Source organism: Lagenorhynchus albirostris, chromosome 8, assembly GCF_949774975.1.
Source record: "Lagenorhynchus albirostris chromosome 8, mLagAlb1.1, whole genome shotgun sequence".
Lineage (NCBI taxonomy): Eukaryota > Metazoa > Chordata > Mammalia > Artiodactyla > Delphinidae > Lagenorhynchus > Lagenorhynchus albirostris.
This window is the reverse complement of record NC_083102.1, coordinates 101,422,782-101,566,960: the sequence shown is the minus strand read 5'-3', so window position 1 is coordinate 101,566,960 and position 144,179 is coordinate 101,422,782. Positions and strand designations below refer to the sequence as shown.

At 37.4% G+C, this 144,179-nt stretch overlaps 1 protein-coding gene and 2 pseudogenes across 1 annotated transcript; all 3 read right to left on the bottom strand.

The window, feature by feature from the left end:
* Nucleotides 1–27,725: 27,725 nt before the first annotated feature.
* On the bottom strand, nt 27,726–34,993 carry ABHD12B (abhydrolase domain containing 12B). Its single transcript, XM_060156196.1, has 2 exons — nt 34,902–34,993; nt 27,726–28,869 (listed from the first exon to the last, which is right to left on the bottom strand). Exons 1-2 carry the CDS (start codon nt 34,991–34,993, stop codon nt 27,726–27,728), a joined length of 1,236 nt encoding a protein of 411 aa, XP_060012179.1.
* Nucleotides 34,994–36,871: 1,878 nt separating this feature from the next.
* On the bottom strand, nt 36,872–95,001 carry LOC132524368 (uncharacterized; annotated as a pseudogene).
* A 1,847-nt stretch (nt 95,002–96,848) lies between these two features.
* Nucleotides 96,849–97,509, bottom strand: LOC132524367 (shugoshin 1-like; annotated as a pseudogene).
* Nucleotides 97,510–144,179: the final 46,670 nt, after the last annotated feature.

The window sequence follows — 144,179 nt, the reverse complement described above, 5'->3', positions numbered from 1 at the left end:
ACTAAAAAAAGGACAAACTAAGCTAATACTTAGCAGAAGGAAGGATATAAAAAAATTGTAGCAGAAGTAAGATAGAGTACAAAGAAAACACATTTTTAAAAAAAATCTGAGGGTTTTTTTTAAGATAAAGAAAATGGACAAATCTGTTGCTAGACTGAGAAAAAAGAAAGATAACTCTAATTAAAAAAATATAAATGAAAGTGGAGACATCATAGTTTATACCACAGAAATACAAAGGATAATAAGAGATTATAACGAAAAATTATAAATCAATAAATTGGATAACTTAGAAGAAAAAACAGATACATTCTTAAAAACATACACTCTACAAAGTCTGTATCATGAAGAAATTTAAAATCTGAACAGAACAGTAATGAATAAGGAGACTGAAGAAGTAAACAAAAAAGGAAAGCCCAGAATCAGATGGCTTAAAGGGTGAATTCTACCATACATATTAAGAATTAATGTCAGTCCTTTTCAAACTAAAAAAAATTGAAGACAATGCCCAAACTCATTTTATTACCACTGTTATACTCATACCAAAGCTATATAAAGAGAAATGGAAATAAAAGCAAAAATAAACAAATGGGACCTAATGAAACTCAAAAGCTTTTGCACAGCAAAGGAAACCATAAACAAGACCAAAAGACAACCCTCAGATGGGAGAAAATATTTGCAAATGAAGCAACTGACAAAGGATTAATCTCCAAAATTTACAAGCAGCTCATGTAGCTCAATAACAAAAAAACAAACAACCCAATCCAAAAATTGGCAGAGGACCTAAATAGACATTTCTCCAAAGAAGATATACAGATTGCCCACAAACACATGAAAGAATGCTCAACATCATTAATCATTAGAGAAATGCAAATCAAAACTACAATGAGATGGGGCTTCCCTGGTGGTGCAGTGGTTGAGAGTCTGCCTGCTCATGCAGGGGACATGGGTTCGTAACCCGGTCCGGGAAGATTCCACATGCTGCGGAGTGGCTGGGTCCGTGAGCCATGGACGCTGAGACTGTGAGTCCGGAGACTGTGCTCCACAACCGTGAGCCATGGTCGCTGAGCCTGCATGTCCAGAGCCTGTGCTCCGCAACAGGACAGGCCACAACAGTGAGAGGCCCACGTACCGCAAAAATATAAATAAATAAATAAATAATAATAATAAAATAAAAAAATAAAATAAAGCTACAATGAGATATCATCTCACACCAGTCAGAATGGCCATCATCAAAAAATCTACAAACAATAAATGCTGGAGAGGGTGTGGAGAAAAGGGAACACTCTTGTACTGCTGGTGGGAATGTGAATTGGTACAGCCACTATGGAGAACAGTATGGAGGTTCCTTAAAAAACACTACAAATAGAAATAGCATATGACCCAGCAATCCCACTACTGGGCATATACCCTGAGAAAACCATAATTCAAAAAGAGTCATGCACCAAAATGTTCATTGCAGCTCTATTTACAATAGCCAGGAGATGGAAGCAACCTAAGTGTCCATCATCAGATAAACGGATAAAGAAGATGTGGCACATATATACAATGGAATATCACTCAGCCATAAAAAGAAACAAAATTGAGTTATTTGTAGTGAGGTGGATGGACCTAGAGTCTGTAATACAGAGTGAAGTAAGTCAGAAAGAGAAAGACAAATACCGTATGCTAACACATATATATGGAATCTAAGAAAAAAAAAAGTCATGAAGAACCTAGGGGTAAGACAGGAATAAAGACACAGACCTACTAGAGAATGGACTTGAGGATATGGGGAGGGGGAAGGGTAAGCTGTGACAAAGTGAGAGAGTGGCATGGACATATATACACTGCCAAATGTAAAATAGATAGCTAGTTGGAAGCAGAGTCATAGCACAGCGAGATCCGCTAGGTGGTTTGTGACCACCTAGAGGGGTGGGATAGGGAGGGTGGGAGGGAGGGAGACGCAAGTGGGAAGAGATATGGGAACATATGTATATGTATAACTGATTCACTTTGTTATAAAGCAGAAACTAACACATCATTGTAATGCAATTATACTCCAATAAAGATGTTAAAAAAAAAAGACACTACAGGAAAAGAAAACTACAGTCCAGTATCTCTGATGAACATAGATGCAAGAATTCTCAACAAAGTAATAATAAATCAAATTTAACAGCACATTAAAAGAACCACACAACAAGATCAAGTGGGATTTATTCCTGGGATGCAAGGGATTGTTCAAAATATCATATCAATAAAAGTGATACACGACATTAATCAAATAAGGAATAAAATCATATGATTATCTCAATAGCTTAAGAAAAAAAGTGACAAAATTTAATATCCTTTCATTAGAGAAACTCTCAAGACATTAATTATGAAAGGAATGTACCTCAACATAATAAGGCCATATATGAAATCTTGAGAAAGAAGAACAAAGTTGGAGGCATCACACTTTCTAATTACCAATTTCGTACTAAATTTTAAAACTATGGTAATCAAAACAGTATGATATTGGCACTAAAAAAAAAACATTGGCCAATGGAATAGAATAGAGAAACTAGAAATAAACTGTCATGCATCTAGTTAACTAATCTATGACAGGGATGCCAAGAATATGCAATAGTGAAAGGATAGTCTCTTCAATAAATGGTGATGGAAAAACTGGGTAGCCCCATGCAAAAGAATGAAATTGGACTCATCTTACACCATATACAAAAATCAACTTAAAATGGATTAAAAACTTAAAAATAAGACCTGAAACTGTTAAGCTTTTAGAAGAAGATAAAGGGGAAAGAGCTGCTGACATTGGTCTTAGCAATGATTTTTTCGATGACACCAAAATACAAAAGCAAAAATCAATAAGTAGAAATATATTCAACTAAAAAAAACTTCTGTTCAACAAAGGACAGCATCACCATCAAAAAACTGCAAAGGCAACCTATAGAATGGGAGAAAATATTTGCAAACCACCTATCTAATATGGGATTAATATCCCAAATATACAATGAAACCATATAACTCAGTAGTAAAAGCCCCAAATAATCTAACTTAAAAATGGACAAAAAACCCTGGATAGATGTTTTTCCAAAGAAGACATACAAATGGCTAGAGGGTGCAGGAAAAGGTGCTCAATATCATGAATTAACAAGGAAATGCAAATCAAAACCATAATGATATATCACTTTATACCTGTTAGAATGGTTATTATCAAAAAGACAAGAGATAAGAAGTGTTGGTGAGGATGTGGAGAAAAGCGAATCTTTGTGCACTGTTGGTGAGAATGTAAATTGGTGCAGTCATTATGGAAAAAAGTATGCAGGTTCCACAGAAATTAAACATGGAACTACCACACTATCTAGCAATCCCACTACTGGAGTTGTGTATATATATATATATATATATATATATATATATATATATATATACACACACACACACACATACATATATACACACATACATACACACATATACATGTATATAAACATATACATATATATTTTACTTTTTAAAAATGTTGTTATTTATTAAATACCTCAAACACCATATATATGTGTGTATGTGTGTATATATATATGTGTGTGTGTACATATATATATATATATATCTCCAAAGGAAATGAAGTCAGTATCTCAAGCAAATGTCTACACTCATGTTCATTGTACCATTGTTCACAATAGCCAAGTGATGGAAATGACCTAAGTGTCTGTTGAGAGATGAATGGATAAAGAAAATGTGGACTATATATATACTTAAATATAGTATATAATCTATATAGTATATAATATAGTGCATATGTTAATATATATTATATGTATAATATAATATTATTCAGCCATAAAAAAGAAGGAAATCCTGACATTTGTGACAGTATGGATGAAATTGGGGGACATTAAGTGAAATAAGCCAGGCAAAGAAAGATAAATACTGTATGATCTCACCTGTATGTAGAATCTAAAAGAAGTTGGAATTATAGAACAAAAGAGTAGAATAATAGTTACCAGCAGCTGGGAGATATGGAAAATGAGGACTGCTGGTCAAAGATCACAAGCTTTCAGTCTGAAGATGAATAAGTCCTGGTTATGTAATGGTCTAATGTACCGCATGATGACAATAGCTAATACTACTATATTATATACTGGAAATTTTCAGAGAGTATATCTGTTCCTACCACAGGAGCTGTGCAAGGTGATGGATGTAGCCATTACCTTGACTTTGGTCATTAGTTCACAATGTTTGCACATATCAAGTCAGCATATTGTACACCTGAAATACATACAATCCTTATTTGGCAGTTACACCTCAGAAGCTTTAGGGAAAGAAAGAAAAACTAAAGAAGGTTTCTATACTGTTAAATCTTACTTTTGAGAATGTCCTAAAAGAAAGTTTTAAAATCCTCACAAATTGATATGTGTCCTTCAGTGTGGATGTGGCCGATATAACATGAAAGAAAATAAACCTGAATACATCGTGAAGACAGAGAGGAGGTAATACATTTCTGGGATGATAAAACAATAAGGGCATCTGAAAGTGTCATCCATATTCCAGTAAAAGGAGATTTGATAGTTAACACTACTGTTAATAACATTTTTATTTCTTAAGTTTTTGGTCAACATGCTTATACTGAAAGTTTGAGTTCTATTAAAAGCACTTGTGCATATTACTCTTGTCAATTAATCCTCTTTTTCTTTAAAATGGAAGGTGGGATTAACATATACACATTACTATGTATAAAATGGATAAGAACAGAAATATAATGTATAGCACAGGGAACTCTATTCAATATTTTGTAATAACCTATAAGGGGAAATAATCTAAAAAGAAAGATAACTAAAGAGAAAGACACTCAATTGATACTTGCACTTGCTGACCAGGTGTTCAGGTGGGATGGATGAACAAGGACTCTGGTTTGCAAACTGGAGCCCAAGTGCAGACACTGTATGGGAGGGTCAGGCATTTTTTGGTCTCTTGTTTTATACAGGTATCTTTTTCAGCCATATTCAGCCCCAGTGGTAATCATTTCCTCTAACCCATCTATGTCTACTTTTGTTTTCAACAAAGCTCATGTTTTCCTGATCTAAACATGAATTTCTTGATTCACATTTCTTTATAAAATAACCTCCCACTTCTCACCTGTGAAATTCTACACACTCCCCAGGTTGCTATTAAAATCACACTTGTTCATTATGCTCTCCTAACTGCTTCCACTTCTCACTTTAATGAGGACTTTTCTTTCATTTCAGTTTTATTTTTTGTTACCTTACCTTACTTTGTGGGTTAGACCCAGAAAATCCAGGTTAGAATTATACACACAGTAGATTATTTTTTTAAAAAAACAAAACAGCTTGATTTGTGTCTTTAAAAATGCATTTGATCGGGCTTCCCTGGTGGCGCAGTTGTTGAGAGTCTGCCTGCCGATGCAGGGGACACGGGTTCGTGCCCCGGTCCGGGAAGATCCCACATGCCGCAGAGCGACTGGGCCCGGGAGCCATAGCCGCTGAGCCTGCGCATCCGGAGCCTGTGCTCCGCAACGGGAGAAGCCACAACAGTGGGAAGCCCGCATACTGCAAAAAAAAAAAAAAAAAAAAAAAAATGCATTTGATCAAGCTAAACCTGATGGTGGAGAAACAAATTTAGTAACATTCTCCATAATTTTGTAAGGGAAATTTCATGGTATAGAGACCCCTGGCATACTCTGCTTAGATATGGATAATTATAATTAATTGGCATTGAGAAGGCAACATTAAAATATGAAAGTTTTAATTTACAAATTTAAAATATTAAAAATAATTCATCAAATTAACCTATTGAACATTCTAACATTTCATGACTGTATAATGTAATTACTGATGTTCATATATAACAGAAGTTAGAAAATTGTCTAAATGAATTTTCAGAATATTTAAGAAACAAAGATAATTCACTCCATGCATAAAATTATCTCTATTTTTATTGAACAACAATTTCTGGTCTGCACCCTTTTTCCCTTCCTCTTATATTAAACCTTTGTAAGAGGGATAAGAGAATATGGAGAAAAGTAGGGTGTGAGAGCTTAGGAATATTGCTATTGATATTTATTCATTTGACTTTAGATCATTTGGTTTGCCCATCTTTTCTCTTTTTTTTTTTCTTTTATTCATGACTTTTCTCTCAACACTAATGAATTCTCTGCTTCACTATTGGATTATCTGTGATGAAAGCCATCTGGTAAGATGCCATTTATTTAAAATGAAATCCTGGGCGTCATCTTTTCCATAGGCAGTTGATCACATGAGATAAGCTGTTCATAGGTTAAATGAAAAAATCATAGAATTGTTCTATTTACAGCACCCACATTTTCTCTTCCTTGCAGCTGCCATCTAGGCTTTAACACTTAATAATTCCTCATGGAGAACAAGTTCATTTCTCAAAACTGCAGAAGCCCAGTCTTATGATTAATAACAAGCTTCCATGTTATAATGACATGGCCATTTAACATGCTTAGGTACTAGATGGATTTACATCTCTAGAAAGTTAAAGAAATTATATCTTACTCTCTTTTGCTCTTGGAAATGACATGAATGGGTGGGGAAGGGCTACTGAAGCCAGGTTAACTCATTTTAATTTCAAATAATATCTTTATAAAGGATTATATAGTTTTAATTATAAGTTAAATATTTTAAATTTTGTTCTTAATTATTTTAAAGTAAAAATGTTAATCACATATTAAATTTCATATAATAAATATACACCTCTAAAAAGTAAAATTACACTACTGTCTTCTAACCAAAAACATTCTTGTGCTGTCCCCTTCCTATCCAGCTCTAATTCCTGCTTCCCAGAGTCAATCTTTTTCAGATATTTTAACTATATTTTTGCTATGTATGCATGCCCAATGTTTCCATATAACTCCTGTAGAGGTACTATTTTCTTTTTTAGTTTTATGTAGGTCCTGCAGTCTTCCTAATTTGAAAGCTAAAGTTCTAGTTCTTTTATACACATACCCCCTCCAAGATAAACACACACACACTTTTTTCTTCTATTCCCATAGAATTATATGATACTTCTGTTGTTAAGTCAGTGGTTATATGATGACCATCTTAATTTTTTTTTCTAGCTATGCCAAATAATATAACATAATTACAGTTCCTTTTGCCTATTTTTAACTCTTCCTCTCCGGAAGATATTAGGATTCAAAAAAAATCTGGTGTTCTAGAATTTCATAATATTATTCCATAATATGAGAGATGTTTGTTTGTTTTGTTTTTCATTAAAATTGTTAAAAGTTATGTTAATCATAGCAACCATTCTCAGGCTGTCCTGTCAGGCACATTTATTTGAGAAATCCTCACCACTTACTCCTTCAACCTCATGGGGTTTCAGCACCTCCCAGTGTGTGGACAGCTCCCTGAAATCAAGTTCTCCAGTGTGCAGCTTGAATTACAAGATGAATTTTGTCATCTTCCTTGCTTCTCTTTACATCTCATGCCCTTACCTGATGAAATCTCATCCCTTTGTGTTGTATCTGTTTGTGAGCAGCTGAATTTTGCAAGATTCACAAATATCTAATGGCTACTCCACACAGCCCAGCAATCCTGTTTTGTTTTTTGAAAATGGTTTCTTGTCTCCTCTCCTGAAATCTCTTGATAATGTCCTTTTCTTATTATTTGCACTGAACTTAGTGCATCCTGTCAATCTTTACACTTTCATCTTTCAGTTCTGATCAATTTTTCTCTATTATTTGACAACTTCCCTCATGCTCTTTTCTTTTTTCTCTTCTTCCAGCATTCCTGATATTTAGATATTTAATCTCCTAAATCGAGTTCATACCTTTCTTCTTCAATTTGCTCTCTTTTATTTTTTAATCCCAGGCAATTTCCTTAACTTTAATTTTTTTTCTACTGAATTTTGAATTCCTGCCATCATACTTTTAATCCCAAAACTCTGTTTTTATGTTTTATAGGTTTTACTTTATATTTTATTTTAATAACGTCTTGTTTCATGGATGAAATATATTATCTCGATGGTTTGAGCACCGTATTTTTCTTTTAACTTTTGTAAGCTTCTTTTCCTTTTGTGTTTCCTCTGGGAGCTTTTTGTTTTCATTATTTGATTTGGTCCCTGTCTTTATAGTAGAAGTGCTTTCCTACTGTCTGGTGATCACAGCCTGCTCTCTGACATTGTGGGAAAAAATTGCTAAGACACACACTGGCTGTGTGTATGTGTGTGATTGGCTTGGTCAAACATTGGTCCTCATATTAGAGAATTGGCAAAGCCAAAGTTGTTTTTTGGAGAAGACTCAAAATTATATGTAATTTTAAGTATTTTCTTTTGTAACAAGTTATTAACACAGAATGGAATCTTACATGATATATCTTAAGACTGTAGTTCTTACTTCTATCATACCAGAAGACAAATGGGAAGAGGGCTGGAGCCATCACCATTTAATACTCAGAACTTCACCTTTGTTAACTATCTTATTTGTGCTTGGTGTGCCCAAGCCCAGACCTCTCTATTTCACATTCTCAAGAAAGCCATGTACCCTTTTCTCATCAGTGTGGAGGAATGAACAATATCTGGCTGCTTATGACTTGGGAATTAACCTAATATACTCTCCTACAGATAGTCTTCCTTTTTCAAGGGAGAGTCAGCAAACCTCACCTTCTCAGGTGTCTGGTGTCTCCAGTTCTGAAGTTTTGCTGATGTTCTGCAAAAATGCTTTCCACAACCTTTGCCCACCACAGGCAATTAGGGTTCTCTTTCTTCTAGTTTCCTGAGACAATCACTATTATCCATCTACTTCCCAATGCCCACACTGTGTTGATATCTTGGGGGCTGTAATCTTCTTCACAAGAATGTACTTTCCTTGAGGACTAAACACTTATTTCTTTCTGTGAAGTTCTGAGAGAAAGCAGATACAAACATATGAGTTCAAGCTACTGTTCAATCACAGGCATAAATATCCACATACCTCATCATTTTATTTATAAAGTAAAAATGGCCCTGGGCCCGCAACCAGCATCAGATTAGCCCAGGAATTTTCAGTGGCCCCAATTGTGAAAATTAGAACAAGAAACTCTAATACAGAGAACGAAATAGGCTTTCATAATATAACAAGGAAGAACAAATCTGACTCCCTACTGCATCTGTTCCTTTTCCTGTGCTTAGTCATGCTGACTCTGCACCTTTCATAAAAGAATGTTGCCTATAGCCTGAAATATGCAGGGTAGCCTATTCTCAAGGCTCTGTCCTTTAAGAGTGTAGCACTTTTCCATTCATATAGAAATAAAAACTTGCAGAACAGAAAATAACATTTGTCTTGTCTTGTTGGAGAATAAAGTGAAAAACTAGAATTAAGGATTGCAACAAGTGCTAAAGACATTGTAACATAGCTTTCTGTCTATATTCAGTGCAAGGCACAGGGATGAATGAAGACAGAGTGCAAACACAGTAAGCAGGAGCATAAATCTGTCCCTTAACCTGCCTGTAAATCTGAGGGGTGTGAGGTCTTCCAAAAGGAAGCCCAACCTTTGAGTCACATAAACTACATTCAAAGAGAGACAAATGCAATTTCTATCGGTAATAACAGAATTATCAAAGAGCTATAGAAAATCTGCAAAGGAAAAAAAAATATTGATTTTTAAAATTTGAAATAAAAGATAGTATTCAATGGTGTGTCATTGCAAACATTTGCTTATAGAAGCTACTATGAAGGAATTGGTTTGATTTCCATTTTTGACTTGGTGAGTAATGTTGCTATGAACTTCATTAATATGCCTCTTGCTATGCAAGCATTTCTGTTGGATATATAACTAAGATATAAGATATATAACTAACAAATTTCTGACACTTCAGGTAAATTTATGTTTAACTTTAGAATATAAACTAGTTTTCCAGTTAATGCTTCCACCAACAGTGCATGAAGTTGCTCTGTATTATCACCAGCATTCAGTATTGTCACGCTTTAATTTCGGATATTCTGAAGGGTTAGTAGTGGCATTTCAATGTAATTTTTTATTTTAGTTTGCATTCCCTGTTTATTAATGAGATTGAGTGCCTTTTTGTACATTAATCAGCCTTTTGAATACTTTCTCTCGTGAATCATCTGTTCAAGTCTCTTGCCATTTTTTTTTCTCTTGGACCTCCTGACATTTTCTTCTAGAATATTAGGAGCTAATTTTACATTCTGGTTATGAAGCTTCCGTTGGTTATATATGATGCAAACACTTTTACCACTTTGAGTTTTAATTTTTAACTCTTTCACTTTTTTAGTAAATTTTTAAATGGATAATTAATTTTAATAGACAAATTTATCCATCTTTTATTTTTCATGGTTAGTACTTTTGGGGACTCAAGAAAACTTTCCCTACTCCAAGGTTATAAACAATGCTGCATTTGCCAAAAACTTTATTATTTTGCTTTTTATTTTAAAATCTTGAATGCACCTACAATTTAATTTTTAAATATGAAATGAAGGAAGGGTTAAAATTAATTTTATTCCTGTGGCTATCCAATTGATCCCAAATCATTTATTGAGAAGACTGTCTATTTCTCTCTGCTCTGCAGTGCTATATTTTCACTTATCAGGTATCTACATAGGTGTGAATCTATTTCTGGGTTCTGTATCTCTTAAATTTTTCAGTTTATCCACATTTAGTCAATAGTAAATACTGAGCTTTCTAAGTCTTGATACTCAATATGAAGAAGCCAATCATTGAGTATGTGTACATAAAATATAGGAAAAATATTACATAACTGTGTTAGTTAATTCAAAATGTTATTATTTTTCTGTATTTTGTGATATTTGTATTGTCAACTTTGAAAAGGATATTGAGCTATTATTCAAAATATACATTTATTTTTCTACATAATAATTTTTTTTCTATCTTGCATGTGTATTTTGTCCTCAAAATGTATTAGGTTGATTATTGAAGTATAGTTGTGATTTTCTCTCAGAATTTTAAAACTGTTGGCTTTGTCTGACACCTCTTTTATCTGAATTTCTGAGAAAGTAAACTATGTAACCATGTTCTATCCCCTCCACATCCAGCTTCTTTTAGGATTTTATCTTTTACATCACCATAATAGATTTTTAATTTCAGAAATATTTTTCTGAATGTGGGCCAGTTTTATTAATCAAGCTAGACAAACCATAGGCTTTTTCAAACTTAAACTCAGGAAAACATTATTCTGTCATTTACTTGGTTATCTCTCACTTTCTCCTCTCTTTTCTGCTTGTACAATCATCAATGGCCCTGAGATACCACTGATTTTGTCTCCATGGATTTAAACTTTCTTCTTTTATTTTTGATAAACCTATTTTTCAAATCTCAGTTATTGGAGATTTCCTTGACTTTTATTGTTACTGAACCAAACTTGGGTCGGTTCGCCTGTACACAGAAAAGCCAATCTACTAAAACTGGGTTGTGGTGAAGGGAAGCACAGTGTTTACTGCAGGTACCAAGCAGAACAGGCAGCTCAGGCTCAAAAGACCCAAACTCCCTGACAGCTTTCAGGGGAGGGCTTTTAAAGGCAGTGTGAGCCAGGGAGCTGCAGGATGTGGGATTGACTTGTGCAGAATTCTTGGATTGGTTGGCATCAAGGTGTAGTTTCAAGCATCATCAACCTTCTGGTTTCAACCAGCCTAGAGTCTATGTTCTTGCAGTCAGTAGTTTTCATCTGCTGAGGGTGTGCTTCCTGTAAAAACAACTTAGGACTCTGTGTCAGACCTTTATATCTTTCAGAGAACTGGAAGTTCAGTGATTCTGCTATGTGGCAGATTTATAGTCTAAATTATTACCCGTTTCCTGGCCCAACAGCTATTTTTCATTTCTACGTCTTCACATTATCTAATCGTTAACTCTTGAGCCAGCCTGTAGAGACTCAGGCGAGGCCTGGGAGACTAAAGCAAAAGCCCTTTACTTCAAAGGAAAGGGGCACAGGGGCTTGTATACAGTTTCATTATTATCAAAATACTTATCACTGGCTTGGCTTTCAGTCTCATGTAATCAGTAAGTTTAACCTTTGCTTCTTCCTTTATTTTATATATGTACTCAACCATCATGAACACTGTAGGGAAGCAGAATCCCTGGCTTCTACCCACTGGAGACCAATAGGAAAAATGTACCTTGATGTTGCCAAATGTTTCCTGGGGGATTGGTGAGGGGAAGCAAAACCACATGGTTGGGAGCCACGTTCATAGATAGCTTAGAAACTGAGGATTTTTTGGATACTAATCAAAATAAGTTTAAACTCCCTTAGAAACTTTAATTATCTTTGCTTCCTCTAGAGTCTATTGGCCCATTTCTTGAGGGTCTTGCCTTCTTCATACACTTCATGCTGCTTGACTGTTGATTCATATTTATCAATGAAGTACCGAGTGGATTCCTTGAGGGAGCCTTGCAGGTCACTTTCACAATGGGATGCCTTGTTTCCCAACAACACTGCTTCCCTTAGAGCAAAGGGGGACAACTCTTGATTCATCCCTCTTGAGTAGGGTGGGCCTTCTTTGATGGCTTTTACCCTTTTGTTTCTGATGGAAGGACAGAACCACCTGGAGTTGGGTCTGGTTCTTATTGCTCGCCTGGTTCTCAGCTACATCACTCTTCTCTCCCCTGGACTGGCCACTCCCCTTCGATGTGCACAGATTCAGCTGGAGGGAATCCAGACACTGGGAAGAGCCAGTGGAGGAGGAGGAGGAGACAGTGTGATTGGCTCAGCCACTTGATGGGTGAAGAGACTGGCCTTCTCCTGTCTGTGCATCTGTTCTTGTGAGCTTTGAGCTCTCACTTTGGGATTTAGGTCTCTGTTTTTTTTTCTGCCTCTTTTTCTTCTTCAGTCCAATTCTTTGTCTTATATTTGTGAAGATTTCCTCAAAGGTTCTGATGGTCTGCAAGCACCTTTGCTCATATGCTATTCTATTCACAGTTCTTATGCTTGTGTATGCGTTTATAACCAAGAGGTAAGGTCAATAGATTGTTTACAGTATGTTTATTTAAAAAAAGAGATAAACACAACTAAAAGCTGTGACCAAACACGAAGAGCTCAGTGTGGTATGGGGCTCAGCATTGCTGCTCCGTACACATACCATTTCCCCTTCCATGTGATGACACAGAAGAGAAAGCTGAGACCCCAGAAAGGTCAAGGAAGTTTGCAGGGCTAACATGACCAATAACTGGCAGAAGGGGCTTTGAAGGCTTATGAATACCATTCCAAAGCTATGCCCAATGGCACAGTGCCATGTAGAGTTGGCTACTGCTGTACTAGAAAAATCTGTATTACTTAGTATTCAAGATAACCAGGGAGCCACTGCAATCTTGTTAGCCAGAATGACTACTTATCTCACCCAGATCCAATTATTTCCAAAAGAAATGCAAGAAGTAAGATATATCTCTCATCACTCAGCTTTTGTTTGCATCCTTTCCCACTAAACAGCTTTAGACTGACAAGTCACAGCTCGGGAGCTCTATCCCATCCCTTGCACACTTTATTTAGAAGGTGATTTGCATACATGATTTACATAAATCTGCATAATTGCATTCCTTTGAGGGTCCAGAAATGGATTTCTTTAATCAGGAAGCAGCTCTCAGGATCTCTTTGTTCATGGTACCATGTATAATTTTACCCTCTGTGAAATCAATTTTTAAAAGAAAAACACAAAATTATTTTGGTAATTTTAAGTAATGAACTGAAACATAACCTTCTTCATGCTGGGACCAAGGTTGTTCTAGGGAGACCAGGATCATGTAGTACTTAGAAAAATCTGCCTGTCTGCCTTCCCTCTTTCTCTTTCCATTGTAAATATCCATTATCCACAAGTGGATTTAGGTCTACTTGGCCCAGACTACAGAGTTCCATTTTAACTCTGGGGAAATTATGTCTTCTATGTGAAATAACTTGAGTGACTCAGCATTGAGTCAATCCAGCCATTCTGACTCAGCAAGAGGGGCCCTGCCCTGAGCTCTGTGCCTTAAATGTTCCTGCTTATCATAAACATTCCCAAAATAAGTTCACTAAAGCTCACGTGTGTGTCCTTCACTGAGCCCAGCCCCAGACGCTGGCTCAGAACTATCCATCTGGGTGCTCTGTCTTCCAACAGTGTCACAGCTGCAGGGAAAGGCTACTCCAAGGCTCCAGCCATGCTTCTTTGAAATACAAGGTGACATTGTTTGTGTGTGTATATAGATATATATACCACATCTTCTTTATTCATCTGTTGATGGGCATTTAAGTTGCTTCCATGTCTTGGCTATTGTGAATAGTGCTTCAATGAATATTGGGGTGTATGTATCTTTTCCAGTTATAGTTTTTCTCTAGATATACTCAGCCATAGAAAAGAATGAAATAATGCCATTTGCAGCAACATGGATGAACCTAGAGATTATCATACTAAGTGAAGTAAGCCAGACAGCATAAGACACATATCATATGATATAATTTCTATGTGGAATCTTAAAAATGATACACATGAACTTATATACAAAACACAAATAAACCCACAGACATAGAAAACAAGCTTATGGTTACCAAAGGGAGAAGGTGTACATATACATACTACTATATATAAAATAATCAACAAGGACCTACTGTGTAGCACAAAGAACTATACTCAATATTCTGTAATACCTTAAAAGAATCTGAAAGACTATATATATATATATATATATATATATATATAAAAATCCCTGTGCTATACACCTGAAACTAACAAGACATTGTAAATCAACTATACTTCAATTAAAAAAAATAAATAAATACAAGGTGATACATCCAAAGGCCCTGAGGCTGCTGATGTGGAAGGAGGACACCCACTCCAAAGGAGGAGAGCTTATGAGCCAGGGAAGAACCCAGAGAAAAGGCTGGTTAGTGACCTTGCCCAGGTTCTGCCCACAAAGACGCTGACCACTGATCACAGATCCCTGCAAAACTCAGCTTCCTTTCCCAGATCATGTAGGGTCTGTTTTCTGCTGCTTCTCCTGTTCCAATTTGGAGTTCTGAAGGTGGGTGGCAACACAGTGTGGAGCCACACTATTGCTCAGGGCTGCAGAGGGACGTCTCTGAGGTGAAATCATTACATCATCACATTTTCTCCCATCTCCCGTTTATGTGTGAGGTTAGAGGTCACGTGCATGAACTGCGAAACTGATTCTCCTCATTGACACCTAGACGGATGCAAAAGTTTTATTCTTACAAAAACATTTCTGATATTCAATTTTTTTAAATAGCCATTTCTTTTTGTTTTGTTTTGTTCATTTGTTTGTTTTGGTTGTTCTGTGCAGCGTGTGGGGAGCTTAGTTCACCAACCAGGTATAGAGCCCAGGCCCTCAGCAGTGAAAGCACAGAGTCTTAACCACTGGACCACCAGGGAGTTCCCTAATGTTTGATTGTTTTTAAAACCTAAATAAATAGCAGCTTTATTTAAATATTTTGAATTACAATTCATACATTGATCATTTGTATTTGCCTTTTAATTTTTAAGGTAAAATGTGAGGTATAATTGACAGACAGTAACTGCACATATTCAAGGTGTACAATTTGAAAGGTTTTCATATATATATATGTTTATGAACCCATCACCATCATCAAGAACATCATATTGATCCCCTTGAAAAAGTTTCCTTGTGTAAAATATATTCCCCTTGCCCAGTGCCTTAGGAACCATGAAGTTTTTCCAATCTTGTTGCTGGAAAATCGTACCCTTCTTGGATTTTTTGTGAGCACCTTTCATCCTCTTGGATGAGTCTTGCCTGGGCCTCAGGTAGTTTTCTCACATTGCAGCTGAATAGGAGAGAGCAATCCTCTGTGAATTGTTGGCTCTCTCTCTGTGAAACTCCCCTCTCCCCATCAGGGTAGCATGAGAATTTGGCCTGGTTCTCAGGTCCTTTTTTATCCACCCAGACCCACACCCTCTCACTGTGCAACCCAGTTTCTCCTGGGGGTGAGTTGGGTGGTGCCAGGCTGCTGAGGTCAGTGTTCCTCTCCCAGAAATCACAGTCTGGTCCTGTCTGATGTCCAATGTCTTTAAAACCTGTTTTAAATGTATTTTGTCTTTTTGCTTCAGGTACTCCGTCTTAGCCAGAAACAATCCACATTTTAATTTTAGTAGATAATTTTGAATATTTTAGAAGATCTATAACATGGGAAATGTGAAAAGATTTTTAAACGGTTTATTTTTTCCATTTGATTTTACTCTTATGGAGTTATATTCTGTCTTTTCACTTTAAATACAATTACACTTAGATTTTAAATTATTTAAATCATTACAGACAGTATCACAGAAATTATATGAACATTTTGATTCTAATTACAACAGTGGTGAATTTGTTGATATGAAGACAAGAAAATAAATCTTGTGGAAGAAAGATAAAATAATATGATTTATGAATGTTTTTAATTTAATTATCACTCATTCAATCATTGTCAGTTCAAGATCCAGGACTTGGCTACAATCCAGTCATCCTTTTATATTTTACCCATTTTCAATCATAAAGAACTGTAGAGTTAATAGACACTATTTTGTTTTGTCACTAAGAACCTATTTCCGATGAGCAGAATGATAGAGCAAATTTTGTTTATCAGTGTGCTAGCATGATTTATATTGACGTGAACTAGTTAGACATACATGATATAGACTTCCATCTGTGTCCCACTGTACCCAGGCACAAAAGTGAGAGGCAGGATTGCCCCTGACCTTGTTCACCTGCTCCCCAGCTCAGCTCACTTTATTGCTTCTGGCATGGATCCTGAACCATGGATGGCTCTCCCTCTGAATATGGGGTTACCTTGTTTATACAGTTCTCAAAGGACTTCATTCTTACCTGAGGCCAAGTCTCATGGTTTCTGTTCTTACTGAAGGTGATAAAAAGGAATGTTCACATGTTGAGGTATGGGGAAGCCATTCTGGCTTATCCATGAACTCATGGATAAGCATGAATTTTATGCTAACTAGAACAGCCTGTTGGTGGCCTAGCAAACACACATTGTACATCTGCTTTAATTATTAAAGAAAAGGGCACATAGATCAGAAGTAAAGCATGTCCATGTTAAAAATTAAATGCCTCCTTTCCTGGGACACCAGTTCTTGTCCTCCTGTGATGATAAGACTCCCTTTCCAGGTGCCAAGACCATGCTGACACTCTGTGCATGTGCTGGTCTGGTGTTTGTTTGTTTTAAACCTTGAAGAAATGTATCCCTGACTTGATTAATGTTCTTTGTTCTGACAAGATATAAAATTGTGCTGAAAACCATGCTTCTCCTAAGCATTTTCTCAGAGTAACCTGGGAAGCTGTTTTCAAGGATATAGTCCTCAGTTTGGCTCAAAAAAAAAAAACGATTTTCTATTCCTATTATAGGTTGTATATTATTTTTGTTGACAAGGGATAGGAAGACTCCCTGATTCTGGTTTCCAGCTCCTTGGATCTCTGCATACCACTGAAGTTGTTGCTTGTCTCTGGTCCCCTTTATTCCGCAGCCTGGGACCCCTGAGACCAGCAGCTTGAAAGAGCTACTGTGTAACAACCATTAACCATCCTCTCTGTGTGCAGCCCTCAATTTCCCTTTCTCTCTGCAATAGGGGCCACCCTCCAGCGTTCTGTTGTCTTGGATATAAATCCCACTGTGGACTAAGCATTATTATTTTATTGAAAACCCCATTAATATAAAGCCAGTATCTAAATACAATAGATTAAAACATCAATGTTCAATTGTGCATTCTGTAAATAAATAGGCACTGAGAAAGTTAAAAATATCAAAATTATGTAGAACATTTACATAGCACAGTGCATTTCCTATTTATCAAGACTAAAACTTGGAATTCTCTTTATTTCCATTTTTTTTTGTCTCAGTTGAGTAACCTCTGCATAGATTATCAATAGGTCCTTTCAGCTCTGCTTATAAAGTATTTCTAGACTCTCTCCTCTTCTCTCCCTATCCACCGCTGTTACTAAGCCAAAATCACTTTCACTTCCCTTTCTCATGTGGGATTATCACTCTGGTCTTGGAACAGTTCTTGATTTTACTCTTGTTCCCCTGTGTGTATTTCACACAGCATCAGCATATAGTTACCAGGTAAAATTGAAGAAAACCAGTTAAATTGGAAACAGATGAACAAAGAATGTATTTTAAGTATAAATATGTCCGAAATATTGCATGAGATATATTGTGTTCTGTATTTTTATTTGCTAAATCTGGCAACACTAAACCAGAGTGATATATCATAGGGCTGCTTTCTTCTCATAATGCAAGCCTCAGTTCAAAGATCTCTTCACAGGAAGAGATGCTCCATGTCTCGTGCATGAGCTTTTTCTTATGACTCTACACTGTTTCTTTGTAGCATCTGTCATAATCCAAATTTACAATATTATTTTTGTGGCATAATTTACTCCTTTATTTATTTACTTTTATTACCCAACTCCACTGCCATCTTGAGCATCCCTCTTATAGAAATATGGAGTGAGTATGGTATTTGAGGAACTGGGTTTAGTTTAAAGAAAGAGTGAGATTACTGCATTAGACAAATACAAAACTGGTAAATGTCTTACAAAGCAAGACACTCATAACATTTGTTTGGTGTTACCATTTCTACAAAACAAAAAATAAACAAGCTAATAGTCACTTCACAGTGTCTGGAATGTATCCAAACAGAAAATAACAAAGTCAAACACCGAAATAAAATAATGCTTGGTTGGCCTTATTAAACACTGCACCAGTCTGTCAGTGAAAGACCACATTGTACTGTCTTTTCCCTTATCTCCAAATTTTGGATACTTCTCTTCATCTCAATGACCTTTTTACTTGGATGGCAAGTCATTTTCTGTCATTATCATCTTGTAAGAAAATGGAAGGGTGGGAAAAGACAGAGAGTGGTCTTCTATCTGATTCGGAGAGATTATTATTAGACAAAATGATCAGTACCCCCTAGGATTTGGTGGGAAATTACAATTATGTAGTAATTAATGCAAAGGTCTTTGCCAGAGTGGAAGGAGGAATGTTTGTTAGAATTGATTTATATCAACATTTTATATATATATATATATATATATATATACACTTATATATCTCAATTATTAAACACTTGCTAAACAAGTAGAAAGTGTAGAAGTTTGAACTGAAAAATAATAACCAGTTCTAAGCCAATTTGTTAGAAAACACTAAGCATTTCAAGTTTTTTTTCAAGGCAGGTAAAATGATGAGGACAACCTTTGAGCCAACAACAAATTTTCCTTCAAAGCCAAATTTCTAAAAACTTGGTAAAGGCAATTTTAAGGTATAAAATGTGGTTACAGTCTGTTTACTTTAGTAATTAATTTTGTTTTTATTGAAGTATGCTTGATTTACAAAGTTGTATTAGTTTCAGGTGTACAGCAAAGTGATTCTGTTTTTATATATATATATATATATATATATATATATATATATATATATATATATTCTTTTTCAGATTGTTTTCCATTATAGGTTTTTTTTTTTTTTTTTTTTTTTCTGGTATGCAGGCCTCTCACTGTTGTGGCCTCTCCCATTGCAGAGCACAGGCTCCGGACACGCAGGCTCAGCGGCCATGGCTCACGGGCCTAGTCGCTCCGTGGCATGTGGGATCTTCCCGGACCGGGGCACGAACCCGTGTCCCCTGCAGTGGCAGGCAGACTGTCAACCACTGCACCACCAGGGAAGCCCTATATACCTTTTTTATACGATTATTTCCATCAAAGAAATATAAATTTAAGCAGCTCAGACTGAAATACATTTTCCTCTTACAGTTTATTTCCAGTCCCAGGTGGCTTCAGTGATGATTGGGTTTTTTGGCTTCAGTGATGATTGGGTTTTTTTTTTTTAATGGCGATCAGAAGGCAGAAAGATGAAGAACGCACAGCAGTGAAAATGGATTAAAAGGATGAGGAATATCCAGCCTGGAAAAGTGCAGGTTAGAGGAACCACAAAAGCACCCATAGTGCCTGGAGTTCAGTCAGCAGGGAGAGGAGAAAACTCCAACCTTCTAACTGCCCAGGGTTCAGAAACTAGACCCCCACCACAGGAATGGAAATAGTTAGAAACTAGAAGTTTCTTCATGCGATACCTAAGTGTGGACAGTGTGCTTCCAGGTCTACCAATGGACATACACTTTGATTGCTGGAGGATGCCACTGGCAGAGGAAAATAGTAGACTTACCACGCGAGTGAGAGAGGCTGAGCGAGATCACCAAGGTCGGCGTCCTCAGGTCCCGGGAGTTTTCTAGTTTGTACCTCTCTTCCTTGGTTCTATGAGCTCTTCCAAGATTTTTACCAACTCCAAACATTTTAAAGATAATTATAGGATAAGGGTTATTCTTGTTTAATCATTTTTTAAAAGCTATCCGTATGAAGTATGTTAGAGCAAAACATATGCACCAAGGTCTGCAGTTAATCTAAATTTAAGTAGCACGTATTGGGAAGACTGCAGGTTCCAAAGGCTGACAAAAATGAGTATGAACGGCAGCTTATTGAGTTACCTGATTCTCAAGTTTGCATTTATAATGTGAGGTTAATGATGACAATTTGAATATGAGACTGTGGAATTTTAGTATATGTAAAGCAAACAGAGTGACTTTTAATCAATAGACTCAATAAATGGAATCTATTATTATGAAACATTATGTTATTTGATATTTTACCATAATAATGGTCATTTGTATGAGACCCTTTGTGTACTGAGCTCCAGAATGCCACCCATGAAACGCCAACTACCTGTCGAGTGGATGTTACCTTAATTTTAGACTATATAACTCAGAAAGAAATCAAATAACCTGGTTGGATAATAAAAACAAAATTAAGTAAAATCTCCAGAATGCACCTCTATTAAAAATGAGCAAATTGTCCTCGCTAGCTCAGTTTCTTTGTCTCAAACGTCATTATTTTTCCTTCTAACTTCAGAAAATAACAAATACATTACAATGTGACTGCTCTTCTAGTGGTCTGCACAAATTGCTACACAAATTCAGATAAGGAAGCCTCTGAATCTTCCTGGTTAGAAATGTTTATTGATGAAGTGGCATTCTAATTGCACCTTGCAGGATGGGGAATGGCTTCCCCAGAAAAACAAAAGAAAGAAAATACAAGAGGAAGAGGGAGTATCTCATGGGAAGCACAATGGTATGAAAGCACATGGAATGCTGTGCACTTAGTAATGGAAACTCAGGGCACATGATTTGGGATGCCTAGAAGTGACTCTAGGAAAAGTGGGGGGAAAAGCTCTTAAACACTGGTAAGAGTTTGAAACTGAAGCTCTAGTCAGTGGATGGCATTAGAGGTTGATAAAGCAGGGGAAAGAGACAACAGATTTTTTTTTTAGAAAATCACGCTGGTGGCAGCAGTCACAGTAAAATGGGATCCATGAGAATTGAAAAAGAGAAACAAATCTAAGTCATAGTTTTGGAAATTTTAAAAGTTTAGAAGTAAAATTATCTCTCTTCACAGATGATATAATCTTATATGTAGAGAGACCCCTCCCTAAAGATTCCACAAAAAATTGATGTTTAAACAAATACAGCAAAGTAGCAGGACACAAAGGCAACACAAAAATCAGTTGCATTTCTGTATACTAACAATGAACAATCCAAAAGGGAAATTAAGAAAACAATTTTATTACAAAAGCATCAAAAGAATAAAATACTTAAGAATTATCTTAACCAAGGAGGTGAAAGACTTATACAATGAAAACTACAATACATTGATAAAAAATTAAAGACAATATCATGAAGATGTTTATAGATTAGAAGCATTAATATGGTTAAGATGTCAATTCCTCAGATTAAAAAAAAATCTCAATGATGTTTTTCGCAGCAGTGGAAAAAGCCACCCTAAAATTCATGTGGAATCTCAAGGGACCCCAGATAGCCAAAACAATCTTGAAAAGCCAAAACAAACCTGGAGGATTCACACTTCCTGATTTTATAACTTGCTGCAAAATTACAGTAATCAAAACTCTGTGGGACTGGTATAAAGACAGACATATATATCAGCTGAATAGAATACAGAGCCCAGAATTAAAGCCTCACACATATGGGCCAATGATTTTCAATAGTGTTGAAAAGTAGAATGAAACCCACAGAATGAGAGAAAATATTTGAAATTTACGTATCTGATACAGTAGTGATATACAGAGTATATAAAAAGAATCCTAAAACTCAGCAGGAAGACCCAAACAACTGGATTCAAAAAGGGGCAAAGGACTTGAAAAGACATTTTTCCAAAGAAGATACACAACTAACAATTACATCAAAATATGCTTGACATCATTAATCATTAGGGGAATAAAAATCAAAACTGCATTAAGATACCATCTCATACCTATTAGAATTACTACTATAAAAACAAAACAAGGGCTTCCCTGGTGGCACAGTGGTTGAGAGTCCGCCTGCCGATGCAGGGGACACGGGTTCGTGCCCTGGTCCGGGAAGATCCCACATGCTGCGGAGCGGCTGGGCCCATGAGCCATGGCTGCTGAGCCTGCGCGTCTGGAGTCTGTGCTCCGCAACGGGAGAGGCCACAACAGTGAGAGGCCCGCGTACCACACACACAAACAAAAAAAGCCAGAAATTAAGTGTTGGCACAAATGTGGAGAAACTTGTACCCTTGAATACTTCTGGTCAGAATCTAAAATGGTAAAACTGATGCAGAAAAGAGTATGGCAGTTCTTCAAAAAATTAAAAATAGACTCACCATATGAACCATCAGTTCCACTTCAGGGTATATACCCAATAGAACTGAAAACAAGGGCTCAAAGAGATATTTGTACCTCCATGTTTATAGCACATTTTCCACAGTAGCCAAAATATGGAAACAATCCAAGTGTCCATCCATAGATGAATGGATAAGCAAAATGTGGTGTATATATACAATGTAATAATATTGTGTAAAAAAGGAAGGAAATTCTGACATATTTTACAACATAGGGGGACCTTGAAGACATTATTCTAAATGAATTAGCCAATTACAAAAATACAAATACTGTTTGATTCCACGTAAAAAATGTCCCCAGAGTAGTCAAAAATCATAGAGATAGACAAAAGATTGGTGTTGCCAGGGACTGGGGGAGGGGGAAATAGGAAGTTTTGTTCAATGGGTACAGAGTTTCAGTTTTGCATGATGAAGAGTTCTGAAGATTAATTGGACTTTTTTATTGTACTTTTCAAATCCAGAATTTCAAGTTGATTTCATTTTTATAATTTCTATCTCTTTACTGACATTCTTTACTATGTGATACAACATTGTCTTCATACTTTCTCTAATTCTTTAGTCATGCTTGCTCTCCTTTAGTTCTGTGAACTTACTTATAATTGTTCTTTTGAGGTATTTTTTTCCTATTAAATCTGATATATGTTCTCATAGGCAGTTGTGTTTTGCTCTTTTTTTGCCAGTGTATGTGTCATACTTATACTTTCATATTTCTTTGCATGATGATAGATAGATAGATAGATAAAGATAGATATAGATAATATTTTTAAAAAAACTGGGCATTTTAGATAATATGTCAAATCTGGTTACTGGTTCCTTCCCCATCCCAGGATCTTGTTATTGTTTGTTTTTTATTGTTGTTGTTGTTTTTGTTTCTTTTGGGCTTTTTTGGCCATGCTGTGTGGCTTGTGGGGATGTTAGTTCTCCAACCAGGAATCAAACCCAGGCCCTGGTGGTGAAAGAACCAAGTTCTAACCATTGAACCACCAGAGAATTCCCAGGGTCTTGTTGTTGTTATTAGCTGGTTTACTTTTTACTAACTGGCTGGATTATTTTAGTGAAGTTTTCCTCCCCATCCCCCTCCATTCCCTACCCCCATCCTGTCCCAGCCCCAGTGTTAAACCTCTGCTGTTGCTTCTGCAGGAAGTGCAGTTTGGTTTATGCCTATCACTCCCCAGCAAGGCAGTGATACTGGTGGGTCTCTCTTTACTGTCTTCCCTGAACACACTCATTTGATGTATTTCTGGCTGATCCTGCTGTTGTTTTCACCAATGTCCTGGAACATTCATTGTTTACTACCTAATCTAATAAAACTATGGCATATGGGAAGGCATTGTTTCTGAAGTCCAATTCAGTACTTGTTCTGACATCAGGAGGGCTCTTTCCAGCTGTCTTATTCCTCAGTTCTCTTCCTCAGACTATGCAGTCTATATGGTCTAGGCTGTATCTTCATTTAAACAAGGAATCTCCCCTAATTGCCTTTCACCATGACCTCCCCCACTGTTCTTGAGGTTACTCTTAGGTTTGAACTTCTTCATTCTCTCTCATAAATGAAGTCTTTTCCTTTGGGAAGAGAAACAGAGCTGTTTTACACCCTGCTTCTCCACCCCCCCAAGGAAAATCTTTGAGCTAGCGTTTTGGAACTAGCGATGCCATCACGTCAAGCTTCTGCCTGAGTGACACACTCATAAAGAAGATGACACCAGTGGAAGGTCTGCAAGCATGAAAGCAGACGGATGCCCTCTCAGGTTCCCTTTCCCGGGGGGTGGGGGGCACCACCACTGTGCGACATGGGCAAAGGCAATGAGTGCCCCAGTATTCTCAGCTGCTGTGCCCAAGGCAAAGCCTCTCTTGCATGAGTGGAGGGTGGGTGGAGGAAGAAGGCCCCACCTCTTGACCACACTCACCCAGGACTTGACCTTAGGAACAGGTTGCAGGGGGAGGGATAAGAAACACTGAAGTCCAGCTTCCTCCATGTAGAAAGGAGCTGAGGGGCGCAGGTGCTCTGTGCTCTTGCTGCTGCACTCTGGAGCAGAGTCTGCCTTGTAGAGATGAGATGGGGAAAGAGAGAGTACGCTTGAGTCAAACGCCATACTCTCACTTCTTTTGCTGGAATTTCATAGATTTTCTTGAATTGATGTTTCTTCATCAGCTGTTTGCCCTTAGGATCATTTCAAGAGGATTTAGATGGTTGATTTTCATCCTTTCCACAGTTAAACTGGGGGCAGGTCAGCAGACATCCACAAGCTGCCTCCACAGATGTTGCTCTTTTTTTGCTATGGTTCTGACTTTTGCAGAATGCCATGGAAATGTAATCATACAGTATGTAGTTTTTTCAGAAATGCTCCTTTCACTCAGAAATATGTACTTAAGATTTACTCAAGTCTTGATAGCTCATTTCTTTATATCAGTGGACAATATTCCATTACATGGATAAACTAAAATCTTTTTATCTATTTGTCTATTAAAGATGAATTCTGGTAATTATGAATGAAGCTATAATACACAGTTAGCTACAAGTTTCTATGTGGACATAAGTTTTTAAATCAGTTTGGTAAATACCTAGGAGTATAATTTCTGGATCATATCGTAAGATTAGTTTTGGCTATTTAAAAAACTACCAAACTGTCTTCCAAAATTGTTGAACCATTTTGCATTTCCACCAAAAATAAATGAGAGTTCCTGTTACTCCATAATCTTGCCATCAATTGGACTGGCATGGAAAAAGAGAACAAGTAAGATGTATATGTATGTATGTATGTATGTATATTAATAATATATATGTATTTATATATATAATATCTTATATATAAAAGTAAGTTATATATCTTTTATATATATCTTATGTTGATATATATCATATAGATAAAATAAGATATGCCTTATTTTTATATATGTTACCATTTATCAATTACACAATAACAACTGTAATCTTATTACAATAAGGTATATATCTTACATATGTGATATATATATACATATACATATGTGTGTGTGTATATATATATATATATATAGAGAGAGAGAGAGAGAGAGAGAAAGGTTATTTTAAGGAATTAGCTCATAGGTTTGTGAGGGCTCTAAGTCTGAACTCCATAGGGCAAGCAGACAGGTTGGGAATTCAGGTAAGAGTTGATGTTGTGGTCTCATTTCTGAAATGTGCAGGGTTGGCTAGAAACGTAGGCAGGGTTTCTATGTAGCTCTCTTGAGGCCAAATTTCTTCTTCTTTAGAAAACTGCAGGCTTTGTTTCTAAGGCCTCAAACTGATTGGATGAGTGGAATCCAGTTCCTGGAGGGTAACTTGCCCTATTCAATGTCTACTGATTTAAATGTTCCTCATATGTGAAAACTATCCTCACAGCATCCTTTAGCCTAGGGTTTGACCCAACAACTAGGCAAGTAGCCTAGCCAAGTTGACACGAAGTTAACCATTACATTGGGATTTGATTTTAGCTATTCTAACAAGTGTATAGTGGCACCTCCTTGTTATTTTAACTTGCATTTCTCTAATGACTTCTTTCAGATTCTCTCATAGGCAGTTGTGTGTTGCTCTTTTCTTTCCAGTATATGTGTCATAATTATACTTTCATGTTTCTATGCAGGTTACATATTTTTTTAAGAAACTGGGCACTTTAGATAATATATTGTATCAAATGTGGTTACTGGTTATCACCTTAAAGAGAATATTTTGTGCTGGCTTCGCTGTGTGCTTTCCATGCAATCACTGTTTTCATTCTCAGAACAATCCTTTGAAACAGGTACACTAATTAGGGTCATATTCCATTAGACAAAGTGAGGATGAACGTGAAGGAACTTGCTTTGGGCTTCATACATGATGATCACCCCATGCTCCACAAAGACTCCCACACAAGCCACGGCACCACACGGAAGTGGGAGGGTGGGGCAGGGAGAGAAGGCGAAGAACTTGGTTGTGAACACGCTAAATTTCAGAAAAAAATGTTCCCATAAATGGTTATTAAGAATCTCCCTAAACTAGTGTTTCACTGGACTGCTCAGGCGAAGCTAGGTTTTGCTGTAAGAACCACCCCTCAAATCTCCATGACTACTCCTGCTAGGGTGAATATTTGCTGCTCGTCTGAGCAGTAATCTAGGGCACTGCTGCTGGGGAAGGGGCTGAGCAATACAGCGTCTTTGATGCTGAGGCTCCAGAAGGTCGGTCCATGAACTTCCTTGACACTGTGGGAGGGAAGAGACGCCTGAGTGTCCTGTTCAGCTCTCTTGTTCTCCTGGACATGACACATCACCTTCATCCGTAGCCCACTGTCTAGAATTTGTCACTGGGTTCTGCCCAACCACAGTAGGACTGGGAGGTGCATGAGGACATGTAAAATGCTGGCTCAGCCACCATTCCTGCAACAATGGCAAGGAATACTACTTTTATCTATTTTTTTTAAAGAGTAACACATAAGAATTTATGCCCATTTTATACAACAGCTACTTTTTCATCCCTTACTAAGAGTGCTTTTCACTTCGTGTTTCATATTATATCTACACGTATGGCCTTTTATGACAAAAGGATCTATGGTGGAAAATTCTAGTGATATCACTCATTGAGACAGGTAAAAAAAAAATGTAATAAAATTACAATGCATACGAAGGCACTAAACTGACATCTTTCGTTTCAAATAATATAGAAAACAAGATACTAATGTATTCAGAAGGAACTTGATCCTGGAAAACAACTAAACACTGCATATAACACATTTTTAATTGTGCTTATGGGCTTGCACAAAGTAAGGGGAATCTCCAAGAGGCAAAAAATAATCTGAATGAAAACAAGAGCTGAAAAAAGCAAATGCCAACATGAATCCTATAAACAAGAGTCTAAACATTGGGCCAACAACAAACTGACAGAGGAGAACTTGAAATATTTTTATTTATTTCCAGCATCCATGCTTTCTTTTATTAAAAGGCAAGTGTCTTGTAGAAATGTCAGTAACTTCAGCTCATCCAAGCAGCACAGTACAGTTTTACATAAGAAATATACATGACAAGTGGTGTTTGGAGCAAGTCTTTGCTCTCCGTTGTACTCATGCCTCATGCCCACTGCTGGCTCAGGAAATCTCTCATGGTTTTTAACAGTGTGGAGCTTTTACAAAGGAAGTTGTGTCGGAAGCCAGGAGGAAAGATCACTATCTTCACCCTCTCTTTGTTCCTATATGGATTGTGTGAAATTTCATAGAGCTTTTTTCCAAATTCTAAACGCACCATTTTGTCATCCTCACCGTGTATGATAAGAAGAGGAGGAGACAGGAATTTAACATTTTCATCATTGAGGGAGACTAGTTCCTCTTTCCTCAGGGCATCCATAACTGTGCTTAAAAATCCTGGAAGTTTCTGGTAAATCTTTAACAAGGGATAATTGATACTTGCAACCCATATGTTGGTAAATGGAGCTTCCAGGATAATAGTATCAACTGGGAATCCTTCCCCTTCTAGAACTTTTGCAGCATTTGTTGTAACTCCTGTTCCCAGAGAGTGGCCCCAGAGACACACGGGGGTGGTACCACTTCTTGCCTTGGTCCACTCGTAGACACAAATAGCATCTGAAGTCAGCCCATCCTCCGTCAGCTTACCTGTCGAGTCCCCAAACCCTCTATAGTCAACAGACGAGACATGAAAACCACCATCACTCAGCACCTTTACTATCTCAAGTCTGTGAGGAGCTGTCCTGTGTTCTGCACTGCCATGAAGATAAACAATAATTGGGTTGCCATCAGGGAGAGCTGCTTCATACCAGCTATGGCCCTTCCACTTAGCATCCTCCCCCCGGCAGCTAGGAACTGTGTACCAGATACCCAGAATCACCCCAGGTTCAACTTTGATGTAGAAGTTCACTGTGTGAGGAATCTTTAACTCTGGTTTCTTTAAATCCACAAGAAATGGTGCTCTGAAAAGGTTGAAAACAATCAGCATGTTCATCAGAAGAGGGAAAATATGTTCTTTTAATGATTTACTTGTAAAGCTGGTACACAGAGTGGAAGTTTTTCTTCTGAGTGTTGAACAGGAGTATGGGAAAGATCTCAGGTTCTGTGCGACCATGTACCACCGCGCGGTCACGCAGCCCTGCTTGTCTGTCTCCACGCCGCATCGCAACCCGATCCACCGTGGCCGCAGCCGCGGGAGCTGCTGCTGTAGCCCGGAGCTGCGCCCGGCTGCCCGCCTCCCCGGCGGGGACAGCCTGGAATATTTTTAGAATAAACTAGAGATTCTGAAAGTTGGCCAGAGTGGTCCCGCTTGGGTAATACTCTGATTCCAGACAGAAGAAAATGCTCCTGGAAGAAAACAGCCGCAATTTTTGTCCCTGGATTTCCACAGATTAATTTCAACCAATGGGAGATCAGAATAAAAGATCCTAAACACACAGGAAAAGAAACCACTATAAGAAAGAGTCACCAACAAATAACAGAGTTGGTTATCAGATACAGAATATAAAATAACTCTAACTGAAAATATTTGAAAAGATGTAGCACAAAATACAAATTTGTAAAACTCCAAACTCAAACAGTGCATTAAACATCCATCTCAGAGCTCATGAGAAACCTAGTGGATTGGCAGGTGTATGTAAGGAAATAATCCAGAATGTAATAAAAAGTAACGAGATGATGGAAGAAAAGTTAAGAGAGGAAACCCAAAGAGAAAGTCACACTGATATTTGAACAGCAGTTCAAGAGAGAGGAGAGCTGTGGCAATAATTGATTAGATGAATGGCTGAGAATTTCCTAGAAATGATTAAAAAGTACAGAAAGTACTATGGTATGCCATAAGACAAAGAAAGAGAAGGAAGGAAAGGAAGAAAAAACAAGAAACCAGAAATTCTTCCTTAGACATATTTTAGTGAAACTATAAACAAAATAGCAAAGAAAAGGCAAAGTTAATTGAAGCAGACCATGAGAAATGATAGCTCACTTACAAAGAAATGCCAGTGTGTTGAGCAACAGATTTACAACTGCAAAAATAGAAGCCAAAAAATGGTAGAGTAACATCTCCAAGAGACAGTTAAGGAATATCTGTGAACCTAGAATTGTATATCCAGCAAAATAACTTCTCAAGAGAAAAAGTGACATGAGGATATTCTCAGAGGAATACAAATAAACATTTTCTTTTAATTTATTTGTTGAACTTTAAGTTGAACTTTGTTGAACTTAACAAAGAAGAAAAGTGATCCCTAAGAAAAGGCAACACATTAGAAAATCTAAACAAACTTTGTATATAAAGTAACATTAATGATAACAATTAGGGCAGAATTAAGAGGACTGAATTGAAATGTTGTCAGTAGTAACATGTAAGATGTGAGGAGTTAAAATATTATAAGTACCCATTAAAATTTCAAAATTAACCACTAAAACAATAGAAATGAGAAACTGAGTAAATTAGTTCCAAGCCAGCTGATGGAAAATATGTAATAAAGAAAAAAAAATTAAATTGGTTTTTTAAAAGGCAAAAAAGAGGTAATAAAATCATATCAAGGCAAAAAAATTTTTATATACATGTCTATATATTATTACATATATAGACATATATGTGTGTGAATGTGTCATTAAAAATATTATATAAATGGTCTAACTTGAGGTTTAAAGCAATTTTTCAGATAGGGTGCAGGAAAAATTTATTTCTATAATATTTTTAAGTGACGTAATTGAAGCATGAGCACATGGAGCACCCAACGCTACGTACAAGAATATCAGAGCAGCACTGGTTAAAAGGTCCAACTAGAAGCTACGCATACTCCCATTTCCTGAGAATGGATACATAAACTCGGGTAAAATGAGCAAATGCAATAGCGTTGAGGAATCTCACAAACACAGTGCTCAAGTTCACTAAACCAGGCACAAAAGAGTACACACTTTGTGATCCCCTTTATGTAAAATTCAATTGCTGGCCAAACTAGAGTGTGAAGTCGTGATGGTAGTCAACCCTGGAGTATGGGCGGTAATTGAAACGGGGCACGGAATGAATGCCTGGGATGCTGGAAGTGTTCTGTCTGTCTGCTTTTACTCTGTGTGGTGGTTGCTTGAGTGTGTTCAGTTTGTCAGAGTTTATCAAGCTTAAGATTTGGCTGTATATGTGTTATACTTCAATAATATGTTTTCAAAAGTCATGAGAGTTTGAAAAACTCTGTGTGTGTATGATCACATCAAAAAATAAAGTCCAGAAAAATCTAAGGTGTATATTAATATTAGATTTGTATTGTATTGATATTGGACAAAAAGACATAGGACAAAGGCATCATTATGGGATAAACGCATGGAGAGTCTAAAAAAAAATGAAATAATGTAAATATAAAGCAAGTTGTAAGTGAAGCTGACAAACCCACTGTCAAATCAGGAGTGCTCAACTGGTTTTTAAAGTATTGAAAGTTCAAAGTGATTAAAGTTTAGTTAGAAAGATACTTTGCATAAAAAAATTAATGTCTTGATTTATTGGAATAATATAGATAGTACCCTGCACCCATGTGACATTTACAAAATTTAACTTCTTATTAGGCATAGGCAATATGTCAAGTGGCAAAAACTGGAAATATTTTATATTAATTAGTCCATATTATAATTAAATTAGAATTTTATAAAAGAGAGGATAAATGTAAAACCTCCATACAGTAAAAGGAAAACAATGTTTTTAAATACCACATAGATATAAGAAGAAATTACTGTAGAAATGTAAAAACATACTTGTAACTAAAAAATAATGAAAGTAGAATACACTGGTACTTGTGGAACTCAGCTAAAATGATGCTTAAAGGAAAACAAAAGCATTAAATACTACATGAGGAAGTAGGAATGAGGGAATGTTTGTGAACTAAGCATAAATTTAAGTTTTAAAAAATAACAGAATAGATATCAAAATAACTGATGAGAGGGGAAAAAATGGAGAATGTTAACTAACGAAACAAAAAACTAACCACAAAATCGAAATCAAGAAAACAAAAGACAAACCTCTACCAAGATGGATGGAGATGAAGGATGATGAGGAGGAGATTTAGGAGCAAAAATCACTGCTATGAAGAACGAAAAGTGGGAAATGGCATAGGACCATCAGATATTGATATTTTAATGAGATAATAAAAGCCAACACATTTGACAATTTTGTCAGAGTAGAAAGATTTCTAGAAAAATATAACATCCTGGAAGTCTTATAATCATTAAAAAGCTGAATCAGTAGCTACAAGTCAACCCATGAAGAAAACATTAGTATCAAATGTTTTAAAACTGAATTCCACTACCTTTCAAGGAATAGATTATTGTAATATTGGTCAACCTCTCCCAATAAATCAAAAAACAGCAATTCACTCCATGAGAGCACTAAAAACTCAGTGTCAAAGCAGACAAGGTGAGTTAGAGAACAGAAAATTTCAGAATGAATACTATTTATGTTCCTATATTTTTCAAAGTACATAGAAGAACCCAAATACTATTAATGTTGATATTTATAGATAATCTTTATTGATCACATATTGTGTGCTAACGCAATTCTAAGTGCTTTATAGGCTATGTCATTCAGTGTCACAGCAGTGAATGGGATAGGTGTGGTCCTCAGTTTAGAGACCAGAGGTATGAGGGTCAGGGCAAGTACATGTCCTGCTTCAGGCTACAGGGGGCACAAGTGGAACATGAGTTAGAATGCGGTCTAACTCACAGTCCACACTCAGCATGACACTCCCAGGTGGTTGCTCAACTTTTGTCCTTCTAAAGCAACTTATAGTAACAGATTTTAGAATAGAGCCAGACATTCCCATCATTTATACTGATGGAAAGGAAACATAGCCATGTTTTACCCAAAATAATGGATACATTTTTTAATTCCTTTTTTTTTAAACATGCTAGTTTATAGTCACTTGCTGGTTTCTTTATTTTTCAACAGTTTTGTGGTCTTCATTGAGATGGAATGCTATATTAACATATTTTTCCACATAAGATCTGAACAGAGATTGATATAAAAAATTAGATTGCTCTAGAAAGCAGATGCAATGATTACATTAAGGGAATGATTTGCTCATGAATGTGACATTCTTCTAGTGGTCTATACACAACCACCATAAGCAAATGTTTGTGCAAATGACTTGAACAGTAAAATCTGATATATCAAACAGTACTCTTTAGACCTTGTAATGCATCTGTCAAATCACTTTATCTATTGTTAGAATATCTTTGATTCTATAAAACTCCAGGAATGGTAATAGAGAGAGAGAGAGAGAGAGAATCACAGGTAAGGATAATTGGCATTATAACCATGCAGACATATTTGTCCTGTAAAAAGTAGATTTGTACTGATTTCCTATTAGAGCTGTAAAAGTACATGGTTCAATTTTTAAAGATATTTGAATTATGTATTGCTCTCATGCCATTTTCAGGTGATCACACTGAAACAAAATAGAAGGCATTAAGCCTAGCATCTCTTTTCTGTAAAATGGAATTACTTTTCTGAAATCATTGCAATGGTAAAGTCTTTTTTTTCCAATTTTTGGACATTTCATTTTATAGTGAATGTTTCTGTGTGTGTCATGGAATTACTACATTAAAATCCAGTGAACTTAGCAAGCAGTGATGAGGAGTCACACCAGTGTATAGTCTGATTTTATACATTTTAAAGGAAGTACGTTTTTCTACCCTCGAGCAGTATATGGAGCTAAAGAAGAGGTATGTCCTCATTTGTATCAGTGAAGATGAAGAGCAATTAAACAGTTGTGTCAAATAATATAAGCAGATTTCCATCAGTTATGTTCACATAGAAACTTAGGGAGTTTTTCATAGACAAAGTTAAATTTTCACTTCCTACTATTTTTGAACAAAATTATCTCCAAGTTTTTATTGTAGTACTTAGTTTTGTACTTGAATGTCCGTGATCAGTAGCTGGTATGTTTTTACTCCTTCCCAAGCTAGGAAAATAACAAGTCTTATAAAAGAGAAATGGGAAGAGTTACAGTAGTAGATGGTGCTCCTATGATATTCTACTGAAAGTAGCCTGTACAAAGAACTCTGTCCATTTCCAAACGTACAGGCTCAAGCCAGGCTCTTATCTGAAGGTCATCCATAGGACCTGTACTGCATTCTACACTCCTAAAGTATCTCTCATAAATAACCACAAAAAGGATTTATGTTACCTTAAACTCTCTCATCACTGACCACCAAGATATATAAAAACACACATTAATGATTTATGTGCCCCAAATCTCCTTGGCAGGAAAAAAATAAGAGAACAAAAATCAGACAGAAAACTCATACTATTTTCCTTTAGCAGGTATGCTCAATAGACCAGGAAGGGGAAGAGCTACACTTGAAAAGTACTTGTATTAATGTAAGTCAAAACACCTCAGACCTGAGAACTTAAATTTCTGTTTTCTGAATCCCAAACCAAATGTTTTATTTCCACATTCTAAATCCCATATACTAAATATTTGAGAAAAAGACGATATCCACTTGATTACAATAGCTTTTTTGCTACACACAATGGGAGAACAATAGAAAATTCTGTTATTCATTCAATAAACAAAACTTTATTTAGTACCATCTCAATGCCAGGCACTATAGACTGTGAAGTTTAATAGTGAGTGAAGGACATTGATAGTTAAAAAGGTGATTGCAATATAGTTGGTTCACAATCTTATCTTAGTTTCAGGTGCACAGCATAGTGATTCAAGATTTTTATAGATTATACTCCATCTAAAGTTATTATAAAATAATGGCTATATCTCCCTGTGCTGCACAGTATACCCTTGTATCTTGTTTATTTTGTACATAGTAGTTTGTGTCTCTTAATCCCCTATCCCATCTTGCCCCTCCCCCCTGCTGCTCACTGGTAACCACCAGTTTGTTCTCTCTATATGTGAGTCTGTTTCTGTTCTGTTATATACATTTATTTTAGTTTAGTAGATTCCACATATAAGTCTGTCTGACTTATTTCATTAAAAAAAGAATGTGATTTGAATAAAGTGTGGTGATCACTTTCCCAGAGTATATGAACAGAGCACAAAGAAAGGTTGGGCTTAGGCATTGTAGAAAAAGCTTCCAGAAGGTTCTGAGGAAATGGGGATGAGCAGAAGGTAGAACTACCATGCCCCTCCCCACACCAGAGATGGATAATTTTATGTGTCAGCTTGACTGGGCTAAGAGTTGCCCAGATAGCTGGTGAAGCATTTTTTCTGGGTGTGTTTGTTAGAGTGATTCCAGAGGTATTAGCATTTGAATCATTAGGTTGAATAAAGACATCACTCACCAATGCAGGTCGCCAACATCCCATTCATTAAGGGCCTGAAGAGAAGAAAAAGCAGAGGAAAGCCAGATTTGTTCTCTGCATGAGCTGGGCATCCCGCTTCTCCTGTGCTCAGGACAGGAGTGCTCCTGGGTCTTGGGACTTTGGACTGGCACTGGTTCTCAGGCCTTCACGTTTGGGCTTGAACTGCACCACAACCCTTCTGGGCTTCCTGCTTGCAGATGGCAGATTGTGGGACTTAGCCTCCATAGTCATTCATAGCCTTACAATAAGTCCCTTTCTATGTATCTATATATGTCTTATTGGTTTGTTTTCTCCAGAGAACCTTGATCAATACATCCCCAAAGGAGAGTCACCAATTGAGGGCTGCGGGAAAGAGAACACACCAGGAAGAGGTAGCTCAAAGGAAACAAATGTGGTCACAGGAAGTGTGAGAGAGGGAGCAGACCCCATCTCATGGAGTCTCTTAGCCAAGCTTGGAACTGAGTCTGAGGAAAACCTTTGCCAGTTAAGTGTTTAAACAAGGACACTTATGATCTAGAAGTGTCCCTGTGGCTAAGATTTGGAAAATTAATTAAAGGAGACAAGGAGAGTGACTACAAGTCACGGATATGGGAAGGGCGGGATGGTGAATGCCTAAGGAAGAAGATATGCTTCCAGTTGTGAATGTGTGATTCGGATAAGAGTGAATAAATTGCTGGTGGTCTGTGCTGCATGTGAGGCCCACAGGGGAGTGGGTGGGAGGAGGGTTTGATAACAAGGACGGATGCTTCCTGAGGGGATGAATCGCTGCATTAGTCAAAGTTCTCCAGAGAAACAAACCAACAGGATATACAAATATGTAGAGAGATTACTTGTAAGAAATTGGCTCAGGTAATTGTGGGGGCTGAAATGTTCAAATCTGCAGTGTAGGCTGGCAGGCTGGAGACCCAGGAGGGACTCTGATGCAGATGACTTCTGAATGCAGTCTGCAGAGGAATTCCTTGTGCTTGAGGCAGCCAGTGTTTTTGTTCTGTTCTGGCCTTCAACTGTCTGGATGATCCCTACACACATTATAGAGAACAATCAGCTCAAGGTTAACAAATTTAAATACATAAATCTCATCCCAAAACACCCTTTCAGTTGACACATAAAATTACCCATCATGAGGCCACACTTTGTCAACTTGGCACTCATATGCATCTCCTTAAACCATACTTAATCTCCAAATAAAGAAAATAACAAAGTCATAATTTCAGCTAACATGATACAACTGTCCTGCATACACCTGAAAATGTACTAACACTTTCCCAGAGGAGGACGAAAAGTCTTTGCATGATGTTTATTCTTCTCCTTGATATTTCAAAACTACAATACTATGATGGAAACCTTACAATACTTAAATACTATGATATAAAAATCAATATATCTCATGTTCCTCAATAAAGGGTTAAAGAAGGAAGAAAGCCAAGATGCTTAATACACACACACACACTCATAACAAAATAAGGATGAAATACTCATGACAGTTATGGTCCTCATTTCTGAAGCAGGTCATGTGCTGGAGCTGGTATTTATAACTACTTTCCTCTACTAATTCACTTTGCTTCAATAAGCACCTCAGCTGGTCATGGTTCTTTGCCTGGTGGGGTGACCCAAGCCTTCATTCCTGAGGGGTCTGGGTCATTAGTAGTCCTGCCTGGATTGGGTTTTTGTAGTTTTCTATTGACCTTAACCACAGGGCATGGTAATACTAAGAAACACCCTAGGGATCTCTTGTATTCCAGACATACTTTTCATTACCTCCATTGTGGAGTAGACCTCCAATTTCCCCTTGGAAGACAGGATCAGTCATCCCATCCAGCAGAGTAACTGGTACCTTTTTTGCCTGTTGATTCACAGGCATAAGGAATCCAAGGTGGCTGGGGAGAAGTCTTCACTTGTGGTTCAACTGAGCCTTTATCATGTCTCCTTCCCTTTTGTAACAAAGACATCTAGGCCATCAGAATATAAGGTAATGGGAAGAGGAAGCAATGATTGTTCTTGTAGGTGACCAGGGGTATAGCGAGTGATGCCACTCCCATTTCCATCCCTTGACCCCTGGACCCATCAATCCTGGCCATTGGAGAAGTAACACTGTATTTTGGATGCTGATTCAGAGCATATACAGTCTCCTGGAGAAACTTTCCCCATTTATGCAAAGTATTTCCACCAGCTGAGATTGTAAATGAGTCTTCAAAAGGCCAATTTACTTTCTCTCAAGACAGCTCCTTCAGGATAGGGGGAAACATGGTAAGACCAGTGAATTCTAGGAGCAGAGACTCATTGCTGCTCCTCATTTCCTATGAAGTTAGTTCCTTGATCAGAAACAGTGCAGGGTGGAATATAATGATGGTGGATAGGCATTCTGTAAGTTCACAGACAGTAGTGTTAGCAGAAGCATTGTGTGCAAGGAAGGCAAATTCATATCCAGAGGGTCTATTCCACGAAGAACAAAATGTTGCCTGTTTTTGGATGGAAGTTGTCCAATGTAACCAACTTGCTACCAGGTAGCTGGCTGATCACCCCGGGAAATGGCACCATATAGGGGTCTCAGTGTTGGTCTCTGCTGCTGGCAGATTAGGCACCCAGCAGTGGCCATGGCCAGTGCAGCCTTGGTGAGTGGCAGTCCACATTGCTGAGTCTGTGCTTAATCTCCATGTCTGCCACCAGGGCTACTTTGTTCATGAGCCCACTGGGTAATGACAGGGGTGGTTGGGAAAAGAGGAGGCTCATATCCACAAAATGGTCATACCGTTCACTTGATTATTAAAATCCTCCTCTGTTGAGGTCACCCTTTGGTGAACATTGACAGGAAACAAACATCTTTACATTTTTGTCTACTCAGGTCTATCCACATATCTCTTCCCTAGTCTTCCTTGTCACCAATTTTCCAATCATGTTCTTTCCATGGATGTTTCCTTGACTATCCAGACAAGCCATTGGTCACAGTCCATGAATCAGTATATAACTGTACATCTGTTCATCTTTCCTTCCAAACAAAATGAACAATCAGTTTCAGTGCTTGATGTCCTGTCCATTGGGAGGGTTTCCCTTAACCACGCTCCTTCAAGATTGTCCCAGGAAGTGGTCATAATGCTACAGCTGTCCACTTTCCAGTAGTTCTGGCATGGTATACAGAACCATCTGTAAACCAGGCCTGAGTCTTCTTTTCCTCTGTTAATGGTCACAGGGAGCTCCCCATGAAGCACTAGGTGCAGGTTGGGAGAGAGAAAGCCGTATAACAGGAGTGGGGTCCATGGGCACTTAGACCACTTCCTCAGGTAACTTACTTGTGCCTTCAGGCTCTGTTCAAGCCTGATTGCATACACACCACTTCCATTTGGTGATGGAAGACTGCTATCACCCTCAACTTCATGGCTTTTTGGGTCAGATAACACCCAGCTCGTGGTGGGCAGCTCAGGTCCTGTGGTGACCTGGTGGCTCATGGTTAAGCATTCAGCCTCCACTGAGGCTGAGTAGCAGACCCCAAACTGTGTCTTAAAAAGAGGGTAGTTATCTGTGGAGAATGACAGGGCTTAGCTCCAAACTCAGAACAACCTGTGCTGTGATTCAGCTACTGGAGACAAAGGCTCCAAACAGCATCCCTACCTGCCACTGACACTCCAGGCACCTTTAGCTCTGCTGATCCTGTGACCCAAGAAGCAGAGAAGCTTGCATGGCAGCCTGGGCCTGCTGCAGAGCCTACTCTTGTTTTGAGCCTTACTCAAAACTAGTAGCTTTTACCTAGTGAGATGAAAGAGCTGGGGTAACACACCTAAATGAGAAATATGTTGCCTCCAAAATCCAAATAGACCCACTAGGTATTATATCTCCTTTTGGCTTTGGAAGGGCCTTTTGAAACAACTACCCCTTCACTTTAAAAGAGATATTGTGACATGCTCCACCTTAGTTTTGGTACCAAAATCTGATCTGTATTAGTGCAGGTTCTCCAGAGAAACAGAATCAGTGGGATCTAACTCTATCTATCTATCTATCTATCTGGATATAGATAGATAGATAGATAGATAGATAGATAGATAGATAGATAGATAGATATAGATAGATAGCTATAGATATAGATAGATATAGATATATAGATAGATATCTTTCTAAATCTATAGATATCTATATAGATATCTAAAGATATCTATAGATATCTTTCTATATCTCTATCTCTATATCTGTCTCTAGATAGATAAGTAGTGAGAATAAGAAATTGGCTTGCACAGTTATGGGGTCTGGAGAATCCAAAAAATGTAGTATGTTCCATCTGGCTGGAAACCCAGGAAAGCTCATAGTACAATTCCAGTCTGAAGGCCAACAGGCTGGTGACCTAGGAAAGCAGATGGTGTAGGTGAAGTGTGAAGGTACACTACTGGAGATCTCCCTCTGTTTAAGAAACCCAGACTTTTTGTGCTCCTCAGGTCTTCAACTGACTGGATGAAGCCCACCCACATTAAAAAGGCAATCTGCATTACTCAACATTCATTGATTTAAATGTAAATCTCATTGAAAAATACCCTATAAGTTGACACATAAGTATAACTATCTTAATAGTCAACCTTCATGATGAATTTTAGGGATTCAGAAAATTCCATTTATTAAAGTAGAATTATGTATTTTATGTGAAAATCTCAAACTTGTAATGCTGGAAATATTCCTTCTGGTGAATTCCTACCTATAACAATATTAAACATTATTTGAGTGAAAATTTTTTCATTATTTAAATTTTATGTCTAGTTCTTCAGTTGTTTCTAACAAATGTCAGGCCTTTACAAGCCATAAAAATGCATTAATTATATGTTTCTTTTCTTTCATTTTCCGCTTCCTTCCTTCCTTTCTTTCCTTCTTTCCTTCTTTCCTTCTTTCCTTCTTTCTTTCTTTCTTTCTTTCTTTCTTTCTTTCTTTCTTTCTTTCTTTCTTTCTTTCTTTCTTTCTTTCTTTCTTTCTTTCTTTCTTTCTTTCTTTCTTTCTTTCTTTCTTTCTTTCTTTCTTTCTTTTCTTTCTTTTTCTTTTCCTGAAAGTATTCTTAAAGATAATTTAGATCCTTACTAATTAAAGTGACACTCTTGGCCCTGAAGCACTAGCATTTTCTGAGAACTTGTTAAAATGCAAAATCTCAAGTCCCTCCCCAGACTGAATGTATAGAGTCTGCATTTTAATAAGATTCCCCAGGAGATTTATGTACAACTTAAAATTTGAAAAAAAAATCACTGGATTAGTTTAGCAGTTCTAAAGAATGCCTATCTCTGGGTTCTGGGCAAGACCCAAATGAAGCAGAGTAGAAGAGGAATGATTGATAGACATTGTTTTGTTTTGTTTTAGTTTTAATAAATTTAAAGTTTCCCAGGTGATGCCACTAGGATTGAGAACCAGTGATGTAGTAAATTCTTCATTATAGAGACAAAGAAACAGAATTTGTGACTTTTCAAAATATTCACTGGTATTTATGTTAAAACCAGAACTAGGCATAATTCAACCTGTTGTAGGTAAATTCAGACTGATTGAGGGAGAAAAGGAAAGATGGAGAGAGAGAGAGAGAGAGAGAGAGAGAGAGAGAGAGAGAGAGAGAGAGAGAGAGATTTAAGTGAAATAAGACCAGGATGAGAAGTTCTATGAAAACAGAGAATTAAAATTGAAAATTATTTTACAAGTACCCAGAATGGCATCATGATATCCAAACAAAATTCAGTTCCTACTGTACTAGAGACAAAGATGAGTAATTAGGTCAAGAATCCCCTCACAAAAAGGGTTTTATATATTTTGAATTCTTATAACTACATGCAAAATTAAGGTATCATAGAATTGCCTTGTCCATTCATAAGATTATATATACAATGGAACTTCAGCATTGGATAAGTATCTTATAGGTAAAACATATATCTAATATCAACTAAATAGATAGTTTTGCTCCTTTAGTTTTGAAGCCAAGGGTTCTGAAGGAGGAATCATCCCTTCTACACTTGTACTTTGCCTTAAATTTCATTCTAAACCCATTTATTACCTCAGTTGATATAATTCATCTCAACATAAATGTTTCTGGTTTCATTTTATGTAGCTCAACATCACAATATAATTTCTTGATCTTTATTTCATTTTAGAAGAGACTGAGGAGGGGATTTATATGTACATATTTTTAGAAAGAGTGCTTCAGAGGCTGAACACCCCTTTTTCTCCATGGGAGGCTCCTGTATGAATAGAAGAGTGGTCACACAGCAACACATACAGAGCTTTATTTTCCTGTTTCTCATAACTGATGTATTGTCCACAGGCGCATTTCCAAGCATTATTCTTTCATCAGTGGAATGACTTATTTTTATAACAAGCCCTTTTCTCTTGGAAAAGTTGAATAAAAACACATGTTATTCCTTTTAGCAGAAGTGCCTTCTTCCCCACTGCCTGCAGAATGTAAATTATTACTAATGCAACTTTCCCACCAGATAAATATTGCCTTGGGTATATGAAAGATCATCATTTGAAAATTAAAATCCACACAGATATGCTAGAGCTAAATAACCTAGAGTCTAGATTTAAGTCAAGAAAGGATTGTGTTTAAATAATGGTTTTAAAAATTTCAACTATTTCTTTAGTAGGCATTTTGCCAGGATTATAACAAACCACTCCAAGGAGCTTATATGAGACTAGAGCTTAAGCAAGTGAATGCTGGAAGATTCAGTTATCCACATTAAACTAATCCTGTTGCTCTGCGCAAACCCTTGTAACATAATTTTAGATCTAGATTACATTATTGGATACATAAACTAACACTTTCAAATGTACATCATTCATAAACTAGATAAACAAGTCATGACTTTTTCATCCTGTAATTTGAACACATCTCACATTAATTTACAGTTTTTGAGAAAGGAAGTAAAGAAAGAGGATAAAAGACAGGCCTTGAAATCAGACAGAACTAGATGTAAACTTTGCTTTTGCCTCTTATTTGCTGAGTGATCCTACACGTTAGTTTATTGCTTTGAGCCTCTATTTCCACAATTGCCAAATATTGTAATAACAGCTGTGACCTAATGGTGTAGCAAGTCTAGAGAACCTGGATTGCCATAGGTGCATAATAAGTGATAACTTGTTGATTCTTAATAAAGTGCACTGAAATGCTGAAAGCTATAGGAAACAATCATATGTGAGAGAAGGAACAAAATAGGGAAGAATATGATGATTCTGTATGCCTGATAAGAAGGCAGAGTAAAGAGAAGTGGATATAGAGTTTATAGAAAATATTGAGGGGTTCAAAAGATTTTTGGTCTATTTTACCATTTGTGGTAAAAAATGGTAAAATGACTGAATATTTCTCAACCTTACTTCTCTTCATATTTACCTAGAGATTTTAAAAAAGTGAAGGTGCCTATACCTCCACGTTAACCTGCTAAATCCTGAGTTTTGATGTTGGCAAGAGGTAGCAACATTCAAGTAAATAGATACATATTGACACCGTATAGTAACATCTCAGAGCACTGGACTTAGAAAGATATTAAAAGTTCCTGAGAGAGAGGGAGGGAGACGTAAGAGGGAAGAGATATGGGAACATATGTATATGTATAACTGATTCACTTTGTTATGAAGCAGAAACTAACACACCATTGTATTGCAATTATACTCTAATAAAGATGTAAAAAAAAAGTTCTGGAGAGAAAGAAAGATCAAATAAAAGGCTCAGGGAACAGAATGCATCAGATTTCTAGCAGCAACCTTGGAAACCAGAAGTCGGTGGAGCTGTACCTTCAAATATAGACAGAAAATGATTTACAACTTAGATTCCTAGTCAAACTCAGCCACGTGTGAGCATAGAATAAGGGTGTGGTCCGATATGTAAGATCTCTAAACATTTCCTTCCCCTCCTTCCTTCCTGTTCTAGAAAGCTACTTGAGATGTTTTCCCCCAAAGGAAGGAATGTACCAGGAAAGAGGAAGACTTGCTGCACCAAAAAAATAGGTACTCAACACAGGAGATAAGCAAAGGGAATGTTGGGAAAACAATGAGAAAGGAGCATGAGAGGTAACTTTGCACCAGGCAGAGGGGACCTTCAGTCCAGCTTAGAGCAGTTAGTTCAGGAGAAAGGGTGAGGCCTGTCATCACCACAACCTCTGTCCTTGGATGATCATTGTGGCTTGATGAAACTACTGGAGGATACGCTCCACCCAAACTAAAACAAGAAAGGAGAAAACTTCACGTACAAGAAATAAGGTATGCAACATAGAGTGACAGTAGTCAAGGGAACTCAAACGTAGACAGCTGGGAGCAAACCTAGAGAACACAGGAGAAGAAAGGTCTCCAGGAGGAAGACCTCCAAGGAAAGTTTGTAATTCACGGTTTCTTGAATTTTATTATTTTGGGAAAACTGTACTGAGAGGATAATAGAAGATGTTGGAAGATGTAATATGTACAAAGAAGCCTAAGCAAATAAAACAGATAAACAAGGAAATACTTAACTTCAGGACAAATTGAAAACAAGGTAAATGTGATCTTTTTATGACACAATGGCAAGTTTTAATAATATAAACAGTGAACACTGCTTTAACCCCCAGATTTAATGGAATTATAATAGGAGAAGGAGGGAGGCAGATAAAGGTTTTGGCAATGCAAGAGAGCTAATCCTTCATTTACCCTAACAGGGCATCAGTAGATAATAACATCTAAAATTAATAAATCCAATGAGACAGTAATTTATTTATAACACATATAATTATGAGGACTAAACAACCAGAGTTGAGCTGAGAGGTGACTTTTGGAGAGGAAGACATAGGGGCAGGAAGTGATGCAGTAGAGAACCCTTTAGCTATAGCCCATTATGTTTACTAATTTAACTTTGTAAGTTATTGCTTACATGTACTGCTTTGATGAAATAAAATTCAGTGAAAATATCCATAATGCAGATTTTAAGCCTCTTAGATGTTATTGGGCTGGCTTCTCTGAGTAATGACAATCTGTTTCAGTGATGCCCAATTGTGTTTGTACTTTGACCCTTGTGCAGCAATGTGACCCTCACAAATAGGGCTGGTATTTACCGCGCATGAAATCCTGCTGCTTGGCAGCCCTGTCCCACCACATAAATTCAGATGGAAACACAGAGGATGAGGCATTGTTGAATTCATCTGTAGATAAAGACATTCTTTTTTTGTTCTGCAAACAGGAGGCTGCCTAACAACCATTATCCTGCACGCTGAGGAGAGGCTAGACCCCATATTTCCCTTTTTGAACCTAGTATGAAATCCAGCATAACAAAAATTAGAATCTATATCCCTGTTTAGTTTGGAATTATTTTACTCCTATCAAATCCGACTTTCTTACAAATCAAAGCTACAGGAAAAAAAGAAAAATACATGTAAGGAGAAACAAGTGCATTAAATTACCTGCAGTGTGTAAACATTATTTTTCTTTCTAACTGGTTTAAGCATTTCAAAATAATATGTGCAAATCCAGTGCTAAACAATAAGCCAATGATGGAAAGCATGCATGATTTTGGAAGTTGAAGTTGAGTGAATTCCATTATGTTTCATTGCATTTTGCTTCACTGCATTATCCTTTCCACTTGAGTAAACGTACTGTACTCCATTTGGACTTAGTCATGCTGCAGTTTGCCTGTGAGAAAATTTGCATTTCTGTGATCAAAATGAAAGATGTGTCTGAGATTTATTGGAAAAGTGGTTGTAGAAAAGGCTTTACGTGCTTCTGAGATCATTTCTCTTTTATGATGATTTGTAAAGAGCTTTGGAAACAAGGTACAAAGCTGCTAGGAGGGTCAGGAGCAAACCACTAGTCCTGGTGGGTGCAAAATTCACTCTCAATTACCCAGACTCCATTAACTCTTTACGCAGAATGAGTCATGACTGCTTCTCTTTAGTCTAAAAATTAAGGTTAACAAAAGCAAGAATCTTTTCTTTTTTTCTCTGTCTGAACTTTGGGCATCTGACAACTAATAAAAATTCATTAAAGTATTAAACCTCGTCAACTCTTTTTCTTAATTTATGGAAGTCAATAGTCATTTATGTATCAAATGGAGGCCCCCTGCAGCTGTAATAAAGCAGATTGGAATGAGTTCAAGGAATAAATATCAAATGCTTTGTGACTTGCCTACCTAAGTCTGTGGGTAGATATTTTCCTGAAGCAACCTGGCTTCTTTCACGGAAACTCAGCAGTCTTGTTATGTGTTCTTGATTGTTCTACAAACCAGGCTCCCTCCAGTGAATCCAAAGCACTCCAATGTGTCACTCTGCCTCTAGAAAATGTCCTGGTTTGGGCAGGAGTTAACTCTTATTTTGCATTAAAATAAAATCTTCTATCTCCTATCATCACCATCAAAGTTCTCTTTGTAATGAACTGTGAAAATGATATAAGACCTAAAATAATAGCACACACTGTGGGGTACTGTAAACATTCATTGTTAATGACAGCGTGAGCTCTGAAAGCCACTTCTTTCTTCTGGACCTAAGGACAATCTTTGATCTTTTGATCTTCTGGATAAGAATCTTTACAGCAAATCAACACCGTGCCTGGGAAAATGTGGAGATGCGACCTTTTGTCAGAAAAAGAACAGAAACTAGTAATGCAAGTCCTGTTCTACTTAACTGGCTGACTGTTCAGGCCACGGGTGAAAGTCATCCCCCCAGAAGGAGGAAAACATATACCAGCTGGAATATTTAGGACTTGCCCTAACTTTTCATTTCCAATAAAGGGATACAATTACTTTTCAGGTGGCAGAAATGACATTCTCAAGCTGGTTATTGCTAGAGGGTTTTCCCCCCGAGATTCCTTCATGCTTTTGTGCATTAAGCAACAGGCTCTGTATTAAACTGGGAGCCTGAGTCTGAGAGCAGTAAGAGAGCTTCCCTAGAAGCCCTACACTTACCCCCAAATTCTGCTCACCTCAGTGGGGATTCACCATCATAAATCAGTGTGTGCTCAGGATTTCCAGGGTGAACAATGAATCATAATAATTCTCCTACCATTCAGAGAGCTCTCAATTCTTAGGAGATCTGCAATCATGTTTAAAAGGCAAAGGTATTAATGAGGTTTATAAATTAAGTGAAAGCAGGATAGTTATGTCCTATCTGGTGATAAAGGCTGGGATGGCTAATATCACTAAGGGAAATTAAATACTTTCTTAGCTTGTAAAGACAAATTGAATAAAAATATTACTGTAAACAAGGGCTCTTTTGTTATAGTGCCCGTTAATTATGGGGAGGACCCTTGAATGCTGCCTGGGCTTACCCTGAGCCTATCCTTGGCTCTGAGTTTTGAAAGGAATGAGGATCTGTGGGCAGCTGTGGACTGTAGGCCATGGAGAAGGGGGCAGTGTTTACCCTAGTGTTTCCTGAGCAGCCTCTGCTATAGCACCTGGATCCTAGTCTATGAAATTATACTACTCTCCTCTTGCCCAGTCACTACACCTGCATCTTTTTGAGATGAGGCTGTTTACATGTTAGATTTCTTATTGGACTCTTTATCCATGACCATATGACAAACACATTCTGGCATGCCAATAAGTGAGGTAAATTTAGGAAAATATTGAAAGAAATAAAAAGAGGTTTATAGGTGCTTTATCCCCAGTGATGATTCATTCACTGTAACTATGTTATAAATGGCTGAGACAACAAAATTCTCCACAATATCTCATAATGTGGATATATTTATAAAGTGTAGAGAGAGGATGTTTAACAGAATGATTAAAAGTACAGACTTAATCAAATTTGCCTAGAATTCAAATCTGATCTCCCTTATAACTAAAATCTTGGGGAAATTATTTCATCTCAGTCTACATTTCTTCATAGGTAAATTAGGTATAATTTTGGGACTTCATAAGATTGTGTGGAAATTAAATAGATTGACAGATGTAAGGCACTGAGAAGGGTGTAGACAGGCAACTTTTATATAAGATGAGATGTTTTAATTTTAGAGAATGCTACAAGAACATTTGCTTCTGGTACATGTCTGAAGAATAGTAAGACTTTTCCTTAAATGATAATTTTCTTCTTAGTATTTTATTTTCTTCTCTCTTTTTATTGGCTACTAAATATTAGGGCCAAATTTGTGGTGCATTCAGATGAGGTGCTTAGGCCCATCCATGAGGACACCTGACAACAATATTTACCACATGACTGATGAACAAGACAGCTATGACTCACTGGGCTGTGACTGGAGGCACCCATAACTTGTTTATTTATTCATTGTGTCCCTTTGGAATCTACACATGAAACTGAAGTTAATAAATATTGAGAAGTATGCATCAGTTAACCACTATCATAGTGAGTGATCTTACAAAGGGTCTAGCAAGAGCAGGTGTACATGCAGCTCTGCAAACACTGTAAGGAAATGTTTTATAAGGTTTCTGGAGCATATTCTCTACAGCAATGACTGGCTAGATAGATGCTCAACAGGTCCACCTCCTCTTCCCAGACACACAGCTGAACTACATTACCCAGATTCCCCTGCACCTAGATTGAGTCATGTGACTAGAATTCACCAATGGAGTGAGAGTGGATGCCAGATGTGGGTTAAGAGTTTCAGCCTGTGGGAGAGGGTGTGCCCTCTCACTGTTCTCCTTTACACCCATGGCGGGCCAGAGGGGCTCTTGGCTAGATAAAGGGGATAGAATCTCCAACAGATTCAGTCCCTGAATAACTGTGCGGACCTGAGCTTCCTGACCTATCTAAATAAGTATATATCTTTAATGAAAAACAAAATTATATTCCCTTATTGAGAACTAGAGATCTGTTACAAGACTTAGCTTATCTTTGTGAATATACTCTCTACTCTCTATGCTATTATATTTAGTTTAACAAAATAAAATTTCATTTATATCTGTTTACTGACACAACAAAATACAATCTGCCGAGCACTGTGCTAGGTCCATGCAACTTCATCACCCACTAGTCCTATCTAGGATAAGGGTAATGATTCACAGTATACTGGGGGCTGTGAGAAACATCACACAGAATCCAAATGTCAATTAACACAAATACCAATTTGTAGTTTCTGGTATTTATGATTCAAACTAAATTCTAGAATGTGTATATCTTTTCCTGCCTCTTAGCTACTTATGGAAAATCAGCTCCCAATCTCTAGATTCCCCACTCAGGCCCAGGGCTCTGGTTAGTAGAAGTTAGGATGTAGAGGATCTAGACAAAACAATTAAATGGAGTCATCATCATTCAAATTCCCTGTTCCTCCTGCTGGTACAAAAGTGCACTCAACATTTTATTGCTCTTTGATCTGCTTTTGCTTGCCCTTGTCCTTATATACTAAACAATCTGAAATCAAAGAGAAAGAGGAAAGAAGACAGCTTCAGTGAATTTTAGTTTATGCAACAGGAGGTGGTGGTGGAGAAGCATTTCTCCACTTAAGTATAATTGAGCTGGGAGTTCTTCCGAAGCTTGAAGCAAATATCTTAACTCATATTAAAAAGTGTGTCCTTCCCTGGCTGTGCCTTCAGTTCTTTGACTTTCCTCAGGTAACTGGTTTAGGGAATGAATGATATAAGACTGAATGTTGGTTTCTCAGAAGTTATGTTCTCGTCAGATTTTATGATCTCTATTTCCTGATGTTTACTGTCATTCTTCTTAAGTGCTGATTTGACGTTATCCTCATTATTCTCTGTTTCCATTTGAGTACTTCTATTTCTTCTGATAATTTTTTAATCTCATGCCAAATCCAAAAGACTTAATACACTTAAGACACATCTCCAGATATAAATGAACTCTCTTTTAAAGAGCATTATCAGGTTGTAGGTTTACATTAGCAAAGTGTTTGACCAAGTTAGTTCATTTTCTCTTGCCTAAAATGAGAATCTCTGAGGTAGAAGGTAGTCTCTGAAGAGTGCTACAGGGCTCTGTTTTTTGCTCTGTTGAAGTCAGTACTTTAATTAAATTCCAGGGCCATAATGATCAGATTAAAGGCCATCACTAAAGTTTAAGATGACAATTTCAGAAACATATAATCTTGACATACAGATACAATGAGACAGATCTGACACGATGAACATTATGTGTTATAAACTATGTTAAGGGGTTGATGGCAGCCACATTCATAATTCCATTTCAGTGGTTAAAACAGATTAACTTTTCCTCTTTATACAGGCTCACAAGGAACTGTGAAGAGGAATTGTGAGCCCACGATACCATCCCAGGTTATTGGGATAAGACTCCCTCACACAAAGATGGGGGACTTAATTCTGTAATACTCATAGACTAATATAATTGGAAGGTAGTATTCAAAGTAAGAAAAGGGATGATCATCTTCTACTTGACACCGACCATAGCATTTCTAAAGCATGTAGATATCCTCTAGCCAAAGACTACCAGAAATACATCTGTAGTTGAACAACTGGGTTTGATATTTGTTGCAGTGAGAGATATCGTACATCACAGGACACCATTAGGCTTTGGTTGGGCAAGAGCCTAAGAAAGTGGGAACTTGCTCTAGAATCATCCTGTCAGAAAGACAGGGCAATTTGATGATTGAATGTCTCAATAAACTTTACCTATTGGAAGGGTAAACTAGTAGGAGGATAAATTTGTAATTGGTAAAGAAATGGTAGTCACTTATTTAATGAAAGAGTAATCTCAGAATAACTTCAAAATCATATGGATTTGAGTTCAAAGCCTTTCTCTGTAACTTTCTAGCTGTACTATCTTGGAAAATTTACTTTACTGCTCTGATTCCAATTTATTTATTTGAAAAAAATAATAAAACAGTTTTTCTTAGACTCTATGTATTTAAAAAGAAAAATGGAATCATCATCATCATCATTACTACCATCACCATCATTATCACCATGATCATCATTACCATTATCAATCCCCTTTAATAGAATCTAGGCTAGACCTGGAAATTAAATACTACTTTAAAGAAAATAGTAACAGAAATTCATGATATCCTGAAACATTTGGAGACAACTAAGTAGAGATGGCAAGTATGTAGTTGGATTTATGAGCCCAGAGTTCAAAATAGAGGTCTGATATATATATATATATATATATATATGATGATAGATGTGCTCATACATTTAATATGTATATCCAATGCTCAACCATTATCAGTAATTGTAATATCCTTAATAAACACTTAATACAAACAGTCTCATCAATGTGAGTTCCTAGCTGTTTTCATTAGTAGAATCATAAATATCAGAGCTGTGAGGAAATTTAGATGGCATCCAGTCAGTAAAACTATGATCCAAAATAGACTCCTTTCTCTGACTGTCCCCTCCCTGAAACAGTTAATTAACCCATTCTACTCTCTCTTAATTCACCCTGTAGAAATATCTAGCATCACACATTTCACTGCAGTGTCTTGCATTTCATATAAATCCATCCCTTTCACTAATTGTGAAACTCTTCAGGGCACGAACATAATGTATGTATTCCCAGCACCTTGTATAGTTTCTGACACACTGGAGAAGAAATTTTTTTTCTGAGATTAATGAGTGAATGATGTTTTCTTCATTACTGTGATATTTTCCCCTGAAGCCAAAGGTGATTATTTGTGTTTATTGTTGTTAAAAATAATTTGTACGATATTGCCCTTTCCTTCAAATTATTTATCTAATTTAAAATCCTACACAATCCATCATAACAGGATCAATCTCCAACTGTTATCAACTCCAATTGTTTTTGGCCATTTCACCCTTATGCAAATAAAAATAAATATATTCTAGCAGTATAAACCAAGGATAAAATCCCAAAGCACACAAACTTTTTCTCACTAGTTGCTATTAGTCATATAATTAGTAGTATTGATTTTAAGCTTACATATCTCTACCTGAGTTATCTATCTCTAACAAAATTGAAAGATTATTTGCCAAAAGTAAAAATAATCTATGTATTTGGCAGCATCCTTATATTCCACTAATACTACTCTCTTTTTAAAGTATGAGATTTTCCTTGCAGAATCTGTTACTTTTTAATAAATACTGGCTCCTAGGATAAACTGCTATCATTAGTACTCAAACCCCCATTTCACAGTCCATTCTGGTTACCATGACAGCATGAGCTGAGGCCCATTGTCTTTTGCTTCCCCCATCCAGTTCAGATTCCAGATACAAACTAGAGAACAGTGCAGTCATGGTCAAGAAATAGGGAAGATTTCTGAGAGAGGCATCTGAGCAAAGCTGATGAGATAAAAATGAAAATAATGGCCAGCAATTACTGCTCACTTAGGTGTGATGGGTAACGTATTTAGAAATTTCAGAAGAATACTTTGGTCTTACTTGCAGAAACTCCTTGTCCACTGGCTGAGAAGACATAGTTTGGTGGAATGCAGACATCTCAGACCTTGTAATTTGAGGGGCTGAGGAGTTGAGTAAGATACTGAGAAAAAAATATAAATTCCTTTAGCTTTTGCAGTCTCTACCAGTTTAGAGCAGTGGCTCTGGGAAGTTGTTGATGCTACACAGAAAACCATGAAAAGATTACAGCCCAGATGTGGCAGAGCTATTCCTAGATGTAACAGACTTTTTTCTATAGTATGCAGGGATGTATCGATGGAGACCAGGCATAATCATGCTATCCTCTTTCCATGGATGATGAGCAAAGCCAATGCTGAATTAAAGAAAAAACAAAACAAAACTGTTTAACCTCTAAAGCAGCCATTTCAACCACAGACAGGAAGGCTGGGGAAGATGAAATTGTCCTGTCATGAGTGCCCACAGTATTTTCTCTATCCAGGTTGCCTGGATGAGGAAGGAACCAAGAAAATTACAGCCACCAGCTTTCTAAGTGAGAGCATCCGACAGCAATCAGGCAGATCTCCTCAGTCTATTCATGGGAAATGAACTTCTGTCTGTCAAAGGTGGTTAAACAGAAAAGAATGAATAAACAAATCCAATGGGGGCTTAGGAAAAGATCTTAAAACATAAAAGGGGAAACACTTAAAATATGAATGTGTTAAACGGCAGTAATATTTGAGCACATTTGCTTTATTCTGCCCCAATCACATTACAGAAAACACACACAATTGAGATTTCCACCAGCTCTCCAGCCTCTTGAATCAACCCCTATCTGATATCAAAATAATGTTGATGTCAATATTTCCTGCCCTTTCCCACCCCTTCATCATCCCAGAAGTTTGCAGACTAAATTCTTCTCGGTGATTCATGTAGTAACTTAAACAATTTCTCTTACTTGTGGAGTTACACTATAAAAACACAAAAGTTTAATACTTATAGTGTCTAAACTCTCAAGGTAAACAATTAAAATTTGAGCCAAGAGAAATTGGTCAGTGGAAAACTATATGAATGTTGTCTTTTTGGTTGCTGTTTATTTGCTTTACTACAGGATAATAGAGTCTAAAGATGTTCTTTAATTCTTTGTTAACAATCAGACAATAAACTTGTGCCCAATATTACATACACACGTATGCAAATACACACACACACACATACACTACGCCTACAGGGTTCACAAAGTGAAAATATGAAACCAAACAACAGAGAAAAGCACAAAAATAAAATATACATGATGGTGATAGGAAAAAGAGACTGCATTAACAAATTTTAAAATACCACTATATACTAGTTGCAAAAGCCACATGTAAATTTTTTTTAAAAAGAGCCATATGCAAAATAAAGTAAATAAGCAAGGCAGGTACAGCAAATCAGGGAAATGCAGAAGAAATGAGAAGGTAAAGAAAGATTAATATTACAGTGAAACCCAAGGCAAAAAGCAACATACAGAAAAAATAACGTGTGTTGAGATCCGTAACACTTTAGACACTTGATGATACAGTGGACATAAATCTTTATGCTGCGTAAGCATCTGCACCAATACTTATTAACCAAAACTCTATAAGATTGTCGGAAATGGCCATCAGCTTTTGAGCTGGGACAGAAAGTCTTTAGGCTACAGGGGCGTCTGCTGCTGTCGGTCTGGTAGCCCATCCATTTCATTTCCCTTTTGTTCTCCCCAAGGTCAGCTCTGTGATAGTAGGAACTTTTTTCTTTTTTCTTTACTTTCCTATGCCCAGAATCTGGAAGCATGGCTGGCAACGTAAAGAAAGGTCCATGATTATTGCTTGAGAACGATAGAAGAGCAAACCTCTCCACAACTCTTTTCTCTTCCTGCTCAACGGATTCACCCCAAATCACTCCCATCCCTTTCCACCTTCCTGCACTTGAAGAGAGCAATCCTACACTTGAAAAGGCTCAGCCCCTCCTGTCCCCTGCATAATAAACTCCTGGTGTTGTGACTCTCTATCCTAGAGTCTGGATTCGAATCATGTTAAAATCTCTTCTCTACCTTTTCCTGTGCTTCCCTTGGCATTGACCCAGACATGAGGACAGATGTGACAAGATCAACACACAATAGAGAAATTGGTGAATGTAGGTACCAAATATATAGGAATATCAAATATAAATTTCACTCTGACCATTATGTAAATTTTATTTAACAATGTATTTAAATATAGATAAATATATATTTTTTAGCTATTCATGATTACCAACTTTAAAAACTGACTGATCTGGGGAATTCCCTAGTGGCTCAGTGGTTGAGAATCCACCTGTCAAGGCAGGGGACACGGGTCTGAGCTCTGGTCTGGGAAGATCCCACACGCTGTGGAGCAACTAAGCCCGCTAGCCACAACTACTGAGCCTGCGTACAGCTAGAGCACGCATGGCTGAAACCATGTGCCCTAGAGCTCACACGTCGCAACTGCTGAGCTCATGTGTTGCAAGTACTGAAGCCCGCGAACCTAGAGCCTGTGCTCTGCAACAAGGGAAGCCACTGCAATAAGAAGCCTGCTCACCACAACGAAGAATAGCCCCCCTTTGCCACAACTAGAGAAAGCCAGTGTGCAACAACGAAGACCCAACACAGCCAAAAAATAAATAAATAAATAAAAATAAAAACGGACTGATCCAGATTACAAAAGGATTGTTTTTCTTTATAATTAACCCCCTGTTACAAGCTCTTGGAGTCTCCAATTTCAGGCCCTCTCACACTCTATTTTTCATGATTTGTATAACAAGCATTGTATCTTCTTTTCTCTTTTAATATTTCAAACATAAGACCACATTGGTCTTATTGTACACATTTTATGAATAGTGACATAACCAGTATCTACAGTCATTTTAATTCCTTACAATGCCTGGTGTTACTACTGCAATCCTCCTACAGCTGATAGGCTTCTCATTCTAGAGGCAAGTAAAGACACCCTTACAACAAATACATTTCACTTTAAAAATATGTGAGAGCAGGTGACGTTTAACCAAATAGTGGGATATGAGACAGATCACCCATCTCAACTTGCAGCGGATGCAAAATGGACATTCACCACACTGATCTCTTATTGCCTCTTTCCGAAGTTTTATTTGTTGGTAGCCTACAGTGATGCACTTGCTGGTGTTTTTATTACTCACTTCAATCAACAACCTGTTTCATTACACAGTATGTGTGTCTCAAATTGCATCTCAGATCTGGAGCCGTGAACATGACTGCTCATGCTGCAAAGGGGGCCAGGTCCCCTGAGTGACTCCTGGAAGGTCTGGGCCTTGGACATGGGTGGCCTCTCAGGGATCAGCAGCATGGCAGTTGCCTTGGGAAGTTGCACATTTTCATACAAGCTGCAGAGGTTTTGTGGAAGCATCTCGAACAGTGAGATATAGCACTGGACTGCATGCTTTCTCCCTCACTTCTGGAAATAAGAACCCTAATCTAGGGGGAGCCTCTGCACATGGTCATGCCCACCCTCCTGTGGCCTTCATTCCCAGACTTGCAGGGCAGGTGGCAAGGGGCACGTCCCTCTCCATACAAGGTTCAGAGGGACTCTACATAATGCCAACACATGTCATTTTTACTGAATCAAATTCTGGGGCTTCCTTGGTGGCGCAGTGGTTGAGAGTCCGCCTGCTGATGCAGGGGACATGGGTTCGTGCCCCAGTCTGGGAAGATCCCACATGCCATGGAGCGGCTGGGCCCGTAAGCCATGGCCGCTGAGCTTGCAGGTCCGGAGCCTATGCTCTGCAACGGGAGAGGCCACAACAGTGAGAGGCCTGCGTACACCCCTCCATCACCCCCCCCAAAAAAAAACTCTAATGATTACATCTGCAACTTAATTAAGGCAGACTTATTTTTAGAGTTTTCATTGAAAGCCTGGGAGGAAAACAGGCAAATGCTTCCTCTCACCACCCCAGAAAAAACAACAAATCAAAGTCTGAAAGTTACTAAAAGAATGGCATATAGGTAAATCATCCCAGAATTAAATATAGCAACAAATTTCACTCTGATTTGCACTGTTTGGAGAAAGGGTGACATAACATTTTTCATGTTTACTTTTTTGGAGCTCCTGGAAGGCAGGATGTAGCCTCTGCTCAACCCTGGGAAACCTGGTAGGAGCATGGGCCTGCCACCACCTTGAAGAGGGCAAAGCTTTCTACTTTCTGCAAAAGCTCTTCCTTTCCCTGTTTAGAAGCCGGGCTTTTGCCCCACTGTCCACTCTTCCTCTGACTTGGTAAAAACTCAAGACTCCAGTAGGTTTTACATACAAATCTTTTTTTTTTTTTTTCATTTTAAGAACTACTCTCTATAAAGCACAAGACTTGTCCTTTTTTTGAAAGGCAACTTATCAAATCACACAAGACTTGTCCTTTTTTAAAAGGCAACTTATCAAATCAGAGAAAAGATTTGGGCTGAGATCATATCTGGAAGTCTTGCAATGAAAACGATTAGGCACAACCTGTTCTTCTGATTAATTGTCTAAACGGTGATTGGGCTGGCCTGAGAGAAAACCAAAAGGTGAGAGTGAAAAATGTGGCCATCTAAGTTACCTACAGGAGGTCATTTGTTTGGAAAATGTAAACAAATGTATGTTTCCACACCATTTCAATACACCTATCTTTAGTTTGCATGACTGGGGTTGCCAAATGGAAGAAAAAGCATCAACCCACACTTCCATGCCTTTGGTCTCCCACCCCCGCTCCATTCTGTTGATGGAGATGACTTTAGAGGTGAACAATCTCTAAATTAGCTTTTTGTAGTGATGAGATTAGACCAAAGGTAAACACCTATTTCACTCTGGGTTTCTAGAAACTGTTAGTCTACTAAATATCTATGGTGATAAAAGAAACTTTCCCGTTGGGCACAATTTAGATGAATAAAATACCTAATTCTTCATACTGTCCCAATGAAACATGGATTCAAGGGAAAGTTTTTGAAAAGTTCTAGTTTAAATGATGTCTAAGTTGGGATGTGTGGCAGGAGGCAGGTAGAAAATAATTTATTTAACATGACCTTGTGGGGAGTCTACACTGTGCTGAGCACCTCCACAGTGGTGGACAAAACCAACGTGTGCTCCGAAGGACGTTCCAGAGGGGTTGCCGAGAAGACAGAAATTTGTCCATAATGGAAAAAAAAAATGTTGTTACTAATCCAGTGCCAAGGTGACAGTTAGAGCCAGACTTTTAACTGGAACATAGGCTTCCTTAACTCAATTATATTAGTATGCCCCAAATTGAAGCCAGCCTTCTCTATGGCTTCTCCCACCATACAAAGTACAACAAAAGCACTACCCCCCACGCATCCTCAGCTCCCTCTCTGAGGGATGGCGCCGTAATGCATGTAGGTGGACACACCACAGAAGAGGCATTTTCTTTGATGTTCCCTGGACTCCTTTTACCCCACATCAAATCTATCCCTTTTTATCTTTTCATACTGTCTCCATTGTTTTATGTATCTATGCTACTCCTCTCCATTTCAATCCCACCTCCCTAAGTTAACATGCCATTTTTTTTTCCCCCCTGGATTCCTTTTATAAGCTCCACAGTAGATCCATGCTCCATTTTTGGCTACACAGTTGTTCTCTGTTGAAAATCATCCCTGTGTTTGTAGAGTTTCCTGATGATATGAGTCCTGACTTCCCTCTAGGAGAATTCAGGAACTAAGTTTTCAGACTCTTTGCTGCTGGGATACATGCTGGGTTCTGCCAATCCGATACAAAGGAATGTGAGATTTCAATTCAAATCAAGGGATATAGAGATGAAAGCATATTCTGGGATCATCTCTATCACATCAGGACAGAGAGACATGCCACTGCCAGGGACAGTAGTGGGTAAGGGTTCCTGGCAGTAGAACCAGATGCCCAGCTGAGCTGATAAGTGACCTTCAGTGGCTACAGTGATGTCCCCACTTGAACATTGTCCCTTCGAGCGTTACTGCTCCATATTGAGATATGTGCAGAAACTGAAAGGAAACATTGAGAAACCATTACAGCAACTTGACATCAGCACAACATCCAAGGGTTTGATTAATTGAACAGGATCGTAATCAGGGTTTTGTCAAATTCACCGGGTGAGTTGCTCGGGGTGAGAGCTGTAGGCTTGTCAGGCTTTGCAGAACAATATTGAATGTTGGTGACATTTCAAGGTAAATTTGTAAACTGTGACTGAGAAATGGCTTACAAACTGAGAAAATATACATGTTATGAATGTCCCTCAGCTGGGCTTTATCTGATATTTTTCACATGATTAGACTGGAATTGTGAGTTTTGACAGGAAGACTACAGAGGTAAAGAACCATCACATTAGATCATATTAAGGTTACATACTATCAATATGTCTTATCACTGTTGACTTTGACCTTGATCACCTGGCTGAGATAGTGTCAGATTTCTCTACTGTAAGGTGACTGCTCTTTAGAAAGTCTTCACTATACCCAGTGCACATTTAAGGTTGGGGAGTAATGCTCTACTTCTTGAGGGGACAGTAATCTGCATAAATTATGTGTCATTCTTCTGCATGAGAGAGTTGACACTTATCCCCCATTTATTAATTTACTACAGCATTTATTTATATCAGTACGGGCCATGAATTATTTATACTTAGTATTGTAATCTAGTATTACATTATTTATTTATTGCTCAAACTATTCAAACTTTCATCATTGCAAACTTTTTCATATGGCTCCTGGGTCCTTATGTCATTCCCTAACGCTGTGTTTTGCACTATTTGCTAGTTTTGAAAACTTCCTTGTTTTTGGCATTGTGCAATGCTCCAGGCTCATCATGTGTATACCATGCTCCATCTTGAGAATCAGCCATTTCTCCAAGGAGCCCTGACTCCTTTCACTGAAGAATGGTATTTGGAAACCAATCTCTGGGTGCTGGGGTGCTGGCTGTCACTGGGGTGTTATTGTTTGTAGGCACTTCCAGCTGACAGTACAAGAACATATTTGTAGTCATACTAACCCATGTATATACACATATCTGTAAGTATTTCTGCATGGATCAGTCTCTATCCATATTAAGCTAACCAAACATAAGTTCATCCTGATGTCTCCAACTCTCATCTATTAACTCATTGATTATTTTACACTTCTCTCTGTAATCTTTCACTCCAACAGTGAGAAACTTGGTTCCCAAAAACTGTCATCATTTACTTAGTGGCTTGATTCCAGTACACTCCTGTTAGAAGCACTAATCCACACCCCCTTGGGAAACAATTTTATCTACCAGAATAGAGACTATGTGCAGTTCATTTTGTTATAAGGCTTACATTCTCTACCAATTTCCAGAATTCCTTAGGTCAGAAACGTTTCCTCCTATTCCCTCCAATGAGGTTATTCCAGGTATTTATAATGCAGCTATAGTCTTTGTCACAGTCTACATTCATCCTAGGCTTGCCCAATCTCCTAAATATTTTTTTAGATAATTCATACCTTCAGACTTATTCATTCTGATGGAAGGTTCTATGGGGCTTGAGAAATGTATAGTGTCATATATCCACCACTAGAGTGTCACACAGAATAGTTTCACCACCCTAAAAAATTCCCTGTGCTTCACCTATTCACCTTGGCAAATGCTGGCACTATTGGTCTTTTTACTGTTTTCCCTTTTCCAGAATGTCATATAAATGGAATCATACAGTATATGACTTTTCTAACATGGCTTCTTTTATTTGGCAACATGCATTTAAGATTCACTCACAATTTTGCACAGCTTGACAACTCATTCTTTTTTTTTTTATTTTCAATTTTTTATTTATTTTTTGCAGTACGTGGCCTCTCCTGTTGTGGAGCACAGGCTCCGGACGTGCAGGCTCAGCGGCCATGGCTCACGGGCTCAGCCACTCCACAGCATGTGGGATCTTCCCAGACAGGGGCACGAACCCGTGTCCCCTGCATCGGCAGGCGGACTCTCAACCACTGCGCCACCAGGGAAGTCCCTTCAGCTCATTCTTTTTAATCGTTGAATAGTATTCCCTTTTACTCATGCACCACAATTTGTTTATCCATTCACCTATTGAAAAGTATCCAGTATCCAGGTTGCTTCCAGTTTTTGACAACTATCAATAAAGCTACTATAATCTGTGTGCAGGTCTCTGAGCAGCAGAAACGATGAAATCAGTTAGTGAAATATGCAGGAGTGCCTGTGTTGGATCTTATGGAAAGTGTGTATTCAGTTTTGAAAACAACTGTCAAACCTAAATGACTAAATCACTTTGCATGAACACCAATATTAAATGAGAATTCCTGTGGTTCTGCGACCTCGTCAGCGTTTGGTAGTGTCAGTTTGAATTTTAGCCATTTTAATAGTTATATAATGAAAACTCACTTTTATTTTAATTGCATGTCCCTCATAAAAATGGTGTGGATCATCTTCCCATATGGTTACTTGCTTCCTGTATATTTTATTTGGTGAAATGTCTATATAAATTTTGTCTATTTTAAATTATTCATTTTCTTATTTTTGAATTCTTGAGGCTTTAATGTTCTTCATTGTGCATATTTTGGGTACAAATCTTTTATCATACATGTACTTTACAAACATTTTCATGTAGATGAAATGGTAGATGGTCTTTTCATTCTCCTAAGAGTGACTTTCACACAGCAGGTTTTTTTTTTTTGCTTTGTTTTGTTTTGTTTCCAATGTTAGCAAAGTCCAACTTATCTGTTTTTCCTTTCATGAGTCACACTTTGGTCTTGTACAAGTCTCCTCAGAAAATCTAAGGCAGCAGAGGTGTTCTCCTAGAAGTTGTATAGGTTTGCATCTTACATTTAAATCTATAGTCCATTTTGAGTTATTTGTTGTGTAAGGTGTAAAGTCTGTGTTTATGTTCAGTTTTTGCATATAAATGCCTAGTTGTTCTGGAAATATTTGTTAAAAATACAATATCTCTATTGAATTGGCTTGCTCCTTTGTTAAACATCAGTGTCTATATTTGTATAGGTTGAATTCTTGGCTCTCTATACAGTTCTATTGCTCTATGTATGTGTTCTTTTCTCAATACTGCACTGTCTTCATTATAGAATCTTTGCACAAAATCTTGAAATTGAGCAGTTTGAGTCCTCCAACTTTGTTTTTTCATATTGTTTTTTCTATTCTGTCCTTTGACTTTCAGTATAAATTTTAGAATTGATTTCACACACAAAAAATAGACACAGATATATTAAAAAAACTTGGATTTTTTATTAGCATTATATTAAATCTATAGATCAAGTTCAGAAAAATTAACAGTGTATTTTCAAATCCCTGAATGTGAAATAGCTCTCCATTTACAGTAGATCCTTTTGATTTCTTTAATCAGAGTTTTTAGTTTTCAATATATAGATCATATACATTCATAAATCAATCTATGTATTTTGTCATATTAACAGATAAAAAACCAATAAGATCATATCAATAAATGGAGAAAAAGCAGTTGACAAAATTCAACACTGATTATGGTAAAAGAAATCTCAAAAATGGAAGTAGAAGGAAAGTTCCTTAGCAAAATAAAGAACATATATGAAAAAACTACAATTAATGTCATGCTTAATTAGTGGTGAGAGGAGATCAACTCTTCTTTTATAGGATAGAGAACAAGGCAAGAATGCCCTCTCTTTCCATTCTCATTCAATATCAAACTGAAAGTTCTATCTAGTGCAATAAGACAAGATAACAAAACTAATATATAGATTGAAAGAAATTAATAAAACTGTCCTTAATTGAAGATGACATGATTGTTTAGGTAGGAAAGCACAAAGAATCAAATAAAATCTCCTAGAAATAATAATCAATCATACCAAGTAACAAGATATGAGATTAATATGCTTTTCCATATATCAACAAGGGACAATTGTAATATAAAAATTTTATAAAATAACATTTTAAGTAGTAACAAAAAACTGAAGTATTTATGCATAAATCCCTTAACTTTTTTTGGGCCTCTCACCATTGTGGCCTCTCCTGTTGCAGAGCACAGGCTCCGGACGCACAGGCCCAGCAGCCGTGGCTCACGGGCCTAGCCGCTCTGCGGCATGTGGGATCCTCCCAGACCGGGGCATGAACCTGTGTCCCCTGCATTGGCAGGCGGACTCTCAACCACTGTGCCACCAGGGAAGCCCCTTAACCTTTTATTTCTAGTTATAGCTTCCATGAATATCTCTTTCATGTATTTTTTACATGGAACTTTGAATATGTTTAGGATACATTCATTTAAGTAGATTTACAAGTGTCACCCTAGAATGCATATGTTTAAAACTCTGTTACATATTACTAAATCAAACTGTAGAAAATTTTGTAATTTGCACTCTCTCACCAATGTAGAAATACCTCTGATTACTAGACTTACTTATTTTATTAGGTAATTTCACAGTAGATTAATATGCTTCATAGATACAATGCCATACACAAAAAGAAATATACCAATAAGATTATTGGCATAAGGCATGGACTGTCAATTCATTAAAGAATATTAAAGAATATTCTCTTAACTTACAAAAAATGGTTACAACTAGTAATTCAAGAAACTGACATACAAATAAAACAATACTCTGCATCTATAAAATAATGGGTAAAGAATAAAATGATCTGTTTGGCAAAGCCATGTGGAGACAAGCTCTCTTAAGCACTACTAATGAGAGCAAAAAGTGGCTCAGCATTTCAAAAGAAAATAGTAATTTCTATCAAAATATGAAGTGTATGTTACTTTGCTCAAGACATTTCAGTTTTTTGAATTTATCCTAAATGCATAATCAGAGAAGTTCACAAAGATGCATGCATGAAGATGTTCAACAAAGCATAGTTTGAACATACAAAATCTTTAAACAATTTTAATGTAATTTTATTTATGACTATTTGAGAAAATTAGTATATATTCAAACTATAGAATTATTTGCACTGAAAAGGATCTTATAGGTTTATGTGTTTCTATGTGAAAATATGTTCAAATTTGTATATATATATACATATGTGTATATATATATATGTATATACATACATATGTATATAAGCTGCATGTATGATGCCATTTATTTAAAATTGCATGGCCATGTATATGTGTGTGTGTGTGTGTGTGTGTAGAAATAGAAAGAAGAAAAGACAGAATGAAACTCACTAAAATGTGTGGTTTTATGCTTTCAAGTGTCTATATATTCTGTAGTATTTTAAAAATTTATGAGCGTGCATTATTTTATTTTATTTTTTGTGGTACGTGGGCCTCTCACTGTTGTGGCCTCTCCAATTGTGGAGCACAGGCTCCGGACGTGCAGGCTCAGTGGCCATGGCTCATGGGCTCAGCCGCTCCGTGGCATGTGGGATCTTCCCGGACTGGGACACGAACTCATGTCTCCTGCATCAGCAGGTGGACTCTCAACCACTGCGCCATCAGGGAAGCCCAGCATGCATTATTTTATTAGCAAAAAATTATAAAGCTATTTAAAAAACATATTTATTTATTTGGTTGCACCAAATATTAGTTGTGGAAGCCAGGCTCCTTAGTTGCAGCAAGCAGTCTCCCTAGTTGTGGCATGCAAACTCTTAGTTGCAGCATGTGTGTGGGATCTAGTTCCCTGACCAGGGATTGAACCCAGGCCCCCTGCATTAAGAGTGCGGAGTCTTATCCACTGTGCCACCAGGGAAGTCCCATATAAAGCTATTTTTTAGTTAAGAAAAAAGCATGCTTGTTAACTCCTCGAAAGGCAAAACTAGTAAAAAAAAAAATCATTATTGTACTTTTTTCTATCCATCTCTTACTTGCAGTTATTTAATGTTGAAATTTAAATTTATTTATCTAACTTATTTTTACTCAAGAGTTATTATTTTTCAGAATGATGTGTAAAACAAAATAGTAGGCCTAATTCTCCTTTTGATTGTTTCTAATACTCACTATCTATCTTTTGCAAGAACTATTTCTCCATTCTTAACATGTTTGAAATGTTGAAAGGACTCAGGGAGAATGCAGCTGCCTTGTGTTTATGTAAAACCTGTTCTGAAATGAATTTCTCTTTATCCAAAGCAATAAACAACAATAATGTGGGCTTGTGAAAATATTCTCTAATATATGAAAGAATGAAACACTGCACTCACAGTGTGGAGGGAGGATATATTTGTGGGGGAATCCTTTTTTAAGGGAAAAAAAGTAATTTTAATCACTACTTGCCTGATGAATTCAAATCAATTTTAGTAAACAGAGACTCCTGAAAAAAGTTTTTAATGTGATGAATAGTTGACATATTGAAACAAAAGGAAGTTGGCTAAGAAACAGTAGCAGAATGGGCTTCACTGCACTGGAAAACAGAAACCAGATCAATATGTTGAGAATGTTATGAGCAATTTGGAAGACATAACTCCTAACATTCAGAAGAAAATAACAGTATGGAAAAATGAGAAACATAGAGGAAAAACACTGATAACCAGAGTCCCCAAAGACAGGAGAACAATAGAACAGCATGAATTATGGCAGAAGAGCCCACCTTCTTCCTGCAGTAAACCTAAGCCATGTCTGAAAATAGAAATAACCCCCAGAGCCCCAAGAAACTTCTCTTGTGTGGGTTGTGTATGTATCCATGTAAAAACACTTTCACTGCCCCTCAAGATCTTGCTAAGTGATGTCCTCTTATATTAAACTGAAATTTTATCTTTGTTAATTTTAACAGGAAGAATTATAATGAATTTTGTCACTACTGTGATAAAATTTTATCAATTAAAGAATGGAGAAAACTTTACAAAAGTGATAGCCGTTCAAAGGAACATGCACCCAATTTGTTACGTAGGGACCATTTCTTGAACTTGTCAAACTAGAAAGAAGAACGTTGATGGTATGTGGTCTCTGGTGGAGGGAGTGCAAAGAAGTTGAAGAAGAGTGGGTGATCCACTTTTAGCTTCAGCTCAAAGCTGTGTTTGATGATCATTTTTTTGGTGGGGAATGGGAAGCCGGCAATTTACACTAGCAGAAGTTCCTTATATCTTTAAAAGAATTGGAAACTTAGGATCAAAGAAAAATAAAAAAGCAACATCAAAGTTTTCTTGCCCTAATCTGTGCTCACATTCCATTTAAGAAGGCCACAGCAGATGTGTAAGCATTTTGGACTCATTATTCAATGATTTTAAGGTCTGTGGTCATCTTGTATTCAAGCTGCACTTAAAGGAAACAAAATTGTGTATAATACAGAAAAATGTCTTTTTCTGTAGGCAAAGTAAAGGCTAAACATGAAAAAGCCTATATACATGTGGAAATAATACATCCCTACAACACACTGAAGATCCCAGAAACACAGCTTCTCTATCCCCCTTTCTCTGTTGTCAATATGCAAAACAAAATATTTAGGTTCATCTAGATATGGAACATATTTCAGTTTTTTCCACACAATAGTCTCTCACTCACAGGAAACTTAGTTATGTTGTGTCTTTGTCTGAAATCATAATGTCCAAATATCACTCTCTATATGTATATATTTAACATGTCTTGGAATGAAAAAGTCATTATATGTCAAAAACTAGCAATTAGAAAATGATATAACTTTTCAACAGTTGTCAAAAAATGTTAAACTGTTGTTTTCTTCAAGAAAAATATAATAGGCTTTATATTTAATTTTCATATTTAACTTGTATAATAGTAAATGTCCCTTAAGATAAATTCTATGGTACTAATTTGTCCTTTAGATTTTAAATGTTGAAGTATCAGTTCTAAGAGTTTGGACACAAACAACACACTGTCTGGACTAGAAGCCCTGGTCACATCCTTTCCTTGTACTGTCTTTGGATGAAGCAGTGACACTGTGAGTCTTTGTTATTCTCTCCTTGTACTTTCTGCCTATTTCCTAGACCCTGAACTGCTCTTGGCAAACTGTAAGCAAAATGTATACTACATAATGGCATCTTCAGCCAATTTTCAGCTCAAATGCAAGTTTTTGCCCTCACACTATAACTTCAGTGATTCAAATAAGGAGCTTAGACACGTTTAAACACCCAGATCGAAGCTGCCATTTTCCTAGTTTTCCTTTTTTTTTTTTAATAATCTGGGGGTGTCAAGAATATTTGCTTTGGTGATCACTTCTTCATTTCAATATTTAGAAAGAGTCATGAAGAGAATATTAAAGAAGAATCTGCATTGATGAGTAATCAAAACCAAAAAACATGGAGTTTGGCAGGGAAGCAGGAAATGGATACAGGTGGATGTCAGAATATTTTAGTAGATTATGGCAATCAGCAGTTTTGAAAAAGTAGGTTTCATGTAGCAAGAAAGACATGGGCAGCAAAAAATGACTTTAGAAATTGCCAGCAGTGATAAGTGTAATTAGCATTGACACAGTCTTGTTATAACATCTGTGACATGTATATTAACCAAAAAAAAAATAAAAAGATCTTTGGAACACAGAGTTCTAAACATCTATACGTGATTGTATTTCAAGCTGACAGGCAATAAGCAATTTAAAGTGATTTGTTTAATAATAAACAAGAATAAACAACATTTATTTAAAATTGCAGATAATTCAATTTTTAAAAAAATCAACTGATGCATAACATAGAAAATTAAATACAGAATAAGGGAAAGTGTCACCAACTTAATAGGGCATTCTTTTTTAATGTTATAATAATCACTTTATATATTTTTAAAATTAGTGTTAATTGTTTTGATTAAACATTTTCTATGCATCATTTACTTGAAGCATTGGAGACCTATGAACAGTCTCTGTTACGCTGAAGGTGCCACTTTTGGTTTGTGAAATGGAGCAATTTTAACATTTTCAAAATGATAAAATAAAAAGTAGTGTGTTTACTAAAGGGAATTGCTTTCCTATCATAAATAAAAATGTTCACACAATTTCTTTCAAGAAAACAATAAAAGCATAACATCCAAAAGCAAAACCAGACATTTCAGTAGCAAAATTCTCTTAATATAGAATCAATGGAATAATTGTGCTTAAGTGGATGATATATATGATTCTGGCAGGACATTTTTCAATAAAATGTAAGGTCGATTCTTGGTTCTAGGTGGGGAGTGGGCTTAAAAGAGATCAGTAAGTTAATAATAAAGACTCTGGTTGTTAGACTTGGACCAAATTCCACATAAAGAAAAACTGGGAATGACAGGTGGGTCCTCCCCCAGATGGGGAAAACTGTGTGCTGTGTCCATGGAATAAGTGGGGGAACATAGGTAAGGTGGTCGATGAAGAAACTCACAGAGACTGTTGATTAAAGCTGAAACAAACAGGAAGGTCAAGTCCATGTTGTGTCCGGGAGGTAGAAGAGTGGAGATCAGAGAGATAAAAAGATCACTTAGCGTCAGCACTGGATTAAAGGTTGGTTCAGCTGAAAGTGCAACCTTTACTTCCATAAAGGGTAAGCAGTCTTCCTCTTTTGTGCTGTCTTCTGGAGCCCAGAAACCAGCAACGGGCAGGATTTAACAAATGACTGAGTTAAAGTGGACTGAAGAAAGCTTTCCAGCGACAGCTTGGATTTCACATCGGTGGCCATTGTGATTGTTGAAGATGATAGCAGTGATTCTCTGTCCTTTATCCAAGTGCTGTCCATGTTTCTTCAACAAATTCCTCATTGTTGGCTCCCAGTGTAGATTTGCTGGAGGATATATTGCAGTCATTGAAAGTAATTGCCCAAATTGCTTGCTAATTACATAGCGCTTCGTATATAATATGTTGACATTGTAGTTGGTATTTCAATCTCTGGCTTGCGGGATTGATCTAGAGGAGACCTATCACATCTGGTTGCATGGCAATCAAGAGTTTATGCAAGGCTGAGCCCACATCTTTTGATGTTATGAAACCAGCTTACATCTGAGAAAGCCCACACCTAAAGATCAAGCATTATTAACTCAAGGCAGTTGTGATTTTACATCTGGTTTCTCACAAAGATTCTACCATGTATAATACCATAGATTTCCCCACTAACGATATGAAAGATATTATGGCAAGACACTAAGCTACTCATGTGAAGAAATAAGTTGATTGAAAAGGTGATTTATTTACAGAACGGTAGTATTAAGAGCCACAGGATGATTTCCCTTTATTTTAATTCAGTGTTCACTTATTGTGTGCCTACTCTGAAAAACACTGTGTTAGTCACTGAGATAACATAATATGCTATGAAAAGAAGTCACAATAAAATGGGAGAAGTGGACAGACTTAAAAACTAATGATAAATTACAAATGATATTTTGTTATAGCAACAAAAACTACCATCCTTGACACCATGCATTTGCTCAGTATCAGGGAAACAGTAGGCCTTTTAGTATTTGCAAGAAACGAGGGTGATATTTAAAGTATCTAACAACTCATAGGGCAGAGGCACCACCAATCAGAAGACTACAATGTGGACATCCCTAAAGCCCACGCCAGCTGTTAACACTTTAGTTGCCATTGTAGCTTGTATATAGGGGTCCTGGGTAACCAGAGTGGCAGAGACCCTCAGGCAGAACTATTCAATGTGTTAACAGCTGATATGCCTGACCATCAGCCTGGCTGATACATGATTCATTATTTTCCCCATTTTTCATTTTTCATATGATGATGACTCGGGGCTTAAGGAAATTGTTATTTCTCCATGGTCACAGAGTTGGGAAGTGTTGGAGCTGGAATTTAAATAACACTCTTTGATTCCCAAATCTACCCTCTGAATCTCTGGTCCATATGTGATACAATAATTGAACAAACACTCTTAGGATTACAGGGAGGAGGAAATCGGCTTGTCTGACTGAAGGGATTTGAGGCAGCTGCAGAGAAGCAAGACTTTGTCTGAGCCTTAAAGGGGGCATCAGATTTCAGCACACATTTATATCCATGATGTAATTGAAGGGAGATATGTAAGCTCACTCATTTTCCACGGGTTTAATCACTCAAATCTTTGGGTGAGTCATCTATTCTTTTATTTATGCCTCTGCCATGATTGAAAGAATTTCTCTTTAGTACTTAATCCTGAATTAGATATTCCTAAACTCAGTTTCTCAATTTTCAAGGGACAATTAATTTGATACTTTGATTTGAACTCCTTTAATCTGTTAACCTCAATCTTTACAATATTTGGAAGTAGCTTCTCAGATGCCCGAATGTCTGAGAAAGCATAAAACAGATCTTTTCCATTAAATGCAAGTAAACTCCAGAATGCTGGGACTGGGGAGGGGATGGGCAAGGAGGTGTTGGCCTCAGGGATGAGTCTGGTTCATCTTTGACCCTGCTGTGCCTAAGACATGGCTCTTCCCACCCCCTGGCTCTTCCCACCTCCCTATCTGAGTTCTTTGAATTTTTCATGCCCCAAGCCAGCTTGCAGGTCTAACCCCACAACACTCTTGGGTTGTTGAACTACTTTCTGCAATTAAAATACTTTTTATTTGTCCATTTTGCTTCTTTCTGTTCCCAGCATTATCAGGGTCCATGGTGCTCTGTGGGCTGTAATGTGAGGTCTTCCAAAGGCACAAAACAAATCTGTAATGACATGGATGATAACACCAAGTGTTATTGATGGTGATTCTTTATTTGTTTAAGGGATTTGTGAGACCTTGAATGGAGGGACTTATAAGACAACTCACTTCCAGTGGGATTCCTCATTAGATGAAGACGTTTGGGAGCTGCCCACATGTGGGTTGGCACTAGCATGTCCCTTAAGCCTAGCCATGACCATTTCAGCACCATCATTGGGCTTCCTGGTGACTTCTGCAGAGTAGCTCTAGTAGAAATTTGATTTCCAAGGTATCTGGGGAGTTCCACCTCCAACACTTGAGTCTTCCATTCAACCTTAAGGCATATTTCACCGATGCCCCTGTGTTCTCAAGAACAAAGCCCAAATAAGGACTCTCCATCTAATGTGGACTGAGATGGAGTCAAATGTGGATTTGCTGTGGAAATCAGTAGTGAAAGGAAGAAAAAGTTAGTATAGGATTTATTTGGCAGAAAAAGTGAAGGAGTAGCTTAAAAAGATCAAAAGTATGCTCAGTAAATATGTTGGTGTCAAACATTATATCTTATTTTATCTTTGTATTCCCTGATTCATTCACAACCATAAGGTCTGCTATATAGATACCACTCAGTAACTGCATGCTAAATGAAAATGATAATATTTGCATGAATTAGTACATGCAAAAGAAATGCCAGCAGAGCAAGAAAAACTAAAGAGTCAGGAGAGAGATAAAATGAATTTGGCAGTAAAAGGGTATTAGTTAAATGTTCATGGCCAGAAAGAATAAAAAAGCCACTGATAAGAAAACCGTGGAGAAGTGAGTGAAACGAAATGGAATCAGAATTTCTATGTACCTAGACAAACATGATTTTACTTACACCCCTCCCGGCACTGCACTCTGTATCTTAGGAGTGACAGGAGAAGACGGCTGTGGGAACATGAATCAGAATAAAAAACATTGAGGGATGGCATCATGTTTTGCAAGTGATTTACCCAAAATGTGTAAAGTATGTCTTCTGCATAGTTCTCTGTGGATTTTGCATTCTACCTCACAGCCAACAGTCTCAATCCCTGAGTTACCTTCTCTGCCTGCTCTAAACTGACTTTCTTATCGACAGAACCACCACTTTTCCAGCCACTAGGGACTAAGCATAAGAGGAGCATAATTGCATTTGATCTTTTTGATAGTCACATAAGTAGGACATCATCAGCCTTTCACAGATAAGGCATTTGAAATTTACAGACGTTTAAGATGTACAGTTTCATGCTTGGTTCCACTGGGCCCCAAGGCCATGCCATTAATGGCTGCATTGCAATTGTTTCTCTGCTGTGACCCAAAGAAATTTGCTTGTACCTAATTCTTAGTATGCCTTTGATTTTGCTTGAGTTGTCAGTTACTTGTACCTTCCTCGCTTTTATTCTTGCAAGTTTCTTGAGGGGAGAAAAATGGCTGCATACTAATTATCTTTGAAAATCCTTAGCAATGGGGATTAGAACAGGGTGATTGGTATATATTAGGCACCCACGATTACTGATGGATGAACAAGGTAGACATATTTTCGTAAGAATTATAGTAGACTTTCTTACTTGACAACAACAGAAAACCAGATTTGTCTAAATATGCCAGACACAATGGTCAATAAAACTGAATAGAATGGACAATTAAAATTTAGAGATTACCTAGTGACTAGTACTTAATCCCATTCATTTTTTTTTTTCAAATTAGAGACCAGAGAGGCTGTTGCCTGCCTAATAGATGCACTCTCAATTGGCAATGAAGTCTAACTGACAAAATAAGTAGGATATAAAGCCCCCATATTTTCTCACTGCCCCTCACAATCCAGGGCTCCAGAGGAGTTTGTATAAAAGGGAAATTTATTTCTGGCCATGAACATTTAATTAATACCCTTTTACTGTCAAATTCATTTTATGTCTCCCCTGACTCTTTAGTTTTTCCTGAGGATACTCCTACCTTAACCAGTTACTTTGGATTATCAAGGGAGCAAAGATATACTTACATTTTCCTCTGTCCAAAGGCTAAAAGTAGTCTTCCTAACTTGTTTTTCCAGCACTACAAAGTGATCATGATCATCAGTTTCTGACACTTGCAATCATAAAAGAGGTATTAAAAGTAGGTAAATAGATACTAGATGAATGATAGATGATGGATAGATCAGATAGATAGATAGATATTATATATATACATATATATATATATATGTATACCAGTGTGTATTTTTAAAAAAGCTATAAAAACAAATTGGTCCGATATTGTCTAATTATTTTATCCCCACAAAGCACTCTCCCTAGTGTCCTGACTCAATTCTGTTCTCAACAATCCCATAACAACAGAGTCATCTTTATACTTTGAGAAATTGGGAGAAGCTTAGACCACCATCAGCAGTTGGACATTGTAGACAATGAGTAGCATTTGGGGAAAAATAAGAACTCTTATTTTTATGTTTTTAAAGATTCACTGACTGTTTAGTAGACGGAAGTAGCTGTTTCTTCCAGTTGCAGTGATCATATCCCACTATTGGCTTATCATTTGCATGGCCTTTTCACATCTCAAATCTGTCAGTTCTTATGTAACACTCTTAGGTAGTATGTAAAATACCCATTAGACCACTGATGGGTTGCTTTTTAGCATCATGCCTCATATAAATGCAGACTGGGCTTAGGTAAAAACACCCCACAGTGCTGGACACAGTCGACTATAAAATGTACATGGGAGCCTGGCTTTCCTAGATCTCATGGGCACTTGCAGTCCTAATCAGTTTGGATATATGGGGTTGTAGCACATGACATAAACTATTCAAACCGCTTTGGTTTCCAAAAACAGGACATTTTAGTCCTACAAATACCCATAAATCAGACCCCATGTCAGTATCCTAGCAATTACATTAATTGAATATTGACCTTTAAAGTAAATCCTTTTAGTGATTCTACTCATTTATAATAGTTCTTCCTGATGTAGTTTTATTTTTGCTTGAAAGAGATGCTACCTTCAGATATTATCATTATTTCTACAAATATTGCTTTCCACATTTACAAAGATAATTCCCTCTTTAAGCTAATTTTATTTTTTAAATATGGAAACTTGCCCTCCATTAACCATTTTTTATGGTTCATTTTTTTCTGCTGTGCTCTTTGCATGCTTTTGCTCCATATCACTGTTGGAAGGACAGTGTTTTGTTTGTATCTTAATTTGTCTAATTCTTTCCCTGTGTAATTTCTCCTTTCTTTAGGCGAGGATTACATTTAAACAAGTAACATCATAAAAAAATGGTCTTTCTGATGTATGGGGACTGCCAGTTAAGATCTCTTCTATATAAAATGAGTAGAAGAAGCAGTTAATATGTCTTTTGTGAATAAACAGAATATAAGAAATTTGAGACCAGAAACCAGCCCCACAGATGTTATTCTTGCCTGAATTTTTGTAACCTTGAATATTTCTACCATTCAAAATATGTGCTGTTATAAAGTGTATCTAAAGCCTTTGAATATTACCTAGCTCCCATTTTAACCAAAATATGCTTGAAAATGTTGCTGATGCTGTTACAAGGCCGGCTTCCACTAATCAGCTTCACCTTGATGAAGCAAGGTCACCTCTCTGTGTTTCACTTTATTCATATGTTATCTACACTGATTGCTGGAGATAATGTCCAATTTCCACTTCCACTTTAGAAATACTCAATGTTGAGTAAAATACATTAACACACTTTGGAAAAATATTTCAATTTCTAAGGATCTCCTTAAGTAAGTCTCTTTGTTTAGTTGTTTTAAGCCTTTTCACTACACTTGTCTCCCTTTCCACTCCAAGGACACATAATTATCATCTGTCATATTAATTTTCTCTATAGGTTCTTGCAATTGTAGCTTTGCAATTTCCCTTTTACCGTTCACCTATTTATTAGTCATATTTTCTACCTCATTCTGGATCCAGTTTTTGTTTGCTTTTGTTCCTTTCTTCTCTATATAGGTCAACTCCAATATTTTTGGTTCCAGTCAAAATTAGTTACTTCTGTGAATTACTTGACTGAAACTCTCTTTTTACATTATAAAAAGTAATGGCAATAGGAAGAAAGAAAAGCCATTTTGGAAAGTGCACAGGATTGTAAAACAAAGAACAAGAGGAAGACATTCAAGATCTAAGGGCTTGGCTTTGCCACAGCATTGGGCATGGTTTAGATTAATCATTGAACTTTGACTGAATGTTAAAACCCCAGTTTCTATATAACTTGTAAAATTTATCTCTGATTAAAGGTATACAACTTAAATTATTTGAAATAATATACTCAAGTCTTTGTCAAAGAAACTGGCACTAAGTGAGGTAAGAGACAACAATGGTGAGAAGGAGAATCCAGTAGCCCTTCTGCTGGGTGCCCTTCAATCATTAGAGCAAGAGAGAGCAATTATTAACCTCAGTTTTAGTGAGCTGCTCCTTGAAAATAGGTTTGCAGATTAAGTAAGAGAAAAAACATAAAAGAGACTCTTTGTTTTCATTCTCTTATTCTATGACCTCAACTGACTCAGAGGTGTTGAACTGTTATCACAGTAGTTTCTCTTAATTCATTTCATTTGCCAAACATATTTGGAGGTGATCTCTTATACGTATGAAAGTTTAAGGTAAAATATAAGCTTTAAATCAAAACTTCTTGGAAAATATGCAACTGTAAGAAAGATCCCAACCTTAAGGAACTTTCATACACAAGCACAAAATGTTACTATGAAGAGTGACCAAAAAGTGGCATCAGCAAAATGGCAGAGTAGGGAGCTCCTGTCTCCCCACAGAAACATCATAAAACAAGCAAAAATCATCAAAACCAACTTTGTCAAAGCCCTAGAAAATAATGAAATGCCTACAGAAATCAAACAATTCCTTTGCCTTTGCCATACACCGCTCCCTGTCTGGTCAGCTGTCTTGAAGTTAGCAGCCTATGTTCCCACTTTGAGATGGTGGAACATTAGTCCCTGATATCAGAGAGAGCAGAGCAAATCTTATTCGCAAATTATGGTGTAGGTTTGTTTAACCTGTTTGGGGTCAGTTCAAGTTCAAAGGCAGGAAAAAGCCAATGTCCCAGTTCCAAGGCAGGCTATCAGAAGGAACACTCCCTTACTTGTAGGAGGGTTACCTTTTTTTGTTCTATTCAGGTTTCCAACTCCACATTAGGGAGGACAATCTACTTTACTCAGTCTATGATTTGAATGTTAATTTTATCCAAAATGACCCTCACAGAAATACCCAGAATAATGCATGACACTCATCCCTATCAGCAATTAATATATTGGATTTAACTCCTCAATCAAAAGACATAGTTTGGCAGAATAGATATAAAAACAGGACTCAACTATATACTATCCACAAAAGAGTCATTTTAGATGTAAGCACACACATAGGTTGAATGTGAAACATGGAAAAGATATTCCGTGCAGCCACCAAAAGACAGCAGCCATCGCTATACTAATATTAGACAAAAATTTTAAGTCAAAATAGTTATAAGAAACAAAGGAGTAAATTATATAATGTTAAAAGGGTCAATATCAGAGCTCCTAAATATGTGAAGCAAACATTGACAGAATTAAAGACAGAAATAGCTCTACAATAATGGTAGAAGACTTCAATAACCCACTTTCACTAGTGAATAGACTAGGCAGACAGCAAATCAGTAAGGAGATAGAGTACCTGAGCAACACAATAGGCCAGTGAGACCTAACAGACATGTACAGAACACTTCACTCAAAAACAGCACTCAAATACACAGTTTTCTCAAGTGGAGAAATTTCCCATGATATCCACTATGTTAGGCTACAAAACACGTTAATAAATTTTAAAATATATAAATCATACAAAGTACTGTTTCTGTCACAATGGAAGGAAACTAGAAATCAATAGCAGAAGAAAAACTGGAAAGTCTACAAATTAGTTGAAGTTAAACAACACACACTTAAAAAAACAATGAGTCAAAAGAAATCCCAAGGGAAGTTGGAAAATATTTTGAGACAAATGAAAATGAAAGCACAAAGCATCAAAATTTATGGGACATGGTGAAAGCAATGTTAATAGGGAAATTTATAGCTATAAATGCTTACTTTAAAAAAGAAGAAAGATCTCAAATTGACAATCTAAATTTACATCTTCATGAACTAGAAATAAAAGAACAAACTAAAAAAAAAACCCAGCAGAAGTAAAAACCATGATAAAGATTAGAACAGAGATAAATAAAGTTAAAAATTAAAAAAAATAGAAATAATCAACAAAACCAAGAGTTGGTTCTTGGAAAAGATCAACAAAATTGACAAACCATTAATCAATCTAAGAAAAAAAGACTGAAGACTCAAATAGTTAATATCAAAAATAAAAGAGGGAACATTACCATCAAATTTATAGAAATAAAAAGGATTAGAAGAGATTATATGAACAATTTTACAATAAAAACTTGGATCACCTAAAATATCCTAAAAACACACAACTTACTGATTGAATTATCAATAAATAGAAAATTTTAACAAAACTGTAACTGGTAAGGAAATTGAATCAGTAATCAAAAACCTCCCAACAAAGAAAAGCCCAGGACCTGATAGTTTTACTGGTAAATTTTACCAAACATTTAAAAAAGAATCAACACCAATCCTTCCCAAATTCTTCAACAAATTGAAGAGGATGAAGTAACTCTGAACTCATTCTAAGAGGCCAGAACTTTCTTAATACCAAAACCAGACAAGGTACTGCAAGAAAACTACAAGCTGGTATCCCTGAGGAATATTTATGCAAAAATTCAGAGTAAAATAGTAGCAAACATAATTCAACAGCATATTAAAAGGATTATGTACCATGCCCAATTTAGATTTATTCTTAGAATGCAAAGAATGTTCAACATGTGAAAATACATCACATTAACAGAATGAAGAGAAAAAAAAATACATGATCATTTCAGTTGATACAGAAAAACTTTTGACATAATTCAATACATATTCATGATAAAAACACTCAACAAACTATGAATAGTGGCAAAAGACTTTAACATAATAAGGTCCAAATGTGAATAAAACACCACTAACATGACACTCAGTAGTGAAAGACTGAAAGTTTTTTCTCTTAGGTCAGGGCCAAGACAAAGATGTTTGTTCTTACCACTTCTATTTAACATAGTACTGAAAGTCCTAGCCAGAACAATTAGGCAAGAAAAAGAAATAATATCCAAATATTAGGAAAGAGGTAAAATTATCTCTGTTCACAGATGACATGATCTTATATGCATAAAATTTAATGTTTCCACAAATATAAAGTGTTAGAACTACTGAAAATTATAATGGTATCAAAAAGAATAAACACTCTGGGATGAGCTTAACCAAGGAGGCAAAAACAAACAAAAAAATGTACAGCAAAACCATAAAACATTGCTTTCTGAATGAAATTAAAGAATATACAAATTGATGGAAAAATAGTTCTTCTTCATGGACTGGAAGATTAATATTGTTAAAATGTCAATAATACCCATAGAAGCCTACAGATTCAATAGAGTCTCTATCAAAATCCTGATGGCATTTTTTGCAGAAATAGAAAATCTAATCTAAAATTCATATGGAATGGCCAAAACAATCTTGAAAATATACAAACCCCCCCCAAAAAAAAAAATTGGAGGCCTCATACTTCATGATTCCAAACATATTACAAAGCTATTGTAAACAAATCAGTGTGGTGCTGTAATAAAATTAGACACATATATAATAGAGAACCCAGAATCAAAACCTCGCATGTTTGGTCAAGTGGTTCTCAACAAGACCATTTTTTTTCAAGAATGGTGTTTTGAAATCATAAAGAATGGAGTTGAACCCTTACTTTCACAATTAAAAAAAAATTAACTCAAGGGAGGAACTATCCCAAACTCATTCTACGAGGCCACCATCACCCTCATACCAAAAACATACAGAGATGTCACAAAAAAAGAAAACTACAGACCAACATCACTGAAGAACATAAATGCAAAAATCCTCAACAAAATACTAGCAAACAGAACCTAACAACACATTAAAAGGATCATACATCATGATTAAGTGGGGTTTATCCAGGAATGCAAGGATTCCTCAATATATGCAAATCAATCAGTGTGATACACCATATTAACAAATTGAAGGGGAAAAACCATATGATCATCTCAATAGATGCAGAAAAAGCTTTTGACAAAATTCAACACCCATTTATGATAAAACCCTCCAGAAAGTAGGCATAGAGGGAACTTACCTCAACATAATAAAGGCCATATATGACAAACCCACAGTCAACCTCATCCTCAATGGTGAAAAAATAAAACCATTTCCACTAAGATCAGGAACAAGAAAAGGTTGCCCACTCTCACCACTCTTATTCAACATAGTTTTGGAAGTTTTAGCTACAACAATCAGAGAAGAAAAAGAAATAAATGGAGTCCAAATTGCAAAAGAAGAAGTAAAGCTGTCACTGTTTGCAGATGACATGATACTACACATAGAGAATCCTAAAGATGCTACCAGAAAACTACTAGGGCTAATCAATGCATTTGGTAAAGTACAAGGATACAAAATTAATGCACAGAAATCTCTTGCATTCCTATACATTAATGATGAAAAATCTGAAAGTGAAATTAAGAAAACACTCCCATTTACGACTGCAACAAAAAGAATAAAATACCTAGGAATAAACCTACCTAAGGAGACAAAAACCTGTATGCAGGAAATTATAAGACACTGATGAAAGACACTGGATTGGAAGAATCAACATTGTGGAACTGACTATACTACCCAAAGCAATCTACAGATTCAATTCAATCCCTATAAAACTACCATTGGAATTCTTCACAGAACTAGAACAAAATATTTCACAATTTGTATGGAAACACAAAAGACCCCAAATAGTCAAAGCAATCTTGAGAAAGAAAAACAGAGCTGGAGGAGTCAGCCTCCCAGACTTCAGACTATACTACAAAGCTGCAGTAATCAAGACAGGATGGTACTGGCACAAAAATGGAAATATAGATCAATGGAACAGGATAGAAAACCCATAGATAAACCCACCACATATGGTCAACTTATTTTTGATAAAAGAGGCAAGAATATACAATGGATAAAAGACAGCCTCTTCAATAAGTGGTGCTGGGAAAACTGGACAGCTACATGTAAAAGAATGAAATTAGAACACTCCCTAACACCATACATAAAAATAAACTCAAAATGGATTAAAGACCTAAATGTAAGGCCAGACACTATAAAACTGTCAGAGGAAAACATAGGCAGAACACTCTATGACATAAACCACAGCAAGATCGTTTTTGACCAACCTCCTAGATAAATGGAAATAAAAACAAAAATAAACAAATGGGACCTAATGAAACTTAAAAACTTTTGCACAGCAAAGGAAACCATAAACAAGATCAAAAGACAACCTTCAGAATGGGAGAAAACATTTGTAAATGAAGCAACTGACAAAAGATTAATCTCCAAAATTTACAAGCAGCTCATGCAGCTCAATAGCAAAAAAAAAACAAACAACCCAAACCAAAAACAGGCAGAAGACCTAAATAAACATTTCTCCAAAGAAGAAATACAGATTGCCCACAAACACATGAAAGAATTCTCAACATCATTAATCATTAGAGAAATGCAAATCAAAACTACAATGTGATATCATCTCACACCAGTCAGAATGGCCATCATCAAAAAATCTACAAACAATAAATGCTGGAGAGTGTGTGGAGAAAAGAGAACCCTCTTGCACTGTTGGTGGGAATGTAAATTGATACATCCACTATGGAGAACAGTATGGACTTTCCTTAAAAAACTAAAAATAGAACTACCATACGACCCAGCAATCCCACTACTGGACATATACCCTGAGAAAACCATAATTCAAAAAGAGTCATGTACCACAATGTTCATTGCAGCTCTATTTAAAATAGCCAGGACCTGGAAACAACCTAAGTGTCCATTGACAGATGAATGGATAAAGAAGATGTGGCACATATATACAATGGAATATTACTCAGCCATAAAATGAAACAAAATTGAGTTATTTGTAGTGAGGTGGATGGACCTAGAATCTGTCATACAGAGTGAAGTAAGTCAGAAAGAGAAAAACAAATACTGTATACTAACATATATATACAGAATAAAAAAAAATGGTCATGAAGAACCTAGTGACAAGATGGGAATAAAGACTCAGACCTACTAGAGACTGACTTGAGGATATGGAGAGAGGGAATGGTAAGCTGGGACAAAGGAGAGGGTGGCATGGACATATATACACTAACAAATGTAAAATAGATAGCTAGTGGGAAGCAGTTGCATAGCACAGGAGATCAGCTCTGTGCTTTGTGACCAGCTAGAAGGGTGGGATAGGGAGGGTGGGAGGGAGGGAGAACCAAAAGGGAAGAGATATGGGGATATATGTATATGTAAAACTGATTCACTTTGTTATAAAGCAGAAACTAACACACCATTGTTAAGCAAACATACTCCAATAAAAACGTTAAAAAAAAAAGTCTTTCTCCTTCTCTTGACTCCATACCTGAAATTCCAACATTTTTTTTGTTAAAATAATGTACAATTACTTGTGAAATGCTTGTCAAAATACTAGAACAGGCTATAAGAGTAAATTACAAATGAGAAAACACAAATTACCAATAAACCTATGAAAAGATAAAAAAAAAAAATAACTCAGAATGGATCCCTGACCTAATTGTAAGTCTTAAAGCTGTAGAATGTTTAGAAGAAAATGTGGGAAAGCTGCATGACTTTGGATTAGGCAACAATTTCTTGAATATGAGACTAAAAGCACAGGCAACAACGACAACAAAATAGATAAACTGAACTACATGAAAATTTAAAACTTCTTTTCATCCAAGGATCCAATTAACAGAGGGAAAAGGCAACTCATGGAATGGAAGAAAACATTTGCAAATAATATATCTTACCAGAGGTTAATATCCAGAATATTTAAGTAACTCCTGCAACTGAACAACAACATTAAAATAAGCTGATTAAAAATGGGCAAAGGACTTGAAAGAACATTTCTCCAAAGAAGATATACAAATGATGAATAAACACATGACAAGATGCTGAGCATCATTAATTATTAGGAAAAAATATAAATCAAACCCACAGTGAGACACTGTCTCACATCCATTATGATTGTTACTACCAAAAAAAAGAAAGAAAAGAAAAGAAAAACAGAAAATAAGTTTGGGTAGGGATGTGGAGAAACTGTAACCCTTGTTTTCTGTTAGTGGGAAAGTAAATAGTACAGCAATTATTGAAAACAGTATGAAAAACAGTTCCTCAAAAAGTTAAAAATAGAATTACTTCTGGGTATATACCATAAAGAATTGAAAGTAGGGACTTGAAGAGATATATGTTTATTACTACATTATTGACAATAAGCAAAAGGTGGAAGCAATTTACCTATGTGCATTGATGGATAATTAGATAAACAAAATATGATAAATATGTACAATGAAATATTATTTAATCTCAAAAGTAAGGAAATTCTGATACATGTTATAACATGGGTGAAACCTGAGGACATTAACATACTAAGTTAAATAAGCCTATCACAAAAGTACAAATATCATTTGATTCCAGGTAAATGAGGCACATAGACTGGTCAAATTCATAGAGAAAGTGGAAGGGTGGTTTCTAGGGGCTAGGGGAGGAGAGGATGAGGTGTTATTATGTAATGGGTACATTATACTTCTTTGCAGTTTATAAGTGTTTTTGCAAACCTTTTCTTTCTTCAAGTGTGAAACATATTACAACCACATTTTTTAATGATCCTTGTATCTTTTGTAATATTTAGCTGCAAGCAATATAAACATTTTCAAGATATTTTAAGCAAAATATAAATGTACTAAGTGACTGTTAGATAATCACAGCTAATATTTACATAGGATGTAATGTGTGTCAGCAAAGACCTACAAGATAGGAGTTACTATCTCTACTCTACTGGTGAGAAACTGAGAGATTAGCAATTGAACTATGTGCAAAATATCACACATATATGTATAAAAATTAAGTGGTAGAAATTTGAATCCTGCAGATCCAGTCTCAAACCTGTGCTCTTGGACCAGATGTTCTCAAACTTGAAGCTTCATTAGAATAGTTTGGAGGACAGGTTAAATTATAGCTTGCTTCCCTCCTTATTCCCCACCTCCAAAGTCGCTGATTTGGAAGAAACGCTAGAATAAGCATATACTGAGATCAATCTTCTGTCCTTTCCACAGTGGAACACTGACACCACTGCCAGCATTACTCCTAGAGTTCTCCTGAGACATCACTTTTCCTGCAATAGCACTGCCTGAAATACTGTTTTGCTGTGGTCTTTGCCTCTTTGCATCCCACAACCCTGATTCAGGGTTATAAGTTGGGTACATATGATTGAGCAGGGCTTGGATCACATTCCTTTATCCTGTTATAAGAAGGTGCTCAAGGCTTATCTCTGGAACTTTCAGATTCTATAGTGATTTGGGGGCTGACGGGTTGTTTCACTGAACAAGATGTATAAGCCAGGAAGTTCAGAAACTAGGCAAACAAGAGACTGACAAATGTCCACCGTTATTCTCTTACTTAAATTGCAGATAGATTAAAATATTATTCATTTTACAAATCTTTATTGAGCAAAAATTCTGTGCATGAACCATAAGGCATTTTAAATACAAACAAAGGCCCTGCCTTTGTTATCCCTACTCAAGGGAAAAAAGAGCAATGTGCATATATGACTTTCTGGAGGCCAACTGTGTAGCAAGGGTCTGAGTAGAAATCAGACTTCTGGTTGTATTCCTGCAAATTCTAGTCCCCTGGAAGTTGCTTTTGTCACAGTGTGCCTACCTACTTTTCATAGAATACTGTTACTCTATTTCAATTATTTCTGGAAACCTGAATCTACTCTCAGCCATTTCAGAAGGAATGAATGCGTACCTCAAGTATCACTTATAATTTTCATTCAGTGCAACAGAATTCAATTCTAGTTAATTTAAGAGAACAGTGTATGGGAGAAAATGGGTACTTGATAAATCCAACACAGGTGCAGAAGGAACAGAAGCCAGAAAGCCCTAAAGCACAGTCTTTTAAGGGTACCATTGTTAGAATCAAATGTTCCAACTATTTTGAGTACTATATTTCACTTTTCTCAAGTTTTAAATGTAAACAGAAGAGATTCCCACTGTCCTGGCTGCCACCAGACAAGAGAGAGCCAGTCCTGGATTAAGAATCAAAACAGGATTGTGTAAAAAAGCAAAGAATTGGCTTCTCACAGGAAGATCTGGATGCTGTTACCAGAAGGAGATGCACACTGCCTCCCTAACCCTCTGTCTTTTATTCCTGAGTGTGATACACATCACCAATCAAACAAAAGATCACAAAAGATCAGTGTGTTAAACTTAAAAGTATTTCTTTGTAACAGTTATTTTTCAGAAATTTTCCTCTTGGGCTTGCTTTAACTGGAAAGACTTGATTGGTCAGGATGGCCCTATAAGTTTTTATGAACAAAATATTTCAAAGACTAATATGCCCTTAATGATATTTGCTACTAGTATAAATTTCTTCAAAAGTGATTAACATAAAATTCTCATTTCTATAGTTCACAAAGTATCAGTATTTTATGGTTAGTTCAGCCTTTGTATTTAGATTCTTTTGTTCGCCTTCCTTTTCACTAATGGAATTAGTATTTGTTTTACACTAACATTTTATGACAATAATTAAACACATTTATTCTTATTAGACAATATAATTGAGCACATTAAAAATTGTGAGGCAAAATATTTGACCAGATCACAAAAATGTGTAATAAAAGTTATATCCATTATACCCATATTCTAAAACCTGTATTGAAAATACCTATCACTGATAATGCAGTTATTATTTTTGGACCCTAAAGGAAAATTTTTTCTAGAGGGAAAATCATTATTCATTAATATTCCTATTTGATACATCTCTGACTCTAAGAGTGGAAAAAAATGATTAAAATTTTAATTGTTTTAAAGCAATCATTGAAATGAGATAATACCACTACTAGCGATGTTCTACCTTTCGGTGCCTTCTCCAACTTTGTCAGGGAGGCAGAGGAATCAGAATACAAATGCAAGTGCTGTGCAGCATACCAACCAAAATGGTACATTTACTAGGATTTGTGTTGAAATATTTAACCAAATATATTTATTTTGCCAGTGACTTATACTAGACTATCAATTGGTAGTTGTTTACTCATGATAATTTAAGCTCAAATAAAAATAAATTAAACAATATACTCTCTACATGTTGTAAAAGAACATGAGAAAAACAAACATCTAACCATTTATTATTCATATAATGTTTGGAATCATCTTTATGGTAATTTCTTTTCATATACAATGTATTAACTTGACATATTTTTTACTAAACTTAAAGTTTTCTTGTGACTTGGAAAACAGCAAAATAAGAATACACCAATATGTTAAAACTTAGAACCCTCACAGTTTAGAAGTAAAGATTCCTTTAAAGCGAATATGTAAGTAAATTTCCATAAAATTTGTCAATATAAACTTGGCCTTGACTAACTTGGACTTAGAAAATTAGAGGACCTTCAACTATAGGTAATGATTGAACCACAAAGATGTCCCCCAAGAAAGCTCCAAAGCAGTTTAAATAATTATGTCAAACTGGGAAAAGGAAACCTGTGTTCATATGTGTTGATGTCCTTAGCCAAGAGGAGAGGATTTATAGGAGAATGGAGTGGTGGTTGTTCTGAGGTCAGCAGTATCTTGGTGAAAGAACGTGTGTGTGTGTGTGCCTGTGTGTGTCTGTGTCTGCTCATCTGTGTGTGTATGTGGGGGCTGATGGGGATGGCCACCTGGGTTGAAACAGAAATCCAGCCTGTAGCCAGACAGAGAAGGACAAGTGTCAACTCCTCAAAAGAAAGAGGGCAGGTCACCCTGCTAACCCTGCTCCTCAGCCATGGGGAAATCCTTTCTCAGGTCAAGCTGAACTGAGACTTCAATCAGGAGCCAGAGATGAAGCTCCTCCTGTCCCAACAACATGGACACAGAGCCTAGTTTATGAAAAGAGATTTAGGAGCTCACCTTGCATATTTCTGGCCTTGGACAATAGAATAATTCCAAAATTTCATCTTCTAGTCAAGATCTTACTATATAGCACCATTTATTTTCTCAGTGACTCAGACTATAGTTTGTCAAGAACCCATATAAATGAAGGTTCCTGCAGTTAGAAAGACTGAGGCCAGAAAGGGCTGATAAAAGGCAAGAAGTAAATTGATGCACTCTCTTATCTATGCATTAGATTTGGAGATTTATAGGAAAAAGTGAAGGCAACATTTGTGTGTGCTTTCTCGCCAAATCCATCATCTTCTCACAATTATCCTCCTCCCATTGTGTTTGATTAATGGTAACACCAGGCACTAATTCATCTATGCTGGAGATCTGGGTGATCTAGTGGACTTCCATTTCTTCTAATTACTCAAATCCAGCTACTCCCTAAATCTTGTTAACTCCATTTCCTTCAGACCTCAAACACTTGTCTGCTCTTTTTTCTCCATTTCCATTGTCAAAAACTCAACCCAAGCTGTCATTGGAGGGTTACTGGTATACTCTGAGACATGAAGTCTCACTGAAATCTGATTTAGGTATTATTTAGATGAGACATTAGGCTTTAGTGTTGGTGCTCGGATGAGTTAAGGTCTTCGAGACTGTTGGGATGGGATGTATCTTGCATGTGAGAAAGACATGAATTCGGGGAGACCATGGGGGAATGCTGTGGATTGAATGGTATCCTCCAAAATTCATATGCTGAAGCCTTAACACACAATGTGACTGTATTTAGAGATAAGACCTATAAGGAGGTAATAAAGATTAAATGAGGTCATAAGGGTGGAACCTCAATTCAATAGGATTAGTGTCCTTATAAGAAGAGGAATCAAAGTGCCCTGTACACAAAGGGTCATGTGAGCATGATGAGATAGCAGCACCCTAAAAGCCTCAGAAGAAGAGGCCTCAAAAGCAACCCTGACTTTGGACTCCTAGCTTCCAGAACTGTGAGAAAATTAAATTATTTTGTTTAAATAGTCCAACCTGTGGTAACTTGTTATGACAGCCTGACCTGATTAATACAGATTTTGGAGGACATCCATTTCCTAAGTCCCCACCCTTACCTATTACCATATCCTTGTATTTATACTATTCTTCCACATACTAGATTGCTCACCGTTTTTCAGATTAAGGTTTTCTTCCCCCATAACTTTGTATTTCAACTACTCTTTTTCTTCTGGAACTAGTCTTTTTCACTTTTCTCTCTTTATAAATAATTGCTAAACCAGGGATAAATTAGAGGGATAAATTAGGAGTTTGGGATTAACATATACACACTACTACATATAAAATAGATAACCAACAAGGACCTACTGTATAGCACAGGGAACTATACTCAATATTTTGTAATAGCCTATAAGGACAAATAATCTGAGAACAATAGATATATGTATGTACAACCGAATCTCTTTGCTGTACACTGAAACTAACACAACATTGTAAATCAACTATATTTCAATAAAAAACAACTTTTTAAAAGAAATTGCTAAGCTAAAATTTCTCCTGCCAGTATAAAGCAAGTTGACCACTCTCTCCTTGTATTTTATAACTAAATCTACTAAGCATTTAAAGATGGAATTATTTATTTACAGGCTTCTTTTCTTTCCATTAGACTATGAGCTAATTGTCACAGAGTGCTTTGGAATTGAACAGACCTATGTTTGAATCCTAATTCTATAACTGATTATCCTTCTAAGTTAAACTATCCAAGTAAATTGAATATGATAACTAGCTTATTATGCTAATATACATTTTGAGATCACATGTTCATGTCGACATATTTGATGTTAATAATGTTATCATTTTTCATTTATTAGTAAAACACAGGTTTTGACAGATTGAGCTGGCAATACTTGTTTATTGCAAAAATCACACTGCAATAATGAACAAATGAGCAAATAAATTAATGAAGAATTGGAAACTGTGATAAAAGCACCTAAAAGAAAAAGGAAGAAAGAAAATCAATACAAACAAGAAAGTATAAGTGACCCTAAAGAGTAATATGGTACATAATCTCAGAGGTTGTGATGGTTAGTAGATGATCTTCGAAGTAACTTTTCACACTTTGCCTTGAAACATTTGGCCCCATTTTGCCCCAAAGTTGAATATGAGTGGTAGCTTTTGCAACAAATGTAACTTGTTATTATTGCATTTTATGCCCTTCCCTGGGTGTATCATATGTTCCTGAACCTTGTTTTCCTTCACTAATTAGAAAAGCAGTCAAGATTTGAGGGTGCAAGGAAATGGATTAGATTTTGCAATTAAAAACAGTTGAGCAACATTTCAAGAAAATGCAGTGGAGGCAGATTTTGGCTGATAGAACAGATATATTAGAAACTATAGTCTTTACCTTTCTTTTAAAAAAAAATATGGTGAAAGACCTTGAACCAACAGAGTTCTCCACTTACCACTTAAACTCTCAGTAATAGAAGATTAGTTTACAAATCTAGGCATGATGGAACATTTTCCAGTCCTTCCTTTCATGTTTTTGAAAAATGTTTAACAATTGTTCCTTCTTCCTGAAACGATTAACTAACATCTTAACTAGCTTACTTTCCCTGTACATTTATTTGTCACATGGCATTTATCACGCTGCATCTCAATGCATGATTAGGTGTTGATCTTGACTGCTGAACTGCATTTCCCACTGTTCCCTTCTCTGTGTGCTGTTGGTTAGCATGGGCCACACAGACTTTGAAGCCAGGTTTGAAGAACGCAAGCACAACAGCAGGTACTCTGTCATTCACACACACAGTTACGGACCCTCAGGTGCCCCTCATTGCAGGGATCATTGCCCAGCCCTGCAAAAGTGTCTTCCCTTGGGGTTCCTCACTCAGCTTCTCCAGCTCCTGGACAATTGTGTGCAATTCAACTCCATGAGAAGGGCCTCCGGTTCTGCAGAAGAGCCGTCCCACTAAAGTCAGGGGAGACAAGAACTTGCTTGAGAACAGCTCATCCTCTTGGGCTCCACTTCACTTTCCTGAGTCCCAGCTAGCTCTTTCTCTCCTACCTTACACCTTCAGAGCCATCTTCTCATCCTAACTGCCTGCCCTAAGGGCTTCAAGCGCCAGCATCAGATGTGAAGGTAGTGGCCTCAGACAAGATGCTTAACCAACTGCCACAATTGCACAAGGCCAACTCTCTGTACCAGATCCCTTCACAGATATATATATACACACACACATATATATTATCAAATGAGTTCGTGTGACCGATGCACAGTGAGGTCAAACAAACTGAAAAGTTGGAGTTTGGAGAGAGAAAAGTTTATTGCAGGGTCAAGGAAGGAGAACGAGTGGCTCATGCCCTCAAAACCCCAAACTCCCCGAAGGGTTTCAGAAAGGCATTTTTAAAGTCAAGGTGAGGGAGAGACGTGGTTAGTTGTTGCAGACTTCTTGGTGTCGGAATCCTTTGTTCTTTCATCTGTTCAGGTAGGTCAGGTCACGATGTTCCTGTAAACCTCCAACAAGACCAATGTTATTCTCTGTTATGCAAATTTTTATCCTTATATGAATGGACTCTTAAAAGCCAGAGCCCTGAGAATGGGCTCTCCTGTATATTTCAGGCTACAGGCAACATTCTTTTACAAAAGGTGCATAGCCAGCATGACTAAGCACAGGCAACAGAGCACAAAGGTTAAAGTAAAAGGAACAGATCTAATATGGAGTGAGATTTGTTCTTCCCAATGACATAGATACATATGTACACATACATATATACATGTAAACATATGTAATGTGCATTTATCAAAAAAGCAGAACCGTATAAGTGTATAGTTATATGTCTGCATAGGTCAGCACTATAGATATCTCCATCTATCTGTATCTGTAGTAGTTCTGCTTCTCTGATAGAACTCAGCATTAGCCATGGTCACAAGTGTTGCTGTGTAGGGACTGTTACAAACCACTGTATCATCAGGGACAGGTACATCGTCTAACACAGAGTAGATGCTACCTATAATAAAACGTAACAGAATATTTCGTTTCAAAACAGAATACAGTTCAAAATATATTTTGAAACAAAAAACTAAATAAATGAATGGGAAAATTCCCCAGGCAAGTTTCTCACAAAATAATGCAAAGTTGTATAAGCAGGATATAAAAACACAGTTTAATATTGAAGCATTTGTAGGGCAATTGCTTGTTTAGGTAGTGTTTGAATACCTGGAGCTTGCCTTTAAAAGAGAATCAGGGGCTTCCCTGGTGGCGCAGTGGTTGGGAGTCTGCCTGCCGATGCAGGGGACGCGCGTTTGTGCCCCGGTCCGGGAGGATCCCACGTGCCGCGGAACGGCTGGGCCCGTGAGCCATGGCCGCTGAGCCTGCGCGTCCGGAGTCTGTGCTCCGCAGCGGGAGAGGCCGCAGTGGTGAGAGGCCCACATACCACAAAAAATAAATAAATAAATAACTCTTTTGATTTATTAATTTTTTAAAAATAAGATTCTTTTTCTAAAAATCATACATAAATAACCTGCTTTGAGGGCTCCCATTTCTATAAGACCTCTGTAATATATTTTTCTCTCCTGTTAATCTGCCTTGTGTCAATTTAATTATTAGATCAGCCAAAAGAACTCAAGAGCGTTAGGGATGAAATCTACCCCTCCCTTATGAGACTGTGATATATATTTTAAAACAACTGCATACATTTGAATATGAATTGTATATCGATTAGATGACACAATAAAATGTTATTTTTTTTGACCCAATCATGGCATTGCAGTTTGTGGGAGAATATACCTCCCTTTAGAAAAAGCATGCTGAGTACTTGGGGGATGAAATGTCCTGATAAAGAGGTAGGCAAAGGGACCTCAGCAGTGTGACAAAATGTTAACACATGGTAAATGTGCTGAAAAGTGTTCACTGTAGTATTTGTTTAACTTTTCTGTAAATGCTTAAGTTTTCAAAATAAATCAATGCAGAAAAATAAAATCCCTCTCTTCTTTTCCCTTTCTGTTTCTGATACGAAGGGAGGAAGATGTGTGGGCAATAGATTTATTGACATACAGTTTATACTCACCATTTACATTGTGTATTTACAAATTCACATACTTGCCGAAAGTTCTTTGTAACCTCAGAATCAATACCTGTGACATTTTCCTGGTCATTTACTCACAGGCACAGAGCAGTAAAAATGTGAGTCACCAAGTGGGCATGTTCTCATCTGCGGCTGAACAAGAGAGCCTTCTGCCTTCTTGTTTCAGCTCTCACACGTTTTTCACATTTTGTGCTTTTTGTTGGTGATTTTGCTGTTTAAACACCCCCAAGCATAGTGCTAAGTGCTGTTTAGGATTCCTAAGCACACGGATGCTGTGATGTGCTTTAGGGAGAAGCTGCGTTAGAGAAGCTTTATTCAGACACGAGTTATGCTGCTGCCCATCAGGTCAAGGTCAATGAATCAACCATACCTATCAAATTAGGTGTCCTTACACAGAAACCACATAAAACAGGGTTATGAGGTTATCAGTTGACCACTTGTGACCCGAGGCTTGCAGGAACCCAACCCTGTATTTCCACCAGGAGCAATGGCCAGAATCTAGTAATTCAGTGTTTGTAGTGACTTTAGAGAACATACTTATCATGAATAACAAGAATCATCTGTATATGCAAATAAGCATGGTTGTAGACTTGGGCTTACCCTTCACCAGAATTAGATGTTTTATCCATGCATTTACTTTACCTCCACTTCCACCCCATCTCCAATAAATAAAGAGGAAAATATGACCACAAACTGACCACAGAGCACAGAGCAAACCAGGACAGGCTTCCTCAGTAAATCTGCGAGGTAGGGGGTGAGGGGGTGTTTCTCCAGCTGACGCCCTTCCTGAGGGGAAGGCAGGTCAAGAGTAGGCAGTGGTTTCCCCTTAACCCAATGTCTGGGAAGAGGGGCATTTCTTCAGTGAAAGGGAGACTGTGATGGGCTATACCATGGCTATAAACCCATAATTAACCTGGTGCTTTTAATGCCAATTGAGGAGAATAAGTGGGCACAGAGGCAGGTGGCAGGCCATAGGCACTGCAAACTTGTAGACAGCCACTACCAGCCTGGACCCTTTCTGAACCTCAGTGATGTGCTGGAAAGACAGAAGCAGACAAAGGGAATGACCCACCCTGTGCTGGCTGCAGCCCAGAGACCCCAAGAGATCCTGCAGCATCCACGTGGATACATTTGAGGTCAGGAGACCTGGGAGCTTCTGCTTGAATCCTGGGTTTCCTCTGTGAGACCAGAGACATGGTTCTCCAGGACTTGGAGGGTGGGCCAGGCAGAGGGGATGTATCTGCTTTGAAGAGTGGAGAGAAGCACTGAATCCACGAAGGATGCGCACCGGACAGGAGGTAGGTGACCAGCTTCTGCGTTTGTGCTGGGTAATAATTAGTCTTCAGGATCAGTCAGATAGTAACAGATGGCAACTCTAGGCATAGGATGTTCCTTGATATGGGAATTTTTGAGAATTTCTTCAGAACGTGCTTTCCCTGGGTCTTCCCTCCCCATTTCAATTTGTATCTCTAGGTGTTGTGGTATATACCCATTCATCAAATGTGCAAGCCATAGTTATGCATTCCAGAGTGGAAAGAAACAGAAGGCTGGGATTCAAAAATATTAGCATAAATCACCTTTTGTAAAAGAACTTTAAAGTGTATTTGATGTCACAGACAGGACTAGCTGCCTAAACAATGCCATCCTCCCCTGATCTCACTCCATTACCTTTACCTTATAATAAAGGCATGTGGAGATGACCAGCACTGACATAAACATTCCCCTTGTAGTCCTTCAGTCCCGCAGGTAACCCTCCCTGGTTCACAGCCTTGAGAGGTCTGCTGAGGAGGTTCTAGGAACAATTTTCTATTTCTTTTTTGGTTTTTTGATGTGGACCATTTTTAAAGTCTTTATTGAATCTGTTACAATTTTGCTTCTGTTTTATGTTTTGGCTTTTTTTTTTTTGGCTGCGAGGCATGTGAGATCTTAGCTCCCCAACCACGGATCGAACCTGCACCCGCTGCGTTGGAAGGCGAAGTCCCAACGACTGGACTGACAGGGAAGTCCCTGGGAATGATTTTCTTCCTTAATAAAAGAGTTGCCTGTCCTTTCCAGGTACCCTTTTTGTGCCAGGATCTGCCATACATCTCTGTGGCCATGAGGAAGACACCCCCAAATAAGGATGTGGAGGATGGGAAGCAGCTGGCTTCCGAATTTGTCAGCTCTGGAGCTCCTCACTTCTGGATCTGGGGAACTCTTGCTACTACTCTGCTCGCGACTGGCTGGGGGCAGAGGGGATATTCTGGCACTTGCAGCTGCATTGTACAATGCAGGCTTATCTTTTGTGAGGAACAATAAAAGGAAAGCAGGTGTGAACAGACAACTGATTTTATTTGCATATTTGTCTAATTCCACTGATAATGCTCAGTTTAATGAGACACTAGCTCAGTTAACAGCAAGAATGCATTCCATGTATAAAATTCTTGGTTAGAAGCTTTCCACTAGAGTCACCCTCACATATCTTGTAAAGGTGATCCCATGCAATGCTTCGATCATAAATGTTAAAAATCTATTCTAGTGGTAGGTTGACTAAAGAAGAACTAATCATTCCATCACAAAGTGTGTGTGCGTGTGTGTGTGTGTAAAACAAAGATAGCAGAAATATTTACTATTTGCATAAGGTAGATGACAGTCACATCTAAAGAGGGAAAAGTGTGCAGAAAAATAATGCTGATCATACAGGAGAAAATATCTTTCAACCACATAGTTGAATAAAAGCTATTCACAGAAGCATTTATGTAACTAAGTTTCACAGAAAAATTTAAGATTTTTAAAAGTAGCTTTTTTAAAATAAAAAAATGTTGAATGCCTGCAATATTACTACACTGTCCAGAGATCATCATTATTTTTTGTGTTAACTCTTTCAACTTGCATTATTTCTGTTTCATTTTCTTTTAATTCTTCCAATTTCCTGGATGTTTTAAAATATTTTACCATTCTTTCGTTTCCTCAAATGTAATGATTCCCTTCATGTTTAGGATCTGTCTTTCAGGAACTTTTTCTTATTTTCCTTTCTCTCTGAGCTCTGTATCAGAGACACAGTACTACCCACCCGCAGAGCTCCAGTGTGAGATTTTTATGCACGGGAGTGAGAGAGTTTTTCAATATGCTTCCTTTCAGCTGCTGCTTTATTTCTCTGTGAGGAAGAGAAGGTCACATTCAACTCTGCTTCCTGGTCTTCTTCAGAAATTATTTAAAATAGAAACGATAGGACTTTCAGGTTCTGATTAAATGCAGTTCTAGTAGGAAAAGAAAGAAATTATTTTTTTTTCTGTCTGGTGATTTATGTATAATTTATTAGTTTTCAAAAAATTATAAAATATTTTAAATCAAATCCATCTTTGATTTTTGAGTATCACCTAAGATTATTTTACCTCTCCTGTGACTAAGTATCCCTGTTATTCAGGCATTTACTTCCTTGGCTTTGGAGAACTCTATTATATTAAATCTGTAATATCCACTGATAAAATAATTTTGTCTGTTATTTATAAGATTCATTAGCTCTCATTGGCTTCAAAATATTCCATAAATGATTTTATTCATTGTCACATTTCATGAATTAAATATTATTAAATCTTACTATAAGACTGGCCATTGATTCTCAAACCCGCACTTTAGCAAATCATTTTATGTTGTTCTGTATTATTTTCCACTATTAATAGAATAATCACTTTGTAAATTCTTATGAATAGAAACCAAGCCCGTGATGTCTGGACTGAAATGCTTAGGTAGACATTCAATCAAGCCAAACTTAAGAAGCTCCCTCTCACTGCTTTTCAGAGGTGTGGACCCTTGGCACGACCTATGAGGCATTTATATACATGTTTGTTTGTTTCTTAGGACTCATTTCATACTAAGAGATCATAAATACATGTGTGTATGTGTGTGTGTGCACATCCCCTAGTTATACAACTGTGAAGGGGCTTAGATGGACAGCAACCAAGACCCAGTTTTTGTCTCTTGATAAGTGAGTGGAATGGTAGAGCAGAGGGTCATAACTAAATGGAAAGCAGTCAGATATGAGAAGTCCTTCTAGGAACCAAGAGAAGAGAAAAGCAACATAACAGTAAGTGAGCCAAGATGATAACTAGAATCTTCATGTCCACCAAATAATGCAAGGTGCCACCTCAGAGGGTAGTGGAAGGTAGGATGGGTGCAGAGGGGACCCCTCTTCATAGGCACATCAGCAAGGTCAGGGAGGGTGGTAACATGAGGTGCTGGGAGACCTGGATGTACTGTGTCCTACCACTGTGGTGAGGATTGTTCCCTGGGTGTGTTTAATCAGAAAGCAGTGTTGGAGTGAAGTAAGTCAGAAAGAGAAAAACAAATACCGTATGCTAACGCACATATATGGAATCTAAAAAAAAAAAAAAAAAAGGTACTGATGAACCTAGCAACAGGGAAGGAATAAAGACTTAGACATAGAAAATGGACTTGAGGACACAGGGAGGGGGAAGGGTAAGCTGGGACAAAGTGAGAGAGTGGCACGGGCACATATACACTACCAAATGTAAAATAGATAGCTAGTGGGAAACAGCTGTGTTGCATGGGGAGATCAGCTCGGTGCTTTGTGACCATCTAGAGGGGTGGGATAGGGAGGGTAGGAGGGAGCCTCAAGGGGGAGGGGATATGGGGATATATGTATGCATATGGCTGGTTCATTTTGTTACACAGCAGAAACTAACACAATTTTGTAAAGTAATGATACTCCAATAAAGATCTATTAAAAAAATTAATGAATTGATTTTAGAGAAATTCAAATGAGGGCACAGCTGTTTATTTATAAGTAAGTGTATCCTAAGATTTCTTATAATAGAAATAAATAAGCAACAAACTATTCACCAGGGTGGATCAGGAAAATAGAGAGAGTACACACCAGGGAATATTATGCAGCTGTGACGAGATGACACAGACCTTTAAGTATTGTCTGGGGTACATTGCCAAGGTGTGATGTTGAACAGCAATAACAACAAAAAAAGGTACTGCAACTCTCCACCTTTCTCCTGTTTTCCCCTCTCTCTTCCACTCTGTGTACACAAACACACTCAGACACACACACATACACCTACACACCACACACACTCACACATACACACACACCTACACCACACACACACACATACATATAAAATGAGCCCCAAGAAACAAGGTGAAGCGTGTGTATAAATTCTCCATGGCACCAGCTGATGCATCCCCCGCATTTCAAATGGAGCCAGAGGGGGCTCCCCAGGTTCTGCTTTTTATACCAACATCACACATTATTTAATTCTTTAGATGAGCCTGTATTTATTTATCACATAACCTAAGAACAACAGCAAAAGCTTACCAGGAGGTCGAAGGGAGGGGGTTTAAGTCCAGGTTAGCCAGAAGAAGAGGCAGAATCAGATGTGAGGCAGTGGGGCTAGGACCAGAACTCAGAATGGGGGCTCCAGGCAAGAGGGGGAAGCTTGTTCACAGAGTGTATCATGACCTCTGGGTTCTCCTTTATCTCCTGAAAAATTGTACTGCACTTTCAAAATTGATAAAGCACAGTTGCTTTAAAGTTTAAAAGATATATACAAATGAAGGCTTTACATTTTCTAAACTAAATGAATTCCCTCTCACTGGTTGGTCGAAAACTTGATATAAAGCAAATCCAAAAGCCCTTGGCATTCATACATGCAACATTTGAAATTCTTGACTAAATAAGGGACCTATCCTGAAAGTCTGTGATACAGTAATTTGTGGGTTTTGCTAAGGGGTCACTTTGAACAATGGACACTTAGATTCTGGAGTTCAGAGCTAGTCTTTTACTAATTCCTGAACCTGAGCTCATTTGCTGATTACTGTCGACTGAGAAAAAATGCACAGCCTAAAAGTTGAGAGTTATGTTTTATTCAGGGGACAAAACTGAGGACTTAAGCCCGGGACACAGCATCTCAGATAATTCTGAGGGACTCCTCCAAAGTGGTAAGGGGGGAGCCAGGATATAGAGGAGTTTTTGCCACAAAGGCCAGGTATTTGGAACATCAAAAGTTTACTGTTAATTGAAGAAAACCAGACATCTCAAGTTAAAGAATTTAGTGCTTTTATATATATGGGAAGATGCAAGAATCTGGGCTCACTGAAATCACCCCATTGACTGGCACCTCAGCCATCTGAGGCCAGTGTCCTGTGCTTTCTCATCCTGAGTCCCCTCAGGGTACAAGCCAGGGAGTGGCTGCAGTGGCTGATGGTTGATGGTGGGCATCTTGTTTCCATCCTGAATTCCCTCAGGGCTCACCTTTGGGGAGGCTGTAAAGTGATGACTTGATGGCTGCAACAGCTTTTTTGTACTGATATGGCAGCGACATTTTTCATTCACAGCATGATCTCTGTTATGGACTGGATGTTTGCCCCTGCCCCATTCATGTGTTGAAGCCCTGAATCCAAGTGTGTCTGTATTTGGTATAAGAAAGTGTGCCTTGGTATAAGGAAGGTGGACCCCTGATCCAATGGAATTAGTGTCCTGTTAGGAAGAGACACCAGATAGTGCCCCTTCCCCCTCTGTTAGCACAGACACCAAGGAAAGGCCTGTGAGGACAGAATGAACAAGCAGATAGCCATTGTCACCCACCAAATCAGCCAGAAATTTGATTTTTGGTTCCAGCCTCAAGAACTGTGAAAAATGAATGAATTTCTGTTGTTTAAGGACCCCAGTCTGTGATATTTTGTCACGGCAGCCTGAGGCAGCTAATGCAATCTCATACACGTTTCGTCTGAGAAATGAAATGTAGCAGTGGTTTGAGGGGTCCACACACAACTAGGAGGATGTGAATGTCAAGGACTTACTTTACTCAACTGTTACAGTAAAGAGTTTTAAGTGATCCTCAACTTGTCTTCAAAGATCATTCACTCTCATGTCCCCCATGTAAGGGAAATATAAGTATGCCAAAACTTTATAATTAGAACATCTTCATTTTAATAACCATTGTTGTTTTCCAAAACAATAATATATGTCACACTTCAACTCAAATTAAGGATTCAAGGTATTATAAGAAATCTAAACTATTACAATGATTGAATAAGTTATATATATTCAAAAGAAAAATAAGCCTACATTTATTAAAGGTTTAAAAAATATATATGAAGTATAGTTTTGAAGAAATGTTTATGCTCTGAAGCATCCTGCCCAGACAGCTCTGTGTCAATGGTATGACCCACTTGTGCTTTGTTACAGAACCTCTCTTTGAGAAATGAGGAGTATGTAGGATGTATTTCAATGACGCACAACAAAAGCATCACTGTATTTACTTTTCTTTTTTTTAGAACTGTGTTTACAGTCTTTTTCTTTCTGCTTGAAAATAGAATTCATGAAACACAGATCTGTAGACTAGACTCTTCCCTGTTTTGATGCTAGAGTGTCTTCCTTATACTTCACACTGTGCACTTATTCTTAGACCAAGACACCGCTCAGCTTTCTTTATTTTTTATTGTTTTTGGAGAAAAACCAGTTTTCTGGGTTTTTTTTCTGAATTTCACTACAGGAGATAAGGAGACATTGGTGAGAGCCTTCAGGCTAAGCTGAGGTGACTGGTGAGTGTTGGGTGGTGTGCTTGCCAGAGTTATGTTGGCTTTGAATCTTGCATCTCTTTTCATGGGTACATCTTAGTGCTAGTTTAGATCAAGGCCTGGTGTTTGGGCTCCTATCTGATTTGAGGGGGAGCTTGAACACAGGTGATGCAAGTAGGCATTTTAGAAGGCAAAATCAGAATTTTAGAAGGCCGTCAGAATCACTTCCCAGACTCCTTGGCTACTTGATTCACAGATGCTCATTTCAGACTCATTTGCTTTCTCCTCTTTTAGGACTCTTGCTCATTTTACTTTGCCTTAAAAGCGTAGGATGAACCTTCACTGTCAAATTGAAATTGTGAGCATTGCTTGTACTGACACTTCCATCCAATTTTTTTGGAAATAATGTTTTTTTTCTTTTTAAAGTTTCACTTTTGCCCTCCTAATGTCTTGAAGTAGAGTTCAATTTCCTTGTTCTGTTAGCTTTCCTGTCCTCTTTTTATTCCTTTTATATCTCTATGCTAATTTTAGTTTGTTCAGACTTAGACTCTAAATTGACCTGTTTTAGCAATGCTTCCTGGAAGCATTAGCTTTGGTCCTTGTTCCACTGACAAATATTTTGTCCTACATTTTCAGGCATGTATATTTACTAGCAGATCTGAAAATATAATTTGTTTTCCAATTCAAAAGTTTCTCCAGCCAAAAGATTGGTTTTGAAGACACCCAATGAAGCACACTTACAGAGGTTGATAAAACCTTTCTTTAAAGTGAGGTGGACCAATCCAGTTCTAGGGAGGACATTATTAGTAGACTTACCTTCACCTTAACTAGAAGATGCAAAATCAAATTCAAATCTTTCTTGATAAATAACAGATACTTGCTTTTCTATTTGGAATAATTCTTCTTGTTCTGGAAAGCCAGCTTCCTGAAGAGGAACTAACAAATCCTTCACAATACATCCCTGGAGATGTTATCCATGCTGGAGTCCTTTCCAGAGGGATTCACTATGTCCCGGGTCTGAGCAGTTTACTCTGTCTGCTGTGAAGTAAGTTTTACTTTTAACGCACATAGATAACATGTGAGGTGGTGAGATTATTTTCTCATCTGTAACTGGACATCTTGTGCTTCTCTCACTTTGTATTTTTCATTTTCCAAGACTAAAACCAACATTCTGTTGTTGTCCTGGTTATTCTTCAGCAGTTTACAAGTGTTAGTGATACTTCAGCATGGTGTCATTTTTCTCTCCTTTGTTTCCTTCTTTCTTCTACACTGTACTGAAAAAACTATTTAAGGCACATTTTCTGGGCCATCTTCTGCCTTGGCCACCTCCTTTGCCTCTGTGCTTTTCCTCCTCACACTCCAGGCTCTGGGAAGCTGGCTGGCAGCCCTGGGACCCCCACTTCTGTGGCTCCATCTCCCCACCAGAGACTTCTGTGACCATATTCAAAATTGTTCTCTGCAGTAGCATAAAGCTTGCCTGAGAGGCTACAATCCCTGGACTTTTAATACAGTGAACCTGATTCCTACTCACAGATGAAAAGAGAAGTATGGATAACCAACAAGGACCTACTGTATAGCACAGGGAACTCTGCTCAATATTATATAACAACCTAAGTGGGAAAATAATTTGAAAAAGAATAGATCCATGTATATGTATAACTGAATCACTTTGCTGTACACCTGAAACTAACACAGCATTGTTAATCAACTATACTCCAATATGAAGTAAAAAGTTAAAAAAGTAAGGCTACCATGTATCTAAATAACATTTTGCCTTGAAAAACAGAAGTGCTAATGGTGTTTTCATTCACCAGATAGTATCAACTTTGTAAATTACATGGAGGGAGATTTCCTAGTAAAATATCCATGAGATAGCTGTTAAAGGGAGAGAGAGAGAGAAGGGAAGAAGGGCTGATCTTTCAAGAAGAAACTGAGAAATATTGTGCAAGACACTGGGATTAAAAAGTCCTTACATGATTTTAAATCAAGCCACCACCTTGGGAGGGAGAAGGGACCTTAAGTACTTGCACATCAACCCTGCATCTAGTGCCTATGCACACCCTCCTTTGTTCCTGCCATGTGTCCAGGATGGGCAAGTTTACACCTGTCTGCCCTACAGGTATGCTTTTTCTGCAATCCTTCTGAGATTGAGATTCTGAGACTCTTCATCATTAACTTCCACTTTCGATCATAGGGCACACATCAAAGTAAAGTAACCCAACTCTGCCTTCAGATTATATAAAGGGGAAGCAAATAGGACTCTCTCTCCCTGAGCATCTGGGTAAGAACAGAAATCATAGCAATTTTCTTACAGCAGCAGGATCCATATTCTTTTATTCAGTATCCAGTACCCTACCCTCAAAATTTCCCAATTTCTCTTTTGGTAGCGGATGTGATTCTTAAAAAAAGGAGGGTGGTTTGTGATGTAAGGTTCACTTAATGTCAGAAACTCAGAGTGAACTCAACTGTAATTTCCAAATAAGATTTTGGTGAGGTGTAGGTAGCACAGAGGAAGAAGCAGTTCCCTGAAGGAGAATCATGATTATTGCCTCACCTGCCTTCAGAACTTGCCTGTGCTCTCTGGAAGTTTTGAGGAAGCTTTGTGTGCTAAAATTATTGGAAATCAGCAGGATTTTCACATATGCATCCTTGGAAGAGAGACAAAAGGGTGCAATTCAGTTGTTGTCATGCACCTGTTTTTTTATTTTAAAGGAAATTAAGCCTCTTTTATTTTCTCCTTTCTTTCTGGGCAGCAGAGCTTCTCCAGTGGGGCTACCTTTGTGCCGGCTTTCTGACATCCGTATTAACAGAAACTCCCGAAGCCAGTACAATGCAAAAATGTTATGTGCGCTAATTCACAGGAGATCAGGTAAGTAATTTTCATTGTACTCTGAAATCAAAGAAGCAAAATAACTTGTTTCTTGACACTACGAACATCAGGGAACTTTCAACACATCACATCTTTTGCTGGGGCCAACAGAGATTTGCAGGCCAAATGCTGGTCCATCAAAAGAAATTTCTGTTTTCATGAACAAAGGATTTCCAGTTGAATTAATACTATTCCTAAAAACTATTAATGCAAAAGTACCATAATTGTTATTGTTCATAATGATTCATCAGCACTGACATTTTCTAAGAATTCTGCCAGCAAGCGAACTGACTACAAAACATTTGCGTACACTTGAAATTGTTGCTTGAGTTGGAAAAACACACAATACAATGTTGTCTTAAACAGAAAAGTCATTTTCAGTCTCACAGGATATAATTCTACACGTTGAGATTGACTATGTCCTTAAAACCCAATTTTCCAAAGAGTTTAATAAATGGTTATTTATAGAAAGAATTTGAATCAGATACTATAAATTATAATTTCTTAGTAATATGAAAAGAATTGATAGAGATGGACAAGAGTTCGGTTCTAGTGTATTCTGCCCAATCTGTCATCTTCAGGAGAGTTCATATAAATGTAACTCAGTAAGACTAATATTGAAGGAATCTCAGGTATCAATGCACTGGTAACATTTTGAGGCTGTTTTATGGTTCTTTCACCCAGTTTCTGACCACACTTCACTCTGCATTTCCTTCCCATGTTCACTTCCCTTCAACTGAGACAGGAAGGGGGCAGGGCACAACCTTTAAAAGAGTGACATAGCTGTTGAGGACAAAACATAAACTGGTTAGAACCAACTAAGTTCAAGATGGCAGATGATTCGACTTCCAGTAGCCCTTGAGCCTCATTATACGTTCATTGTAATACATCAGCATCTAAATGATACACCCACAGGCGCCATGAAAGTTCTGAGGCTGACCATAAAAGGCCAAAAAGTGGGCAGTGACCCAATTCTTGGAAACCTCTGCTCCTTTCCCAAAATAGTTGGAATAATCCTCCCACTCATTAGCTTATACAATTACCCAGCCTATAAAAATTAATAGAAAAATCATACTTTGGGGCCTCTCGCCTTCTGAGATGGCCCACACTCTGTCTATGGAGTGTATATCTCCCTGAATAAAACTTTCATTTACTATGGCGCACTCTTGAATTCTTTTCTGGGTGAAGCCAAGAATCAACACTCGGTGGCCATCCCAGTGACTCGGCTGAGACCTGGGATGTGACCATCCTCTTGTACCCCACCTTTCTTCCCTGCAACACAACCACCATCATAGAAACTAGTCCTAAAGTAAAGACATGTGCATTATACTGTATAAAATGGAGTCTGCAAGAAATTTATTGTTTAATTCTAATTTTAAATTAATAAATGCTCATTTTAGAATCTTAGAAAATATGCTAAAATATAGAGGAGTGTAAACCAACAAGCACAAGCATAAATTTTTTTCAGTAAACATTTATTAGACACCAATTATGTGCATGGTGTGCTGGGGAAATTTTAAGAGGCAACCTGACCTCAAGAAACAGTTTACCAAGAAGACATGGATTTTGCTATATTGAGCGATAAAAATATAAAGCATAAGAAAATGAAATAATTATACTGTATTGAACTAGAAACATTGGAAATGTTTGTTATGGAGAGGGACATTTTGGAAGTATAACTTATGGGATTAGAAGGAGTAGAGATCCAGAGAGAAAGATTATCATAATTGTAATCTCAAGGTGAGAAAGCATAGATCTAGCAGGACATTGTAACTGGATCAGATTGAGCAGTGCACCAGTGGGAAAAAAGTCAGGTGAAGACCATAAAGGGCCTCAAATCATTTACACATTAAGGTTTCCCCAAAGGGGAGAAGAAAAGTATATGTCAGGGGCTTCCCTGGTGACGCAGTGGTTGAGAGTCCGCCTGCCGATGCAGGGGACGCGGGTTCGCGCCCCGGTCCAGGAAGATCCCACGTGCTGCGGAGCGGCTGGGCCCGTGAGCCATGGCCGCTGAGCCTGCACGTCTGGAGCCTGTGCTCTGCAACGGGAGAGGCCACAACAGTGAGAAGGCCCACGTACCACAAAAAAAAAAAAATATATATATATATATATATATATGTCAATATTTAGTGAAATTAATCTGCTGTGATTAATGATTAAAGCAGGGGGCAAGAGAACATTGCTATCACCAGAACAAAAAGAAATTACTTTCTTAGTTATGGAAATGACCGTTAACACAGAGGATGAAATGCACGTAAAACAACAACTGTGGTTGTAGAATTGATAGGAATTTCAGGCAATGGGATAGAGTGACAAGGGTGAAATAAGTTTTGCAGTTTACCGTAAAGTTTTCTGTTTAATGGGTAGAGAGTTAACTATTAACAGATAGAGAGGAACAGAGTAGAGGGACCCAAAATGGAGAAACATTTTGGTAAACATTTTTTAATAAACCTTTCATTTTCAAATGATTTTAGGTTTACATAAAAGTTGCAAAGATAGTGCAGAGAGTCCTTGTATGACCCTACATTCAGCTTCTCCTCTTGTTAAAAACTTACACTAGTGTGGTTCATGTGTCACAAGTAATGAACCGAAATTGATCCTTTATTATCAGATAAAGTCCATGCTTTATTCAGATTTCCTTAGTTTTTACCAAATGTTCTTTTTTTGTTCCAGAATTCCATCCAGGATGCCACATTACATTTAGTCCCCATGTCTCCTGAGGCTTCTCTAGAATCAAGGCTCAATGGTCTTGACTTTTAAGGAATAAGTGCCAAGCGTTTTGTAGAATGTCCTCCCACTGGGGTTTGTCTTACTCTTTTTCTCATGAATCCACTGGGGTTTGTCTTACTCTTTTTCTCATGAACCCACTGGGGTTAGGGTTTTTAGGAAGGACACCACACAGGTCGAATACCATTCTTATCACATCTCAGGGGTAGAAACTATCAGCATGACTTACCACAGCTGACACTGACCTTCATCCTGTGGCTGAGGGAGTGTCTGTCAGGTTTATCCATTGCAAAGTTACTCTTTCCTTTGCCTTTTTCCTTATTATCCTCTTTGGGAGACAGTCACAAGGCACAGCCCACATTTCAGTGGTAGATACTTATGTTCTACTTCCTCGAGAGGGTAAATGGAGTTTTTGATATTTGCATTTCACAATGAGGATATGTCTTACGGGAACTTCTTCGCTAACCAGATCAGTGGCCCATCTAAATTAGGTAACCACCCACAGAAGCATGAAGTCACTGCAGGAGGAACCAAGGGTCTGTTTGGGATCCTGTTTTCCCCACACTGCTTTCATAACATACTGTATAGCACTCCATTTATTTTCTTGAAATGAACTTACAGATAACACAAACTATGCAGAAGCAAATTTCCAAAAATATGTAAATTACTTAATTGTAATATGAAGGCAAAATAATGTCAAAGTAAATTTTAATAAAATGCATTATTTTACATGCAAATTCCAAAGCCGTGCTACCCTAGAAGACATACTGAATTACTCTGATATGTACACCTTACAATAGTCAGGGTTGCTGAAATAATCATTTGAAATAATAATCATTCTAAAACTGAAATAATCATTTCTAAAATAATCATTCTAAAACTCTGAAATAATCATTCTAAAACTCACAGGAGAGTAACAGGATGCAGGTGTCTCTCGGTTCGGTTCCACCCGTTATATCCGCAGGCCTCCTGAACCTTGTGGCTTTGCATCCCCTGGACCCAGTGTTCTCCACGGCGGCCTCTGCCTCTGGCCAGGAGAGAACAGGGCGCAGACACTGAGAAGGCAAATGTTTATAACTCCTCGGCCCAGAGGGGCACACATTGGTGAGAAATGCTCACACCACCACCCCTCTACTTATGGGAGGCTGGGGTACCAGGTTGGATAACAGGGCTGAAGAGGAGGAGACAGGATTCATTTAACACAGGGCAGCATGGTCTCCACTCACCCAGAGCCAGGTCAGTGGGGTGGCTGCCACCACAGGTCAGTGCACACACGTATGGACCACAACTCAATGTTTTTTAAGGTGTTTCTGCCAGTGGTGTGATTTTATTCTGAAATGATAACCAATACCTGTTACAATTTTGCAATAAAAGAAAGTACAAACTTCCTCACTTTTCATGGTATTTGTGTTTATGGAATAGTCAGTTGATGAAATTTGTACAAGATGCTTTGTGCTTATGTGGAAACAGAGCTTGCTTCTCTATGAGGATAATTATAAAGACGCTGTCACCTGTACTATTCTCTGGCTAGACAACAACTTCTACATGGGCTGCAAGCAATACCTCACTCTGGAAAGTCTCCATGTTGTGGACATACAATGCCAGTAGCCCTCTTCCATAGCAACCACTGAGACAAACTAAGACACCCGCTCTAATTTTAAAATCCTTCAAGGAGGTGGGGTACCCCGATGGAGAACCACAGAATTAGCAGAAGAGAGAGAAGGCAGATGTGGGCAAAGAGAAAAACTGGGTGGGCAAAATGAAAAATATGTGGCAGAAGGCATAAAAGAGGTAGATTACAGAAAGGGAAAAAGTAAGGCAGTCCGGGTGCTTGGAGATAACTGAGGGTAGCTTTAAATTTATTTTTATCTAAACTTGGAACTCTATCATTTATGCCAAATAGCACGTACTGGATGTCAGTCAATGCCCAGCTGATGTTTTCCACGATGAAGAAAAACTCTGATGCCACATCACTATAGGGTTTAATTTTAATGGTGTCCTTCTAAATGTTATTAATATTAAAGGAATATTGTTATGGATGACAAGTAGGTCACAGATGTAGTTGACAATACCACAAATGCTACAATTCTTGAGTCAGCACAGACATAACTGCCACCAAATACTGCCCTTATTTATCCTGTCCTTTTCATTATCCCTTGATCAGATTTATTCACCTCAACTTTAGGCTCTGTTAGCTTCAAGGGAAGGTGAGGAGATACATTTTATCATCCATCGCACCCTTCCCTGATCTTTTAATGAAGCAAGTCACTTGCACAGGCAAAAAAAAAAATAGAAAATAGACTTTTTTGATACAATTCATTTCAGAAAAAGAGGATTTGCTTTGCTTTGTTTGATTGTTTAATAAGAGTTAATACTTTGCTAGCAGAATATTAACAGGAGTGGGAAAGTTCTATTTGTCTTTTTTTTAATTAAAGTATAGTTGATTTACAATGTGGTGTTAATTTCAGGTAGACAGCAAAGCGATTCAGATATATAGATATATAGATTTATATTCTTTTTCAGATTCTTTTCCCTTATAGTTTATTACAAAATATTGAGTAGAGTTCCCTGTGCTATACAGTAGATCCTTGTTGGTTATTTATTTTATACAGAGTAACATGTATATTTTAATCCCAAACTCCTAATTTGTCCCTATTTGCCTTTTAAAATAAATTGCATGCCATATATGGGCCCCTTGCTAGCCACCTCTTCACTCTCAGAATTCCGTGCACTTGACTTCTGCTCTTTGCTTCCCCATCAGGCCCTCCCCATGTCCATCCTCAGAACCTGACACCACCACCAGGGAATTAATGCACTACAAGCCAGGGAAGGAGTCCGGGGAGGAAGCAGCAGAAGGGTGGGATGTGGGGAAAGTGAGGTGGCAGGAGGGCAGTGTGAGGGCTGTGCCTGATGACAGGAGAAGAGGAGCCGGGGTGGTTCAAGGGCACAGAGTGAATCTTCTCCTATGATTCTTTTTTTTTTTTTTAGCTGATTTTTTTACTATCAACATTTTATGTTATTTATTTATTTATTTTTAACATCTTTATTGGCGTATAATTGCTTTACAATGGTGTGTTAGTTTCTGCTTTATAACAAAGTGAATCAGCTATACATATACACATGTTCCCATATCTCTTCCCTCTTGCGTCTCCCTCCCTCCCACCCTCCCTATCCCACCCCTCTAGGTGGTCACAGAGCACCAAGCTGATCTCCCTGTGCTATGTGGCTGCTTCCCGCAGTTATTTTACGTTTGGTAGTGTATATATGTCCATGCCACTCTCTCACTTTGTCCCAGCTTACCCTTCCCCCTCCCCATCTGAGGATGCTCTGTGGGCAGGACTCTCACCATCTTCTCTGGGGTTCTCGTGTGACTCTGGGAGTTACAGTCCTAGCAGATGGTGGAGGGGGGGCACCTAGCCAATTGACAGAGTTATCTGATCTAAAGATGAGAAGCCTGGTGCCTGAGTTAGAATTCATTGTTGATATTAGAGGATTAGAAAAAAATAAAATTCCAGCCAGCACGAGGTGTTGCATTGAGCTGAGCAACATCTTATTATTTCAGACCCCGTTCATTCAGAATAAGTGACCTCTGTTCAAGGACTTGTAGCTATTATAGTCTCCTGTATCATTTGATATGAAATTCTTACTGTATTTTTCCACAAACATAAAGATGTTCATTAGTCATTTACTTACAAACACCATTCTAAATGCAACAGACATTGTTGTGCAGAAGTCTTAAGGCGAGAGTAGTAGAATGATTGTTAAGAGAAGTTTTAAAATTGAATTGTTTCAATTAACACAGTAAAATTGACTTTCTATGTGTACAGTTGTATAAATTATACATGTACAGACTCACATAATGAACACTACAAGCAAGATACAAACCACCTCCATCACTGCAAGAACTGTCTCTGTGCCCCATGGATCTCTCTGCAGTCAAACTCTATCCCTAACCCCTGGTGCCCATGTATCTGTCCTCCAGGGAACTATATAAGTATGCATTAGCCTTTGCCTATGAGCTTCTGTCACTTAGAATAATGCCTTTGAGATCCATTTCAGTTGCTTAGCATATCGGCAGTTTATTCCTTTTCATTGCTGTATAGTATTCCATTGTATGGACTTACTATATCTGCTCACTTCTTCACCTGTTGAAAGACACTGGGGTTGTTTCAAGTTTGGCATAATTATGAAGAGTTGCATAAACATTCAGGAACAGAGTTTTGTGTGAATGTATGACTTTATTTATCCAGGATAAATACCTTGGAGTGAGATGACTGTGTTACATAAGTATGTGTTTAACACTACAAACTGTTTTTCAGAATGTTTGTACTATTTCTCACTCCCAACTGTATTGTGTGAGATGCTCCACATCCCCTTCAGTGGCATTTTCGGTATATATTTTATATATATGCCATTCTACTGGCTGTATAGTGATTTGTGATATTGTGGTCTTGAACTTATATTGCTAGTGATGCTGAACATTTTTTCATGTGGTTATTTATCATTTACATATCCTCATTGGCAAAGAGTCTATTCATAAACACTTTAGCTCATTTAAAAAAAATATGTTATTCTTCACTTACTGTTGAATTTTAAGAGTTTTTAAAATGTATTTATTCTGGACATAAGAAGTGTGTCAAATATGTAATTTCAAAATGTTTTCATCTAAAGATTGTTTTTTTATTATCTCAAGAAACACCTCACAGAACAAGCAGTTTTAGCTTTGAAAAAATCTATTTTTTGTTATTGCTTTTAATGAGTTCTGCTTTTGAGGTCCTGTCTCATACTGTTTACCCCAGGCAGGGAGATATTCTCGCTTCCTTCTAAAAGTTTGATAGTTTCTATTTTACGCTTACATACATGGTCCATTTTGAGTTAGTTTTTGTATAATTTGTGAGGTTTGGGTAAAATCTATTTTTTTAATGTGTGGATTATTGTCCAAGTGTTCCAACACAATTTGTTAAAGAGAACACTTTTCTTCGTTGAATTGTCTTTGCACTTTTGTCAAAAATCAATTGGGCCTTATTTGTATGAGTCTGTTCATCAGCATTCCATTCTGCTGCCTTGATCAACATGTCCACTGCTCACCATCCTTACTGTCCTCTTTACTGCAGCTATGGAGTAAATCTTAAAGCCCGGGGAAGTGAGTCTGCTAGCATCCTTCTTTATCAGATTTGTTTGAGGTGTACTTGTTCCTTTGGCTTTCATATAAATTTTAAAATCAGTTTATCTGTGACTATAAAAATTCATCCTGGGATTTTGTTTAGAACTGTGATTAAATCTGTAGTATAATTTGGGGTTATATTACTGTATTATATGACTGTATATGACCTGTATTATATTGAGTGTTCCAGTCCATAAAATTAATGTTTTTCAATTTATTCAGATGCTTTCTGTTGCTTTTAACATTTTCTGTTTTCAACATGCAGATCATGTCTATATTTTGATTGATTTATACCTATTTCATTTTTTGAAACTATTGTAAATTGTAGTCATATTATTTTAATTTAATTTTCAATTTTTTTTGCTGATACATAAAAATAGAAAATTAATTTTTTGTGTTGATCTTGCAACATACAACCTTGATCAGCTCATTTGTTAGTTCTAGGAGGTATTTGTATATTCCTGTGGATTTTCTACATAATCATGTGATCTGTGAAGAGTTAACAGTTTCCCTTCTTTCTTTCTAAGCTGTAAGCCCTAGATTTTTCATGCTTTATGTAATGGCTACAGCCACCAGACCTTGGAAGAAACAAGGAACAGAATCTCCTCTAGAGGTTCTTTGTTAAAGCATATGGCCCTGCTGACACCTTGATTTCAGACTTCTGGCTTCCAGAACTGTGTGATAATAAATTTCTGTTGAGTTAAGCCACCCGATTTGTTTTAAGTCATCATGACAGCCACAGAAAATGCCAATGTTTGTTTTTGTTGATTTTAGTTCTAAATATTTCCACTTGGTTCTTTTATTCTATTTCTTTTCTGAGACCTTCAATCTGTTCCTGTGTGTTCTTCAGAGCCCTCAAATAGCTTTTCCATCTTTCTGTCCCGTTTAAATAGCAATATGCAATGAAAGGGACAGGACGGAATGTGAACTCTCCATCTTATCCTGAACCAAATCCTCCTAAAAGGATTTACATGTGGTATTTAAAAAAAAATCACACTGTAATGATAATCTTAACAAGATTTACTCTGTAGTAGTAAATAGTGAATGCCTGATCCAACAGATGATGAATGCTGCAGTGGCCATTGTGTGCAGTAGGGGCAGATGTGATGGTGCCAATCGTAATGGGCTGAAGCTCTACAGAAGCTTCTTCTGTTTGTGAAAATCTCAATTTCAGTGGTCAGACATCATTCACTCCTAAGCAGATGGCACTACAGTAGATCAGGCTGGAGGAAAAATTTGAGAGGTTAAGAAAAAATCAAAAGATACAAACATACACATAGACTTTATAATATAATACAATATCATATCATATACATATATTTACTATCTTCTACCTCTAACTAGAAATCTTGTTGGTTAGTGATTTTGTCATATTCCAGTCTCTAGCACTATAACCAAAATTTTGTAATTGCATAGACAAAGTATATATATAAATATAAGATAAGATATATATAAATATATATAAATATAAGATAAATGTATACACATGTGTACAGTATGCATGTGTGTGTATATATATATATATATACACACATATGCATTTATATGTGTGTGTGCATGTGTGTCTATAGACAGGGAGAGACAGAAACAGAGAGGCAGAGATGCTCTAGTTTTTACTATTTCAAATAAATATATGCATTGTAAGTGATGACAAAATAAACTATTTGTTTCAGGTCTCTAACTATGGCTTTTTAATTTTTATTGTCTTCTGCTTTTAGTTTAATTTAAATGTGATGGATCCCGTTTGTCAATATAACTTTTCTTGGCAACTTTATATGTCATACTCTATTTTGTGTGCTGTAATATCTTTTCAAACACGGTGGTCAAAGCTATCCAAAAATCAGAAATTTATAGTAGATAAGTTACTGTATATTTCTTGTGAAAGGCAGTTTATTATTTATATGATCCATATCTATTAATTGAGTCAGGTTTTCTAATTACCTCTACTAGGAGAAACTTCTTCAGATGTGCATTTACAAATGGGTGTGATCTTAGAGGTAGCCTCTATTTAAAAATCTAAGAATTCTAAAATTGAACTTCTTTCCACTCATGTAATTCAGATATTTAACTAATTCAAACTGCCATTCAGTAGTCTCCATTTCTGAAGTTTGAGTGTGCTTGTCCTGAATCTCAGTTCTGATTACTGCATGATTCCAAAGAATAATTCTGTGCTCTAGTAAACACGGTTCTGCCCATTTGAACCCCTGAGCCTTTCTTTCCCTACTTTTATGATGTCATTTCCAGCAGCAAATGCTGTTTGACTTGAGCAAGAACTTTAAGATCTTTTTCAGCTGCAATGCCTAAAATTTAAACCATCACCTCTGGTCAGAAATGTAGACTTTAAAGCCAGGAGTTTCTACCAAACTATGAAAACAAGAAGCAAGAAGGTATAAAGGTTTGGTAAGTTTATTTCTCCCATGTGAAGTGCTGTTTATGTCACTACCTTGTCTGGTACCTAGGTCCAGCAGCCAGTATGTTTGTGTAAGACTTGTTGGAACTGCCTCTGGGAGGCTAGAAGAAACCTCCTTTCTTAGTATTTTCATCTCTATCAAAAAACGCCTGATTTGAGAAAGTTAAGCTTTTTCAGTTAAAGAGCGTAGTATTTCAATATTTCTTAGTTTTGTTTTGTTGTTGTTTTATATATATATAAAAATACAAACCTGGGAATTCCCTGGTGGTCCAGGGGTTAGGGCTGCATACTTCCACTGCAGGGGGCACGGGTCTGATCCCTGGTTAGGGAAATAAGATCTCACATGCACCCAGTGCAACCAAAAATAAGTAAATAAATACAAACCTAAATACGTCTAACACATAGGCATTGGGATAGCCAGTGATATGATTTGATTTAAAAGTGAACAAGGAAACATATAGACTCCTTGATGAAGCTCTGTCCCCAAACAATGTTTCCACTGATGACTGAAGTTGACTTCAAACTCCAATATCAACTGTTAGCGCCTAGGCTGGTCATGCAGTGAGGACCTACGGGCTCAGAAAGTGAAGGAACTTGCATTTGACAAAGGAGCATTCCACGAGGATGAGGGGTCGGTTAGTAGAGGTGATAAAGTGTAGAGAAAGGCACTGACCCCATAAAGCAAAAGGCAGTGGAAATGAGGGAGATTCCAGGAGAGGAAAGGGGAGGGTTGTAAATAGAGGGTGATCAGCTTTGGATGTGCACTTTGATAATTTGAGATAATTTTGCTTAAAGCCAGAGGTGAATTTCCACATAGGCATTATTTCAAAGGAAACAACGCATCACTTGAACCCCCTCTCACACCCCCCAGTGGCTCTGCTCACTCACACGCTGAGTCAAAACCCAGCTGTAAGAAAACCCCAAAACATGAATTGTGAAAATGTACTGCACTAATGTAAGGTCTTAATAATAGGGGAGGGCTTCCCTGGTGGCGCAGTGGTTGAGAGTCCGCCTGCCGATGCAGGGGACACGGGTTCGTGCCCCGGTCCGGGAAGATCCCACATGCTGTGGAGCGGCTGGGCCCGTGAAGCATGGCCGCTGAGCCTGCGCGTCCGGAGCCTGTGCTCCGCAATGGGAGAGTCCACAACAGTGAGAGACCGCGTACTGTAAAAAAAAAAAAAAAAAAAAAAAAAAAAAAATAGGGGAACCTAGAGGGGGTAGGGGAGAAAAGGTACATGGGAACTCTCTACAATTTCCACTCAGTTTTTCTGTACATATAAAACTGCTCCCCAAATAAAGGTTATTAATTAAAAAATGGCAAAATCTAAGCTAACTGGAACCTATGGTAATGTCTCAGAACCAGTATTTTTCTGGACCAGCACTTTTAAACAAAGCCATATCCCATGATCCAATGCCTCAGTCATTGGTGTCTGAGCCTCCAGGGTCTCCTGGTCTGTGTGTTCAACTGTGAGGAATGTTATTTTTATTAGGGCTGCTTGTTTATTAGGGTTGCTTGAACCAGCAGTGTGTTTTCTAGCAGCTGTATTTTACCCTGAAATAATCAGCAGTGACTTTCTGGTTGATAGCCTTAAGTTATTTATTTATGAATTTTTTAAATGCAAAAGGTGATCTGTCTCTAGAAAGTATTGCCTTTGGGAATTTTATGGACTTAGGAGAGGAGGAGAACAAGGAAAACAAGCACTAAGAAGCAGGTGGCCTGGAGAAGCCTCACAGGGAGCAGAGAAAACACAGAGAATGGAGGGAGAAACACTGTGTGATAAATAACGTGAATAGAGAAATATAGGGTAATAAGGAAACACAACAAGATGTACCTAATGTGAGTTCCAAGAAACTTCCTAAACGGTAACGAATGCCAAAATCGATCCCTTGTTGAAGTGTAGATGCAGAGTGTGCCGTGGCTGTGAGGAACGCCATGAAGGGAGTGGGGATTACACAGTCTGCGGTTACTTCTGATGTTGACTAGAATGCCCGGATGGAGTCTACCTAAAGGGTTACTGACATCTACCCATGTTCTGACCCAGGTATCCATGGATGGAAAGCATCTGCCTCTGTTTGACACAGCAGAAATCCAGCACCAATCTCAGAATTTAAATGTACAGAGGGAACCAGGCAGTCCTGTGCCCTTCATGGGAAGAGGACAGACCAGTGGAGGATTCCCACAGAGAGAGAAGAGATGGAGAGGAAGGTCACAGTGAACGCTATGTCTGGGGGTGCGGGAATGCTTTTGTCTCTTCCTGATGTCAAAGAACTCATTTATTTATTTATTTTATTTTTATTGTGGTACGCGGGCCTCTCACTGCCGTGGCCTCTCCCGTTGCGGAGCACAGGCTCCGGACGCGCAGGCTCAGCGGCCATGGCTCACGGGCCCAGCTGCTCCGCGGCATGTGGAATCCTCCCGGACCGGGGCATGAACCCGTGTCCCCTGCATCGGCAGGTGGACTCTCAACTACTGTGCCACCAGGGAAGCCCAAACTCATTTATTATAAGGAAAATAAGTTTCAGATTGTCAAGCACTACAATAATTTTTACACACTTTTAAAATGTTTTTGTTATAAGAATGTGTGTGATTGTTATGTGTTCATGTAACCATGACCATGTTTGCTTTTACGGCTTCATATGCTTTTATGAGTTTCATGGCATTTTTGTACATTTATACTGAGCCCATAAAATGATTAAACAACTGTTCCTTGGGTGGAGCATACAGCCACCAGGAAGATCTGAAGGCAGCTTTAACGGAGGAAAGCATGGATTTCATTTTGAGTGACAGAAACATTAAGAATATGATTGATGGTTCAGGAGTGGCATTATTCATCCATTTTATATTTAATGGAGGTGAGCAATGGTAAAAAGTTGAAAAATATGAGAGTGAAGTGAAGAGGAAATGAATTTTAATTATCTATGGAGATGGAAGGAAATTCAAGTGGGTTTTTTTGAGTTAGGTAATGAAAAGAAACGTAAGCAGGAACTGAACAGGTGACGAGGTACCTTGCTGAGGGGCACAGTGACATGGGTATAAGAAAATTATTTAAGGGAATTGGTATAAATAACTACCAGGTAGATATGCATGTATTGGTAACAAGGAAATCACTAGGATGAGAATCCCCGTGAAGGTTCACATTTTACCTCTGGGGAGAAAGTGTTGGAGTGACAGGCTTCTACGCATAATGAGACGTGGGGACCAAGGAGAGGACCCAGATTAAATGAAGTGAGGGGCAGCAGCTTTTATGAAGATTCATTCTGCACCTGGGCACTGGGGGCATAGGACTAACAACAACCTTGACAGCTATGCAGTATTTGTGTCTGAAATCAAAAGAAGGAATTAAAGTTCAGAAACTTCAATTCTGGCAACAGGATACAGAATTAGGAAGTTCTCCTGCCATAGTGGATTTATGACATTTGTCTGACTCACTTTGGGTTAGTGCATTCTCAGTTCTGATTCCTTGTGTGTACCTGTGTGTGTCCTTTATAATTTGTGTGGCTTTGGGCAAGCTCATTTCACCTAATATCTTGGAAGGTTTTATTTTTCCTTTATGTATTATAATAACACTGGCATATAATACCTATGTTAAAAGAATGCTGTAAAGGTTAGAAATTATGGTGGTCAATAATTGGTGTTGAGGAGTTCAAGGGAAAATTCTTGGTTCTCAGTCTTACCTTGCCTAAATCACTTCTTTGTGAAGGCTGTGTACGTCAAATTTCCAATTTAGTGATGTCCTCCACACTTTTGTACTTTGATCCGTGCCTCCAGGAAAGCAGTGGAGGTGAAGCTCCTTCTTGGTAACTTGAAATAGATTAAATGGAATCATTGGCTAGTCAAGCTCCCCACGTACTGATTAGGAAATGGAATGAGTTTGTAGATCTTCATCTGATTCTAGAAAGAGCTATTATTTGTGGTTCTATTACTTTAACTTTATTTTTCCTAAATGGCACACTTTAATATTACTGAGAGTGACTTCCATTTAAATACCATTATGTGACCTAAAGTATTTAATGCATTGTTCCTAAGAGAGCTTCTTGAAAATGCCAAATGTCTTTTAAGGTTAAATGTTAAATATGTCTTTTTTTTTTTTTTTTTTTTTGCCATACGCGGGCCTCTCACTGCTGCGGCCTCTCCCGTTGTGGAGCACAGGCTCCGGAGCGCAGGCTCAGCGGCCATGGCTCACAGGCCCAGCCGCTTCGCGGCATGTGGGATCTTCCGGGACCGGGGCACGAACCTGTGTCCCCTGCATCGGCAGGCGGACTCTCAACCACTGCACCACCTGGGAAGCCCTAAATATGTCTTTTTAAAATCGTCTTTTTTGTTGTAGTTTTCTGGTTTTGCTTTGTTTGGTTTTGGTTTTGATGGGATCTGCCCCCACAGATTTTACCACAGTGAATAAAAATGTAAATTCTTCAGTGAAAACTCTTTAAAGAAGACAATAATGATGCACATATTTTAAAATCTATTCTCAACGGATATTTGTTTTAAATTGTGCATCAGAATAGTTCCATATGAAATACTAAAATTGTGTTATTCCATTCTCAAGACTTTTCCTATTTAAAAATATTCCTTATCAAAATTACAATTTAGAGCTTCCCTGGTGGCGCAGTGGTTGAGAGTCCGCCTGCCGATGCAGGGGACACGGGTTCGTGACCTGGTCCGGGAAGATCCCACATGCCGCAGAGCGACTGGCCCCGTGAGCCATGGCCGCTGAGCCTGCGCGTCTGGAGCCTGTGCTCCACAACAGGAGAGGCCACAACAGTGAGAGGCCCACATACCACACACACACACACAAAAAAAAATTACAATTTAGTATGAAGAAAGGTACCAACCAAATGCTTGAAGTAAGTTTACATTTTGTTATTTTAAAAGACACCAGCAGTTATTCCTGGGTGTGAATAGAGAAAACCATTTCCAAGTGTTGAAAATCCACCTGTAATCTCTGGAGTAGGCATAATTCTCACCCCAGGACTGTGGGTGAGTGAAGGTCTAGGCGAACACACTGCTTTTCTGCTCCTTATTTATTTATTTATTTTAACCCATATGTAGAATTTATAGATAAAGTGTTATTTAAACTTGTGCTGTCCAGTTTCTTCTTGGGTGATGGATAAACTAACTCGGTAAAGCAGAACATCTTTCTTCCTCTCTTGCGTGTGTTGGGGGTATGGCTCCCTGCAGGATGCTGCCAGGAGGGCCCTAGTTCTTCAGGGATAAGTGGCAGGGGACCTCTGCGGGCAGTTAGGGCTGACCCGTGTGAGCCAGGCTGGGTGGTGGGAGGGAAGATGATACACGCTGGGGGCAGGGGACACGGCCTGACTGCAGCCGGTGGTTCCAGGAGACCAGTCCCGAGGAAATGTCCCCATGAGCCTCACTCAGTGCCTTCCTGCCCCATACACAGCTTCCTTTTCTTATTTTTTTAAAATTAATTTGTGTATTGTGGTAAAATACATACAAGAGAAATTTTGCTCTGTTAACACTTCTTATGGGTACAAGTCAGTGCCACTAATTAGGGAATTCCCTGGCAGCCTAGTGGTTAGGGCTCTGCCCTTTCACGGCAGGGGGGCATGGGTTCCACCCCTGGTCGGGGAACTAAGATCTGCACAAGCTGCGGGGGTGCCAGCCAAAATAAATAAATAGATAGATAGATAAATAATTAATTAACAGTAAAGTTATATAATTCAATGTTTTTGTTTTTTTTTAAAATAATGCCATGAATTACATCCCCATTGCTGTGCAACCATCCCTCCATTTATTTAAAAAAATTTTTCATCATCCCAGACAGAAACTCTGTACCCAGTAATTGATAGTTATGGGGCAGGGGCCAGGTTGGTTCCAGGAACGCTTACAGATGCCAAATTTTGCTGATGGTTATATAAGGCTCTTGTATAAGTAGGACACTCAGCCCTCCCATCTTTATCCCCCTGGCAGACGCAGAACATGTGGATATGGAGGACCAGCTGCATCTCTCTGCCCCCTCCCCCTCAACCCCCAGTCACTCTAATCTACTTTCTGTCTCTATGAATAGGCAAAACGTCTTAATAAACCTTTGCAGAAGACTAGGAAGCAAGCTATGGAGAAAGATAAGGGGGGAAATATATATATATATATATATATATATATATATATATATATATATATATGACTCTGCATTCAAAATAAATAGCTGGGAGTTTGAGGAATAAAAAGAACAGAGGCTCAGGAGAGGAGGAAGACAGGTAACCTTTGATCTTTTCATTCTAGTTAAAGCATTATTATTGGAGGAGTGATATTTTATGTATAAATTCCACTTTAACTTTTTGACTTTCTGGGAAGTGAGCCCACAAATGCTTTATGTTAGTGAATTTCTTGGTTTGATATCTGTGACATATGTGTGGATCTGGGTGTGCAAAGTTCAAAAAGGGACTAAGTTCTATGTCTGGCTTGGCTTGGAGCCAGAAATGGTCAAAGATGTTGAGAGGAAATCCGGAGATTCAAAAAAAAATCAGGAGACACAAAAATGTATTAGAGTCAAACAGATCCAGTAGAGAGAGAAATAAAAATCCCGGGTATGATATGGGATAGCAATGTGTTCTGAAGGCTGGAATACACATAAACATGTGACTAAACATGTTAATAACACAGTAATGAGGATGGTATCTGTGAAACTTCAAAGCAAAGTGACTGGCAAAGCCTAACTAACCAGTCCATATTCCCTTTCTTTTCATCCTTCATTTCTTTTATTTCTGACTTTTGTTATTTTGAAAGTTAACCAGTGAACCATGCAAATACTTTCTGCTTGGTGCATCTAGAGATGGGCAGCAAACCACACACACAGAAGCCCATGGGATGGTGGGGAGCTGAGACAGTGCTTAGTAGACAGTGCTGGTTTATCTGTCCAGCTCTGTTTGCTTCTATTTCCTCTGAGGAATTGGTCTTTTTTAAAATTTCTATCATTTATTTCTAATGGAGACAGAAAATGCTGGTCCTTGCCTCTCAGGTCTTGAGTCGCGAGTTCAGAGAGTGGTCATGGGACCCAGCACTACCACATGACGCATGATAGGGAAGGTTACCACGTTCCCCTTCCCTGGGTTACTCTGGATCTAGAGACAATGTGATGTGTATACAGAGTCTCAAAAATAGCTTCCTGTGGGTTACTTTGGCTTTCCCAGGCTACATGATGGGGGCTGTGTATACTTCCTTTTTATTTAAACTGGTTCTATTTGGGGTTCTATCTTTGCAACTAAGGTATCTTGAGCTTTTATCTATTTTATCTACTATTGAGTAAAACTCTGCCTTTCAGTTCTGTGAATGTCTTCGTTTGATTCTGGACGGATGAATTAAGCACCTTATGTAGAGTTAGTCATTCAAATTGTCGGCCCTTCTAACAATTGTAGCAGTCATGCCATGGTCTTTTTCTCTCAAGCTCCTCCAATCATTCCTCATTTGGTATAGACTGTAAATATCGCCATCGTGAAAAACTTTTCTTGCATTGGATGTGACAGCATCTCAGATCTTTCCTTGTGCCTTAATACGACTGTTTTATTCCATCCACCCCTCAACTTTGGACTGTAGGTCATTATTTCTTCTCGCTCTCCCTCTGAGATCTCATTCCTGACCCCTGACTTTGATAATCATACTCAGTGATAATCTCCAAATCTAGATCTGCAGTTCACACTTCTTATTGCTTTCCAAATCCATAGAGTTTGGCTATGGAATATTGCCTCATGAATTAGCAATTTCAACTTCAGAACAAAATTTATCATCTTTGTTTATCCAAACTTGCTCTATTCCTACAGTCTCAGGCTTAATAAATCATCTATCATCCAACAAATCACCTAATATCAGACCTTCAAATAAGTCTAGTTTTTCTCAACCAGTGTCCTCATCTGATTACAGAATATAGGAAAATATTTTCTCCTTTATCTCAAGGATAGAATATAACTATGACATTCTAGATGCATAGGACATAAATCAATTAATTATATACCATGAGTGCTTCAAAACATTAGGACTTAATCTTTCATGGAAACTCCACTAGCAATATTTGTTTTACTTTAAATGTTCTCTTTTTTATTTCATTTCTCTTTATTTCCATTACCACAACTTTAGTTTGGCAACTACAATTAGTTTCTTGAATTATTGAAATTGTTTTCAAAACAATCTCCCTGCTTTATGTCTTGTCCTTTTCATTTATCACACAGTGTTATTTCTAAAATCATAATGGGGTGTCCCATCACAAATCCTTCCATTATTTTGTAATGGAATAAAATTATCTTGGGACACACACTGTGATAATGCTTTGTGACTTGTTTATTTTTGTCCTATGCTGCTGTATTATAAAAACTGTCTGAAGTGAAAACATAGGCCATGTATATTAGAAAAAAATTAACCCCAAACTCTAAACTCACAAATTGAGATATTCTTTGGCAAGATTTCTGCTTAATGTTTCTGGGCTTGACCAATCTGATGTCTGATTCTTAGGTAAATATTTTTAAGAGGGAGAGTTTTCAATAAAACAAAGTGATTAACAATATTCAACGTGATGGATCAAAAAGTTAATATATATTAACAAATCCAGGACCATACCCTTCCATGACATGGAGCTCAGAACTCTGAGAGTCTGTGATCACCATGCCAACCCAACTTGGTGGAACCACATTGGCAAATGTCTTAGAATCATCCCAGAGACAACTTCTAAGACCTGCCTTTGATTTTTGTCCTCCCAAGAGCAAATACTTTCATAGTCTTAGTATTTGAGCAGTGAAATTTTTCTGAAAACAGTAATCTTTGGTAACAAACGAAAACAGGAATTATTAGAAATTGTGGTTAAGCTAAAATTATTAATGGGATGGATCGAGAACCGGGCTTGAGAAATGATCAGGAATGAAGGTGCTCCAGCTCCAGTGAAAGAAACAACCTGGGCAGGAGGCAGCTGCTGTACACCTGGTTCCTCCATTGTAGCCTATTGCACCTCTGATGGATGCTCACCGCCTTCAACACCATGAGGAATTCCAAAAAAATCCCAACTTCTATGCATTTATGTCTCTGACAGGAAGTTCTGCCTAGAGGTTTCATTTGCCTCACCTTCAGTTATGTGCCTCTGCTGCTCTCAGCGACAGGTTTCAAGGAAAGCAAATATTTGTTGGATTTTTTTTTTTTTTTGGCTTCTGGAATGCAAAGAATCATCCTCCCATCTACTGAGTTGAATAGAATTTTAGATTGTTAAGGGGTTCCGATAAAAAAAAATTATCTTCTATAGTTTACCCATTTTCATGAAAATCCACTTATACAATTCTTTCCATATTAACTCCCCCCCTTAACTTTCTTCAATTAACTTCACGGTAACTTCCTTCTCTCCTTCATCCCCTCCCAAAGGCAGACCCAGGTTGTCTTAAGAAACTCTCTATAACCAGGTACAGAGCCTCAGAGTGACATCCGTTTCATAATTTGCATTATTTTCTCATCTCAACATCCAAAAAGCACTGGGGCAAAGGGTTTGAGAGAATTGATCAGAATTGGCAACAGCCTTTTCCCCTTTAAGTCTGACATTCTTTTCTCTAACTCCCAGGATATTAGGACCTGACTTGTTTATCTATCCCTTCTCTCCACCTCCTGTTCCCAAGCACGATGCCACACCAGCAGCACTGACCAAGCTCAATATATTTTGAAAAAATTCAATTCTAGTTTCCCTATCAATGTGGAAATGTATTCAAAGAAGTTTATGAATATTCACCCCAGTTAGGAGGAAAGAGTCCTGTTGTCTTTTCTTTCAGTACCAATTGCAGAGGTCAACTATCTGTGTCTCTTTATTAAATCAGGCCATTGCCTGTATCACTCTTCTAGAAGCATTATTTGACGTAACCAAAAGGTTGAGACAACCAAATGCCACCAATAGAAAAAGGGATAAATAAAATGGGGTTTATTTACAATGGAACAACATGCAGAATTGAAAATAAACAACTACAATTATCTACAACAAGAACAAATTTCACAAAATAATTTTGAGTGAAAGAAGCCAGACTTCAAAGTATATATAATTTACATGAGTCTTTATTTTTGTAAGGTTGAAAGACGAGCACACATAGTTTATGGCATAGCAGGTAGGAGAACAGTGTCTTTGAGTAGGAGGGAAGAGGTAATTATTGGGTGTGGTTACATTGCAAACAAAATAAAAAGTCTCTGTCCATGGAGTTTATCATTGAGTTGAGGTTGACAAGCAATATGCAATCAAATAAATAAAATATATGCTGCCAGTTAGTGATAAGGACAATGAAGGAAAAAAATCACATAACTAGAAAGATACAAAGTGTCAAGATAGAAGGAGGGTGTGAGTGGTGTGCAAGTTGCTAACTTTAAATAATGTCTAGAAAGACCTCATGAGAAAGTGTAATTTATAGAGACCTGAAGGATGTGAGGAAGGCAGATGTGAGTGAGACTGACATAGCTGAACAATTTTAGGCAAAGGGATGCTGTGTTTCTCAAGCTTTACTTCAGTTTCTCTGATGTAAGTAAGGTGATGGAGGTGAGTTGGGAACAGGAGGGCCAGAAGGAGGATGGGACAGTCATTCAGGCTGGCAGTGACTGTCGTGGCTTACATGGACCACAGTGGTGTTGAGGGAGGGGATGGGAAGAGTTAGCCAGATTCTGGGTAGATTTGGAAATTGTAACTGATAGGATTTGGTGACAGGTTGGGTATGGAGTACGAAGAGAGTCATCAAGAATAAACACAAGATTTCTTTGGCTTGGGCAACCGGAAATTTTAAAAAGAAATGTTTATATGTTAAAACAATCCTGCCAGAACTTAAAGCAAATATTATACTTAATGTTGAAACAGTACAGGAAACCAGCCAAACAGCATGTTAAATGTCAGCACAGCCATGGGGCACTGAAGGGGCCATTCTATTCAGTGTAATAAGGTAAATTCAAATGTCAGACTGTAAATCTGAGAGGGAGGGGAGAAATAAGATATAATAAGTTTAGTTAATAAGATTATCTACCTATAGACCTGAAAGGAGTCACAGAAAACTACAGGATATATAGGAATAAACGTGGCCAAAGTTCTATATGGAGTGCATTTAAAATTTTAGTGCATATCCTTTTTAAAAAGACTATGGAATATTATATCATGTTCATAAACGAAAGACAATACTTCAGTGTTAAGAGTTTTCTACAAGTTGATATCTGAATTCAATTAAATATCATTCAGAATCCCAGCAAGGCATTTCTATAGCACATGGGTCAGGAAACTACAACTTTTGAGCCAAATCCAATTCACTGCCTTGTTTTGTAAGTGGACTTGTACTGGAACACAACCATGGCTATCTGTTTAGAGAGTGCCCACGGCTACTTTTGCACTACAATGGAAAAGCTGAGTAGTTGTAATAGAGACTATATGGTTTGCAAAGTCTAAATATTTGCTATCTGGCCCTTTACAGATAATGTTTGCTGACCCTCAATAAAGAAGAACAATGTTCCCATACAGGCCAAAGTCATTCATAAAAAAGAATAACAAGAATATAGTTTAGTACCTGTACTAGGTATTATCTTAATATAATTTTGTAATAATTGATTCTGCAAAATGGAATAGAAAAGAGAGTCCACAAATAGATCCATGCACGTGGAAACATGATATGTGACAGAGGAGGCATTGCAGATCAATGCTGACTGATATTCTGCTCAATAAATGGTGATGGGGGAAATGATTTTTGAGCAGAAAAAAATTAAGTTGGATCTCCATTTCACAGGAAACTCAAAAAATCAATTCCAGGTGGATTAAAGAGTCAATTCTGAAAGATAATTCTTTAAATTATTTGAAAGAAAATGTTCAGAAGAAAATACATGTCTATTATTAAGATCTTAGTGCACCTATATGGATTCACTCATGGAAAGTCCTCTAAAACATAGGGGTAATTGTTTTAAATGCATGAAAATACATACAATTTGGTCCCTTTAAAGGAAAGAGCAGAGCCTCAATCTTATACACAAACAAACACACATCTGCAGACAAAAACAAAAACACGAAAACGGGGCTTCCCTGGTGGCACAGTGGTTGAGAGTCCGCCTGCCGAAGTAGGGGTTCGTGCCCCAGTCTGGGAAGATCCAACATGCCGCGGAGCGGCTGGGCCCGTGAGCCATGGCCGGCTGTTGAGCCTGCACATCCGGAGCCTGTGCTCTGCAACGGGAGAGGCCACAACAGTGAGAGGCCCACATACCGCCAAAAAAAAAAAAAAAAAAAAAACACGAAAATGATGTGGAAGCAGTTATCCATTGAATGCCAGTACCTGGGAAGCAGGTGGATTGAAATTTTTGTCTAATATGTCTTTACTGTTAGAATTTTTTCCTGAGCGTATAACTAGTTCAAAGCTAAGATGATAAAAACAGAAAAGATATGCCCCCAGAGCTGATTCTTTTCTCTCTCTTCCTTCTTGCAGCTGAGCCATCAGCATTTTCCCTTTCCTATTGTTCTAGCCATCACTCTCACTTTTTATTGGTTCTTCATTCCTTGCAACTAAAAGGACAAAGACCACTACCCACCCCACCCCCAAAGTTTGTGTCAGAAATCAGAGGATTAGGACACAGGTAGGACGTGCCTCCAAAGCCTGCCGTGGGGGAAGGTCTTCAGTCTCAACCATTGGGGGAATCTTCTGTGCTCTCTGAATTCCAGTCTTCTCATTTTATAGGTTGGGGCCGATGCCTCAGTGAAACTTTAAGTGGCATTTGTTCTTTATGCATTGTTTCTTGTGCAGAAATTCCCCTAGAAGACCTCATGCATTTGGGTGCCTTGTTCCTGGGGCCAAGTACCCATTCAACAGCACTAACAACACCACTGGTGAAGATCTCTGGAAACATTTATTTTCTCAGTCAGTAGAAAAATTCTGGAACTCACAAAATTATCAGAAAATTACAGAGTAGTTTCTAGCTTATTTTTGAATACTGCTAGTACTAAGGAGTACCCTACTCTTATCCAAAAATCCACTCCAGTTTTCTTTTTTTGTTTGTTTGTTTTGTTTTCGTTTTGTTTTTGTTTTTGCGGTATGCAGGCCTCTCACTGTTGTGGCCTCTCCCGTTGCGGAGCACAGCCTCCGGAGGTGCAGGCTCGGTGGCCATGGTTCACAGGCCCAGCCACTCCGTGGCATGTGGGATGTTCCTGGACCGGGGCACGAACCCGTGTCCCCTGCGTTGGCAGGCGGACTCTCAACCACTGCACCACCAGGGAAACCCCATGCCAGTTTCTTAAGTAGTTCTAATTACATAAAGTCATTTCCTACCGTGAGTGGCAACTATTCATGAATGACATTTACCCACTGGTTATAACTTGAGTTTGGGCTCCAAAGCAAAGATAGTCCCTCCTCTGCACGACAGATGTCCAAGTTCCGAGAAGGCCGTTGGATGGTCAGAGATTTCTCTTTCCCAGGTTCACCTTCAATGGGTTTTCAATACCTCTTTTCCATCTCCCTCATTCTTCTGCTCCTTTTTACTTTATCCAAGATTCCTCTCATTATCTTGATTTAGTTGAGTCTGGGCAAGTTCTTGGCTGAACTCTGGGGAAAATGGATGCTCTCCCATTCCTTACAATCAGAGGACGAATACTAATCATCTTGGTCTGTAAATCTGAAGGCTCCTATAACAAAGCAAGCACCAGACACTCAGACAGCTGATGCATTCACTGGAGGTAGGTGAGATGAGATTCTCAGAAATGGCCCCCTGGCCTGTGACCAATCATTTGAGAGGCGAGTGTGCAGTGGACAGTTCATAGCAGAAGGAGAAATGGTTACTCATCTTTAAGAGAAAGATGGTGACCTTCTGTCTTGAACTGGGCACAACTAAATGAATGACATTGCAGCTTCTATTCACCAGGGCTGGCTGTGCCCTGGGAGCAGCACAGAATGGAGAATGCTGTTTCTCTTGCTGGCTGGATGCTCTCCTGGTACCCTGGGGACTCCCCCAGCTCATGCTGTCACCCCAATGCCTGTGTGTCTGACTAGAACTGGCCTGCATTTGCCTGTTTTCGATGTGGTTCATTTGGTTTTATTCTCAGTTCATTTTGTTCTTGACTTCCCTATGAAGCAACCCTCTAGTCTATTACTATATAATTACTTCATGATCAAGGTGATGTTTTCCTCAGTCAGCATCCTCTGTTCAAAGTCTCTGTCACCACTGAATACCAATGACTAAGCCAAAGGGATGACTGTTTCCTGTAAATACTCATTAGGTGGTCGAAGCATAGTAGTGTGTCTCAAAGTGACAGAGCAACTCTTTTCAGCAACAATTCTATATTTCTATTCTCTGCCAATATGTACTTCTTAGCATGTAAAGATTATAGCTCTGTTTCGTTGTTTTAAATAGCGAAAGTCTCATTTCTCTCGATTTCAAAATATTGGATTTCTATTTTTTTCTAATCTTAAATACATTGGATGTTTTCTGTTGTTTCATTGGAAAATAGTTTTTCCCCATTAAGGAAACACCATATGTTTAAGTGATAAAACTTGCTTCTCAGATGTTTTACTTTGTCCTTAAAAATACAGTAACTAATTCATTCACATGTAAAGACCTTTGAAAAATCCATCTCGCCATCTTGAAATAGAAAATGTAATTCTTCCTCCCACTTCAAAAAAGGTTGTAAATCGTACCAGTTAAACAGATGAAGGCAAATGATTGTATTGTGACCCTGGTGACTGGACTCAGAAGGTTCCTGATAAGAAATGTTACACCACAGATCTGGAATGCTGTCCCAGCCAAAGAGATAACTCCACATACATCCTTGGGCCTGACAACTGCCAATGAAATAAATTGATCTCTGCTCCCTTCCTGAAAAAAGTGTCCAGGGTTTGGGGACCCTGGTACTGGCCACTCTGACAAAGAATGCCCGGAGGGAGGCAGAGAGATGCCTAATGATTCCACACTGTTGGGTATGTGCTGTGAAGTGAAGTCGGCTGGTGGAGAGGAATTAGGTCCTTACGGGAAGTGCCCAGGTAAAACACTGGCAGTCACCACAGTTCCTTTATGCTCAGGCTCCTCAGGGTGTTTCTGCTGCCTCAGTTTCTTTTCCTCCTAGAAAAGCAATTCCAGTTTCCTTTAAACTCTGCCCCAGTGGAATGATCTTATCTCCGTAGTGCCATCCTGTGTGTTAGCTTCTGTGCAGAGAGAACCAGTGTTAGAATGGGAAACAGAAGTCCAGGAGCATCATGCATTTCTAAATCACTCTGTCCTGACAGAAGAGAACTGCAGGATCATTACAAAAACATGCAAATGAAATTAAGAAACCATAGTTATTCATCTTGTAAGACACAGAGTCTACTCTCCAAGGAGTAAGACACAGTTGCTGGAAGAAACTAGTCAAGGGTGTTAGTCCTTTTCAAAAGAGCTGTAAAACTCCAATAGGGAAATAAACGATGAATCCATGTGCCTTTAGGTATAAGAGTTGCATACTTGGTGTCAATAAGAAGGAAATCTTCAGCTCAATACTTGGGCATATTCACAAGTAGGTCAAAGGCAGTAGACTATTTCTAGTCCCTAAACTAGATGGGACAGAACTTGCAATGTCCTACCATGCTTACCTTGTTTAAAAATAAAATGTGCCATAATTTCTGTCTTCCAGTGTTTTATTGAGCAACCACAATGCCTATGGGAAGCAATGAAAATAGAAACTATTCAGGGATGACAATAGTAAAGGGTGATCACCTATAATAACTAAGAATTATTACCTTCATTATGTTCCATATATTCTTCCTAGTGCTTTGCATATATTATCCCCTTTAACTTTCACAATAATCCTATGAAGCCAGATGCTATTATTAATCCTGGTTTAAAAACACTTAAGCACAAAAGGGTTAACTTGACAAAGATTTCAGAATATTGAGAAAATCAAAATTCAGTTCTTTAGAATTACAGAGAGGCATTAGCTTGGAAAACTATGGTCACAATATATCTCTCAAACAAGAAGGGGTAGGATCTTGGGGTAGGTGCTGCCGTGGAGTCAGGAGATGTTGGAATCTCTCTGTAAGGAGTGTGGAGAGTGGGGTGTGCCTGGAGTGGTTCTAGAGAGCCATGTTTCTCAATCATTTCTTCAACCAGGGTCATCTCTCGGTAACATCTTCATATGATGTTACATTTCACTTGACAGTAAATTTGAAGGCATGACTAAATTACATCAGTGGTATTTTTGAAGAAAAAATATTTTGGTCATACTTTAAACATATACCAGGCTTCCCTGGTGGCACAGTGGTTAAGAAGCCGCCTACCAATGCAGGGGACATGGGTTCGAGCCCTGGTCCGGGAGGATCCCACATGCAGTGGAGCAACTAAGCCCGTGGATCACAACTGCTGATCCTGTGCTCTAGAGCCCATGAGCCACAACTGCTTAAGTCTGCGTACCTGGAGCCCATGCTCTGCAACAGGAGAGGCCACTGCAGGGAAAACCCCTTGCACCACAATGAAGAGTAACCCCCGCTCACCGCAACTAGAGAAAGTCCGGGCGCAGCAACGAAGACCAAGTGCAGCCAAAAATAAATAAATAAATAAATTTATAAAAAAACATATACTTTAGTGTGGACATTGAGTCTGTTTGATTGTCAAGCTTTTCTATAAGTGATAATGTAAAAGATAAAGAATATGTGAATAACAAAATTTACAAGCTTAATATAATTGACATTATTCTTATACCCAATACTTACTATAGATTCTTCTCAAGTGACTATGAAACATTAAAAAAATTGATTATGTTTTTCCCATAAAGTAAATTTTAACATATGTCAAACATTGGTATAAAACAAACCACATTCACTAATCACAATGAAATTAGGATTGACGGCAACAATAAAAACAAATCTTTATGTATTAAAAGTGAAATACACATTTCTAAGTACTTTTAAGATGAAAACATAAATCATAATAAAAATCTAAAAAAAACCCTAAACTCAAAGATGAAAGTAAATATTTCAAAACTACATTCAACTAGTGTTAGATGGAGAATTATACCTTAAAACTTTATTGAAAAATAAAAATAGTAAAAATCAATGAGCTAAGTCTCAGACATAAAAGTTAGAAAACTAACAAAATAATAAGTTGACATACAGTAGGATATGATAAAGAACTAAAACTCTAAAGAAATAGAAAAAAATAATAGGAAAAATTTTAAAATTGGTAGTTTTAAAAGACTAAAAGTAAGTAAACCTCTGCTAATAACAGAAGAGAGAAAAAGCATCTATTGAAAGTATTATGAATGAAACAGATTAGTTATAGGTCTGTCTCTCCCATAAATATGGGTATAAATAGTAACAAATTTTGATAAACCAAATGTTACAATATATAAGAAGTATACTTTTTATGATAAATGTTGGTATATCATTAGAAACTCTAATATAATTCACCTTATTAATAGGTTAAAAGTTTATATATTGTATAATACATTCATATATATAATTATATAACACATACACACACACACACACACATATATATATATATACACACACACATATATAATATATTCATATCTATAGGTGGAGAAAATATTGATACTGTTCAGTACCAGTGCATGATACAGAAAGAAGCTTCCTTTACAGATAAAGAGCATCTAACCAAATCCAAAGCAAGCATTCTATATTAAACAAGAGCAAGGTAGTAAACCTACCAATTTTTTCTCTTCTTCGGTGTTGTCATGGAGGACCTAGTAAAATCAGCTGCAAATTTTCATTTCAAGCTGATTTTATTGTTTTCCACAAGGAAACCCAAAACAATCCATAAATAGAGTTTTATAAGTTTTCTGAAAATGAGATAAATAGTAAAAAAATTTAAAGCATTGCATTTCTATATACTAACAACAAAGACAATGTAATTGTCTTTTTTTTTAAGTACTGAGAAGAAAATAGCATTGATAATATCAAACTATAAGATACTTAAGGATAACTAAACACAAGCTGTGGAGAAAATTTTAAAACTTTGCTGCACATCTTAAAAAAAAAACACTCTAACAATAAAATGTTTTTGTGAGTTCAATGATAAAATTTCAAGACTTTAGTGTTATTAGTTTTCTTCAAATCATTATAAACTCTAAAATGTAATTGCAATTAATATCCCAATTAGGAACTTATATGGAAAGACAAGACATGAAGAGTGGATACGTTACATTCCTAAAGAAAAATTCTAAAAATATATTTTTATAACAAATATTCAATTGATATATAGTTATAGTAAATAAATAAGCTTTATAAGTATGTAGGAAATTAATTGTAACAGGAAAGAGACTTCAGAAAAAGTCTCACATATATGAAATTTGATATTTTATAGATGAATCATTGAGATCGATGCTGAAAAATGTACTGCTGAATTAATGGTACTCAGACTTTTTATTAACCATCTGGAAAAATAAATAAATTTAGATCCTTTTTCACTTAAAACACAAAATTCAATTCCAGGGGTATTAAAGATTTAAACATGAAAGGCAAAACTTTACAATATTTAGAAGAAAATAAGAATATATTTCTTGATCTGAGGGTGGCTATAGATTTCTAAACAAGGTGCAAATAGGTCAAACCAAGAAGAAGAAGACTGTCAAATATGAACCTCTTTATTTCTTTTAAATTTATTTTTATTGAAGTATAGTTGACTTACAATGTTGTGTTAGTTTCAGGTGTACAGCAAAGTGATTTAATTATATATATATATATGTGTGTATATATATATATATGTATGTATATAATCTTTTTCAGATTATTTTCCCTTATGGGTTATTACAAAATATTGAGTATAGTTCCCTGTGCTATACAGTAGGTCCTTGTTAGTTATCTATTTTTATGTATAGTAGTGTGTATATGTTAATCCCAAACTCCTAATTTTTCCCTCCCCCAACTTTTGTCTTTGGTAACCATAAGTTTGTTTTCTAAGTGTGTGGGTCTGTTTCTGTTTTGTATATAAGTTCATTTCTATCATTTTTTTTTTAGATTCCACGTATAAGAAATATCATATGATGTTAATCTTCCTCTCTCTGGTTTACTTTACTCAGTATGATAATCTCAATCTACACATTCAATGCAATCCTTATGAAATTACCAATGGCATTTTTCACAGAACTAGAACAAAATTTTGAAAGGAATGGGAAAGACTGTTTAACATGGAGAGAGAATATTTCTCACACGTAAGCTAAAAATGTCTAGCATGCAGAATATGTGAACAGGAATTAATAACAAAACAAAACAAGACTGTGTGAGTTAGTGTTGTCTAACTGCTATAAAAAAAAATTCTAATTTTGTAAGTTAACATTGCATTCTGTGACCATGCTGTAATTACTTTCTTAGTTTCAGGTTTGTTGTTTGTTGTTGTGAGAAGGAAAGACATGAATAGGTAAAGCACAGGAAAGTTTTAGGACAGTGAAACTGTTTCATATTATACTATCATGGTGAATACATAATATTATGCATTTGCCAAAGCCCATAGAACTGTACAACACAATGTACACTATAGACTTTAATTAATAATAATGAATTAGTGTTGGTTCATCAATTGTAACGGATGTGCAACACCAGTGGAAGATGTTAATATTAGGAAAAACTGCGGGAGGATGTGGAGATGGAATACGGAGGAAGCCCCTATACTTTCTATAAAATTTTTTGGTAAGATTGCCTTAAAAATAAAGTTGTTTTAGAAGTAATTGCTAGGATAAATGGAAAAATGAATTAGAGAAACTTAGCAGGATTTTTCAGAAATTTTGAAGTCCATTTTTGTTTGGTAAGAATTAGTTTGTCATATTTTCAGCCAGTCCCTTGTGTATTTTTTAATACACAAGTTTGTTCTGATGTTCAGCACAATGAAAACAGGTAGAAATCATTCAGGCTTGTGGATTTAACAGATGAATGCCCCAGAAAGGAAATACAGGAAGAAGAATTTTGAGATGTTTGTAATAATGTAGTGAAATAATAGACCACAGTATCTAAGCCAGAAAAGGAAGAGTGGATGGAAAAGTAAAAAATTCAGTGCATTGGAAAGGGCTTTCATATTAAAGAATGGTAATAGTTGGAATAGTTGAATAAATGAGCTAACAATATTATAACCCTAAGTATAAAAAATCACGAGTCCATAATGAAATAAATATATAAATGAATGCATACATACATACGTGGTAGAGAATAGACAACTCTTCCTTACAGAAAAATTTAGATAATATGCAGAGACACTTCACCCTACCAGAGATGGAGCTTAATCTTTAGCCCCTTAGGGGAGCTGAATTACTTGCTTCCATAGAATGCAATATGGAAAAGGAATAAAAATAACTTACAGTACAGAAACCTGGCAACTTCTACCGTATCCAAGATGACAGTTAACTTCACCACTGTTGCCATGTGGGTGTTACATACCACCTGGTATGATGTGATGAGAACACTTCATGTGTGTAATAGTCTTTCTGTAATTCCATAAAGAATGTCTAATTATGAGAAAAATGTTAATCAAATCCAGATTCTGAGACATTCTACAAAATACCTGGCCAGTACTCTTCAAAACTGCTAAAGTCATGAAAAACAGTGAAAGACTGAGGAACTGTCACAGACCCAGGGAAACTAAGTAGACATGATGACTAAATGCAGTGTAGTAACTAGATTGGATCCTACAACATTAATGAAAAAATGGGTGAGGTATGCATAAACTCTGCAGTCTTATTAAAAATAATATGCCATGATGGCTCTCTCAGTTTTGACAAGCTACCACAAGAACATAAGATGATGACATTAGGTAAAACTGAAATGGAGTGAAGTATATATGGGAACTTCCTGTAATACCTTACCATATTTTCATAAATCTAAAATTATCCCAAAAATGAAAAAGAATAATTTTTTAAAGTGAGTATATAGGGTAGGAGACAATTGTCTGGGTGATAAGACCTGATTTTGGAGTTCTATGTTGAGGTCATGTGAATGTATTGCTTCAGGGAAATGATCTAGTTTATTTGGTGAGAAGCCAAAAGATTCATCTGGTGGAGTGAAACATTGCATTACAGGTGACAGAAATCTTAGGAAAGGTGGGGAGTGACTGACATGTTGGTTGATGATGTGTTAGTTGATGACAAATACTAGAATAGCTTTATTATTTTTACTAGGTCATGGAGGATGAATTGTTTGAAAGCAGAAATGGAGAACACAAAATACTTCAACCCATTGATCAGCTTTGTAATTGGTAGAAGTTTTGGAGTAGGAGTTAAAACTGGGGGAGGATGACCTACCATCACTTGAGAAGGTCCCAGTGGAAGTGATGACAGTGGAGAAATGAGATGAGATAGAGAGGTAAAAGAAACCCTTGGAAAAGAGGAATAGAATTGCAGTTACCAGATTCAAAATAGTCCCCATGATTCTTGCTTGTGGATATTCATGCCTTTGGGTCATCTCTCCTCAGAATGAACAGGGCTGACCATCATCACCAATAAAATATTAGGAAAACTAATATGTGTGGGATCCGAGGCATGGCTTAAAAATTGTGGCTTCTGCCTTGCTCCCTCTCAGGATCACTTACTCTCAAAGAAGGCAGCTGCTATATCACGAGCCCTGGGAGAGGTCCATGTAGGGAAGACTGATGCCTCCTTCCAAAGACAATACCGACCCCATGAACAAACCACCCTTGTTAAGCCCAGTGACTGCAGCCCCAGCCAACATCCCAACTGCAATCTGGTGAGTACACCCAGGTAAGCTGTGTTCACAGAAATGAGTCTTGTTTTCTTAAGTCACTAAGATGTGATGATGTGCTATGTAGCATTAGAGACAAGTACAAAGGGCAGGGGAGCATGTTTATTATGGACCCACGGGGCACAGCTGAAGGATTCAAGAGGCAGGTAGTTTGTGAGTCCAGTTTCTTATACACAAAGTAAGGTGATTGTTTCAGAAACTTGAAATATTCCTTTCAGTTCTAACATTGTGTGATTCAGTTCCCTTTAATTGAGTGTGAAATGCACTCAGCTCTGGTATTTACTGTGACTGAAAGCTGCCCTTTGATGCTGCTGTGTTGATGTTATGATTGATGATGAAGTCGTCTTTGATTTAAGCTTCTGGAGTTAACAAAACTCGTAAAATGAAATGTTTTCATTTTTTTCCCTTTTATTTGTGCCTTATTGTAATTTAAATCAGCTCTCATCCTGCACTGCAGGAACATTGTTTTACTGTATTTTTTATGGGGACTAAAGCTTCATTTCATTGTACTGATCAGTGATAAGACCTACAAGTGTTCTGAATATGTAATTTCCAGGCAGAGCACGGATGATGCTCAGTGAGTGTAGAGAGATTAGGCCAGAAAGACTTTCAGATCTAAATGATCAGGGAAAATGTAAAAGGAAGTGTTTATTTGTGTTCTGCCTTATTTTAATGCTGATAGCAAATATAACCACAAGATTGTTAGGGTCTTGACAAATCCTTTTCTCCATTTATCTTTCCTTCCTCCAACAAACTGGTGAAGATCTAACTTGTATAAAAAGTACTTTAAGTGGAAACTTGATTCAAGTTTAAGAATGAACACTGCAACAACAAGATAACACAAGTTAGAATACAATTGACAATTTCTATTTAATATGTGACTAGGAAATGTTACAAAATAGTCATAAAGTGTTCTTCATAAGAAGCTTTACAAATTAGTTGTTCATGAAATGCTTTCACTGGCATTATTATTTTCAACATCATAAAACAGCAGCCTTAGAAGCAAATTCACTATTTTCAAGTATCTGAGGTATGGAGAATGGAAGAAGTGTTACTGAACTCAGGTTTGGCTTCCTGCTGCTCAAAAGCCAATACTTGAGAGGCAAATGTTAGTAGAAAGGAAAGTTGCTTTAATCAGGAAACAGACAATGTAGGGAGATGGTGGACTCATGTCCCCAAAAAACAACTCCAAAGATTCTGCTCAGCCATGGGAATTTTTAAAGGGGAAAGGGGAAAGAACCTCAGTGAATCATCAAGGCAGGAGGTTAAGCTCTGAGTCATTTTCCATTCCATGCAGGCTGGCTGACTCCTCAATCTCTCTTCAGATGTTATCTCATCTGACAAGTCTTCCTGCGGGGTTGCTAAGGGGACTGCTGGGGATGGAGAGCTAGTCATTCTTTAACTACTTAATTCTTCATTCTTACTTCTTTTAATCTAGGAAAAGAATCAACAGGTTAGGTAAGGCACGGTGTGCATTCAGTAGAGCATAAGTCAGGAGTTAGGTTAAAAGTTGCCTAGTGATCTCATTCCTATAATTAGTTTCTTTTAAGGTTAGAGGGGAACAGAAATGGGCAAACAGGAAAGGGGCAAAAGAGCTGCTTTCAGAAGTAGAGATTTTTTCAAATTTGAAGATATAAAAATCCACCTCTAAATGCAGTATTTGTGTATCCATCCACAGGCATTTCTGCACCTAAAATGTGACAGCTATTGTGCAAACCACTGGGAATACAAAGCCAGAGAGTTTATGTCCTTTCTCCTCCAAAAATGTCAAGGAGGTTGATCGAAAATGCACTGAGAGAATTCAAAATCCTGTGAGAGACATTTGCAAAAAAAAGCCCATAAAAGCACTTAAGAAATCTCTAAATCAGAAGACTTCAGTAGTGGGGAGTGGTTGAGCTGAGCTGTAAAGACTGTGTGGGAGTTACATAAACACAAAAGCAACTTAGGGCAAAAGGATGGCCATAGACATCTTGTCTGGGGACCCATGTGCAAAGGCACAGATGTCTAAATATCATAACATGCTCACCAATTTATAAACAGATCAGGACAGTAGAAGAAAGCATTGTGGTAAGAGTAGTGTAGGATTGAAGCCATCCAAGAGGGTAGGTGCCAGTTCATGAAAAGGTTTATGAGCCAAACTATGGATTTGGAATTTTACCCTGGAAGCTACAGGCAACCAGTGAAGCATTTAAAAGTGGAGAGTTACCTAATCAGGTTTATAAAGACACTTTGGAAACAGTACAGAGGGTGGATTTAATACAGAGGGAATCCACGGCTCACATTTTGTATCTCCCCAAGTCCTCAACTTACAGCCATATTCTTTTACAGCCACTTTCCACCCTATGAGTTTATGTCAAATGTTTAATGATATTTTAATTTCCATCTTACAGGAGAACCCAAGAAACAAAATGGAGACAATCAGAAGCAATTTATATGTAGTTGCTATATTCTTGTTGATTTTTAAACATTTTTTGTTTATTTTTATTTGATTCTTCTTAGTGACCATAAAGTCTTCCTTAGAACTCCTAGCTACTCAATAGAATTGAGCTGGGAGGTGTTTGTCAATGTTACCTAGGAACTCTTTAATATTTCTGTAATAAATATACAAAGCAGTAACTGCAAAGCTACTTTTGTCAGTCCCTGCAAATGTGTATAAGAAGTCCACTTACCTATTATTAAGTGGTGTTACTTAACAATAATACTTGGTTCTTCATTATTCAGTAAGGATAGCTATCATGTAAGAATTTGAAAGGGAAGGCTAATTTAGAAGAAAGAATAAGCAAGACTGCTTAGTGTTTGATTGTTCAGGCCAAGGAGATGGGGCAGAGAAAGCAGCAAGCAAGGAGAGAACAAAGGCTCAAAAAAGTCTCTACCCGTATTCCCATGCTCTGCAGTGGTAGGAGCAGGGTTGAAGGAGGGGAAATGTTGGTTTAGAATGTGAAATGATTTAGTTTTAGATAAAATGTATTTGAGTTTGGGGGATATACCTGGCATGAATGTTAAAAGTCTTGCTGCAAATGTGTCGATTTTAGGCTTAAAGACACTTGTAGACATCATTTCCCATAAAAGAAAGGAATAGGCAAAGGGGGAAGAAAGAGTGCAGAAAGAAGTAACAAATGAAGAAATGATAACGTCTTGCTGAAAAACAAATTTAGATGCTCTTTTAACTAGCCACTTACAAAATGATTCTACTGCTTGCCATACTACCTTCTCTGAGGACGCCTTCTACAAAAATAAATAAATAAGTAATAATAATAGTAGTATCTGTATAATTAGTCTGCTGGGCCACCATAACAAAATGTTACAGATTTGGTGGCTTAAACAATGGAAATATTCTCTCAGAATCTCACAGTTTTGGAAGTTGGAAGTCCAAGATCAATGTGTCCATGGGGTTGGTTTCTCCTGAAGCCTCTCTCCTGGGCTTACGGATGATCACCCTCTCACCATGTCCTCATGTGGGCTTTCCTCTGTAACTGCATCCATGATGTCTCTTCCTCTTCTTATAAGGACACCAGTCCTATTGTGTTAGGGTCCACTCATATGATTCCATTTAAGCTTAATACCTCCAAATTTAACCCCATAGGGGGTTGGGGGTTCAACCTGTGAATTTGGTGACAGACACAACGTAGTCAGAGAATGATTCCCTGAGCCATAGTTGTTCAGCACCCCAAGCTCCTGACCAGATAAAGATGATGAATTCAGAATTGGACACATGACTTGGAGAGGGTCAATTCCTTTATAAACCAAAATGTTTCTGTCAAAATTTTCCACTGAGACACAGAAGATAGGTACGCAGTTGTAAATACTGGCTGAGTAAGTAAGTTTGAATTCGTGGTCTGGGGCTCTTGTGATTTGGAGGCTTTTGGGACCATATATGTTGATGAGTGTAATTGAGAATGGTTCACATAAACAGAGAGAACCCAGCTGAAGGAGCAGCTGTATTACTTCCCAGTCACTCTCCAGATCCCAGATCTAAGCTTTCTCTGGGTAGCTTCAAATGTACCCAGTACTTTAAAATATTTCCTTCTTTTGCTTAAAGTCACTCCTGGGTGTTAGTCTGTGTCATCCAACTAAAATTTGATTAAGAAACCAAGGAAGAGAGAGGAGGAGAGGGAATACAGTCTTCAGGTGAAAGTACAAGTAGACTTTACACTTTCTCTTAACCTCAGGGGAAGAAACACAGTTCTGAATAAAACACAAGCTTAGGTTTCCATCAGACACTGGGCATTTTGACAGATTATTGAAAGTAACTTATCTAACTATAACCTGTCTTAATGACTACACTGTCTGATTTTACGGGGAATAGAGAATAAGAAGGCAAAATAGGCTAAAACTATTCACTTCTAATATTCTTCTACTATTATTAATAGAAGCAAGATTTTGGGAAAAATAAACCCAACCTTCTACCTGTTTTCCAATCATTGTGTGAACTTCAGATGAGCAAGTGAAGCCAACAAACAACAAAAAAAGTCAGCTCCATAAGGTAATGAGAAGTAGCAACCAATCAACCAAACAAAAAGAAGGGTTCTTTAGAGTCTGTCCTTCCTTAGGGAAAAGAGATGTTGGACATGTCTCACTAAATGGATTTAATCAGATATACTCCCACGTTTCTGATGGTGGCGATCTTTGAGAAGAACCATGTAGAATAGGAGGAAGCAAGTGCAGTGCTTAGGCTTTGAAATGAGAGGACTTTGCTCTCTGTCACCATGTACGCTCTTTACATCCTTCATGCTCAATAAAAAACTCTATCAGATAAGGACAACCCGTGTTGCTTCTTTACCAAAACTGGAATACTGTGAATGCATTCCCTCTAAATGGTGGATATCATGGTGATTATTATGTCATCCCTGTTATTTTGATTGGGAATCCCCAGCAGATCCTGGGATACCCCAGCAGATCCTGGTCTACATTGTGGTGTCTGCATCCTGACATCCTGCTCATTTAGCCGTGGGTACCGACCTAGACCTTGCTATGCTCAGAAAAGCCCTCTCTCCTAGCACAGGTCGGGAGGGCTCCATGCCTGACACATCTAGGGTCCAGGGATAGGTTCATGTTTCTGGGTTTCCTGAATTTGAACCCAGATGGAGACCTCTAAACTGGCTGGAGTTGAGCCGGGGGTGGGAGGCACAGTGAAGCCGGTGCCTACCTAGGCTGATTCTAGTAGTACTGAAAGCCTCAACCAGGTTAAAAGGTTCATTGAAATTAGCAAAACGATACCATTAGTAAAACCCAGTTTTATGGGGTGCAGCAGAGGACTACAATAGATTCAGCAATTTGGGGGCCTGGAGTATAAGGGAGGCAGGGAGAGAAGTAAGCAAGGTCAGATAACTGAAGTCTGTAGACAGTGTGAATTCTCTCTGGCTTTGCTCTATAATCCTCAGTATTTGGTTTTTTCTTCCCTCATTTGATAAGCAAGCTGTTTGAGCCAGGGCAGGGTTCCTGTGCAAAATAACATATTTTTCCAAAGCTTAATATAGTCACTATTTTTGGTTTTGAAATCAAGACACAGATAATGAGAAATACTTGGAGAAGTCAAAGCAAGGTTTGCAGTATCTGTTGAGAAAAAGCATTTGATTAATTTTAAAATATTGTAATGTTTTAAATGTATAGCCCTTTTACATCTATGTGACAAGCAGTCTGCAGTAATGGTTCATGTATCTCAGCTGCATCCCAGAGCTGGGGAAAGATCCTACAGAGCATTACAAGGTGCCAAGCATTAACTGTGAAGGTGTTAATTCTCCCCAGATAAAAGCAAGTCTGGTTGCCTAGAATGCACTATTTTTCCCCACGTTTTTATGGTCGTTCAGGTATTGATCAGAGTTGTAATGAGACCATAACACTGGCTGAACAATGCTTTATTTTTTCTCCCAAAGTTGTGTTCTATGTGCTCTTACGCCATAGGACCTCTTGTGTCACATTGTGGAAATATAAATGTGGTCTAGCGGGGCCAACAGCAAAAGTCAACGTTTATTTCTTGCTGGCTGAGTTAATTATTCTTTGTGGCTCTTGGGGAAGGAATAAGCAGGGCAGAATGAAATGCCAGCCTAGACAGTGCTCCAGTGAGAGCTCTAATTGGCTGCATTAAAAAGAAAATGTTAACCATTGGGGCAGTTTGTACTGTTTCTGTGTTCACTACTTATGTTCAATTTTAATTTCAAAAATAATTTCCTAATATTTCTAAGAAATACAAGAGAGCTATTGTATTTCTAGGTTGTGTATCACTTTTTCAATAAGTCATTTGAAAAGTTAAGTACTTCAAATGAAAATAATGAGACTTGCTTCTTTTATGAAAGTTACAAAAGGTATTGCAATATTGACCATCATATAGTATTCTGCCTAGCATGTTATTTTTAACTGTCTTAGTAATGGAATGTAAAGAGAAATGTCATTTTATTCATTAAATAAGAAACCAGAGTAATTCACTTGCTATAATCAGGTTTTAATGTACTAATTGCACATTTTACTTTTAGTATAATGTGATATTTTTCATATGTAGATGGATAGTTCCCATTAACATTAGAATCATTAATAATTATAATTGCTATAGATTAGAATAACAAAATATCTTTGGCAACAAAAAATACTGTACTAATCGGTATCACTATTTCATTTTGCGTGATTAATGATCTTGGTTTTTGGTTCATAACAAAATTGTATTATTTTGTATTTCTGCAGCATTCTTCTAACATAACATACTTCTCTTTTCTTCTACCTACAAGAATAGTGTGCAAATATAAACATCCCAGTTTTATAATGTTAAAATCATTAGCTATTTCTTTAGAAAATTATGCATTCTTTTGTTTATTTATTTATTTATTTATTTTTAACATCTTTATTGGAGTATAATTGCTTTACAATGGTGTGTTAGTTTCTGCTTTATAACAAGTTGAATCAGCTATACATATATATATGTATATATATATATATCCCCATATCTCCTCCCTCTTGTGTGCATTCTTTTAAATAATTGATAGTGGAAAAGTAGCACTTTTTACATATTTTTAAATCATATCAAATAATTTAAATTTTGGGGGGTGTTGACAGTTGATTTTATAATTCTTCAACTGATATCTAAGTAACTGTATTTGTTCCATTTAACCTTGCCCTTAATGTATAGAATTCACTAAACTGTAAACTAAAAATATTCTTTAAGTTAGAGATGCTAATATTTGTTCTAGAAAGCTTATAACTAGGGTTTCCCTGGTGGTGCAGTGGTTGAGAGTCCGCCTGCCAATGCAGCGGACACAAGTTCGTGCCCCGGTCTGGGAAGATCCCACATGCCACGGAGCGGCTAGGCCCGTGAGCCATGGTCACTGAGCCTGCGCATCCAGAGTCTGTGCTCCACAATGGGAGAGGCTACAACAGTGAGAGGCCCGCGTACCACACACACACAAAAAAAGCTTATAACTAAAATGCTAGTTATTTTGCATCAAGTATTTAGGCCTTGTGTCATACATTTTTGGATTAGATATATTCCTGGCACAGTATATATATATATATATATATATATATATAATTTTTTTTTCTTTTTTTGGCTGTGTTGGGTCTTCGTTTCTGTGCGAGGGCTTTCTCTAGTTGCGGCAGGTGGGGGCCACTCTTCATCGCGGTGCATGAGCCTTTCACTATTGTGGCCTCTCTTGTTGCGGAGCACAGGCTCCAGACGCGCAGGCTCAGTAGTTGTGGCTCATGGGTCTAGTTGCTTTGCAGCATGTGGGATCTTCCCAGACCAGGGCTCGAATCCATGTCCCCCGCATTGGCAAGCAGATTCTCAACCACTGCACCACCAGGGAAGCCCCTGGCAAAGTTTTATAGCCATATTAAAAAAAAAAACAAAACTATTTCTTTATCAGTGCTGCTACTCTCTGTATATATATATATCTGTTAGTGAATTCAACTAATCTTTTACAAATGTTAAAGAGGGAATAAATTATTAAGAAAGCAAAAGTAAAATTTCCAAATTCATGTCCAGAGATATTGGCAGCAAAATTAAAAGATTACATAGCTGTCTACAAATGGATGAGGCTATTTGAGTGAAAGAAAAATAATAATATAAAGGTAGCAATTAGAACTAAAAGGCATCAGCATCTTATAGTTTTGATGCCTTTATAAGACATTGATGAAAGAAATTAAAGATGATACAGATGGAGAGATATACCATGTTCTTAGATTGGAAGAATCAACATTGTGAAAATCACTATACTACCCAAATCTACAGATTCAATGCAATCCCTATCAAACTACCAATGGCATTTTTCACAGAACTAGAACAAAATATTTACAATTTGTATGGAAACACAAAAGACCCCGAACACCCAAAGCAATCTTGAGAAAGAAAAACGGAGCTGGAGGAATCAGGCTCCCTGACTTCAGACTACACTACAAAGCTACAGTAATCAAGATAGTATTGTACTGGCACAAAAACAGAAAAATAGATCAATGGAACAGGATAGAAAGCCCAGACATAAACCCACACACATACGGTCACCCACCTTATTTTTGATAAAGGAGGCAAGAATATACAATGGAGAAAAGACAGCCACTTCAATAAGTGGTGCTGGGAAAACTGGACAGCTACATGTAAAAGAATGAAATTAGAACACTCCCTAACACCATACACAAAAATAAACTTAAAATGGATTAAAGAGGTAAATGTAAGGTCTGACATTATAAAACTGTTAGAGGAAAACATAGGCAGAACACTCTATGACATAAGTCACAGCAAGATCCTTTTGAAACCACCTCCTAGAGAAATGGAAATAAAATAAAACATAAACAAATGGGACCTAATGAAACTTCAAATCTTTTGCACAGCAAAGGAATCCATAAACAAGATGAAAAGACAACACTCAGAATGAGAGAAAATATTTGCAAACAAAGCAACTGACAAAGGATTGATCTTCAAAATATACAAGCAGCACATGCAGCTCAATACCAAAAAAACAAACAACCCAATCCAAAAATGGGCAGAAGACCTAAACAGACATTTCTCCAAAGAAGATATACAGATTGCCAACAAACACATGAAAGGATACTCAACGTCACTAATCATTAGAGAAGGTGCAAATCAAAACTACAATGAGGTATCACCTCACAACTGTCAGAATGGGCATTATCAAAAAACCTACAAACAATAAATTCTGGAAAGGGTGTGGAGAAAAGGGACCCCTCTTGCACTGTTGGTAGGAATGTAAATTGATACAACCACTATGGAGAACAGTTTGGAGCTTCCCTAAAACACTAAAAGTATAACTACCATATGACCCAGCAATCCCACTACTGTGCATATACCCTGAGAAAACCATAAATCAAAAAGAGTCATCTACCACAATGTTCACTGAAGCTCTATTTACAATAGCCAGGACATGGAAGCAACCTAAGTGTCCATTGACAGATGAATGGATAAAGAAGACGTGCCACATATATACAATGGAATATTAGCCATAAAAAGAAACGAAATTGAGTTATTTGTAGTGAGGTGGATGGACCTAGAGTCTGTCATACAGAGTGAAGTAAATCAGAAAGAGAAAAACAGATACCGTATGCTAACACATATATATGGAATCTAAAATTTAAAAAAAATAGTCATGAAGAACCTAGGGGCAAGACAGGAATAAAGACACAGATGTAGAGAATGGACTTGAGGACATGTGGAGGGGGAAGGGTAAGTTGAGACGAAGTGAGAGAGTGGCGTGGACTTATATATACTACCAAATGTGAAATAGCTAGTGGGAAGCAGCCACATAGCACAGGGAGATCAATTCATTGCTTTGTGACTACCTAGAGGGCTGGAATAGGGAGGGTTGTAGGGAGACACAGGAGGGAGGGGATATGGAGATATCTGTATATGTATAGCTGATTCACTTTGTTATACAGCAGAAACTAACACAACATTTCAAAGCAATTATACTCCCATAAAAATGTTAAAAAAAAAGAAGTAAAAGGCAGATGTCTAATGGTATATAATTCATGGAAAAGTGTTATAAGAGAGAATCACATTAGTTACATCAAGAATATGGTTGGAGATTTCTGGATACTGGCATAATGGCAGTCTATAAATATTAACTGAAATTCATTGACTGAAAGTTGTTGAGGATTAGAGAGTCTTTATGGAAGGAAATAAAAGAGATTGCATTTGAGGCATTGATGGAGAGTGGCAGATATGGGATGAGTGATGGAATGTTTTGAATGACATCCTTGGCTAGAAATTTAAATAATCCCCTTTAATTCTTCCCAGTACCAGGCACTTAAAGGGGAAGACTTCTCCTTGTTGTTATCGTTGGGGGGAAAAACATAAAAATTATAAACAGTATTGATGTTTTCTCACCTCATTTACCAGGTAGAAGGTAGAGGCCTATTATAATCTGGGCATTCCTTTTGAAGATTAATATGAGTAGTGAAATCATGTGCTGTTAATGCCCATCTTGGAGTATAAATTGGCTGTTTCTGAGTCTTAAGATTTATTGCCTGGCTTATTCTTAAGGAGACAGTGAGAAGTGAGTTGAGTATCAAATATGATAATCCTAAAATGCAAACATATCATTTACCTACCTTCCACCCACCCCCAGATGGTGATCATGAGAACAAAGCTAACCTCTGATAAGCATTTCTACCCCATGTATATTCACAATGACTTTGGGTTGCACAAATGATATGGTACAAAGTCATAGCAAGTAGATAGAAAAGAGAGTTCATATTCAGTTGATTCAACCACATTATGTTATTTCTCTGGAAAAAATAGAGAACATAATCATATCTCTGAAATATGACACAACTTTAAAGTACATTTTGTTTATGTTTTGCACAACTATCATTAATAACTCCTACACATTATTTTTTCCCCAATTCAGAGAAAATGTAGCAATATTCTTTTTTTTTTTTTTTTCAGTATACAGGCCTCTCACTGTTGTGGCCTCTCCCGTTGCGGAGCACAGACTCCGGACGCGCAGGCTCAGCGGCCATGGCTCACGGGCCCAGCTGCTCTGCGGCATGTGGTATCTTCCCGGACCGGGGCACAAACCCGTATCCCCTACATCGGCAGGCGGACTCTCAACCACTGTGCCACCAGGGAAGCCCAAGAAAATGTAACAACATTCTTTAGGGAAAATCCCTAATACAAATGTGAAATTCACTTATCTTTCTCATGTAAACTAATGCTAGATCACATTTTAGTCAATTTCTTCTTCATGAAATTGATTGGCTTCTAGATCCTGGAAAGATATGAAAACTAAGGCTCTATTAGCTTTTTCCTTATGCTGAAAATGTTTTCTCTGCCAAATGCCTCTGTTAGGTCACTTTACAAACACATTTTTGAAGGATCTTGCTGACTTTCTGGATAGAAAGAATGCTAGTGAAGTTTCTAGTCCTTTTAGAAGATTCTGACCAAATATTTTCTAAAAAGTTTCAATCGCTTCAAGTTGAGCGTAAATTTCCGTTGAATTACCAGCTGTCATTTGGTTCTTTTGTGGCACAGGGAAAAAACAAGAGGTTAAAACATATGAGGAAAAATTGATGGAGTTTAGGAAAGAAAGCGATGACATAGTGAATGGTAAATTGGTGACACTGAATAGGGAATATTAAAAATAAAAGTGAAAAATTATTTAGATTTAAAAATGCAGGACATTTTCCATGAAAAAAAAAAACACAATTTACTTATCAAAAGGTGATGCATATCCTGGTTAGGAACTAGAATTTGAAGATAAATTTTTATTCAAACATAAAAAAAGAAACTACATTCTCTTATAAGGGGAAAAATCAGACTGGTGGTAGATTAAACACAACTGATGCTTAATGATTTACAAACTAGTGAATGGTCAGTAAAATTCTAAGAAGGAAGTTCACCACAATTTTTAAAAATGGATCCAAAATCAAATACCTAAGATATCAGCAGATATACCATGAAATACACTTTTTTTTATAACCTCCAAGAGAGAAATAAGAAAAAAAAAAAAAAAAAACGAGTGGGTAGCTAGTGAAACTAGTACCAGGAAAGAAAAAGACTACATCATTGAAAATTCAATACATCAAAATATATTAAAAGTATATTATGAATGAATTTACACAAATTATTTGACCACTTGGATGAAATTAAGGAATTTGTTCAAAAATGTGACTTACCACAGATGAGAAAAAAAAATTAAACATTTGGACTTTGATGTCTTCTTAAAGAGAAAAGCGATTGATTAATGAATTCTTCAAAAAATTTATGGAGACAATTTACATCAATTTTACACAAACATTTCTAGAGAATGGAGAAAGAAGAACATTTTTAACTCTTTGAATGAAGCCAACATATATCAGATACCAAAATCTGTTGAGGATGTTACAATAAATGAACAAACATGCAAAATAGATGAACATAGATACAAAAATGCCTCAATAAAATAGTCTCAAAATAAATCCAGCAATATATAAAAAGGATAATACATCAGAACCAAGGGAGGTTATTCCAGAAATTCAAAGTTTGTTTAATATTCTAAAATCAATAAACATAATTTACCTTGCTAACAAAAAGGAGGAAAAACTCCTTAGGAGAATCCCAATAGATGAAGAAACATATTGTCTTTAAAATTCAGCATCTTTGAGTGATAAATAAACAAAAAAACAAACAAAAACCTCCTAGTAGGCCAGCCATAGAAAGGAGTTATCCAAATCCGATAAAAGGCATCTATTACAAACCTACTACTCATATCAAATTCAGTTTCCCTTGAAAATAAAGAGACAAGTCTAACATTGCACTCATTTCAAAAATTATTCTGCTCTCAGCAAACCAGGAATAGATGAGAACTTCTGGAGATGATACAATTTTTTTTTTTTTTTTTTTTTACCAAAACCCTACAGCTAATGTCGTATATAATTGTGAGAAACTAGAAGTTTTTCTGCTAAAATCAGGAAAAGGCAAGTGTGTCCCCTCTCATCCCTCCTTTTAATAATAATCTTACAGGAAGCCCAAGCTGATACAATAAGACAAGAAAAGGAAATTAAAAGTATACTGATTGGGAATGATGAAATAGCAGTCTTTGTTCATAGATGACATGATTGATTGTCTATGTAGAAAATCCCAAAGAATCAGAAAACAAACAAACAAACAAACAAACAAAAACACCTAATAAGTGATTTCAGCAAGATTGCAGGATACAAGGTTAATATACAAAAGTCAGTAACT

Bases quoted from the DNA above. Each gene is read 5' to 3' on its own strand.
- ABHD12B (XM_060156196.1), bottom strand. From the start codon at position 34,993: ATGCCCAGCTCATGCAGAGAACAAATCTGGCTTTCCTCTGCTTTTTCT. The intron at 28,870-34,901 runs GTGAGTGATGTC...AAAATATTCCAG, and splicing joins GATGTTGGCGACCTGCATTG to GCTGTCCCCGCCGGGGAGGC.